At 36.5% G+C, this 144,179-nt stretch overlaps 3 protein-coding genes and 1 pseudogene across 3 annotated transcripts; 2 read left to right on the top strand and 2 right to left on the bottom strand.

Annotated features, from left to right (window-relative positions):
- Window positions 1-39,284: 39,284 nt before the first annotated feature.
- LOC129871875 (ATP synthase subunit 9, mitochondrial-like) lies at window positions 39,285-47,194 on the top strand (annotated as a pseudogene).
- Window positions 47,195-49,372: 2,178 nt separating this feature from the next.
- Window positions 49,373-54,890, top strand: LOC129871859 (uncharacterized). Its single transcript, XM_055946756.1, has 13 exons — window positions 49,373-49,480; window positions 50,830-50,943; window positions 51,175-51,615; window positions 51,700-51,880; window positions 52,000-52,109; window positions 52,243-52,353; window positions 52,487-52,597; window positions 52,870-52,971; window positions 53,064-53,277; window positions 54,009-54,067; window positions 54,336-54,410; window positions 54,495-54,583; window positions 54,662-54,890. The coding sequence occupies exons 1-13, from the start codon at window positions 49,373-49,375 to the stop codon at window positions 54,888-54,890; spliced, it is 1,944 nt and encodes a 647-aa protein (XP_055802731.1).
- A 1,263-nt stretch (window positions 54,891-56,153) lies between these two features.
- Window positions 56,154-56,787, bottom strand: LOC129871843 (uncharacterized). The gene is made up of 2 exons (XM_055946755.1): window positions 56,767-56,787; window positions 56,154-56,594 (listed from the first exon to the last, which is right to left on the bottom strand). Exons 1-2 carry the CDS (start codon window positions 56,785-56,787, stop codon window positions 56,154-56,156), a joined length of 462 nt encoding a protein of 153 aa, XP_055802730.1.
- Window positions 56,788-60,951: 4,164 nt separating this feature from the next.
- Window positions 60,952-106,525, bottom strand: LOC129880579 (NADH-cytochrome b5 reductase-like protein). Its single transcript, XM_055954669.1, has 13 exons — window positions 106,260-106,525; window positions 103,984-104,026; window positions 103,330-103,405; window positions 89,253-89,312; window positions 89,061-89,111; window positions 72,264-72,318; window positions 72,078-72,148; window positions 71,921-71,972; window positions 66,071-66,148; window positions 65,387-65,476; window positions 65,189-65,302; window positions 61,465-61,533; window positions 60,952-61,372 (listed from the first exon to the last, which is right to left on the bottom strand). Exons 1-13 carry the CDS (start codon window positions 106,425-106,427, stop codon window positions 61,316-61,318), a joined length of 984 nt encoding a protein of 327 aa, XP_055810644.1. The 5' UTR covers window positions 106,428-106,525; the 3' UTR covers window positions 60,952-61,315.
- Window positions 106,526-144,179: the final 37,654 nt, after the last annotated feature.

Here is a 144,179-nt window from a genome sequence, read left to right as displayed (position 1 = left end):
ACAAACCCAATTTTTTGGGTTTTGTGCTTCTCAATTTGTTTTCGACTCAATTATTTCATTTTGCGGTTTTTCCTATCCTATAAATATTCCATAAATATTTTTTAACATATGTTTTGACCTAGGAAGAGCTAGGAGCCGCTGTGGAGGCTGGAGAATTTTGGTTTCATCTTTTCTTCTCCTTTATTAATATTTTTTGCACATTTTCTTTGATTGATTTGTTGTAAATGCTCCATGTCTATGGTGGAGTTAAACTTCTCATTGTAGGAATATGGTAATTAATTAAATGATTGTTTAGTAAATCTTGATTTGACTTAAATAGTTATCATAATAGTTGTTCTCATATTCTTATGCTTACTATTTTTATGCTTGGCCGCCATTAAAATAAATATATTGTCTTCTTTTGAACTCAAGAGAGAAATAGAGGGATAAAATGTAGAATAAAAGGAGCATGATCCTTCATTGTCAAAAACTTAGATTGATTTGAATCTAGCATAGAGATATACCTAGAACCCAGCTTGGTTCGAATACAGGATAAAATCTTAATGCTCAATAATTGATTAAATCTATCCCTGCTCAACTATGTAGCTAGGTTTTCAATTGTGGAAGATAGTTAGAGGTTGAGAGATCATGACCATACATCCTCATTCAAGCTACAAGTGTCAACACTAGGTGAACACAAATTGACCTTACTAGAAGAGTAAATCCGGTCATTTATAGGATCAACTATTGTTTGCTCACTCACAACAAGGATATTATCATCACATAACAAGGCTCTATGATGAACATCACAAGGTAAAGACTAACTATGCTCACATATAGACAAGCTATCATTTAAACTCAATTGGATACTAGTCACACAATGTTGTTCCAAGTTCATGGAAGTGTAAGAGTTAGTATTGTTAACTTTTATCTTCTAGGAAGAAGTGTCTTCACCTCGGTTATCAACATTGGAGCACATTTTCTCCTTTTGGAAGCTTTCAAGGACTTCATGATTTGTCACATTTTGAGGTTCTTCACAAGTCTTGCTTCCAAGGACACCTACGAAATCATTAAAAAAATTATAGAAAGAAAAGTTACATGAGTTAGGATAAGGTTGTGATAACCCTCTCACATCACTCCATACAACCTCTCATTTTTCCACTCTAGAGTTGTCACTTTTCACACCCTTACTCCTTTCAATCTTTTGTCTCTCAATTTTATAAGAGTTAGGATAAGTTCCAAGGATTACTTGTGAAGGGTTAAAAGATCCCTTCAAGTCTAGCTTCCACTTTATTGCACAAGGAGTGGATGTTTGACTTCCATGCGCAACTCATTTGGTTTATCTTCATAAGAAGTAGCTTGATTTCTTTCCAAAAGATTAGGCTCAACTTCATGATGGGTAGCTTGTCTCTCTTATACCATAGACTTTACATTTTCAAACATCCTCAAGCAATCATCAAATATTTCCTCAATGTGGTAAAGGATTTTCTTAACTCTACTACTTCATGGCTTAGTATTCCTTCCAATCTACCTCCAACCTTATCACCATATGGAGAACAAGAAACATTGGAACTAGGATAAGAAGAATAAGTTATCATATTCAGAGAAGTAGGGAATATACCCCTTCTATGGTCCATACAACGACTTTGAAATGGTCCCGCCCATACATTTATGCCTTCTTTCTTAGGATAGAGAGTAGCATAAGAGGAGATTCCCTGTTCTTTCTTTATTCTTCAAAGACGAAGACCCATCATAAGAGAGCTCGGAACAAGGCTTTTTCCCTTATTTCATGATCAATTTAAGTGGTTCAAAGGTAATTCTCTTCCATTTACTTTTCCTAACTTTAATTCCGTATTTTATTTCCATGTTTGACCTTAAGATTCCTAAAATTCTAGTTTTCAAAGAATGGTATTTGGACTATTGGAGGACCGAGTTGAATCCCATTTCCACCCAATATTTGGACATGTGATCCTTACCTTAAAGAGAATATTATAATATTGTAGTTTTGTTTCGTAATTCTATAATATCGATTCGAGGTCCAATTTTTAACCCATTTTTTACATGAATTTTGTATTGTAATATGGGTATCGTTAGATTTATTTTGTCTTACGCATTCCATTCTTGATAGCTTGGCAGTAATCCGAGGCTCTCTACAAAGGAAAAGCACCCGAGTAAAGATTTGAGTGCGGTTTTGGCCTTGAGGTAGGTTATGATTTCCCTTTATTAGACCTGGCTTAGTTTGATCATCTATATATTTTAGTAGTTTTATTGCTAGGTTGGGTTTTAGGACTAGATGATAGGTATCTTGATCCTTAGCGAGATTCTTTGGCCTCTTCGGGTTATATTTAGCTTAGCATTTTATCGTTGAACCTTAGTTTAGGTTGATTTTTGGATTGGTTGTTGTGTAGATCCTTAGACCATCCTTAGGTGGTGTGAAACTTAGCTTGTGTATGTTTTGTTTGCTCAGTTGAGTTGTGTGTCACTTTTATGCTATAATTTAAGTTTACTTCTCTATTCTGATTGAACTGTTGGGCCTAAGGCCGTGAGTTTTGACTTGTGGAGTTCCAAGTTAGTAACTTTGAGCTATGATGGGTGTGTTACCCGGTATTTGCAAGAGTTGGATATTTTGAGACATTCATTGGATTGTATTGGTGCATAAGCATGTTCATGGCATATTTGCATCTAATTTCTGAAAGTAAAGGGAATTTTGAGCTATTTTGGTATATACACACTTTTCTATGGATTTGAGCTCCATTTTTTTGATTATTTTACCAATGGAAACTTAGTTTTGGAGAAAATGCACCATCCTTTTTTCTTGATAATGATATGTTAATAAGCTCCGATAGCCCATAAACTAAATTTTGGGTTTTATTTTTTTGATAAGCTAAGCCGGGGTTCTGCAGTTATCTCGAGGGTCTACGGGATAGATCGTAAGAAAACTCCAGAACTTTTAACATTCATTCTGCATTAGCCACATATGCATTGCACTTATGTTTGTGTGATTTATGGATGAGCTGTTATTGAGATGGTAGTTTGTGTTCTTGTTCATGTCTATTGTTAGTTCGTACTGCCTTTAGCTTTTATTAGACTCTATTATCTCTTTCTTGCTGCTAATTTATATATATGATTTTTTTGAGCTCGATCGACCTATGATGCCTACTGAGTACCCCATATTTTGGTACTCATACTATATTTGTGCATCTTTTTTGATGTAACCCCAGTACGAGCCACCCTCCCTGAGCATTGGATCTTCCTTATCTGTCACCGACTTTGATCATGAGCTCATGGCATTCAAAGACTTGCTGCTTTCCCTCTTTTGTACTAACTCATGTTTTGGAATTTTCTTAGTCAGTTCTCTTGTATATATAGTCCTACTGTACTTATTAGCTATTGTATAGGTTACACTAGGTCCGGGGATTTGGTCTTGTGTTAGTTTGTCTTCCTGGTCACTTTAGGGCCTCTTTTGTATATTTTTTATAGAACTACAGATGTATGATATGGACCATTTATTATATATTATTCCTTGCATCCCTTATTATTATCATTATACTTAAATTATTGTCTTCCACAAATTTGCGTCCTTAGGTTAGGCTTGCATACTTGTGGATTATAGTAGGCGCCATCATGGCCCAATGTTTGGTCATGACAGAGTAGTATCAGAGCTTAGATTCACCGGTCTCACCAGTACAGGAGCAAGTGCCTAGTAGAGTCTCATAGATCGGTACAATGACGTCTGTATCCCATCTTCAAGAGGCTATAGGGAATTTTAAGGAATATTTCGCTTGCTTGTTTGTTATTGTGCGTCCTTGGCTGTAGCAACTTCTGAGTTTTATTTGTTTCACTCTTTCTCAGATGGCTAGGATAAGATCATCTCCGGGTGTGCAAGAGCCTCCTACTCCAACAAATAGAGCCCCGGCTAGGGGTTGAGGCCGAGGTGGACCTAAAGGTTGAGGTAGGGTATGAGCAACAGCACCAGCTCAAGATCAAGAGGGGAATCCATCCCTAAAGCCCGACATAGAGGTTGAGCATGTTCAGCATCAGTCGGATGGCATGGGGCTAGGCCATCCTCCACCTAGATTTATTGCCACACTAGTTATGGAGGACACCCTAGCTAACATATTTAGCTTCATGGAGGGTATGGACCAGGCAGGAGCTATGTCCAACACTTTAGCAGGTCCCTATCGGCATGAAGGGACTTAGACTGCAGCCTACGCAGGGGCACCGCAGGTTCAGATATTAAGGGCGCAGCCAGCTACTACGGCTCCTCAGTTAGTAGTTCAACTGATTCCCACTTTTACTCCACCCATGGCACCTAGGCCAGTCATGTCGTTTGAGGAGCAGAAAATTCTTAGGGCGGTTTATCAGGTTAGGCTCTCCTAGGTTCTCCAACACACTAAACGAGGATGCCCACGAGTTTCTGGTCAGTTGTCAGGAGCGGTTGCATAACCTTGGGGTAGTGGATTATCATCGGGAGGATTACACTGCTCACCAGTTAGACGGGTCAGCGAAGTAGCGGGGGAGGTCATATTTTTAGTGCAGGCTAACCGGGTTACCTCTGATGACTTGCGCTTAATTCTTCGAGGCTTTCTTGGAGAAGTATATACCTCGCTGCCTTAGGGAGCAATTGTGGGATGAGTTTACAGGTTTGACTCAAAGGTCATTGTTAGTTATAGAGTATGAGACCTGATTTCATGAGTTGTCTAGACATGTGTCTATGCTTATATCGAGAGAGCATGAGAGACTGCATAGGTTTGTTAGAGGGATCTCATACCCTCTATATTTGGCTACAAAGAAGATGGTGGCATCGGGCCAGTCCTTTATGCAAATAGTCGATCATTCACCACCATTGAGAGGATCCATCAAGAGGCCAATGGGGGAAGCAAAAAGAGGCCCTACTATAAGGGTGGTTTCAGCGGGCCTCAGTCCCTTTGTAGGGGGTTTTCGAACAGAGGTTACCCATCGTAGGTTTAGCCTACTAGGACGGTTAAGGAGGCCCTTCAACTTATAAATGGTGGCACTATTGTAGGTGCTGGTGGTTGTACGTTTCCCGTGTCGGTTCACACTCCTCAGGGTGCACACTTAGGGTATTCAGGTCATGGTGTCTAGTCAAGTTCAGTTGAGTCATCTCAGTAGGTTAGTTCTAGTAGAGGTTATTATGAGTTTAGAGAGTTTAACCATTTTTCCAGAGAGTGCCGTAGGGGTTGACCTTTCAGATAGAATGGCCAACAGGGTCATCAGGGTCAAAAGTTTCAAACCCCCAAGGCTTTGGTTTAGTCTACCAGAGGTGGAGCTCAAGGCGGCAGGGGTGGTCCTCAGGATGCTCGAGGTGGTCCCCAGTCAGGCAGGTCGAGTGGCCAAAGTGGACATCACATGTATGATTTTTAGGGGAGTCAATAGGTGGAGACTTTGAATGCTGTTATCACAGGTACGATCTCCGTCTCACATCAAACGGCATATGCTTTATTTGATTCGAGGTCTACCTACTCATATGTGTCTGCCTATTATTCTATGCATCTGGATGTGTTGTGTAAGCCCTTGTCTATGATGATTGTGTAGCTACCCCTGTAGGTGATTCTTTAGTATTGAATCGAGTGTATCAATCCTGTGTGGTGTCTATTTTGGGCTATGATACAAGAGAAGACTTGATTATACTGGATATGGTGGACTTTTACTTAATTCTATGCATGGATTGGTTATCTCCTCATCAAGCTATTTTGGATTGCTTTGCCAAGACAATCACTTTATGTATGCCCGGCATTCCTTCGATTATATGGATGGGTAAAATTAGCCATATGCCAGGGGTGTGATCTGTTATTAGAGGGCGCAACAGTTGGTAGGGAAAGGGTGTCTTACTTACCTTGCTTATGTTTGTGATACTAGTGCCAATACTCCTTCACTTGATTCTGTTCCAGTGGTTAGAAAGTACACTGATGTGTTTCCTACAGATCTACCTGATCTATCTCCCGATCGTGATATAGGTTGAGAGGGGTACGCAACCAATTTCTATTCCACCCTATCGGATGGCTCCAACTAAGTTGAGGGAGATTAAGGAGCAGCACCAGGACCTTTTGAGTAAGGGGTTCATTAGGCCTAGTGTGTCTCCCTAGGTACTCTAGTCTTGTTCGTGAAGAAGAAGGATGGTACCATGCGTATGTGCATTGACTACAGAGAGATAGATAAGGTAACCATCAAGAATAAGTATCATATGTCGCGGATTGATGACTTATTTGACCAACTTTAGGTTGCAGCAGTGTTCTCTAATATAGACTTGAGATCGGGCTACCTCCAATTGAGGATTAGGGCGACGGACAATTCCTAAGACTTCCTTTAAGACTCGATATGGCCATTATGAGTTCTTAGCCATGTCTTTTGGTTGACCAATGCCCCAAAAACATTTATAGAGTTGATGAACCGTGTGTTCAGGCCCTATTTAGATTCTTTCTTGATTGTGTTCATCGACGATATTCTAGTCTACTCCAAAAGTAGGGAGCAGCATGAGTAGTATCTAAGGGATGTACTTCAGACCTTGCGGGACCAGCAGTTGTATGCCAAATTAACTAAGTGTGAATTTTGGCTTGACTCTAACATTCTTGGGGCACGTTGTGTCCAAAGATGAGATTATGGTCCGGCAAAGATCACCGCAATTCGTGATTGGGCTAGGCCTATTTCTGCCACAGAGGTTCACAGTTTCATCATCTTGATAGGATACTATAGGCGGTTTGTGGAGGGGTTTTATTCGATAGTTGTACCTTTAACTAGATTGACTCAGAAGAATGTTCCCTTCTAGTGGTCTGACGAGTTTGAGGTGAGCTTTTTAAGGCTCAAGGCCTTGTTGACTTCAGCACCGATTCTAACTCTTTAAGTTGAGGGTCATGGGTTTACAGTCTATTGTGATGCTTCCGGTGTTGGATTGGGATATGTTTTGATGCAGCAGGTTAGGGTTATTGCTTATGCTTCTAGAAAGCTAAATCTTCACAAGAAAAAATACCCTACTTATGACTTAGAGTTGGCGGTAGCAGTCATCGCATTGAAGATTTAGCGGCACTGGGTATATGGAGTTTACTGTAAGGTATTTACTGACCATTGTAGTTTTTAGTATATATTCAGCCAGAGAGACCTTAATCTGAGGCAGCGCAAGTGGTTGGAGTTGCTGAAAGACTATTGCATTTCGATTCATTATCACACGAGCAAGGCTATTGTTATAGTAGATGCCTTGAGCCAGAAGGCAGTAAGTATAGGGAGTTTGGATTTATTAGCTACAGAGGAGGTACCTATGTATTCAGACATCCAGTCTTCAGCCAACCGGTTAGTCAGTCTTAATATTTCAAATCCAGGCAGGGTACTTACTTGTGTGGAGGCTAGATCTCCTTTGATAGAGTAGATTCAGGCATAATAGTTTTGTTACACCGCACACTCTCGATCTCGGAATGTATTCTTTAGTTCTGTAGACATTATCATATGAGCTGGATAAGCTACGACACTATCAAATGACTCTAAGGAAGGGAGAATGTGATATCCCATAGTAGGAAAGGTTGGAAAAAGAGTCATAAGAATCCAAAAGGAATTGGAGGCCAAGTAATAAGTCGTAGGACTCGATGTACCTACGTAAGCTACTAACTTAGAAGTATTACATACTTGAGCTACTTGAGAACATACCAATATTACGTAGCATGGAATACATAGGCTCTTAAAATAAGTCGAGATTACAAACCCACGAGGAAGGGGAAAAAAAGACACGTGGCAGCCCCTCCTTCAATGCATGGATACAGTGGACCAATAGGGGATGGACACGTGTCCCCCTTAGGGTATGACACGTTTCATCTCTTGGGACCACATATATGTAGGTATATTATGACTTTAACTTCAGCTTATATCCAAAATCATCAGCAACAAAGTGAAGAGCAAACCCTAGTTTAAGAGAGAAAAAAGGGTGGCCAAAGGGAGAAAATAAGTTAAGTCCCGATTTTTCTCCGTAAATTAATTATATAGAGAATACCACGATGATATGGAGGTATTATAAGTATAAAATCATGGCTTGGTGCAGCCAAAAGGACAGCAAGCAGTCCACGCAGTTTCAACGATTAAAGAAGTTCTGAGGTGCAATTTTGGCGGGTTTTGGCCAATTTTGGGAAAGGTAAGGTATTCCCTTCTAATTTGAAGTTTATGGGGTTGTTGTGTAGTGTATTATATACCTTGTATACTGCTTGAAGTATAAAGAAAGTCGTGGGAATGCTCGACGATAGAAACAATCAAAATTGAAGTCGTCGTAGTTAAATTGTAGTGGAAATGAGGCGTTGGGTGTGTGGAGGCTGCTGCTGGTTGTGTGGTGTGTCTTGTAGGGCCTAAATGTATCCTAAAAGAGGTGGGGGATCTTCTACTTTTAGACACACAACCCCCCTGCTTTGTATAGTTAAAGGTTTCATAAAATAGAAACTAGAAACCCTATTTTGGATATCGTAATTTCAAGTGAGTCGTTCAGAGGTTGTAATGTATAATGTTTCCATGTTTTATATATATATATATTAGCTTCTTTTTATGTTTTTGGTTGGCTTTAGGTATTAGGTATTTTATTGGGAATTTGGATAGGGCACATTATAGGGGAGGTGCTGTCCAATTTTCGTTAACGCCTTAACTAGTTAAAGAACTAGTCAAGAATGCGAGCGAAGAAATGGGTTTTATGAATACTCGTAAGTAATGTAAGATGCTGAAAGATCTAAGGATGTTGATACTCGTATTGATTTTATGTTACCTAGGTTCACGGAATGACGAGAGGTGACTTAGTTGCATATAGTTTCTCACTACTCTATTCGTGCATACTGTAACACTTCTTTCATGTTACCTAGGTTCACGGAATCACGAGTGAGGTATGATATATATTATATGTTATGACAATAAGATTATTCATCGAGTTCCGGGCCGTCTATAATATGATAGTATATGTGGCAAAATAACGAAAGAACACTGAGTCCCTCCATAGAGGGCCGGGTATGATATATATATTATGATGGTATGCTATAGACGTACACTACTCCATTCACCGAGTCCCTTACTAAATGGCCAGATACTTTATGTAAGCATGCATACGAAAATAGAGTGATACGTTTGTGACCCCGAGCCCCATAACAAACCGGATATAATACGATGACATACACGATAAGATTGAACCGTATATAATGATATGATGCCGTATACGATGATACGATAAAGTAAAATACATGATGATATGATGACATGTGAATATGATGAAATGATTATGACACCAAGTTCGCTAGAGGGCCGGGCACAGTATATGATGATGTATATAATTACGTGTCCTAAGGTATAGGTACAGTAATTTGTTAATTCTTATACTTGTCCCCTACATCCCTATTGCAATTATGGTCTCAATTATGTGTTGTTATGCTTTATATACTCAGTACATATATCGTACTGACCCCCCATTCTTCAGGGGGCTGCATTTCATGCCCGCAGGTACAAATGTTCATATTGGGGATCCACCAGCTTAGGGTTTCTACTCAGCGATGTTGGGAGCGCTCCACTGTTCCGTAGCCTAACTTTTAATACTGGTTATATAATATGTATATATTTATATATTCAGGGGTACGATGGGGTCCTATCCCGCCATATGTTGCTGTTACTATTCCTAGAGGTTTGTAGATATATGGATGTGGGTTGTTTATGAGTTTGTTTCGACTGTGCCTATATAACATGTTGTAAATATTTTTAATGTTATGGCAGACTCATCGGCTCGCGTGCCCTTTCATGATATGATACAAATGAAAGAGGCTATATGTACATAAACAAGTTTTAGACTATTGAGGTTTTTGTGTATAGTATCATATCACATATGGTTCAACTTAAGTGTAGCTGATAGATACGCATAAGGGGGTCCAGGTTGGACCCTAGTCGCGGCCTATGGGGTTGGTTCATGACAGAAGTGGTATCAGAGCAGTTTGTCCTTGGAATGTCTACAGACCGTGTCTATTAGAGTCTTGTTTATTAATGTGTTGTGCACCATATCTATAGACAGGAGGCTACAGGACATTTAGGATGTTAGTTTCTTTCAAATCTAAGATCGTGCGATAGAGCCGAGTCATAGGGAATGAAATTCCTCATACTAACCTATGCTTTCTGCGGAAGGGAAATATCAATAGAAGAAAGTAACTGACGATATTGGAAGTTACAAAGCACGCAGGTAAGAAAAGGCACGAAATACATATGTCAGGTAAGGTGTTGAATTATGATTGACGTATAAAATTGAAAAGTGAAAGGAAAGGTAAACAGGAAAGTGCAATAGGTGCAGTTCGGGTGGACATACGAGGTAAGTCCATTTTTATATTATTATTAATATTGGGCACCCTATGTGGCTGCGATATGAGATAATATGACTACATATATGTGTGCCCTGTGAGGCACTGTGGATATTTTCTGCATGCAGGTATTGAGATAGTAAGAAATATAGAGGAAATTCTACCCAAATTTTCTTATAAATAAGAAGAGAATGAGATACAGGGTTGTAGTATGTCTTTAAAGGTTGTGCTCACAACAATGATGAGATTTGACTAAACAAGTATGGATGACCTCGAGAAATGAGTTAATTGTTAAATTTATGGTAATAGAAACTAGGAGGTCGATACTGGTATAGTAGAACGAAGTTGGAAAAGACCTATAAGCCAAAGAAAATGACTTAGAGAAGACTGATAGATCTGGATAAAACAATATAGTAAGGCATCTCCTGAATTGATACATAGGGATAAACTATGACGAGTTATAGTAGAAAGAAGTAATAGTATGATTACGACAAGAGTGCAAGGGAAAAAGAATTATGATGGAAGTGAAGTGTTAATAAGACAGCTTGTGAAACTTTAAGGATAAGACTAACTAAGAAGGGTAAGTAGCCCATAGTAAGAATCGTGAAGAAGGTCAAGCAGTGTTATACTATGGGACTGAATTTGAACAGGGTACCAGGTGAATATAACTAAAAACCGTTATGAGAATAAGTAAAGCTTAGTAAGGAAATAACTAAAAGGTATGACGTGGTCCACGTGAATGGAATGTAAAGATAGGTGTGAAACGGAAAAGCAAGCAATGAAACAAATAAGGAAGATTTATCAAGTTCTATAAGGAAAGTTTCGAATAAAGGTTATGTGACGACGAAAAGGATAGCTAGTGCAAGGAAATAAAGAGTAATATGGAATTCCTTGCGCACAACCAAAAAAGAGTATGAGCTGGAGGAAGAATAAAGAAGTTCTAATAGAGGCACTTAAGATAGATGTGATTAATTAAGTATAAGTATTGAACAAAAAAGGAAATAGACAGTTACGAACTGAAGGTATAGTATGATGAAAAGGTGATAAGACAAGGCCACTACTACAATAAAGTTGATATGGTTTTAAGCAGGGTTAGAAGTGAGCCTTAATCACATGACAAAGATGAAAGATCAGGAGGCATAAAGAAGTATTGTGTATACGTGACTCCACCTTGATGATTAGTGAGATCCTGTAAGGAGAGGGAATGTTGATTTGCAGAATAACTGCTGCATTACGAGGTTATTAGAAGAATAAGTAGTATCCACTAGAATAAGGTTAGTATAGTGACGAAGCTTGAAACATGAATCATTAAAGTATAACTACTCCCGAGTGAATAATTTGAACCAATTATAAGCACGAGCTAATTACTGATTGGGATGAATAGAATGTGTCTTGAATGCACTACTACATTACGGATATTACTTGAGTATCAACTATTAGATGAGATTTTATACGATATGTTTCAAATACTAAAGCACCCTATGGTTGTGCTAGGGTTTCCTATAAGGGCAACCTAACGTTTGGATGATTTAACAGAAGAGGTAGACATGGGGCATCATGTTAAATATGTTGGAATAGAATCATTTACGTGTGAATAGCTGAAACTAAACAGAGGATGACACGGGTACATCCAAAAGGGGGGAAGTGGATAAAAGAATTACAAGCGTAAGAGAAAATCAACAAACGCTATTGTATGTAAATGGGAACGCTTAAACTTCAAACGAGACCCCATAAGGGATGGATGTGATCATACCCGCACTAATGCACTGGATTCCGTCAAAACTCCGAAGTTAAGCGTGCTTGGCTGAGAGTAGCACTGGGATGGGTGACCCTCTTCGAAGTGAAAAAGGGAACGAAACAAGTATGATAAAAAGAGATTGTAAGTTCATGTTAGTACAATGACACATATAGAACAGAGTAAGCCAAGAGCAGAAAAGATTATGACTAAATTGGAACGCACCTCGAGCAAATAGCACAAGAATAATTGTGCAGCCTACAAGCATTGGCATACTAAGAGTAAGATTAAGTGATTACTCGATAAAAAGAAATCAGTAATAGCAATGTGATTACCATATTTAGAATCTATTAAAGAAAAGTGTAAGATGGTTCGAGGTAGAACTATGAAGATATAATTGGTATTAAGGAAAAACGCCATAGTGGAGCCCTGACCTCAACTAAAGGAGGTAAGCCACTAGTATAGCGACGCTAAGGCATTTTCTAAATTACTCTAAGTACCTACACACGGTTGTGTAAGAATTACAATATAATATATGGTAATAAAACTGGAAAGAAGATCTGAGTAAAAGTGCAGGATAACATACCTAAAGTGTTACAAGTTGGATTAAGAGGGGTTGTATAATAGCTTAAACGAAATGGAGCATCAGAGGCTTGATATCCTATTATGGGGGATGGGAATCCCGACTCAGAAATGGAATGCAATTAATGTAGGTTATAGTGCAGGCTGACCTCGTACTCTATGGAAGTATAAGTTCATATGGGTTATGGTAGATAAGCTGATAGAATCAACCCATTTTCTTCCAAGTTAGGAAGATATATTCAGCTAAGGGTTATGCGAGATGACATAGCAAGGAAACAATAAGATTTCACAGGGTTCCCACATCTGTTATCTCAGACAGGGAAGTTAAATCTACAGCTAATTGCTGGAGATCATTCTGGTAGGGATTGGGAACATAGGTGAATCTTAGTATGATATTTCACCCTTCGATTGATGGATAGGCCTAGAGGGGATCCAGTAAAATTATTGAGGAAGTAAAGTTTATTCAGGGACAAGCTATCTATTAGCAGCCTAGAGTCGGCAAGAAGGGGATACATTAGTCCTTCTCAAGTCATTCGTAGAATAGATAAAGCTGCCTATGAGTTGGACCTACCGTCCAATTTGAAACAATACATTTAGTTTTCACAGATCAATGCTCCGCAAATATATAAGCGACCCTTCCAGAATATTCTTCGTGGGTGAAGTCCACATGAAAGGAAAGTTACCCTACGAGGGTTAACCTATTGACATCTTAGATCGGCACATTAAAAGGTTGTGAACTAAGGACGTAGCTTCTGTCGAGGTATTGTGGAGGAATAAGAATCGTGAAGAAATGACCTGGGAAGCTGAAGAGGACATGAAATACAGGTATTCGTACCTATTCCTGATGTCTACAAGTAACTCCCACTCCTAGAACTCGTATATTAATTACTTGGATGAAAATGTATATTATCGCAATAGAAAGAAATCTCCCTACAATTTGTATAAAGTCTTAAGGGAAGTTTAATTCAACATTCGGGGATGAATGTTCTAAAGGGGGGAAAGATGTTACACCCCACACTCTCGAGCTCGGAATATCTTCTTAAGTTCCTTAGACATTATCATGTGAGCCGAATAAGCTATGATACTATCAAACGATTCTAAGGAAGGAAGAATGTGATATCCCATAGTAGGGAAGGTTGGAAATAGAGTCATAAGAATCCGGAAGGAATTGGAGGCCAAGTAATGAGTTGTAGGACTCGATATACCTACGTAAGCTAATAACTTAGAAGTCTTACATACTTGAGCTACTTGAGGACATACCAAGCTTACATATCATGGATTACATAGGCGCTTAAAATAAGATGAGATTACGAACCCACGAGGAAGGAAAAAAAAGACATGTGGCAGCTCCTCCTTCAATGCATGGATACAGTGACCCAATAGGGGCTGGACACGTGTACCCCTTAGGGGATGACACGTGTCACCTCTTGGGAACACATATATTTAGGTATATTATGACTTTAACTTCAGCTTATATGCAAAATCAGTAGCAACAAAGTGAAGAACAAACCCTAGTTTAAATGAGAAAAAGAGGGCGGCCAAAGGGAGAAAATAAGGTAAGTCCCGATTTTGCTCTATAAATTTATTATCTAGCATATAATATGATGATATGGAGGTATTAGAAGTATAAAACCATGGCTTGGTGAAGCCAAAATGGACAGAAAGCAATCCACACAGTTTTAGCGCGACTAAAGAAGTTCTGAGGCGCAATTTTGGCAGGTTTTGGCCAATTTTGGGAAAGGTAAGGTCTTTCCTTATACTTTGAAGTTTATGGGGTTGTTATGTAATGTATTATATACCTTTATTACTTATGGAAGTATAAATAAAGTCGTGTGGATGCTGACAATAGAAACAATCAAAATTGAAGTCATCGTAGTTAAATTATAGTCGAAATAAGGCGTTGTTTGTGTGGAGGCTGCTGATGGTTGTGTGGTGTGTGTTTCAGGGCCTAAATATTTCTTAAAAAAGGTGGGGGAGATGCTGGTTATATCCACCCGACCCCCCCCCCTTCTTTGTACGGTTAAAGGTTTCGCAAAATAGAAACTAGAAACCCTATTTTGGATATCATAATTTCAAGCGAGTCGTTCGGAGGTTGTAATGTATAATGTTGCCATGGTTTATATATATATGAGCTTCTGGTTATGTTTTTGGTTGGCTTTAGGTATAGGGACATGATTGGAAATTCTGATAGGGCACATTATAAGGGAGGTGTTGTCCGATTTCCGTTAACGTCTTAACTAGTTAAAGAACTAGTCAGAAAGGCGAGTGAGGAAATGGGTTTTATGAATACTCATAAGTAATTTAAGACTCTGAAATATCTAAGTATGTGATACTCGTATTGATTTCATGTTACCTAGGTTCACAAAACAACGAGGCGATTGGGATAAAGAATAACCCGTAAGAGTTATGTAGAGCTACTCTTCTTTTTTTTTGGCATGTCTTAGATATAGGTTATGAATGGTTTGTATATGAAAGGAGGAGATAATTCCACTCATGAAACTCCAAATGTAATTCATAAAATGTTTTCACTTTGTGATGTTAAGACACATGTAATAGTTGAGTTATTTACTTTCCAGATTGCTAGATCATGAATAGTAGTATATGTTAAGTCTGTCTGTTCTTCCTTTTGAAATGTCTTAAGTATAAATGTAATGGCATATGATATGAGGTGGAGGTAGTTCTAGTTATAAGATCCAGGTATAACTTATGACTTCTATTCATTACTTGATATTAGAATGCTTAAGTAGTTAAACTACTACCCTCGAGTCTCCTATCTGATGAATGATAATTGAATGTATCAGCTCTTATTCCTAAGGTATCTACGACGATAAACATCTCTATCTCCATAAACCTTTTAACCTTGTCTCGATACACGTCTACAATTCCTGAAACTCCAGCTAATATGACCTCAAACGGTGTTTAGAAGGTATTTAAGATGACTATTACTCTGGTCTTCATGTGATGGTTCACTTGACTGTTTCATTGAGTCTTAGAGGGTGACTTAGTGCATATAGTTTCTCACAACTCTACTCGTGCATGCTGTAACCCTACTTTCTTCACATCTCACGATGGGTCGAATATTATATCGGGTGCAACTTTACTACTTCTTTCATCGCGTCCTGGGTTGGATGTGAACAGTTCCACGCATGAAGAGATGATTCTGTACGTGAGGTGTGATATATGTTATATGTTATGACGATACGATTATTTATCGAGTCCCAAGCCGGCTATAATATGATAGTATATGTGGTGAAATAAGGAAGGAACAGCGAGTCCCTCCCTAGAAGGCCAGGTATGGTATGTATATTATAATGGTAGGCTATAGACGTACACTAATCTATTCACCGAGTCCCTAACTAAAGGGACAGCTACTTTATGTAAGCATGCATCTGAAAATAGAGTGATACATTTGTGACCCTAAGCCCCATAACAAATCGGATGTAATACAGTGACATACACAATAAGATTATATCGTATACGATGATATGATGTCGTATACGATGATATGATGAAGTAAAATATATGATGATATGATGACATGTGAATATGATGAAATAATTATGACACTGAGTTCGCTAGAGGGCCGGGCACAGTATATGATAATGTATATAATTATGTGTCCTAAGGTACAGCTACAGTAATTTGTTAATTGTTATACTTGTCCCCTGCATCCCTATTGTAGTTATGGTCTCAATTATGTGTTGTTATGCTTTATATACTCAGTACATATATCGTACTGACCCCCCATTCTTTGGGGGATTGCGTTTTATGCCCGCAGGTACAGATGTTCATATTGGGGATCCACCAGCTTAGGGTTTCTACTCTGCGATATTAGGAGCGCTCCACTGTTCTGGAGTCTAACTTTTGATACTGGTCATGTAATATGTATATATTTTTATATTCAGGGGTACGGCGGGGGCCCTATCCCGCCATATGTTGCTGTTACTATTCTTAGAGGTCTGTTAGCATATGGATGTGGGTTGTTTATGAGTTTGTTTCGACTGTGCCTATATGGCATGTAATAAATGTTTTTAATGTTATGGCAGCCTTGTCGGCTCGCGTTCCTTTTCATGATATGATACGAATGAAAAATACTACATGTACATAAATAAGTTTTAGACTATTGAGGTCTTTTGTATAGTATCATATCACATACAGTTCTACTTAAATGTAGTTGGTAGATACGCATAAGGGGGTCCAAATCGGATCCCAATCTTGGTCATGAAAAGTTTGATGATTCGCAATTGAGGGTGATTCAAGATAAGGTCCTTAGCGGCGAGGCTAGGAAGGCATTCTTAGATCCAAAGAGTGTTTTAAGGATTGAGGGTCGTACATATGTTTCTAGAGTTGGAGACTTAGTTTGGCTGATTCTGGAGGAGTCCCATTATTCTAGATGTTCTATTCATCCTGGTGTAGTGACGATGTATCATGATTTGAGGGAGCACTACTTGTGGTATGGGTTGAAAAGAGATATTTCAGCTTTTGTGCCTAGTGCTTGAACTGTCAACAAGTGAAGTTCGAGCATCAAAGGCTAGGTGGTTTGACTCAATAACTACCTATTCCATAGTGGAAGTGGGAGAGGATAGCTATGGACATTATGTTTGGCTTGCCACGTACTTTTCGAGGGTTTGATTCTATTTGGGTAATCGTGGATTGATTGACCAAGTCTGATCACTTTCTGCCAGTTCATATCTCCTATAGTTCAGATAGGTTAACTTAGAACTACATTTGGTAGGTTGTCTGTTTGCATGGTGTGCCGGTGTCTATTATCTCAAATTGTGGTACTCAACTCACTTCACACTTCTGGATGTCTATTTAGAGAGAGTTGGGCACTAGGGTTGAGCTTAGCACAAACTTCCCCCTCAGACAGATGGTCAGTCCGAGAGGACCATTCAAGTCTTAGAGGACATGCTTTGGGTCTGTTTATTGATTTTTGAGGGCAGTGGGATCATGTAATGACCCTCAAGGTCATTTTCCTCCTATTTGTGTCTTTTCAGTGTATAGAACTTTCATGTAGTAACCCTAAGTCATTTATGACTTATTAGTACTGACAGTTCTATCATTTGGTCGTTAATTTGGGTTTTATGCTTGATTCCCTATTTTGGAGCTCTTGGAGTTTGAATGGTTGACTTCGATCAAAACTCTAAGAAGATAACTTCTAAATGGAATTCTGATGGTTTCATCAGCTCTGAAATGGTCATTTTAGGCTAGTAGCAGGCTTGGCCTGACTCTCGAGCCCTTTGGTAGGAGTTTGAACCATTAGGCGTTTTAGACTTCAAGTTTTAGCCTAAGGTTGACTTTAGTCAACATGCTTGGTAAATGGACTTGGATTAAAATTTCGTCAGCATGGTGTCACGACCCAACCTCGTAGGCCATGACTAGTGCCCGAACTGGACACTCTGTACACACCTGTTATCTATAATCAATCCACAACTAAACATGTATGGAACTTATACGAACGTAACGTTGTCTCGAAACTATCACACACACACACACATATATATATATATATATATATATATCCACCTGTCTCCTGAGGAGTAACAACCATCAAAAGATAACATAGTACATAAGCCAACAGGGCTGTCATAATGTATGGGAATGTCCCAACTATATATACGCAAGCTGACAAGGTTTCCACTACATAGAATATCCCAAAATATGTATATACGCAAGCCAACAAGGCTGCCACTATCTAAAAGAATATCCCAAAATATAGGTCATATAGACACAACTGAACATATATACACACAACCCACACATATGTCTATAGACCTCTAAGAGTATCAACAGTATCATATGACGGGATAAGGTCCCACCGTACCCTTGTATAAACATATATACATCAAACAGGATCTATACCAAAAGTCTAGGCTCAGGGACAATGGAGCATCCAAGACAGCTAAATAGAAGTCCTAAGCTGGCGGATCACCAAAGTGAGTATCTACACCTGTGAGCATGAAACACAGCCCCCCAAAAAAGGGAGAGGGGTCAGTACTAGATATGTACTGAGTATATAAAGTATGAAATACAATAAGAAAGATCATAACTGAAGTATAGATTCCAGGAGACAAGTATGATAATCAAGAACTCACTGTACCTGTGCCTTACGAAACAAATCATGCATATCATTATCATATACCGTACCTAGCCCATTATAGGACTTGGTGCCATAGTCGTATAAAAATATTGTCATATACATATACCGCATCCATCCCTCTAGTAAGGGACTTGGTGAATAAAGTCGCGTGCACGTATACCATACCCAGCCCATCATAGGACTCAATAAATGATGTAGTAAAACTGTGCATGATAACATACCCGGCATGGGACTCAGTGAATAATACAATAACAGTATGCAAGAGTGGAATATCATGAGCAACCATATACAATTTGATTATCATCTAAGATTCAATAGAATAATTAAAATAAACCATCATTTGAAAATCAAGACCGTAGTCATCTCAAGTACCCTTCGAATATCATTATGAATTATACCAAAATATGATGGCTGGAATTCGACACATGTATTAAGATATAATAATATAAGATCTGGGAATCAAGAACATTAGCCATCCTATTGTCTCTAAGAATAGGAGCTTCTTTGGAATTTATACATTCGTTGTCCGTTTGTTTCATATGGATCATGCCAAAAGAAAGAATGATAGCTTTACATACCTTGAACTCTATCTAAATGTTCAATGTCTACTTCTCGAGCTCATGGGTCTAAAATTAAGATAACATAGGCCACAGTTAGATAGCCACATAACTTACTAACTAATCTAAGTACGAATGAAACTTAACAAAATTCGAGCAGCATTTCCCCAGCAAACTTAATAATCCTCGAAATTTCAATTTAGCCAAACACCAATTAAAATATCAACAACAACAATACCAACAATTTCATATCAAACTAGAATTAAATCCATCCTTAAGTTGCTTCCAAAACAGCCCAATATACATTCGGATGTCAATGCTTGTATACACTTCTTTATTTCCGTATATCCATAGTATATCAACAACAACAACTATAGCCAATCCCCTGATATTCCAGCCCACAAAATAGTTCATAACAACCACGAAACAATCCCCAAAATAAATTGCAAAACATCTAAAAATATCATACCAAACAGCTCTAAAATATCATCACAAAACAGGCACGAAAATCATGTAAAACAACCCCAAATATTGTCACAAAACAGTCCGATATACGCTTTGTATACAATATCTTCATACACTTTATTCTTCCAAATTCAAAAACAACAAATCATCAACAATATCATAAACAATATCAATAATTATTATACATCATAACTCAGCTAATTCCATTCATTTAATCCACCTAAAACAGCTTCTTAATCCATAAATCTCAATAAAACAACAAATGAGTTTATAACGCTATTTTCTCCATTCTAATCCGTTAAAACTCTAAATAAACTTGTTAACAATGAAAAAGAGACTTTAATATTACCTTAAGTATGAAGCAATCATATTAACCCTCTCTTTCTTAGTTGATTCTTAGCTCAAATTGAAGGCAACGTGACGTACAATACTTTTCTCTTTTATGAACGTCGGGATTCGGGCCTCAGATTTTGGTCAAAATTGGTGTTTCTCTCTAAGATTCTCCTCTCTCTCTATGGAAATTCCTTGATGTTTTGTTATGAAAAATGAAGGAGAAAGCTGAAAAATTTTCTTAAATAGCATGTGTATTTGGCCTGACCCGACTTGGTGAAAAGCTATTTCAATTATCTACAACTTTCATTTTGAGAGTTTTCCCAAATTCGCAAATATTGAAGGGGTTATGGCGTCCTGAAGTCAGATCACCCGAAAACATAACTTAAAAATATAATTTATGGATGGCTTCCACTTTGATTACAAACAAGTTGTGCCTTTTTAAAATTTGAAATTAAAAATCCTTGAGTTTATGTCCATTAGCTCACGAATAGTCCAATGTGCAAAAATATGGAATATAACATTTTTCCCCTTTAGAACATTCGTCCTCAAAAGTTAAACTAGCCTCATAAAGTTTTATAAGGAATTCAAGAGAAAATCTTTTATTGCTATAACATATAGTTTCATCTATCAATCAATATAATCAATTTAGAAGTTTAGATTACCTGTAGGCATAGAGAACAATTGAGGATAGTTATTTTTCATCTCTTCTTCGGCTTCCCAGGTCATCTCTTCTCTATTTTTGTTTTGCCAAAATACTTTGACGAAAGCCACGTCCTTAGTACGTAACCTTCTAACTTGGCGATCAAGTATAGCTATAGGGTTTCCTTATAAGACAGCTCCTCCATGACCTGGACATCATCTACAAGGAATACTTTAGAAGGATCACCAATACATTTGTGAAGCATCAACAAGTGAAAGACTGGGTGCACTACTTTCAAATCAGAAGGTAGGTCCAACTCATAGGTTACCTTGCCCACCCTACGAACAATCTGATAAGGCCCAATGTACATCAGGATAAGTTTCCCTTTCTTACCGAATCTCACTACACCCTTCATTGGTGACACCTTCAAGAACATCCAATCCCCAACTTCAAACTCTAAGTGTTAACGTCGATTATCTATATATGACTTTTGTCGACTCTGAGCTGCTAATAACCTTTCCCGAATAAGCTTTACCTTATCAACAGCTTGCTAAATCATATCGGGGTCGATTAACTTAGCCTCACCAACATCAAACCAGCTAATAGGTGACCTTCACTTTCTACCATACAAAGCCTCATATGGTGCCATTTGGATGCTAGAATGATAGCTATTATTATAGGCAAACTCAATAAGTGGAAAATGATCATCCCAACTATCCCTGAAGTCAATAACACAGTCCCGCAATATATCTCCTAGCATTTGAATAGTACGCTCAGCTTGTCCGTCAGTCTGAGGGTGAAATGTTGTGCCAACAATCACCTGTGTCCCCAATCCTTCCTGGAATGATCTCCAAAAATTAGCTGTAAACTGAGCTCCTCTATCCAATATAATAGATATGGGGACCCTTTGAAGTCTTACTATCTCCTTGATATAACTTTGCATTGTCCTCGGCTAAATAAGTAGTCCTGACTGGAAGAAATTAGGCTAATTTTGTCAGTCTATCTATAATAACCCATATAGAATCATACTTTCATGGAGTGTGAGGTAGGCCTGTAATAAAATCCATATTAATTTCTTCCCATATCCAAGTTGGGATCTCCATCTCCTGTAATAATCCACTAGGCTTCTGGTGCTCAATATTAACTTGTTGGCAATTCAAGCACTAGGCTATGAACTCTTCTATGTCCTTCTTCATGCCATCCCACCAATATAAACATCTGAGGTCATGTTACATCTTTGTTGACCCTAGATGAATAGAATAACGGGCATAGTGTGCTTCCCCCATAACTTATTATCGTAGCCCTGCAATCTCGCGTACTCATAATATGCCCCTATACCTCAGCAATCCATCAGGTGTGATCTCAAATGGGGTCTTTTCCTTTTGAAGGGCTACATCCCTATACTGTGCCATAATAGGGTCCTCGTATTGGCATTGCTTTACTTCTCCCATTATAGAAGATTCAGCAACTTCTCGAACAGAAACTCCACCATCATCGAAATCAGCCAAACAGACTCCAAGGTTAGCTAATTAGCAAATCTCACAGACTATATCCTTCCGTTTTGGTGGTACATGCATAAATTTAAGACTGAATGCATCTTCTACAATATTTTCTTTCCCTAGGTGGTATAGAATATCAACATCATAATCTTTCAGCAACTCTAGCCACCTTCTCTTCTACAAATTCAGCTCCTTCTGCTTAAAGATGTATTGGAGACTTTTGTGATCCATGTAGATATCAACATGTACACCATATAGATAATACCTTCATATTTTCAAAGCATGAATTACTATTGCTAACTCCAAGTCATGAGTTGGATAATTTCTTTCGTGCTCTCTGAGCTACCAGGAGGCATAGGATATGACTCTACCATGTTGCATCAATACACAACCCAGACCAATACTAGAAGCATCACAATAAATGACATAGCCATTTGGTCCTTTAGGAAGAGTTAGAATTGGGGTCGTAGTCAACTTCTTTTTTATCAGCTGAAAGCTTCGTTCACAAGCATCGGTCCACTGGAACTTAGCTTTCTTCTGAGTTAGCCTTGTTAAAGGTACTGAAATCGAACCAAACTTCTCTATTAATCTCTTGTAATATTCTGCTATCCCAGAAAACTACGTACCTCAATAGGTGTCGTAGGTCTAGGCCAAGTCTTTATGGCCTCAATTTTCTGTGTATCTACTTGAATACCATCAGCTCCAATAATATGCCCCAAGAATGATATTGAAGTCAACCAGTATTCACATTTAGAGAACTTACCATATAACTTCTGGTGTTGGAGCACCACAAGCACGAACAGGTCTAGGAATGGCTTGAACACTCAGTTTATTAGATCCATAAAAAATATTAGAGCATTGATCATCCCAAACGACATCACCCTAAGCTCATAATGTCCGTATTGGGTCATAAACGCAAACTTTGAAATATCTACTTCCCTTACCCATACCTGATGGTAGCCTAACTGCAGGTCTATCTTCGAGAAACACTTAGCACCCTGCAATTGGTCAAATAAATCATCAATCCTGGTAAGGGGTATCTATTCTTTATTGTCACCTTATTTATATCCCTATAATTAATATAAATTCGCAGCAACCCATCTTTCTTTCTCATGAACAATATCGGTACAGCCCAAGGTGATGCGTTAGGCCTAATGAAGCCCTTTTCTAACAAGTCTCTCAGCTGCTCATTTAATTCCTTCAATTCTGCAAGTGCCATTCTATAAAGAGGGATAGATATGGGCTGAGTATCTGCAATACATCTATAGTGAACTCTATCTCCCGCTCAGGAAGAAGACCTAGAAGTTCATCTGGGAATACATCTAGAAATTCATTAGCTATTGGAACTAACTGAAGAGTCAGTACTTCTATTTTCAAGTCATGTACACGAATTAGATGATAAATATAACCCTTTCTAACTATCTTCCTTGCCTTGAGGTATGAAATAAACTTACCCCTCAGTAATTCTGTATTGCCCATCCATTTTATGATTGGCTCTCCTGAGAAATAAAACCAAACTAATTTTTCTATACAATCAACATTAGCATAAGAAGAAGCTAACCAATTCATGCCTATATTAACATCAAACTCTGTCATATCTAACTCTATCAAATCTTCCTTGGTGTGATGACTATATATAATCACTAAACAATCTCTATATACTTGCTTGGGTATAACAGAATCTCTTACTAATGTAGCTACCTCAAATGGTTCTATCAATTTAGGTTTTATTCTGATTTTATTAGCAACAGAGGGAGATATATATGATAAGGTGGAGCCTGGATCTATCAATGCATATATGTCCTGACAGAAAATAAATAATATACCTATAACCACCTTTGGTGACGCCTTCTGGTCCTGTCTACTAGCCAAGGCATACATGCAGTTCAAATGACTGCTAGAACTAGAAGCTCCACTATGGCCTACTGGTGTCTGAATACCCTGCCCCATAGGGTACATAGCCACAGAAGAAGATGAACCAACAACTGACCTAGTAGGCTGAGATGCACCACCTGGACTCTTTCTAAATAGACACTCCCTCATACTATGGCCTTGATAGCCGCAAGTAAAGCAAGCACCTATAGAAAAATGGCATTTCCCAAAATGAGGCCGACCACAATGAGAACACCGAGGCAAAGGTGGCCTCAATTAGGATGAACCCCTATTCATCTGTGAACCTAAAACCCTGGAGCTCTGACCGGCTCCTGAATACCCTGTGTCATTGAATCTCTTACCTGTGAATTGTGGGGGTGCACTCTGGGCTGGCTGAGAAGGATATCTACTATACTACTCAGGCTTCCTGCCTCGAAACTCACCCAAATAACCAGCCGATCTAGCTCTCTTATGTTGGCTTCTGCCATGATCTCTATCGGGCTGACGCCCTCTGTGCCGATCCTCTACCCCTGTGCATATACCTGTACCTAAGCAATATCCATACCTGGCTGAGAAGCCATTGCCATACAGTTGTCAATCAAATAATGATCCATCCCCATCACATAATGATGCACTTTATCAGCCATATCAGCTATAATAGTGGGCGCATGCCTCACCAATGAATCAAACTCAAGGCTATAATCTAGAACATTGCTTCCATTCTGCCTCAAATATAAGAATATATCAACTCTATCTTGTCTCATCTCTAGAGGTAGAAAGTGGCCAAGGAAGGCCTCCATATATTCATCCCATACAGCTGGAGGAGCACCCTCGCCCCTAAACAACTCCTAGGATTCATACCAATGAACGGCTATGTCACACAGCCGATATGAAGCCAACTCAAAAGACTCAGTCTCAGAATCCCTAATTATACTCAATGTACACTTCACCTGTAGGATAAACTCCAATAGGTTATTCGCAGGCCCCGACCCATAAAACTATGGGGGGTTGCCAGTCAAAAAGTCATGAACCCTTAAACTATCATGTCCATCTGCATAATCTACTCATAGCGCATGCCTGTGAGCCTTCCCTGCCATAATCTGGTCAGTAACTGAACTGTGTCTCTCATGTCCCTATCCTCCGCCCCTGGCTGGGGAGATAGAGGCTCAGGTACTGGGGCCTTACGAGTTGGCGGTGGAGCCAGCCCCTGATCCACAACTGCTACTGCTCTAAGCTCCTCTGGAGGTGGTGGTATAGCAGAGCTCGCTAACTAAAGTATAATCTCGTGCATGGACTGGGCAAGGGCCCTAGTAACTCTTTGAGTCTAACTAGTCTCTCCTACTACTAATTTTCCCTTCTGGGCAGTTGTCGCTTTCTTTGGAGGCATAGTTGTAAACATAACAATCTGTTGGCATGGGGGATTATCCTGATAATATAGCTCTATCGCACGATCTATAATAAAAAAGAAATATAACATCCTAAATGTCCTGTAGCTTCGTATTTATAAATATGGTGCACAACACACCGATAAACAAGACTCTAATAGATATGGTCTGTAGACACTCCAAGGATGAACTTCTTTGATACCACTTTTATCACAGCCCAATCCCGTAGGCCATTACTAGTGTCTGAAATAGACACTCGTGTACATATCTATTATCTATAATCAATCCGCAACTAAACATGATATGGAACTTATACGGATGGAACATTATCTCAAAACTGTCACATATATATATCAAGCTATGTGTCCCTTGAGGAGTCACAACCATCAAAAGATAACATAGTATGTAAGTCAATAAGGTTGTCATAATGTGTGGGAATGCCCCAACTATACATAGGCAAGATGACAAGACTGCCACTTCATAAAACATCCCAAAATATATATATACGCAAGCCGACAAGGCTGCCACTATCTATAAGAATATCCCAAAATATAGGTCATATAGACACAACTGAACACATATACACACAACCCACATTTATGTCTATAAACCTCTAAGAGTATCAACAGTATCATATGATGGGACATGAACCCACCGTACCCCTAGATAAATAAATATATACATCAAAAAGGATCTGTACCAAAAGTCTAGGCTCTGGGACAATGAAGCATCCAAGACAGCTGAATAGAAGTCCTAAGATGGCGGATCACCAAAGCGAGTATTTGCACCTGTACGCATAAAATGCAGCCCCCCAAAGAAGGAGGGTCAGTACGAGATATGTACTGAGTATATAAAGCATGAAATACAATAAAAAAGATCATAATTGAAGTAGAGAGTCCAGCAGACAAGTATGATAATCAAGAACTCACTGTACCTGTGTCTTACGAAACAAATTATGCATATCATTATCATATACCATACTGGGCCCATTATGGGACTCGGTGCCTAAACAGTTCTTAACAACCACAAAACAGTCCCTAAAATATCATCACAAAATATCCACAAATATCATACCAAACATCTCCAAAATATCATCACAAAACAGCCATGAAAATTATGTAAAACAGCCCCAAATATTACCACAAAATAATCCGGTATACGCTTTGTATACAATATCTTCATATACTTTATTCTTCCAAATTCAAGAACAATGACTCATCAACAATATCAAAAACAATATCAACAATTATTATATATCATAACTCAGCTAATTCCATCTATTTAATCCACCTAAAATAGCCCTTTAATTCATAAATCTCAACAAAACAACAAACGAGTTTATAACGCTATTTTCACTGTTCTAATCCATTAAAACTCTAAATAAACTTGTTAAAAATGAAAAAGGGACTTTAATATTACCTTATGTATGTAGAAACCACATTAACACTCTCCTTCTTGACTGATTTTTAGTTCAAATTAAAAGCAATGCGATGTACAACACTTTTCTCTTCATAGACATTGGGATTCGGGGCTTAGATTTTAGTCAAAATTGGTGTTTCTCTCTAAGATTCTACTCTATCTCTCTATCTGGAAATTTTTGGATGTTTTGTTCTAAAAATGAAGGAGAAAGCTGAAAACCTTCCTTAAATGGTGTGGGTATTGGGCCTGACCCGACTTGGAATCGGGTTGGGCCGAATCCACTATTTAGCTCAACCTTTATTCCTTAAAATGTCCATATCTCTTTATACCAAAATCACATTCAAACCCACGACCTATGGTTAGAAAGCTATTTCAATTATCTATAACTTTGATTCTGAGAGATTTCCCAAATTCCCAAATGCTGAAGGGGTTATGGCCTTTCGAAGTTAGATCACCCAAAAACGTAACTTAAAAATATATTTTTTTGGATGGATTCCACTTTGATTACAAACAAGTCGTGCCATTTTAAAATCCGAAATTAAAAATCCTTGAATTTATATCCATTAGCTCACAAATAGTCCAATGTGCAAAAATACGGAATATAACACATGGTTAGCTCCCAAATGTTGAGTTTGGTCTAGAACGACCATTCATATGGTTCTCGAGGCTTTTAATCTCATTTCGAGCCTCCTTGTAGTAATTAAAAAATATTGTGCACGGGTGTAGGACCCACTTTTTGTCTAGACAACCTCGGATGAGAATTTTGATTGCACCATTGAATCCAAAATATTGAATTAGATGGGTAACATAGTTTATTTGCACGCACGAGATTCCAAACGAATCCCGAGCACACTATCGAAGAAATTGGACTTTGCCAAAAAGTGGTGTTGCAGTAGTGCTGGTGCAACTCGTTTTTGGTCCTTTTTTCCAACTTCAATACCCCATAACTTGAGTTCTAAGGCTCCATTTTGGATGATTTGAATCCCAATGTGTTTGGGAAATTCGTGGATACACATTGTAGTATTAGAGACTACTGGGTACTCTCTGTTTGAGGTGATTTTATGACTTTATCTGCTGTCTAGGGCCATTTTTCAAATGGAATTGTGGTGAATTTTGGGAAATTGTTTGTTGATTATTTAAGGTCTATTTTGAGTGATTCAAAGCTCTAAATTGTGTGGGTTTTTCATGGGAATGTAATGGTCTAATTGAAAAGTGTTTGGGAACCTTCGTTTGAGGTAAAATTCATAAAATAGTTATTGCCCTAGGTTAGTTTAGAGCTTTAATGGTTATTTAATTTGTTGGGCTAATTTGTTTCGTTTTGAGCATCAATTTGTACCCCATTTTAGGATACAAACTCAATAATGCATTTAGAACCTTTTTACAGAGTCAATTCTAGAAGTCCCATCATGGATTTCATAATCCCATTTTGACCGAACTTTGGGTCCATCTCTGAAAATGTGATTTGGGTGTCAAAACATGTGTATTGATGAGCTGATCAATATTTCGACCAATGGGCACCCTTTTGAGAAAAAGGAAAGTCAACTGGCACCTTAGCGTAGAGGCAATTAGAGTTGTTTTTGGAGCAAAAAGTTATCAAAAAGTGGACTTAGAGCGCTCGCGTTCAGCTTCGAGGTAGGCTACGGTCTACCTTCTTTCGATTGAGATTTATGAGGTATTGTATAGTATAAATTACTTGTGGTTTGGATTGTATGTGATGGATTAGGCTCAATTTCTAGTTTCTTAGTTCTTTATCTCGGTGTGAGCCTTAGGCTAGGTTGCCTTTATGAGACTTTTAGTCTTATTGGTAAGATTATTTATTATGCCTTAGTTTGACCTTGATTAGCCTATTCTAGGTGGCTTGTTCGATGTTTATGGTGGTTGGCAGATTTGTGCCTTAGAATTGAGTTTTGGGTTGATCCTTAGTTGATGTAGCCATTATTGACAAGAATTTCTGAGACTTAGTGTTCTTCACCAATGTAGCACCTACTTTGGAGACTTGGTGTAGTTGTTTTCACCCAGTTAGGCTAGTGAATTACTGTTGGGCCCATTTTTGGATTTAGAGTTAGAATCCTCTATGCTTTCTTTCACTGTTTGGTGGGACTAGCTGTGTTTGTATTCTTGGATTTGTATTCCCAGATGGATCTTGATGTATTGATTGACTAGTTGAGAACTTGCTTTCTCATATCCTCCTCCTTGTTACCCAGTTGGGGTTGAGTTCCCTTCTAGGCCTTGTGGTTGAATTAGAGAAGTAGATTTGAGCTTTAGGCCATGGCTAGAGATCAGTTGCATTTGTTTGCCTTATTTTTATGCTCTAGAGGGTAAGGTAATTGTAGTGTCATTATTGTATGTGATTTTGTGTGTTTTTTGTGTGCTGGTGATGGCATACATTGCATTGGATACTTCTCATAGATATAGTCGACCCCACTACATGCATTAGTTCTTGGCATTTATTTCAGAAAGTTGGGTTGTAACCCAAACTATTTTATACAAATTTTTTGAATGGGGGCTATACTACCTTTACTATTATTATTTATAGTGGGCTAAAGGCATCGATAATGCGCTCATTTTATGATATTGGTTTGAGGCATCGATGATGCACTCATTTTATGATATTGATTCGGTCAGAAAGAGTTCCCGACCCTTTTTATATTGATTTGACTATTTATCTCTGATTACCATGATAGAGCAGATTTTTGATGATCGAATATAAAGATTAATACATATCTATATTGATATAAGACCTGGATCGGGACCGGGCAGGTAATAGGGGCATTTTCGAGCCTCCCATGGCGATTCTAGAGAGGCGCATGGGTCCTACTTCCTAGCCGAAACTAGAATTAGGTGTATATATCTTGGTATAAGGCCCTTGGCATTGATGGTACTACTAATTTTATTGCATGACTCTCATTCATATATGCATTGCCTATCACCAGCATATTTGTTTGTACCTGTCGGTAGTATGGGATGACATTCGAGTTTACCTATTTTTGAGTGAACCTCCTAGGAACAGAGGGGCTCCAGAGGTATTGCCTGACTACTTGAGAACTTGTGGCAGTATAAAGGGTGGTCTCTTATTTGAAGGTAGTTACTTCCCTTGTTCTTATTTATCTAACCATTTGTGCAGGGATTTAGTTGATGCGGTCATTTGGTCATTTATGTGATATCTGAGTTTATTTCTGTTATTAGGTAGTCATTTAGTCATTCTCCTTCATAGTTATTGTCATTTTTAGGTTCTGGGCAGGTGCTACCAAGTACGTTCTTGGTTTCCTTGCTTGTTTCCTATCTTTTTCCTTCCTTATATCAGATGTTCTTAATCCAGGATTCTGTTTTATTCTTGTTTGTTACTTGTGATATATACTCCTTGCTTATATGTTCTTTATACTTGCTTTACCTTTAGAGCTTAGTCGACTGATGCCTGCTAAGTGCCACTTGTTGGTATTTGTACTACACTTCTGCACCCTGCAGATCATAGTACGGGTTTTCTTTGCTGATTTTGGATATCGTGTAGAGCATCTCTTGGACTTTGGAGACTTGGGTGTGCTCTTGGTGTTCGAAGTTGCCTATATCACTCTATTTCAGCTTGGACTAGTCTTTATTTTGCACTCAGAGACAGTTATGCTAATATTGTGCTTATAAAAGCCTTGTATTCCTTTACTTTAGTTTAGAAGCTTGACTACTGTCATGACCCAATCCTAGGGCCTAGATGTGACATGGCAAATGAGGAATCTGAAAGTACCTCAAACAAGACTCTTAGCATTCTTTTAGTCTTTCATAGGTAATGACAATAAATAAATAAGGAAAAATCATAACTGTAAATCTTCAACTTACATATGTCCAATAATACATCTAGCTTTTAGATTTAACGAGGCTAAAACAAGTCTCTAACTCACCCTCAATCATAATAGAAAGAAATGTTGTAGTAAGTGTGTAAAGATCTCAACATATCATAAGCTAGAAAGATAAAAGAGTATTATTCCCGGAACATAGGAAGTCGCCAAAAGTAGTCTTCAAATGAAATCTCAACTAGCCACGTAGAGGAGAACGAGGAGGAGCACTGGTCCCTACATGGTGATATCATGTAGTCAAAAGAGTATGTGTTAGTACTTTGAATGTACTAAGTATATAAGCATGCATGAACATTGAAGAAACATTAAAATATTTATGTAATATGAAACATAATGCAATGCATGCATAATCAATCATATAGATATCCTTTAAAACATTCATTTTGTGGGAAAATGACCATAACCGATATTTAAGACCATGCGAGCTATTACATGGAATCCAACATAACCCCTTACGTTGGCCAGGGAAAATACCTGCCGGTAGAACTCCGTCAACTTCATTCATTTCTTTAACTTTAACTTTAAGGGCTTTCATGTATCCATTAGCTCAAGCCTACAAGGGCTCCTATATTGGCACATAGTTAATGAGACAAATGGTTGCAATTAGGATTCCCTTACCGAATCTCACCTCAAAGACCCATTCGATGCTAAGTCAATCGCACGGAATAGTTTAATACTTCAAAATAGTCATAGCATATAGCTTGAGAATTCAAAATATCATATTTAGTAGAATAGTTCATTAAAACCTTTGGTAATTCAAAGATGCAAGAATTGTCCTTATTTCATAAAGAATCCATCATTCTTTCATTTCATAAGACTACTTTTTGATCATAGATATTGCTTTCATAAACATTCATTTGGAGTCAAAGTTTTCAAGTCAAACTTTATTGAAAATATAGTAAAACTAGGTGGGTTCAAATCACTTCAACTTGCAAACATGTATGTAAATGAATATGCATAAATACTTTGTAATTCATTAATTAAAAATCATGATTTAAACAACCCACCATGAGTTTCAAGAACCTTTAAACAGATAAATAGAGAAATTGGTTGCAAACCATCAATTCATACGTATGAAATCATGTTATATCAAAATAGACCAATAATCATTAGTTTAACCATGATTCATGCTATTAAGTAAAAATAAGAATTACCCATAAGAAAATATTACTTGAAATCAAGAGATTTAATTGAAAGAGTTTTGAACTACATGGGTGGAAGATCCCATGGATAAACACCCATATAACTTAGAGTAAATCTTAAAGAAAATAAAAATAATTTATCATATACTCAAACTACTTTAGGCATGAGAGTGGAAGGAATACTCTCATTAAAGCCTTACATACCTAGAATCTGAGCGTTACTTAGAATCGAAGGACTTAATGAACACTCTTGAATCCTAGCCTTTTCTCCTTGTTGGAGCATTTTGTGTACTATCTGGAGTATATGAATCACCGAAATAGTATTTCTACACTACTAAGAACTAAAACTATATTTTAAAAATGAGCAAAAAAGTGTATAGAGATAAGAGTTGCTTGAGAAAGGTTGATGAATAAAATAATAAAATAAGGTGGGTATTTATAGGTATGAAGGAGGAACTAACAATAATTGAAATAATTATAAAGAAAAATCTAAAAATTTAATGAAAGATTATGATGTCATTGTTGATGTCAAATGGAGGACTATTGATGTCATGGGTGATGTCAAATGGATCTAGATCTTTCCATGGTTGGTGAGATGAACCTTCTTTTAACAGAATACCCTTTTGCGGAGCTGAGTTTGACAAAGATAACTTCCTCATTGGGATTTAGTGTCTTCATATAAATTGTTTCTCTAGAAGTCTACTTTCATTTCATTCAAGAATCAACCAATTTAGACCATCTTACATAGAGATATGATTTTTCTTCTACAAATACTCTATTTCATCACAACACCATATCTTGCAACAATTAATTCATTTGACCTACTTAACCTCTGAAACTTAAAATATGGTCTCACAAAAGTTGTAGGTAATAATATTGGGGTTATTTAAAAATTTGAATCACCTAATTTGGACTATCCTATTAAAAGTTATTCCTAAAATACAGAAGCAATATTATTTTCATCGAGAATTGAAATATCATATACAATATTTTTTAGGGGGTGTTACATTATCTCCCCCTTGGAAACATTCGTCCTCGAATGAGGAAAGACTTAGCTTGAGTAGAGTACATTGTAAACCAAGAACCCATCATTAATACAATAGTGCAATTTTAAACATCATTCAAAACATATTTCATAATTTTGCAAGCATATGAAAGGAAAGTTGAAATGCAAGGATTTCAAGTAATTGAGCAAGGACAACTTAATACCTTAGGTTTGGGTAGAGGGAAAAAGATGAGGGTATCTCTTAACCATATCCGCTTCCGCTTCACATGTAGCACTTTCGACTTGTTGATTCCTTCAAGGATTTTAACAAATGCAACTTCTTTGTTCCTCAATCTCTTAACTTGCCGGTCCAAAATTTCAACCAGGACTTCTTCATAGGTCATGTTTTATTCAACATTCACTACTCCCAAAGGAACAATGGAACTAGTATCTCTCACACATTTTCTCAACATAGACACATGGAACATCGGGTGAACCTGGCCAATTCCAATGGCTATTCCAACTCATACGCAACCTTGCCAACACGCCTCACGATTCTATAAGGCCCTACATACCTAGGGCTCAATTTCCCTTTCTTACCAAACCGAACCACACCCTTCATGGGTGAAACTTTCAGATACACCCAATCATCCACATTAAAATCAAAATCCTTTCTTCTAATGTCGGAATAGGACTATTGACGACTTTGAACTGTCTTCAACCTTTCTATAATGATCTTCACCTTCTCTAAAGCATCAAGTACCAAATAGGAGCCCAACAAGGTCATATCACCTACTTCGAACCAACCAACTGGGAATCTACATCGTCTCCCATAGAAAGACTTCAACTTCAAAAAAAGTGAAAACATCTCATGGTCAAACATCCATAAAAATTTAAGAATCCCTATAAGTTTTAAGTACAAAGACAAAATAAAAAATTAAAAAGGAAATGAAGTTTCGCGAATAATGATGAAGGTTCGCGGATTATTTCAAAAAAAATTATATAATAATCTAACTTTGCAGCTACATGATAAAATATTATTTGCTATAAAATTTCCTTCGAAATTAAGGCAACTAACAATATTACTTTCATGTAAATTAAATCATCATTCATTTCATTAAAGTACGAAGATATAAGTTTGATATGTTATTTACTTTAACCTCAAATACTTTGTGGAGTAAAAAAAATACCAAGCAACATCATTTTGGTGGAGACCCGTTATTTTTTTAGAGGCCGGTTTTACAGTTGAAATTATCATTCAATGGTAAAAATTATATTATACTAAAATACCACATATAATTATATATATTTTTGACTATTATGTAATTATATATATTTTTGACTATTATATAATTAATATATGACATTTAGAAAAATTGAAAGACAATTAAAAATTTTGATTAACATGCCTACAATTTTATATTCAAGTGCTTAAAACTTCTTAATTTTATGCTTAGTAATCATAATCATAGGATTTTCTTAGTTATATGTTATTTTAATCTGATGATTAAATTTTCTTATATCTTTATTGTTCGAACAAAAGGATAATATGGATAGGAGGAGAGTATTTATGATTTTGAATAATTTAAAAAATTAATTAATTAAATAATGCTAAAAAATTATTATTATCAAATTTAGATAATAAACTAAGCTTATTTATTGATTTATTTACATAAATATTCTACGATAATATTAAGGTGCTAAATGTTAATATTCTCTCAAATAAACTTTACAATATTATCTTATAATAAGTTAAATTTTGAAATTGTCAATAAATCAATATTTACGATTATATTTATCAACTAACCCCGCAACGCGGGGGTACGTATACTAGTCATGTTAAAAGAGATGATAAGGACAATTCTCACTAATTCATGAATTCTTTATGAATCAAGCTAGTTAATGAGTTATTCTTATGATTTTACTGTGATGATGATAGATGAGTTACTCCTATGTTACCTTTATAAAGATGAATTGATTTTATTGTTATATTTCCTAATGATGTTAATGACTATGTTTTCATGAAAGTTCCATTGGGATAATCACTTAGCACTGAGAGGAATTTAAGGTGGGATTCGATTCGGTATCCCTTGCATCTACCCAAGGAAATCCTAGTATGAACATTTAGTCCCTAACTATGTTGCTCGCGTAGGTTTAAATATGTCAATATGGAGAACCTAGTGGATCCACATTTAGTCCAATTAAAGAAAGTACCATGAAGGAATATACCCTGGCAACATAGCCTCCCACTTCTTTATGTGGGGATCATCAAATTTCATGTAATAGTTCACATGATCTTAAGTGTCGGTTAAGGTCCTATTCCACACCAGTTAAAGAAAAGTTATGAAGTTCTCATGATGATGATGTTTTGATGCATTGACCAATGATTATGATGTTTTAATGTTTGCATGATTTTACTTATGTTTGAAATATTGATCTTGCATCCCATGATTCATATTGATTATGTCCTATATTAATTGTTCATTCATACTTCTCACATACTTAGTGCATTCCATGTACTAACATATACTATTGTATATATTGTATCATAATGTAGGGACGGAGGGTCATCGCGCACCTCTTATTCGTGAGTAGAGTTGTTCCTAGACTAGCACTTATGGTGAGTCCTCATGCTTCGAGTACAAGACATTTTATTTTAATTTGTGTCATTTCACTATTTCATTGTCTTATGTTATCATGGGTGAGCTAGGAGCTTGTCTTATTCCCCCATCTCATTCCAAATTTTGAGACTATGCATCCGTGTATATACTTTAGCTTATTTGCTTATTTACCTTATGTATGCTCATGAATGATATGCTAGAAAGATTGGCTGGGGTCCTACGAAATTCTAATCATCATGTCGCACCTAAGACCTAGCTTGGGTCGTGACACAAGCTAGCATGAATAGAGTATGAAAAAAGACTATCAATCCAACATGAATGCACTGATACATCAAAAATATATAAAATATAGAATATTCAATCCCAAGCTAAAACATTACTTTAAAACTTATTTCATGAACATGCATGCATATGAAAATATGAGAATGACTGAAATACATCAATTCGAAGGAGTGAATCATGAATGAACTTAATAACTCAACTTGGAACGAAAGGAAAGAGATGAGGATATTGTGACACCATATCAACCTCGGCCTCTCATGTACACCTTAAATTTCTTGGTTCTTCCATAACACCTACCTTTTTATTCCTCAACCTTCAAACTTGCTTATCTAGAATCTTAACTGAAACCTTCTCATAGGATAAACTCTCCTTCACACCAACGCTATTAAAAGGCATAATGGAGCTAGGATTATCCACTCACTTCTTCAACAATAAAACATTAAACATTTGATACACCGATGCCAACTCCGAAAGTAATTCTAACTCATATGACATCTTTCCAATTCTCCTTACAATCTGATATAGGCCTATATATCTGGGACTAAGCTTTTCCTTCTTTCCAAAACACATCACACCCTTTATGGATGAGATTTTCAAGTAAACCCAACCATTAACCTCGAATTCAACTTTCATTCTCCTCACATCATCGGCTTTGAGTAGTCTTTAATCTTTCTCTTAATGAGTATGTAAGACCTTGAATATTGAAAAGTCAAAAAATGGAGTTTTAAAGGAAATCACTAAAAATGTTGTAGCTTTTGACCTTCACGGGCCATAGAAGTCACTGTGGCCCATGGAAAGGGGTCGTGGAAGCTACCTAAGAAAAGGGTCTTGAGAGGGAAGGTCTACGAGTAGGAGCATAGACTGTTAAAAGGTCTATGGGCTGTGGAAGGATTTCATGTATTGAGCCAAGGAAAAGTTGAGTTGGGCTAGGGTTCCACGGAAGGGTATACGGCCCGTACAAGGTTACACAGACCGTATAACCCAATAATAGAACCTTACCCCCCAGTTTTGGTTTGAGAGGTTGGTATGAGGAAGCCTTACGGCTCATGGAAGGTTTGACGGGTCATGAAGGGGTTCGTGTAAAGAGAGCTTTGAAGACCAAGGACATGATCCACTTCATGGAAGGGTCTACGACCCGTGATCCCCTTCATGGAAGGGTCTACAACCTGTGATCCCCTATACAAGCCATAGAGCCAACCGTAGAAATCGACCATTCAAAAAATTTAGAACTTTCCAAATCACGAACCACTTCACGGACTGTAGAGGGTTACATGTTCCATGAAGAGCTTCCGTCAAGGGACCCATTCAGTTATTTTTAAAGGGGTGTTTTGATCTTTTTCCATTAATTTAATATTGTATTTGGACAATTTTTGGGGATAAATCCTAGTCTATTAACTACTCCAAACCCTCATAAATCCCTCATTCACTCTCATTCTCCATAAACAAAATCATCACTCTAGAATTCTTCTCTCAAGTCCATCTTCTTCCTCAAAGCAAGGGTTCCAAGGATTTCCAAATACAAGTCTCCTAATTCAAAGAGAATTTAGGGATGTAATTGATCAAGGTATTTGGTAATTCATCCATGTATCCTTTCCATCCATGGAGTCCAAAGATTTCTCTTCAAATTTCCTTCTTATGAATTTCTCTTAAATTCTAGTTTTGATCAAATTGCATTGGGTCAATTCAACTATGATTCTATTGAACTTCAGTGATCAATTCATGCATGATTTCAATTCAATTATATAGTTTCAATATGTTTTACAAGGACTCATGCATAATGTCATGATTTCCAACTATGAACTATGAATTTATGATCAAGGGTTTAAGAATGTTATATGAATGACTCATGAATAGTATTCAAGTATTTATGAATGATTTATGAAAGTAATGAATGATGTTTTCAATTATGCTTCAAGTAAGTACCTATGGTTGTGAAAAGACTTGTCATACACTCATGATAAAGGTGAATGGTGTACTCACCTACTCATGAATTCATAAAGATGAAAGGTTTTTTCACACTTGTATGAATCACTATGTTAATGAGCTACTCTTATGATGGTTTTATGATGCGGATTGGTACATATTATTGCCTTTACCTAATGTTATTAATGACTATGATTTTATGAATTCTGTTGGGATAGTGACTAAGAACTGAGAGTACTTTGAGGTGGAGTTCAGTTTGAAAGCTCAAGAAGAGACCCAAGGGAATTCTAGTAGTAACCTCTAGTCCAAAACTACGTGCTCCTGTAGGTTCACCTTAATTTTCCTAGCTAATGAATCCACAAATAGCTCAAGTTTATGATGTTCTCACGGAGTCTACCTTGGAAAGTAGCCTCTCTTTTTTGGTGTGGGAATAATATTGAATTTCATGTTATAGCTCACATGGTCTTAGATGTCGGTTAAACGTTCTATCCCACAAATAAATGATATTTTATTATGAGATCTTACTATGTTTTAAAGTGATGCATTAACCATGTTTTACGACTTATGATTTTGCTCTCATGATCTTACTGGGTTATGGTCTTGCATCTCATGTCATATGATCATGATTATCTCATGTTTATGCCATGCATACTTAGTGCATTCCATATATTAACACATACTTTTTTCCTAAATTATATCATAATATACGATCTAATGATCATCACTCACCTCCCGCTTGTGAATAGAGTTTGAGTTCTATTTCTATTGTTAGTGAGTCATCATATTTTGAGGACGTGACATTATGCTTTCTCTATATTTCCAATGACTTTACTTCTTATGTTGGTTAGCTAGGAGCTTTTTCTATACCCCGACTAGACTAGTAGAGGCATGTTAGATGTTAATGGAGTCTATGTTTTCATTTTCATTGGAGTTTGAGGTTGATTTCTCTTTTATCAAGATATACATGTTGAGACTTTTATTCCACATTGATGATGTCTTGTATTATGTTATTAATTACTTTATGTATGATCATGTACTAACAAGCTTGGTTGGAGTCCTTCGGGATTCTAATCATCGCACCTAGGGCCTAGTTTGGGCCGTGACAAGCTTTGTATCAAAGCATAAGGTTTTATGGTTTTCTAGGGAGTCTAACATACAGCATCAAGTAGATTTTTGTTCATGGATATGAAACACACCACATATACGAATAGGAGGCTATGAGGCATTTAGAAAACTTTACTTATTTCATCATTCTTATTTCGTGCGATAGATTTGAACTCTAAGGCTTTTCCCTCTAACGCTTTCTCTTTGCGATTACAGGATCATGCCACCACCAAGAGTTCCCTCAAATTAAGAAGGAGCAACAAGCTCCAAATGGCCCTTTGGGAGCAAGTTTCTCATGCAGAGTTTTGGGCCGTGTTTTAAGTACTTTCCCAAGCCATAGTTTCTTAAGCTAATAGGGAAGTTGTATCTCTTGTGAACCCAAATATCGGTACGGTGGCTAGATGAGTTAGTGACTTCACCCGCATGAACCCTTTAAGTATCATGGTTCTAAGGTGGATAAGGATCCACAAAAGTTCATTGTGGGTATTGGTAAGATTGTGGACATAATGGGCATAGGTCCAGTAGAGAAGGCTTATTTGGCGGCGTATCAACTTAAGAAAGTTTCACATGTTAGGTTTGATCAATGGAGAAGTGACAGGGCTATAGGTATGGGTCTCGTTGATTAGAAAGAGTTCAAGAGTGCTTTCCTTAACCGTTTCTTTCCATTAGAGTTGAGGGAGGTCAAAGTGAAAGAATTCATCAATTTGAGGCAAGGAAATATGAGTGTAAGAGAATAAGCTTTGAAATTCACTAAGTTTTCAAAATATGATCTATTCATGGTTGCCGATCCAAGAGCTCATATGAATAAGTTTATTTAAGGTGTGTCGGACTTGGTGGTCAAGGAATGTAGAACAGTCATGCAAATCAAAGAGATGGACATCTCTAGGCTCATGACACATGCCGAATAAATTGAGGAGGAGAAGTTGAAAGAGAGGTATTGAAGGGAGTCCACGAGGGCTCGAACCAATGGTGGTGACTTTTCACACTCTAGGTTCGAAAATAGTGGTCATCCTCAATTTTTCAAAAGGTACTCCAGTTAAAATTCTTCAAACACACCGGATTCAAAGTTTAACTAGGATAAGGTGTGTAACCCTAAGGTTCAAGAAGGAGCTCCGAGTGGCCAAGCCATTCCCCTTGCAAGAAGTGTGGAAGGAACCATAGAGGAGAATGCTTGGCAGGATCGGGTGCATGTTATAGGTGTGGTAAGTTGGGTCACCATGCGAAGGATTTTAGAGGTGGTTCTCAACCCCAGGCTTAAACTCATGCTATAGGTCGTTCGATTCAGTAGGGTGCTACTACAGGTTCTAGTGGAGGCCAGCGTTAATCAATTTTATGCTCTTTAGACTAGGAAGGAGTTGGAAGAGTCTCCCAATGTTGTTATCGGTATGTTTAAAGTCTTTGAATTTGATATTTATACATTGTTATATCCATGTGATACTCTATCATTTGTTACTCCTTATCTTGCGATGAAATTTTTTGTTAGTCCCAAGATCTTGGTAGAGCCATTTTCGGTCTATACTCCTGTTGGTGATTTAGTTTTGGCCAAAAGAGTCTATAGAAATTGTCTGTCTTAGTTTTTCAGAAAATCACCCTAGTTGATCTTATAGAGCTTGATATTTTCGGTCTATACTCCTGTTGGTGATTCAGTTTTGGCCAAAAGAGTCTATAGAAATTGTCAGTCTTAGTTTTCAGAAAATCACCCTAGTTGATCTTGTAGAGCTTGATATGATCGATTTTGATGTTATCCTTGGTATGGATTGGCTTCACGCATGTTACGCTTCTATGTATTGTAGAACCCATGTGGTTAAGTTTCTGTTTTTGAATGAGCCATTCCCAAAATAGAAAGGTAGTAATTTCATGTTTAAAGGTCGATTCATCTCGTGCCTTAAATCTCGGATAATAATTTCCAAACATTGCATTTATCATCTAGTGCGGGTTATAGATACAAATTTTGAAGTTCTTACTCTTAAATCAATTTTGGTTGTTAATAAGTTTCTAGAAGTATTTCCCGATGATCTCCCAAGTATCCCTTCCGAAATGGAGGTAGACTTCGGTATTGATCTTCTCCTCGATACCCAACTATCGGGAGGGACTCCAGGCAAATCCTCAGGAAAGACAATACGAAACTCATTTACTACAAGGAACTATCATCTCTAACTCAAATAATATGGTAGATACACCCCCTTAGAAACTAACTTTCTAGCCTTAAGGTATGAAATGAATTGACCATTAGGCAAAGATCGACTACCCTTCCACTATATAAGTGGCTCATTTGGAAACAAGAACTTAACAATTTGGGTTCAAAAATAAACTGAGGCATAAAAAGAATAAAGTTTGTCCATGACAAGAATGACATCAAAGTAACCCATGTCTAACTCCACAAAGTCAGAAGAAGTGTCTTTATGGTAGATGGAGACTATGAAATCCTGATAGACTCTCTTAGCTATAATAGACTCACCGACAGCAGTAGAAATACTGAATGGTCCTAAGTCATTAAGGAAGAATTCCAAACTTAACGGCTACATAAGGAGTCACAAAAGACAAGGACGTACCCAGATCAAGTAACACATAAACTTTATGAGAAAAGAATCGAAGCATACCAGCAACAACATCAAGTGAGTTCTCATGGTCATGTCGACTGGCCATATCATACAGACGGTTTGAACCTTTTTCTGCCCCCGAATTAGCACCTCTTTGATCTTTCACAATATTTTTTGATCTTTTATGTTGTATTTTTTTTGTACAAAGTCTAAGTCCAAGTCATCCATCATGGAAACATGAAAACCTTAGACTTTTTCTTTTCTTGGTTTTTTTACTGTGATTTTTTTGACGAGTTCGGTCAGGAAGTACAAAAGAGAGATGTTTTCGATTAGTCAAACGCAGATATCGCCCCCCATACTCCCATGATCCACTTATCAAGGAATAGAAAGGAAGGACCTGGGGCCAGAGCAAGTTGGGTTAGGGAATTGAATCGTAAGAGTGGTGGGGGTGACACAGGATGTGCTTGTACAGTTCATTGAACAATATGAAAAAGTACTTTCTTGGACATGATTTTTAAATTGAAAACAAATAACAAAAGAATCCCAAAGAAACGAAAATGAACAAAATAAAATAAAACATACAATCGGAACGAATATGGTTGAAAAAACAATATTAAGATTTATCAACTGACAATAAGAGTGGGAGCAAGAAATTAGAAAAATTGAGAGTGATTGAGATACATATGAGATCTTTTGGGGAAGAAAGTGGAGAAAGATTTGAGGAATTCTCTTCCTTTTTTTGAAAATATTGGAAGATATGTATTCTCAATCCTATAAAATGTGGTTACATAGTTGTATTCATTATCAGCTATTTAAAATATATCTCTATATTTGCTCTTAAATATGATAATTACCATAACAAATAAATAAATAAAATTTAATTTTATACAAATAATCATAATATGTTAGGACTTGTAATTAAACTGTTATTTTATTAATTAAATAGAGTATATAAATTTATGACTTATAATATGGAATCTTAAATACATATGTAGTGCGATTTTTCACATAAAAATGAATGTTTCAATAATTGATGCTAACATTATTATACAATACTTTTGAACTAAATTATTTTATTACAATACTTTATTTATGTGAAAGTTTTGATGGGGATGACTAATATATAGGTCAAAGTGCTATAATAATAAGAAAATAATATGGGCAATCAAGTTTTTTCAATATGAACTGATCTAAAATATATAAGCGAAAATGATAAGAATATGATATTTAAGACCATAATTAATAATATATGCATATTTCTTTTTATTTACAAAACTAGGTTTTAATTACAAACCTAAAAATAATAAAAAAAAGGGCAGTCCGGTGCACTAAGGCTCCCGCTATGCGCAGGGTCCGGAGAAGGGCCTGACCACTAAGGTCTAACAAAAAAATAAATTTTGAGATTTATTTATATAATTTATTTGTCTGCATTTTTTTCCTTTTTATATTTGGTTTTATGTGTTGATTTTATGGTATTGATAATTATTGCATTAGTTTTTGGCTTCCCAACCACAATTATAGTTTGATATGTGACTTCTTTTAAAATATGTTGAGTTTTTCTCTCTTGATTTTGTATTCAATCAGATCAGACTATTAATGTAGCCGTCAATCAACTCTTTTACATTGCTTCTATCTAGGTAAAACAAATTCTCTCTTCCACTATCATCAATTTTTCGTATCTCACCTTCTCTAATGCATATCTTCTCTATCCATAATAATAAGTAAAAAAAGTTTCTCTCTCTTATTACTCTCTCATCTCTTCCATTGTTAGTATCTAGATAAACTTCCGTTCTTGATAATATATTTGATTCTTTTTCAGTCTCGCTTTTTTAAAAAAAAAATCGCCTCTAATTGAAGAACAAAAATTGTTTTACTTGTTGCTTTTTTACTATGAAAAATTATGGACTTTATTCCTACAAAGAGCCTCAGGTCAAGGCTGTCGAAGAGCAATATTAACAGTCGTATGTTCTAAATTAAGTTTTGAGTTGAATGCATTCACTCTATTCCCCATTAATAAATATGAAAGAGCAATTCATGCCACTAATAGTGAAATCCCTTTCTCTGTTACAACTAATTCGCCAAAAAAAAGGTAAGGAAAAAGATATTAGTGCAAAATTTTCTCATTATTACCGCCAAATCGATAAAAAAAAAAAGAAGGTAAAGAAAAAAAAGTTACAATTGTTAATTGAAAGAAGATCCGCATGCTAGAGAATATGATTTGTGTCATATGATTCATAAATTATCGGGATGATTTTTAAACACAAATATTTTAGTGTATACACTTTGGTCCGATTTGGAACCATTGTTGATGTTATGTTATTTTAAATAGTGATATGTATTAATAAATATACTTTGGTGGCTGATCTGGTACAATAATTGATGGTTTGTTGGTTTTTAACTGTGACATATTTTAGTGCATATAGTTTGATGGACGATGTAGTTAAATTATTGGTGATCTGTTGATTTAAAACTACGATATGTTCTAGTGTATATATTTTGATGGATGATGTGGCTATTTTTTTGGTGATATGCTGGCTTAGAACTATAAAAGAAATTGATTTTTAATTAGTGGTAAGGTTGATTTTAGTTATATGCTCCAACCCTACAATACATAACACCATAATTTAATCAAGTATATACTAACTTTTTATTATCATCAAGTTAATTTAAATGGTATACAATGTGGTGTAGTCTTGGTGTCAAGTTCAAATTAATTAATAACTGTAACAATTAAAAATAATAGGTGGATTTGTTGGTTTAAAAATAATAGTGATACGCATTAAGGAATATACTTTAGAGGCTGATCTAGTACAATAATCGGTGATCTGTTAATTTTTAACTCTGATATATTTTAGTGTATATATTTGATGGATGATGTAGTTAATTTATTGATGATTTGTTGATTTAAATATGTTATAGTGTATATAATTTGATGTATGCTATGACTAATTTTTTTGGTGATATGTTGGTTTAGAACTATAAAAGATATTTATTTATAATTGATGGTAAAATTGAATTTTAGTTAAATGCTTCAACCCTACAATGGGTAACACCATAATCTAATCAAGTATGTACCAACTTTTTAGTTTCATCAAGTTAATTTACATGATGTACAATGTGGTTTAATCGTGCTGTCAAAGTTCAAATTAATCTAATTCAATTTTACCATAATGAATGAATTACACCAAATTATAACCAAATAAATTTTAAAAATTAATTCATATTTGATGATAAAGTTAATTTTTGATTATATGTTCCAACCTACAATTGTGTGAAAAAATGATTTTTTTTTAAAATGAAGAGAGAAATAAAAGAGATTGAAGAAAATTTTTGAAAAATAAAATGGGGTAAAAATGATTTTTTTTAAAAAATAAGAAGAAAGAAGAAAGAGACGAGTGAAGAGAGAGAGAGAGAGATTTCAGGAAAAAGATGGGTGGAGAGGGAAAAAAGAGAATTTATTTATTCAATTTAGTTAAATTGGTAAAGTAATTGATGGAGAAAATTGTAAAAAAAATATTGATGGGAGATATTTTCGAAAGAAGATTAGAAAGAGGAGAAAGATCAAAAAGAATAATATTGAGAGTATATATTTTAGGAAGAAGATTAAAACAGATAAATTTTCTAAGGACAAAAATGTGTTTTTTTTAATTCCATTACAATATTTTGGCATTTTTTTATTTTTTTTATTTTGTTCTTTTTGTAAAGATTCTATTGTTATTTTGGAGAAAAGTCATACTACTGTCATATTTGAGTAATTTGGGTGCTTAAATTATATAGTTAGGATTTTTGCCTGTAATTAATTATATTAGGTTTGTACCATGAGCCTTAAATTATCTAATTATTAAAAGGGAAAAGAATACGTATACTCCAAAAAGAGAAACTACTTACAAGCAGCTACCTCATTTACTGCTTGATATCATCGGAATATATATATACACTCTGATGGTATAAAAGAGAAGTAGAAAACAATTTTCAGTTACTCTTTGATACCATTAGAATATATATATATATATAACATGCAGTGTTTTAATAAAAAGGCTACTCAATTATTGCTTGATACCATCAGAGTATATAGATACTCTGATGGTATAAAAGATGAAGAAATAATAATTCGGTGAATAGAACAAACAGGCAGGTGGGTAAATAGTTCGGACCGTGGTCCAACTCGGACAAATAATTTGAATTGAATCTAATTTGAGTAAATACTTTGCCTAATAGGCTTAATTTGTATAGTTTTCCCTTATTAAAATAAAAACCTTGCTATTTACCCCAAAATTTAAGAAGTGCCAAAAAAATTGAATTGGAGTTTGCCCAAAGCCTGGCGAACCCCTTAAATTTTATTTTATTTTAAAAGTGAAATAAGAAACGAAGGAAAGTAACGTGAACAAATTGAATTTGCAATTCGTCCAACATGGAGTGAAAAAACTTTTTTTGATGTGTTTTTTTAGGGATATACCCTTTTTAGTGCAATGGGCTAAAACTTACGCCCTTTAGGTGCCAAACTCGCACCAGTAGTTCCCTCATTTGTAATATTGGTGCATTTTTTATCCTCCCTTAAGTTTTCACTTATAGCGGATAGAATGTTTAGTCGCCTTCCTCCATGTTCAGAAACAATAAATCCATGCTAGATAGTGAAAAGAAGATTTCTCCTCATCTTGTTCAATCCAGACATTATTGCAGTTGAATCAAAATTTTCATTTATTTTTTGAACTATATCAATTTAATGAAAACAAATGATAGAGTTCGAAGCCAAAAAGGCTACTTTTTTCTACAAAAATGCATAAATGGTCACTCATCTTTTAAAATAATCAAAACAGAGAAATCAATGACACTGTATCGATTTTGGAAAAAATTTTAACGGCATTAATTTTATTTAAAACATCACTGTAAATGCAGCAATTTTACAAAAAACAAAAAATCAAATATCGCTGCAATTGCAGCAATTTTTCAAAAAAAAAACTCAAAATATAAATCATTGCAAGTACAGCAATTTTTGACAATTTTTTTTAAATACACATGAACACTGCGTAAGAAAACTGTGTGCTCCCTAGAGTTCAAGGTATTGCGCCATTTTGTGGAGTGAGTCTTATGGAGTTGAATTTTCCAAGACTCAGATCTATTCCAAACCCTGAGACACCTAAAGCTTGATCAATTTCAAATCTTGAGACACCTAAAGCTTAATAGAATAAAATTAACCCATATCTGGTAATACTTGTAGAGATTCACCCATATCTGGTAATACTTGTAGATAGGGGTGTACATAGACCGGGTTGGTTCGGATTTTTTACAAACCAAACCAAATCATTTTTGTCAGGTTATTAAATCTATAAACCAAACCAAACCAATAAAAGTCGGATTTTTCGATATCAATTTTTCTCGGGTTTTTTTGAGTTTTTTTGGGTTTCTTGGGTTTTTCATAGTATCTAATAAAAAGCAGAGAGAAGTGCTTCTTAAAAAGATTTCTAGTACAAAATATCAACATATAAGATGGAGGCAGAACACTATTTGAAGTTTTAACTTTATAATATAACTTTATAAGATGGGCTTTTTTTGTATATTATTTAGATGGACTTCTCAAGTCCAAATCTAAATGTAAGAAAGAAAACAAAAATTATGAAAAATTTTAAAAAAATATTTAAGTTTGTTCATTCTGTCTTTTTGTATGAATTTTAATTAGAAGGTGCAAAATGAATCGACGCAGGTGCTGCTACAATTGCTTCAGCGGGAGCTGCTGCCGGTATTGGAAATGTTTTCAGTTCCTTAATTCTATTGCGAGAAATCATTCATTGGCAAAACAATTATTTGGTAATGCTATTTTGGGATTTGCTTGAACCGAAGCTATTGCCTTGTTTTCCTCTTCCACATATTATGGGTAACGTAGGAGACATCTCTATTTTTCCCCCAGGGAATCTTTAGAATTCCCACTGCTTAACTTTCAATTCGCCTCTGACCATCAAATGAAATGTGAATAACCCGTCCTCCTCTCTTTGAAAGAAGGGGCGCTCGCGGCTCGCTTCGCTCTTCAAGCTCCGTCCCCTTCGATTCGGGCCCTTTCCCGCTTTCCTTTGTGAGGGAGGTTTGTTTCTGGTCATTGAATAAATGAAACTTTGACGAATAACCCGCCAACACCTGGTCGACCTCTCCTTCATTAATGAAAGCTCACATCTCCATAATCGAAAATGGTAATAGTTAGGATTCATTAAAAAAATCGAGAACCCACCCCAGCGGGATACATATTGCCCAAATGGAACCTAAAAGATGGGATGGGTGATCCATAAGATCATTTGGCGAGGTTCAGCCGGATCATTCTGGAAATAAAAACTGATTTTGTTGAGGAACGAAGTAGCTCGTCGCTTACCCGCATTTCTCTTGGTATACCCACCTGTGTGCCTCCTAATTCCATAAAGTCTCCGTGCTTCTCACCACTCCTCGAGGCCAAGGACGGGGTCGAACCGTCATTCCAGGATCACCGCTCCGTGGGGTGGGGTTCAATGCCTAACAAAAAGGGCCTCTTCAAGACAACAAAACAAAAGGACAGCCCGCCCACCGTAATCAAGTAAGAGTTTAAATATTCACTAAGCTTCCTACCAACCCCACAGCATAGGTAATGTCAGGTCTAGTGATAGTAAGATATCTAAGTTTTCCCACAAGCCTCTGATGCCTGCATCATCCAAGGGTTCTTTTCTCTTTTCTTCAAGCTTATGATTTTCTTCTATTGGGCTACTCTGTTTTATGTAATTACATATTGCAAAGATTCTACTTTTGCTTGCATTGCATTATTTGGTCTACGTACTGGAACTGATAACATTCGAGATTATGCGGGATTATACACAAAAGATCCTTTTTTTGGCTCTCTCTTTAGCCCTATGTCTCTTATCCCTAGGAGGTCTTCCTCCACTAGCAGGTTTTTTCGGAAAACTCTATTTATTCTGGTGTGGATGGCAGAAAGCATAGATTCGCATCGCCTACTTGCTGAAAGCAAAAATGGAATGGCCGATCATGAATTCTATGACCTTTGACACATAGATCACCTAGTGCCAAGCTTAGGAGAATTCTTCTTTCAAGTCAAGTGACTCCTACCCTCTCTGGCTCACTGACTAGCTAGCTTGCCTAAATCCCTGATTTGATGGAAACATTTTTTATGCTAGCTTTTAATAAATATTTTTATGTATAACCTAATTTAAAAGTAGTATATCTATAATCGCGTCGGTTTGGGTTCGATTTGACTTTTTTTAGTTAAAACCAAACCAACCCTATAATGGTCGGGTTTTTTTTCTAAACAGCAAACCAAGTCAAACCAAACCACTAGTCGGGTTTTTTTCCGATTTGGTTCGATTTGTCGGTTTGGTGCGATTTATCGGTTTGTCCTATACAACACTACTTGTAGAGATTCTTATTGTAAGTTTTTTTTTCCTTTTTATAAAGCTTAAATTTTTAGAAACTTCTAAAACCTTTTATTGATTTCTGTTACGTAGGTGAATAGATCAAATTTATTTTTCATCTCTCTTGAAGTCTCAAACCAACTCAGATGATAAGTTAGTTTCCTTATTTTGTGCAAACTGTTAGTGATAGTTGAATCTCTATTAAAAAGGACCCAATAATTTATGAGAAAATTGCCCATTTACACATGGTATATTACCATATTTATTAATACTCCCTAATAGTTGAAAGAATATCAAAAATTCTTATTTTCTTAACCCTATCACTATTCTAATACATCACTTTTACCGTATATCAGTTTTCCTAAATTCTCGCCTATTCTTCAGCCTCATCGCCGGCAGTTTCTTTTTTTCAATTTCAGTCCATCTATTACTCAATTTTAAGTTTCTAAGTAAGGTATATTCAAGTTTTTCCTTTAGTGGTATCTCACTTCTTTCTCACCTCATTCGATTTCCTCTGTTTTCTTCTCTAATTTGTTTTCCTCATATTCTTCACTGATACACATGGAATTCGCTCCATCTTTTAGTGTTGGTCTCACCTAGTTGAATAAAAATCAAGAAATTTTTGTTTCACCGAACGAGGTTAGATTCAAACATCGTAACGATCCATCAGTGATGAATAAGCTACGTGAGAAATCGAAGTCAAAATTCCAAGTTCAACATTCACCCAAAGAAGCCGACAAAAAGATTGAAGGGGTTTCAACACACCCTAATCTACCAAAGGTATGAGTTCATATAAGTTTTTTTTGTTTTTAATGTTTTTTTTTATAAATATTTACTACTTCTGATACATATAATTTTATGTATCAGATTCGTATGTATCAATATTTAATGATTCTGATACAGTTTTTGTATCAAATGCTCATGTATCAAAATTTACTGTTTCTGATACATCTCATTTATGTATCAGATTCTCATGTAGCAAGCTTACATGAGAATCTGATACATCCTATTCATATTATTTTTTAAAAAATGTCATTTTTCTGAAGATTTACTGATTTCTGATACATAGAATCTGATACATCATGTTTATATTATTTTAAAAAAATATATCATTTTTCTGAAGATTTACTGATTCTTGATACATAGAATCTGATACATCCTGTTTATATTATTTTTTTTAAAATGTCATTTTTCTGAAGATTTACTGATTCCTGATACATATAGTTTATGTATCAGATTATTATATATTAAACTTTAATATTCCTGATACATCATGTTTTTGTTTTGAATTCTCATATATCAAGCTTTAATTCTCCTGATACATCTTGTTTATGTATCAGATTCTCATATATCAAGATATAATGCTTCAGATACTTCCCATTTATGTATTAAGATTAAGTTATATTTAATCAATTTTCATGTCAATGCAGGGAATGAAGTACGTTATCAAGAAGATCCCCTCACACTCCCTGAGATTCGGCACTTCATAAACGACTAATTTTATTGATGATTTCAAATTATCAATAGGGGATGAAGCTATATAATTATTTCGACAAACCATATTTGGTCACTATCTAGATATGCCACAGTGCAATTTTCAAGGGCAAATCATCAAATGTCTCTTACTCCTTGAGGTAGAGCAAAAAAATAAAGAGGAATTGCACATTCGTCACACACAAGGTAATATACTCACATTCACAATCAAGAAATTTTCTATTATTACTGGTTTGCAATGTACCAGTAATATCAATAATTTTTGGTATCCAAATGCACCAACAAGTAGATTGTTGTCTAAATATTTCCCTGGTGCAAAAAATGGGGTAAATAAAGGATGTTTCGTTCAGCATTTTTTGGTTGGAGGATGGAAAACAAATGAAGACGTTATTCAGATGGCCATTCTCTACTTCATCCACACTTTTATTTTTTCTCAACTAGGTGATTCACCTATTTCTGTTGATGATTTTAAGATGGTAGAGGATGGTAGGTATGCGCAATACCCATGGGGGAAAATAGCATATTCCAAATTGATAAAAGGAATTAGGCAGGAGTTTTCAAATGTCAAACAAATGTATCATTTGGGCGGCATGTTATACGCTCTGAATGCATGGATATATGAATGTGCATTCCAGGTGCCTTCTGAGATTGCTATTAGAGTGGGCCATCGAATTTCCAGAATTCTTAATTGGCGTGTTGTTGTTGTCAAGCCAAAATTTGAGACCTTCATGTCTACTATCTTTAGTGAGGTATATTTCATGAAATCATTTTCATAATTATAGCAAATAAACATACCATCTCCTGCTTATTAAATGTACATTCATGTATGCATTGACTCATTATACATAATATTTAAGTATAGAATTCTTAATTGGCATGTACATTCATGTATGCACTGACTCATTCAGATTTTAGTCTTGCTTTTGATACAATAGAATTTGTTCTGATACATATGATTTCTCTCATGAATTTTTTTGCAGTATCAATGCTCCAATATTATGCAATCTCAAGATGAAATTGAATCACTTGTCATTCCTGAAAGTGAACATCATTATGAAGCTGATACATCAACTGCCAAGGTTAAATTCACAGAACCTCAAGAAGTTCCCAGATTTGAGGACTTCTCAACAAAACCACCCGCAGAATTATTAAAAAGATCCAGTCATGTTGCTGATATATCTTCTCCACCTCCTCCCAAAAGAATGAAGACTACCCCTGGTAAAAAACCCATTCAAGTAGAAAAAACTAAAATGGATAAGGATGTCATACCACCAAATTCATCAGAAAAGAGTGTTTCTACTTCTATGGAACCTGTGGCAAAGTCAGGGGTATGCGGTGAATCTTCCGGTCATTCGAATCAAATTATTCATGTGGAATTTAAAGCATTAAAGAAGTCTATAAAAAATTCTCTAAAGAAATACGTAAGTTATTACTATAAGAACTAAGACACACAATATACTTTTAATAAGTTGATACATTATGTTTTTTCATATTATTGTATTAAGGTTGACCGGAAGTTCAAGCGATTAGAGAAAAAAATTGATTCAAATCACACTGATATTTTGAAAGCCATGAACAACATAGTGCACCACATGACTGGCACATCATTTCCAGCAAATAAATCTGATATCCCTCCAGCAAATTTCCAATATCATGTCCAGAAAGATATTAAGGTAGATACATCACGTAATTATTGATATTTATATTTTAATATAGTTTTAAACTACTGGATATAATTCATTTTCATCTATCAGATATTCAATTGTCAGTGTATTTATCATTCTCATAATTATTATATTTACAAGAAGCAGAACCATCCAACATGATACAAGAGGTGGATGATGTATCTGGGCATAACAGTGTATCAGATGCTGTAGAATATATTCAACAGCCTATTTCAACTGATACATTAAAGGTAATGCGTCAGAACCAAACATATTACCAAGCGGATGCTTCATAGCTATTGTACCTGCTAAACATGTGATGCTATATAGATCTTGATATGTTTCATGTTCATATATCATAAGTAAATGTCATTATATTTACAGGAAGCAGAACCATCAAACAGTATACAACAGGTAGATGTTGTATCTGGGCATAACACTGTATCAGATGCTGCAGAATATATTCAACAACATGTTTCAACTGATACATTAAAGGTAATGTATCAGAACCAAATATATTACCAAGCTGATGCTTCATAGCTATTGTACCTGCTAAACCTGTGATGCTATGTAGATCTTGATATGTTTCATGTTCATATATCATAAGTAAATGTCATTATATTTACAGAAAGCAGAACCATCCAACATGATACAACAGGTGGATGATGTATTAGAACACAATATTGTATCAGAAGTTGCAGAATCTTTTCAACAGCATGCTTCAACTGATACATTGATGGTAATGTATTAGAACCAAAGTTATTAAAGATAATGTATCATTTTGGTAGTTATTTTCTTAAATAATTGTTATTATTACATTTGTAGGAACCATAACCATCATTTATTCCACACCAATCAGAGGATGTATCAGCACAATAGATGAAACCAACTAGAGCAGATCATTTTCAAGTGATTGTTTATTCTGATACATTAAAGGTAATGTATCAGATCAATTATTGTGATACATTAAATATTAATAATTTTAGTACTGATGTTATACATTAAATTTAGAATAATGTCATGAAAAATGTGATAGAGGTTGTTGATAAGACTGATCAATATGAAGAGCATGTTCAACAGACTGATAAAGAAAAAATCAAACCAACTGCATCGGTACTATGAATCAATTATTTCTGATTCATTAAATTTAATAAATAAATTTTATTATACTAAAGTCATTATATTTTTTAATTCTTCAAAATTAGGAATCAAATACTTCAGCTCCGATTTCACCTAAAACTATGGAAGTGATAGATGCTCTAATATACGGACTTCCATTACCTGCAAAGCCATTGACTATTGTTAGTCATGAACAGGTAGTTCTGGATGAATGTCTTCTACGTGATATCCAGCTACCTACCACTCTTCCATCAAAACCTGACGTATTACCAGATGATGCAAAGACACCTCTTCTAAGAAGTAGGCTGCCTTCTAAGATATTACAATCGCCGTATCTAATAAAATTTGGATCGAGCAAAAAGGATAAGGAAAAAGTGACATTTTTTAGCCATCAAACACACCCTTTTGAAGGTTTTGACATATGTTATAATCCCCCATCCGAGCTTATCTGGGAATACACCCAATGGATTGATAAAGGTCTATTAAAATCGCATGCAAACAAGTAAGTATGACATTTATAACTTATATCAACACAAGTTGTTTATTATATATGTTCTGTCATTTTAATATAAGTTTCCATTCAGAAAACCAAAGGAGGAACATTACAGATCAAAGTTCTCTTCATTCGGGTTCGAAAAAATAGACTTTATAGTGGCATTTCCTCAAGATAAGAATTGGTTCTACCTTATGTCACAGCCGAACAGATGTTAGAATGATGAGATAATCATTTCTTGATATAACATATGTTACATTTCAGACACAAGGTCTGATACATAAATACTATGTATCAGATACATCCAGTACAGAAGTTTGTAATATATTACATGTCAGACTCAAGGTCTGATACATAAATAATACATAAATAATATGTATCAGATACATCCAGTACAGAAGTTTCTAATCTGTTACATGTCAGACTCAAGGTCTGATACATAAATACTATGTATCAAATATATCCAGTACAGAAGTTTCTAATATGTTTAATAACGGTGTATCATTTTGTATAACTAATAATTTCTTAAAATGTGCAGCATATCGATGTAATATTATACTATCTTCGGAAGAAATCGAAGATGTAGTTGGGCAATCAGTATCAATACACAACAACAAACTATATTTTTAAAATTTTTATCGAATCTGCACACGCACGATACTATCACATTCCATCTGACATTTCTATCCAAGATGATATGGCACGGGCCTCTATTATAGCTCATCACGAGAGATTTATGAAGAACATAATAAGAGGTTTTTCAATTCCCGCCGATTTACCCTGGCATTTGGTATATGAGGTATACATACCGATAAACTGCGATAGAGATTTTCATTGGGTTCTTGCGGTTGTTGTGCTGAAACAGAGGTTGATACGCGTGTATGATTCATCAACGGGAAGAAGAACTAGCAACCCTTCACCAGAGATTCAAAAGATAGAAGTAATGCTACCTACATACCTCCAGGATAGTGGGTTTTTTTAGAAAAATAAACGTATTGATTGATCATTGCTTGATTCATACAAGGCCAAATCACCCGGAAACATGCTTGAATCACATCATCCTTTTGCAGTTGAATACGTTGAAGGCATTGCGCAACAAGAAAGCGATAGCTTGTGAGTATTAACAAGTATTCATATTTAAATCATTAATAGGTCAAAAAAAATTAAAGTTGTGTATTCATTTCTATACAGGGATTGTGGTATTTTCCTGGCTAGTTTTTTCGAATATCTTAGTGATGGAAGTTCTACTCCAACTACTAGACTACAAGCCGAATTCTTCCGTGAAAGATATGGCGCACTACTGTGGAAGTATGGTTGTTGGAAGTCCAAGGATGGTTATGTTAGAGAAAACGACGATCAAAAAAAACCTAAGAGAGATTTCATCTCTCCTAGTCAAGGAGAACCGATGGACGTCGAGTAGTTTTTTTTTAATTTTGTAGTAGTAGAATGTACAATTTTGTTTTTGCACCAATAGTAAATATATTCTTTCTCTATTCATCAACTTAACAGACTTTTAAGCTTTTCTCATATGCATGTATCAGATACTGATGTATCAAAATAGAATGCTTATAAGACATATTATTTATTTATCAGAGTTTCATTTATCAATCTTCAATGCTTATGATACATTTTGATTATGTATCAGATTCTAATGTTTCAAAATTTAATGAATCTGATACATATAAATTTATGTATTAGAATCTCACGTACCATGATTTACAGCTCCTGATACATCTACTATATGTATCAGATTATAATATTTAAAGATTTAATCATTCTGATACATATACATTTATGTATCAAAAACTCATGTATCAACCTTTACAGCTCCTGATACATCTACTTTATGTATCAGATTCTAATGTTTCAAGATTTAACTATTCTGATATATCTACATTTATATATCAGAATCTCATGTATCAACATTTACATCTCTTGAAAACATATACTTTATGTATCAGATTATAATATTTCAAAAGTTTCTGATACATAAATGTATATGTATCAGAATTTCATGTACCATGATTTATAGCTCCTGATACATATACTATATATATATATATATATATCAGTTTATACTGTTTCAAGATTTAATGATTCTGATACATATATATTTATGTATCAGAAACTCATCCATCAGCCTTTACAGCTCCTGATACATCTACTATATGTATAAGATGGTAATGTTACAAGATATAATGATTCTGATACTTATACATTTATGTATCAGAAACTCATATATCAACCTTTACAGCTCCTGATACATCTACTTTATGTATTAGATTCAGATGTTTCAAGATTTAATGAGTTTGATACATCTACATTATGTATCAAAAATCCAAGTATCAATCTTTACAGCTCCTGATACATACACAAACTATATCAACAGAACATGTTATGTATCAACCACAATTCAATTGAAAAATAATACAACCACCTTCAAAGTATCAACCCTTAATACTTCGAATGGTTATGTATCCGCTATTCTCACGTATCAGTTTTGAAATTACTATATCAATACCAAGTAACTTACTGTGAAAATAATTATCAACCATCCATGTATCTATTATTGATATTCAATTAATATTCTGGTTAATTGATATATGTATCAAATACAACCCTACACTGAAAAAAAATATGTAGATGTAAGTACAAATAGAATATATCCTGGGATAACAAAACATCATTTCTCTTTGGGCATGAAATTACAAGTCTTTCTGTTGTGGCCTTCATGGCCACAACGTCTACAAGAATTTGTGCTCGTTCTTATCTTATCACTAGAGTACTTTTTTCTTTCTTTCTTTGGTCTTCCTAGAATCCTTTTGTATCTTGGTGGCAAGACAATCTCTTCCAAAAAATAATTCAGAACAGACCAATCTTTCTTATCTGGCATTAGAATCATTGGCAATTCATATGTATTTGTCAACGCCTCTGGCTTGTAGTAATCAGAACAGTATGGGTGCATGTTTGTAATGTTCTTGCTCTTCAACACTGCAATTGTGTGTGGACATGGTAGCTCATCTAGTTGAAACCTGCCACAATGGCATGTTTTTCTTTCAAGACACACAATGTATCTTACACCTGACTCATAAACAGAATAAAGATATTCTGATGAAGTAACAACCTGCAGTAAATAATTATCATAGATATGTATCAGAACTGATGTATCAAATACAAAACTGATGTATCAGTAAATAATGATCACAGAAAATTCAGAACTGATGTATCATATAGCTATTTATCAAGCAAATATATATCAAGTAGATATCTACTTTAAAAAAATAACTGGTGTGTACCTTTATTCTCGAATACTTCATTGTGTTTGATACTAGGATATCTTCGAATTTTCTACCCAAAGTATGTTTTGTATAAGCTGTTATTTCCCTATTTTTGCAGTTCCAAGCACCAAATAACATTCTCGTTTGCTCCAAAAAATCAATTATAGGCAACTATCGTGCTTCAACAAGACATCCATTGATACATTCTGCGATGTTAGAAGTCATCATTCTTCCCCTGTTGACAGTTGCATAAACTCTTGACCACTTTTCGTAACCTGCATTTTTCAAATATTGTGTCACTCGGTGATCAATTTTTTCAACTTTTGCCATTAATATTTCAAATTCATCTTTTCGGTATGCCTTTGTCATCGAGTAGAAAAGGTCACTTAGTACAGCTTTGCTCCTCTTGTAGTTAGTACACATATTTTTCCATATATGTCATATGCATGCAAAGTGAGGGACATTGGGAAATACCATGTTTACACTCTTGATTATGCTTTCGTTCCTATCTGATACAACACACATATTGTCCTTCTCACCAAATGCATTTTTGAAATTCTGAAAAAACCATGTTCATGATGAATCATTTTCTGTATCTACAACACCATACGCCAATGGTAATATGCAATCTAAAAAAATATTAATAGTGATAACATATTTATTAGAATTTATCAGAATCACAGCAAATGTGTCAAATTAGATGATAAAATAGTATTCAATATATAACAGTAACAAAAAGTAATAACTGCCCCATCAAGTGTGCTAGCTAATATAAATGTACCTTTATAAGGTCCATCAAGATGAGCACCGTCAACAACAACTACAGGTCGACAAAACTGAAACCCCCTCATCAATGGCCTTAACGCTATGAATAGATACATGAACTCATCAGTTGGTGACTTGTGCATACTTATGTATGAATTTGGATATACGATTTTTAGCATATGTATGTATACAAGCAGCTGTCTATATCCATCAGCAGGTTTCCCCCTTAACATCTCCAAAGCATGTTCTTTTGCACGCCATGCTTGTTGATAGGTAATATCAATTTCATACGCTGCTTTAATATCCTCTTGTATATCATTGGGGGTATGAATTCTTTTATGATTAACCAATTTAGGTGTCGTGAATGCACTTTAAAAAGCCTTTGTAGCATGGACTTTGTTGAAAATTCTATCTCTTAATGAACATGAATGTTCACTATTGAAATATCTCACTTTGAATATATCTGATTTTTTTCAACAAGATGCTTTCATTATCCAACAACAGTCATCAGAATAGCATATTAACACATAACTGCATAATTTTGAAAAAAAAAGTTAACATGTATCAGATATACTTACTATGTATCAGTATGTATCGCGAATATAAACAATAAAATTAACTTTACAAAATCAACAGTACATCTGGGAAAAGTACTTAATTGAATTATATACATAATGTTATGATGTATCATGACAGGTAAAATTAAAAAATATTAATATGTATCCGATACACAGAGATTCTTATGTATCTGATACATTCCTACAACAGTTTTTTTAAATGTTGCACTTGATACATAATACTTAATATGTATCAGTATGTATCGTGAATATAAAATACAAAATTAACTTTAGAAATTCAATAGTACATCTGGAAAAAGTATTGAACTGAGTTATATACATAATGTTATTATGTATCATGACAGGTAAAATTAAAAAATATTAACATGTATCTGATATATTCCTACAACTATTTTTTTAAGCCTTTATTTAACTGTTGTACTTGATACATAATACTTAGTATGTATCAGTATGTATCATGAATATAAACCAGTAAAATTAACTCTACAAATTCAACAGTGTATCTGAAAAAGGTATTGAATTTAGTTGTATACACAATGTTATAATGTATCATGACATGTAAAATAAAATAAAAATATTACCCTGTACCAGATACACAGCGATTCTTATGTATCTGATACATTCTGAAAGCAAGTTTTTGAATTGTTTTACTTGATACATAATACTTTGTATGTATTAGTATGTATCATGAATATTAAACAACGAAAATTATCTCTACAAAATCAGATTTTCAAACTCAGCATATGCACATACCTTTTACTGTCAGATCTTTTAACTTTGAAATTGAATTCATTATCAATTTTATATTTGGCCATTAAATCAATTAGTAATGCTTTGTCCTTATACAATTAATTCTCCTTCACTTCCACACCATTTGTATCAGTTATGTAGTTCGTCACATCAAATTTCGGTATATAACAAGCTGCAACATTACCAGATTCCACTAAACCAAAAATTTGTGACTCATTCGTGTTTGGTTCGGCACAAACAATTGCTCTAGATGTAGCGTCGAATGTTTATAACTCACGTATCTTTCTATCAGATGTTGTTATGCATAGGGGATACTTTACGAATCCCGACTCATTCTTTTTTAACTCTATGTAAAGATTAACACACATATCATTACGAATCATCATTGGCGACGCGTTTCCTTGAACTATGTATCAGATTTTAATATTTTTTAATGATTCATCTATGGTAAATTCAGTAGCTATTGCTGCTTTTAGAGACGAGTACGATACATTGTCGTCCACTATTATTCCATCACTTTTGTATAGTTCATAACTCACCTCGGATTGTCAAACTCCAGAATGTCTCAGTAGTATCGCGATATTCATCTTGATTCGATTGATGGAACTCAAAATTTGAATTGAATTTTTTGTTAGAACTTATGCTCTGTTTTTTAATTTTCCTTCAAATTCAGAACCGTTTCTTTTTTTAAAGAAATATTTGCCTTAATTAGCACTTTAATTGATTAAAACAATCAATCATAGCTTGAATTACGTTATTATTCATAAATCACCCAACAACATTAATTGTTTTACACCTAAAATCTGATGTATCAGCATAGTACGTAATGTATCAGAAATTTGAAAAAAAAGGAAAATCGAATAATTTAAGAAAAATGAGGGATGCATTGTGATTGGGTATTTTCACTATGAGATTTATGTAAACTTTACGTAATTTATTGCTTTTTGATGGGCTTCAATGTCATCATGCACTCAGAAAATACAAACTCTGTCTTAGTGTTGTACGAATAAAGCCTTTTCATCGTCCTTAGCTTCAAGTTTAATCTCTTAGCCTCTTATTTCATACTGAAGCTTTAATAGTGCAACAAACAAATTTCAGTTTAGTGGATAATGATATATTCTCTATTTGAGAGTTTTGTTTTAAAAAAAATTGTCAAAATCGCTGCACTGGCAGCAATTTATATTTTGAAATTTTTTCTTTTGAAAAATCACTGCAGTTGCAGCAATATTTTAAAAAAACAGATTATTTTTTTTGTATAATCGCTGCATTTGAGCAATGTTTTCAAAAAAAAATTGCCGCAGTTAAATTTTTTTATGAAATTGTTACAGTATCAGCAATTTATCCGTTTTGGTTATTTTAAAAGATGAATATCCCTTTATACATTTTATAGAAAAAAATAGCCCTTTTGGCTTCAGACTCACAAATGACATTGCAAGAAAAGAAAATTTTGTATTGCTTCATGCGAAGTCTTACACGATAAACCTCTCGATGTCAAACAAAAAAAAAGTTTAAAGGCAAACCAAAAGTGCACTAATAGTAAAAACATGAAGGACCATTAATGCTCCATATAAAAGAATGACTTTCAGTCTTAACTCAAAGATACTCCTCATTATGGGTGGAACCTGCACAACACACTGGAGTCAAACTCTATGTTGCTTGGACTCTTCAAAAATGTCAATGAATGCGTGTCGGATTCTCCAAAAGTAGTGTATTTTTGGAGAATCCGACACGGGTGCGGTATCGAAAGTGAAGAGTCCGTGCAACTTAGGTCGCACTACAAGTTTTTTTATCAACCACCAAGGAATGTAGTGGATATAGCTAAAGCTGATAAAATAGGATCACCAAGATTCAACTCTTTTGTTCAGTCATGTTCCTACTATTTCTACTTTTGCAACTGCTCCCGCTACTCTACTTCCATTATGTAACACCACGAGTGGGATTAACTCCCACCTCTGTAATAGTTAGGTTGCTTAAGATGAAGTGTCTTAATGACCGGGAAAAAAACAGTTTGTGAGAATTAGAGAAAACATCAATCTGGTACTTTAAGTCCACTCATTTGTTCCTTTCAGCAACTTTTCCAACCCAAAAAAACAGAGAATGGAAGAGCATAATATGATCATACAGTATCAATAAGAGGTTTTGTTGGAACATAAAACAGTACTATATTGCTTTCTGTCCACATGTGCAATATAAAAGAACAGTAAAATGAAATATAAGAGAAAATTACCTCCGCAATTTCAGTTACTCCTAGTTCAGCAAGTGTGGACAGCTATCAAGATTTTCATTTTACCCCTAGAATGAGTATTTTCTAGATGTTCCAAAAAATTTCTCACTCCACACAATCTATACAAGGACATACGGAAAACTACATGAATACTCATCCAAACCCTTGCTTTATGTTGTAGTATTGTGGTTCTTCAAAACAAGCCTTTTATTCAAATGAAAGGTAAGGGAGCACAGAGTTAACAAACTCATTAAAATTTGTAAACCATGTTCTCTGTAAAGCCCACATCCTTGAGTAGTCCAGTTAGCTGTGACAAAGCAAACATAAATATCACTAGAGGGAACCACAGAATACTAACAACCAGGAAATTAATTTTTTTCGTTCTATGGAATAAAGTACCTCGCCTTGCTCACGAGGATTTGGCTTTTCGCCAGATAAATGTTTTATCATTCCAGGAGGGCCACATACCTGGGAGACCAACAGAAAGTTCCAATGATTCCCATAATAAATCTTGAGTCATTCCAAAACAAATTCAGAAAATCAGTATTCTTCTTACACTGCATCAATCTTGTAGTGTACCACAATATCGTTTTCCCTAACCCAGATACTCAACACCACCAACTTTACAATAGCAGTGCCCCCCCCCTCCCCCCCCCCCCCCTCAATTATCATGAATAGAAAAATACTACAATACTAAACCAACTACCAGCTACAGTTCTTCAACTTACCACATATACTGGAGTACCTTCAGTGTTGTATGTAATCTGCTATAACAATCAGGCCACCAAGTTAGTTTTGAATATCTTACAGTTTAGTTCAACCTTTATTTCTTCTTTGCATCAGCACCCTGTTTTAGTAGTTAGATAGTTAGATATTATTAATGTCACTGTGTTAATTGCACGAGTCCTTTCCATAGAATTCTATGTTCTATATAAGCTGTAATTAGTGTCACTGGGAGTACGACAAAATGAATAAAATGTCTATATTTTCTTTTCGTTCTTTTTCGCCAAATCCTGTCTTAGTCTTCTCCATCTCTTCTGTATTAGCTCTGTTGAGTTACAATCATGGCAAATGGTATTAGTCAATGCACCTCGGCATTCACTCCGTGTCATGTACAATGAAGCTTCTGCTTTTAATTCTCTTCCTCTATTTCACCTTCGTTGCTAGGCTTGGGCAACGAGTCAAGACGACTTGGGGTTTGGCTCAGCTCAGTTTCCGTCAAAATTTGACTCGACTTGGATCGGTTTGGTCAAAGCTCGCTTCGATCAAGCTTAGGCTTGACTCAACTCGGTTGGCTTGCTCTAGTCATGTAATGATTATTTTAAAATAAAGTATCATCCATTAAAGCTTAAATAAATTAGCAATATGTCAATTTAATAATTATTAGTTAATTAAATAAATTTATAATTTTGTACTTCTTTATTTCATTCGATGAAATTAAGTTTATTATGCATATCGTTATTTAAGACCACTGTGGTGCAGAGTGTAAAAAAATAGGAATTAAAATTAATGACATCTAATATCATACATTTTTTTCTGAATTTTTTGTTGCTTTTTTTTTGCCTTAAAGTTCTATACTATGTTCAATTTTAAGTAAACCTTATTTGAATTTAAGTTCTAAGTGAAAGTAATAATGTACATAATTTAATGACACCTACCAATTTAAACTAGTAATGTTATATTTCTTTTAATCAACAAATTTATTATGAATTTAATTACTTCTAACAGCATAGCACTACACAAAACTACACATTAGAGTTGACAGGGGGTCGAGCATATCTATACTTTAACTAAGCTCAGTTGAGCTCGGCTCAACTCGGTGTTCTAAGAAGCTAGGTTGGGCTTGGCTCAGGTTCATGTACAGGCCTATTTTCTGCTATGCCCATTTTCTCACAGGTTTTAGCTGAATCATTAGCTCAAGACATATTTTTCAAGTCGACAACTTTTCTAAATCGCCTTTCTTCCCCACCCATTACCTCTGGTACAACTCTAAGCTCACATTAGCAATAAATATGCTTTACGTCTAATGTTTCTCATGAGATTGTTGGTGCTTGATTTTCCTCTAAAAGACATCAAGACCTTAGAATGTTTAAAGGAGCATGAAACTACACTTTCAATGTCCACACAATAACATACCCAGTGAAATCCCACCAAGTGGAGTCTAGGAAGGATAGAGTGTACGCAACCTTACTACTACCTTGTAGAGGTAGAGAGACTGTTTTTGTAAGACCCTTGGCTCAAGTGCATAAAACCCAAGTGAAAGACGCTTTCAAGGAACATTATTTACAATGAGACAGAGACTTAAGAGAATAAAGATGTACAAAGGAGTAAAGTGCACGGCCAAAGGAGACAAGGGTGATCAAATGAAATCCCACCAAGTGGAGTCTAGGAAGGGTAGAGTGTACGCAACCTTACCACTACCTCGTTGAGGTAAAGAGGCTGTTTTTGTAAGACCCTTGGCTCAAGTGCATAAAACCCAAGTGAAAGACGCTTTCAAAGAATATTATTTACAATGAGACAGAGACTTAAGAGAATAAAGATGTACAAAGGAGTAAAGTGCACGGCCAAAGGAGACAAGGGTGATCAAACAAGAGCCTTGGCTGATCACACCATCTTCTTGAATTTCATCTAGTGGGTCTAGTTTTAGCTTTGAGGCATATGCGTAGAACCAAATATAACCCTTGGCATAAATAATCTCCTCAAGGAAGATCTTATAGTTCATTAGTCTGTGGAAGATATTGTTGATGAAAACCTTTAGTGAATTATGAGAAAATTCTTTATATTTTCTATTGAACCTCTCTTGAATTATTCAAATAATTCATATATGAGTTCGTCATTTTTTCTCCCTTAGGGTGATTCTTGTATTCAATTGTTGTTTCATAGGTCTAACGTATGATACACTTGTGCTTGACTAGGAGCGATAGCATTAGGAATGAGAATATCCGTCACTGGCCAACACTCCGCTCCATACAACAAAACCGATCTAACCACCACTCTATAGAATTTACTTTTTATGCTTTGGTGGTACTCTCTTGTGTGACAAGACTCAGATGCAAGGCTCCATTTCATCCATGTCGCACCAATATGATGTGTGACATCATTGTCGATCTCCTCATTTCCTTGGATCAAGGAGTGCAGGCCCTGGTAAAGTTGCTGCCATGTGACCAGGAGGTCACGGGTTCAAGCCTTGGAAACAGCCTCTGGCAGAAATGCAAGGCAAGGCTGCGTACAATAGACCCTTGTGGTCAGGCCCTTCCCCGGACCCCGCGCATAGCGGGAGCTTTAGTACACCGGGCTGCCCTTTTTTAAGGAGTGCAGATACTAAAATCTTTCTCTTAGCGACAACTTGTGTATCAAGTATCACTTCCACGCCTACCTCATGCGTCACACCACTGAATTTACACTCCAAATACTCTATCTTGATCCTACTCAACCGAAACCCTTTAGACTCCAGAGTCTATCTCCACAACTCATACATGATCTTCATCAACAAAATCGACCCAAAAGATAATGAGCCAGAAAACTATTTATAGTAAGGGCCACATTGGGGTCTACAGAATTGCCCAAAGTGCCCCCAAATCTAAAACTAGACACTAAATAGTATTCAAGAAGATTATGCGATAAGTCTACACTCTTGAATGGTCGCCCTTTTCTCCTTTGGCAGCCCACTTGGCTCCTTTGTGCATATTTATTCTCTTAAGTCTTGGTCTACTCATTGTAAATATCCATTTAAGTATGTTAATTATTTTTGAAAGCTTCGTTCAATGCTCCTTTAACGCACTCCAAGTTCTTGATCATCCATGTTGCACGGACTCTTCAAAAATGTCGACCGGGGCGTGTCGGATACTCCAAAAGTAGTGCATTTTGGAGAATCCGACACGGGTGCGGCAAGAATTTTGGAGAGTCCAAGCAACATAGTTGATGATTAGAAGAAAGCTTCCAAGTCCATAATAGCCACTTTGGGTGCAATCAATTGTGTTTTCAATGTTGGAAAAAAAAAACTCAATCAGTATGTAGTCCTTGACCAGATAGCAAAAAGCAAACGTATATGAAAATGGCATACAAGCAATTGAACAGCTTGGCCTTAGAGGCACTGACAATTTAACCTCTTTCAGAAACTTACAAGAATAAGTGTATCATCACCAGGCAGAGGTAATCCTTTCACGATCATGTCCTTTGACACGTAACCTATGCCACCTCTCCAATCATTGGTTGGATTATCTACAGTGTAAAATACCTGGATATTCCATAGAGCACATGTTGGTTTAATCAGGAAAGAGAGGGCAGAAGAACAATATTTTGTCTTAAACTCTGCAACTACCTTGAGATTCGGATGGGTGGCCACAAGTACATCAAGTTTCTTCTTTAGCAGTATGTCATCAGGTGACAAATTAGCATAAACCAATGAGACCTGAAAGGAAAAAAAGGCCCATGAGTATTTGTTTACATGCTATAAAAGGAAAACTATATAAGACACATCAGGGGCAAATACTGCCAGCAAAGTACATCTTGCCTACTTGGTGTCAAATTCGGTCAGTTAAGTTAGATTTGGTCAGTTCAGTTGGCTTTGAATTAATCGAGTTCAATTTAATAAGGTCACCCAATAGATGAGGTAAATAGATTACTGAACCGATATAGTGTTGATTATTTTTTCAGGTTGGGCCTCTTTGGACATATTTGATTGCTTCATATTACAAACTTTACTTGCCTAAAAGTTGTAGAAATTAATTATCCCACCTTCTCCAATTAATTACAATATTTAAATGGTAGATCTAATATTGGATAATTATTTAGAAAATATAAACAAGATTGTTTTTGTAAAGCTAATGTTCTTCTCGACTTAGAACCCGAAAAATCAAAATCTTGAAAGTGAAAAACCCAACAGTAGAAACTGAAAGACTTTCAATCCGGTTGATTCACTTGGTGAGTTCCAAAGTGATACATAACCCTACCATACTGACTTGTGGATGACACAGCACAAAAATTTATAGGATCAAATCAATACCTGAGTATTATCATCAGGGTTCTTAAGAATGGCCTCTATCACCTGGAGCATTGGAGTGATGCCACTGCCCCCCGCAATCTGGCATTGGAAGAATTGAGTTTGAATTCTATTATATTTAAGACCAGATACACATGAATGGCATGCACAGCACAATTCAGCCCTAATCATTATCTGATAGAAATATCTACTGAGAATTGTAAGTAAACTGCACTAGGTAGCCAGAACCTGATAAAGCTAAATAACCCCTGCATATTTCAATCAAAAGAACCTTAATGCTCATATTCACAACACAAGCTTTATCTAGCAGAGATCCTAGAGGTCTAGTTATTGTCAAGTCGTCAAACATGATGATTTACAGGTAAAGTTGAGTTCTGTTATCTACAAGCAGCTTATAACTAGACTTAGTGCCTGTTTGACTTAACTTATTTTAAGTAGCTTATAAATAAGTTGGGGTAGACTAACTTAGCTATTTTCAGCTTATAAGTTGATTTAGATAAGTTAAGCCAAACAAACCCAATTATTTTTGGGGGCTTATTTTAAGCACAAAATGGCTTTAAGTTAGCCAGTCAAACGCTCAAAAAAGTTAAAAACAACTTATGAGCAACTTATAAGCCAATCCAAACGGGCTCTTAGCAAATACTTCTTTAGAATAGGTTCTTACAGGCATCCCCGTAGTCGAAAAAATAAAAGGTTATATCAGCAGGAATTGTTCTTTCTCATCAACAGCTCAATTTGTTAATAAGGTATAGCGATGCCAAAATTAGTCCATAAAAACATGATCTACCCAACCCGCGCAACTTTGGGCGGATTAAAGACCCGCTAATTTATTAGCTTAGCCAATTGTGACCCACTCAATTCAGCTCATCCGAAAATTGGGTAGCTATGTAGCCTAAATCAACCAATGAGGAATGTCTGTCAACATTTTAAAAAACTTTTCCTTTGTTTCATATGTTATATAAAGACATAATAAAGGGGAAAAAAGTATATTAGGTCATATAAGCAAATAGTAAAAAAACAAAGAAAGAAATTAAAATTTGGTGAGTTCGGCGCATTGGATGACGACCCATTGTTCAGCCCATTTCAACCCAAGCAACCTTAGTGTGGGTTAATGACCAACCCATTTATTAACTTAGACCATTTGACCCTGCCAAATTTAGCCCAACACACCCATTTGACACCCCTAATAAGGTAACATCACCCGTTAACAACTACGAGCAGAATAACTTGGGGTACATGTAGTGTAGTTGCATCAAGCACATAAATCAAACTACCATCTAACCATTATAAAAGCTTCTGTTTTTTTTCTAAATTTTTTTTGGGTTTTATACATTGAGAAGGAAGTTTTTTTTATAACTCAGGAATTGTTGCAACTCCATTGATGAAACTTTAAAATTCTCTCCGGAAGAATCGCCATTTTCCAAAGGCTTTTTCCCATTCTTCCAGGTATCTTTAATCTTCTTCTTCTCCTTTTTCCGGCGAAGTCTCTCCAGCAAAAGTTTTCTTCTTCTTCTTTATTTTTTTTCAGCGAGGTTTTTCTCCGGCGAAAGTCTACTTCTTCTTTATCTTTTTCCGGCGAAGTTCTTTTTCTCCAGCAAAAGTATTCTTCTTCTTCTTTATTTTTGCTGGAGAGGTTTTTCCCGGGGAAGTCTACTTCTTCTCTATTTTTTTCCGGCAAAGTTTTTCGTCGTTTTCTCCTTTTCTCGGCAAAATAGACCTGCCCAGATCAGTCAAGATCTGAACTAGATCTACCAATTTCTGGCGGTTTTTAGCAGATTCCGACATCGTCCAGACAGTTCTGTCAACGGTCGGAATTTTCAGGTCAAAATCAAAGTCGTCCACTGCTGACGCTGTCTTCTTTCCGACACAGTCTGCAGCTCAAGGTTCTGTTGTTCCTCAACTAATCTCTTGTGTACCAGTTCATCTTCTATTTTTTTTACTTCTTGACCTGCAGCCTTGAGTTATCGATTTTCTTTCCCCTTTCTTCACCTATTGTTAGTGGTCTTGATTTCCTGCATTTGCTTATTAGTTAGTGTTTTATTGTTATGTTTACTTTTAGCTCGTTGCTGCATTTTCTCGATTTATTTGGTCTCAATTCATCACTTTGTAGCTCATATCTTATTTAGTGGCTTTGGGGACTGATGGTGGACTAGTGCCATGTCCTCGATTGGGGTCGGAGGCGAAAGGGAATAGCGGTAAAAGGCGGATGGGTTTTCTTAAGTTGAGAATAGGATCGTGAAACATAGGATCTCTTACATAGAGCTAGTGAAGAGCCTTAAGATGAGAAAAATTAATATAGTCTGTGTTTAGGAGACCAAATTGGTAGGTATCAAAGCCCAAGATGTAGACGGGTTTAAATTGTGGTACTCAGGAGGCTCTAGGGATAGGAATGGAGTAGGTATTTTAGTCGATGAGGATCTTAGGGAGCGCGTGGTGGAGGTTAAGAGGATCAGTGATAGGTTGGTGACTTTTAAACTAGTTATCGGTAAGCTTATTGTGAACATTGTTAGTCAAAAAGCTCTATTGGGAGGATTTGGATGAGGTAGTGAGAGGTATACCGGGCACCGAAAAAAATTTCATAGGTGGAGATTTCAATGGGAATATCGATACAACTTCTAATGGTTTTGACAATGTTCATGAAGGCTTTGGTTTTGGGGAGAGGAACGGTGGTGGGGCGTCACTCTTGGACTTTGCTAAAGCTTTTAAGTTGGTAATTGCTAACTCTTTTTTTATGAAGAGAGACAATCACTTGGTTACCTTTCGTTGCTAGGACTCAGATTGATTACTTACTCCTTCGAAAGGGAGATAGTGGCCTTTGTAAGGATTGCAAGGTTATCCCAAGTGAAAATATTACCACTCAGCATAGGCTTTTGGTGGACTTGGAGATAAAGAGGGGTAGAAAGAAGAAGATCCTTTATGATCGACCGAGGATTAGACGGGGGGGCCTGACTCCTGCTCTTTCCCGGGAGATGGGGGGAGAAGTTGCATGGTTTAGGGGCTTGGAGTAGTAGCGGGGATGTGAATACCATGTAGGACATGATGACTCTTGGTTGCATTAGAAAAGTTGCAACCGAGGTTCTATGGGTTTCGAGAGGAATCTTTGATAGTCGTCAAGGAGAATGGTGGTGGAATGGAGAAGTTCAAGGCAGAGTGAAAGCTAAGAAGGTTGTCTATACGAAATGGTTGGAGTGTGTGGATGTGGATGAGGATGAGAAGGGGAGACTTAAGGTTATCAATAAGACGGTGAAGATGGAAGCGAAGTCAGCGGTCACGAGTGCTAAGACGGCAGCATTTGAAAGCTTATATGTCAAGCTAGGAGATAAAGGTGGGGATAAGCGATTGTATAGGCTCGCGAAAGAGAGAGAGAGAAAAACTTGCAACTTGGATCAAGTGATGTGCATCAAGGATGAGGAAGGTGAGGTGTTAATGGACGAGACCTCTATTAAGCAAAGGTGGCAAGCTTACTTGCACTAACTCTTAAATGAAAAAGGGGACAGAGATATTGTTCCTGGTAATTTGGTGCTCTCTCATAGTCTTCGAGATTTTGGATACTGCAGGTGCTTTGGGGTTGAAGAGATTAGACATGCTATTAGTAGGATGTGCAAGAGGAGAGCGACTGATCCTGATGAAATTTCGATGGATTTTTAGAAGAGCATTGACGAGGAAGGTAAGAAATGGTTGAGTACGCTGTTTAATGTTATTTTAAAGACAACTAAGATGCCAAACGAATGGAGGTGGAGTACAATGGTTCCATTGTACAAGAACAAGGGTGATATCCAAAACTGTAATAATTATAGGGGTATCAAATTATTGAGCCACACTATGAAGCTCTGGGAGAGAGTGGTGGAGGTGAGGGCGAGAAGAGGAGTGTTCATATCAAAGAACCAGTTCGGATTCATGCTGGGGCAGTCGACTACTAAAGCTATCCAACTGATACGGAGACTAGTGGAGAAATATAGGAAAACTAAGAGGAATTTTCATATGGTGTTCATTGATCTTGAAAAGGCCTATGACAGTTTCGAGCGATGTCCTTTAGAGGTGCCTAGAGGCCAAACGGGTCCCGATGGTGTTTATTAGGGCGATTAAGGACATGTAGGATGGAGCCAAGACTCGGATTAGAACGGTGGAAGGAGACTCAGAGTATTTTCCTGTTGAGATGGGACCTCATCAAGGATCTGTGTTGAGCCCATTTCTTTTCGCATTAGTGATGGATAAGCTGACACGGTCTATTCAGGAGGAGGCTCCATGGTGTATGCTCTTTGCGACTAACATAGTAATGATTGATGTGACTTGGGACACAATAAATGATAGATTGGAGGTTTGGAGACAAACTCTGGAGTCCAAAGGGTTAAAATTGAGCAGGACCAAAACAGAATACTTGGAGTGCCAATTCAGTGTTGTGATGGATGAAGAAGGAAGGAAGTAAGGCTTGCCACTTATCCTATTCTCAAGAGGAAAATCTTTAAATATCTTGGGTTGTCATCCAAAGTAGTGGGGACATTGATGATGATGTCACGCATCGTATTGGGGCGACATGGATGAAATGGAGGTTTGCCTCTAGAGTGATGTGTGATAAGAAAGTACCACCTAACCTTAAAGGTAAGTTCGACAAAATGGTGGTTAGACCGTTGCTATTATCTGGGGGGGGGGGGGGGTAGAGTGCTGGCCAGTCAAAAACTCACATGTTCAGAAGATACGTGTTGAGGAGATGAGGATGTTGAGATGGATGTGTGGCCATACTAGAAATGACAAGATTAGAAATGAGGTTATTCAGGAAAAGGTGGGAGTGGCCTCTGTGGCAAACAAGATGAGAGAAGCAAGATTGAGATGATTTGGGCACGTGCAAAGGAGGTGTGTCGATGCCCCAGTAAGGAGGTGTGAGAGGTTGAATGTAGGGGTTACGCGGAGGGGTAGGGATAGACCTAAAAAGTATTGGGGGAGGTAATTAGACAGGATATGGCGCTGCTTCATATCACCGAGAATATGACCTTAGATAAACAGGTGTGGAGGTCAGGTATTAGGGCAGAAGGCTAGTAGGGTTAGTAAGGTTTAAGGTTGGTCATAGGACTAGTAGTGCCTTTATAGTTGTGTTGTTGTTGTTGTTGATGATGGTCGATTACCACATTATTTTGCTACTATTATTGTTTGTGCAGTGTAGAATTTATTTTGCGCTTTGTTTTAGCCGTTATACTATATTTATCGTTTTCCTCTCGCTTGGGGCTGATACATTTGAGCCGAGGGTCTTTCGGAAACAGTCTCTCTACCTCCATGAGATAGTGGTAAGGTCTGCGAACACTTTACCCTCCCCAGACCCCACTAGTGGAATTTCACTGGATATGTTATTGTTGTTGGGTTTCATACTCACAGTTATGTTTTTTCTGTTTGTATGGAAGATTAATTCCTCTTCTTCACAAGTTTCACATCTCTTGTAATCAGCATGAGTTCTATGTTTTGATGACATCATTGTTTAATGAATTTGACCTAAATGATGCAATTTATTCAAAGCTGGACAGAATATGAACATGAAAACAACATGCCTTCAACTGATTTCAACTTTTAGTAAGTACAGTATTTTCTTTGCTGTTTTGCCTTTGTTAACAAGCATAATAAAGGGGAGGGGACAGCAGAAATGAGTGTTATTCAATTGAAAGCACTAAATCTGCCGAGTACACTGCTAGCACAAAATTCATCCCAGCAAAGTAAGTAATATCTACAAAACTTCCTAATCTTACAATCAGATAGAAAAAGAAAATAACTACCTAATTTGACCATGAATTTAGAGTTTCAACCTGATCATATTGTACTCTTTTTAAATAGCAGTGTCACAGAGAACACTTAGATGCAAGCTCTTACCATGCCTATATGTTTCTTCATGTTTGGACTGTAACGCAATTTCTCAATGGGCCTGCACAAATTGAACGCCATTGTTGACTTGTAAACTAAACAAGAACAATAAAACAACCAAAAGACAAAAGATCTCTGCTGGAATGTACTAAATTGTATAACAGACCCTTTCACTTCAAGTACATCGCCCGGTTTCAGTCTTGCAAAATGCTGGCTCATTTTCCCTTCTGGATAAACCTACAATATTTACATCGTTTCCAAAAACATTGTAAAAGAAAAGCAAGCTAATGAGCATGTTCTGCCATCTCGATCAACAGTGAGGTAACATAATGTAGGAAAACTAAAAGCATACCTTAATTAACAAATCAAAGTATCCCTTGGCTTCTGGATCAGATATAGGAGTATAACTGAAAACAGGAACATACTTCAGGAGATTTCGTACTGTTCAATTTAGAGCATCTTGTAATATTCCAAAAATATAAAGGGGCATTTTGGACAAAATAAAAGAAAGCAAGTAAACAAAAAATATAGAGAGAGAAGTGATGCAATTGGGCTAAGAAGGCCCCGTGTAAAGCAAAGGAAAAGATTAGTATTGTCAAAGGCGCGCTGAAGGCCTGAAGTGAGGCTCAAAACGTGTTGAGCTCTTCACCTCGCTTAATGTGTGCTTCAGTGTCGTCATCAAGGCTATAAGGCATATTTTTCCTTGCCAATAAGAGTCGTTTGAAGAGGCAACACTAAACAATTAATATTAAACTTTATCATAATTTCTTTTTCACTTTCTTTGTTCACATATGTCATTCACGCTTATAATTATTAGTCTTGGACTAAACATATATTTTATATTTTTCTCCCTTTGGGCCTTTTTTATTAAAGTCCATGTTTTATTTGCACTTAAAGCTCCAACGGTCCTTAGAGCTTTTTTGCGTTTTTTGCTTTTGATAACGCTAGGAAAAATGGAGCACGGGAAAAAAATAAGCTTCTTCAGAAGGAAGCGCTCCTTACGTGAGAAACAACAAGAGAGAAATAAAGAAGAGAGGAAGAAAGAACTTTGGCTATAGGTTTGGAGGAGATTTAACATGGTATTGATCTATAGCACACTCTGAAAATGCATAAGGTCTAGGATTTGACCTTGTTGACCAAGGGTTGTTTTTTTACTTTGATCAATACTTAAGAGGTAAATCCTATAAGAGTAATTGACTTTGTTATTGAATGGTTTGTAAAGATTGGAAGCATTTGACAGAGTTTGGAACCAGTAGAGAAGTTGAACATTTAGCTTAGACACGAGGCAAGTGGAGATCTTAACCCCTCGATTGCTTGTATTCTTAAAAGCATGATTTCTAATGTACCATAACTGTTTTAGAAATGTGTTTTGACTGTCGGGTATAGGGGGAACGAGCATGTGCTTGGTGGTAATTGTTTTTGAGAAATATGCCTGTGTTTTCAGACAGATTTTATCAAATTAACTTTGTACTATTATTGATAGCATGATTATGATACTATATTTATGATGATGCATGATAATAAATGTTTTAATACACTAAGCATGAGAATGTAATTGTCCTTCATGATGTACGCAATGATGAAGACAATAGTCTATGGGTGAGTCTCAATCTAATGTAAGATAGCACAAGACGTTGGGCTCGAATGCTAGCGCATTATAGCTTTATCGTGCCACTTATTGAGGGTAAGACACCATGTTCGAGTTCCAACACACTAAGGCTCATCATGCCACATATTGAGGATAAGACGTTGGTTTGAGTCATGAGGGGAGGGGGTGCACCATGATAATATGACGTCAGCTTTGAATCCTGCCGCACAATTAAGTAGAGACATTGGGCCAATGTTGTTGAAAGTGCTAAAGCGCTCTCTTTAAGCGAGAAGCGAAGCGACACGTTTTTGCTTTAATGCCTTGGAGCGAGGCGATAGTGAAGAAGCATGCACTTCTGTCCCAAAAGTGAGAAGTGTGCTCTTTATAAAGCCAGAAAAAGCGCTAACTAGGCTGTAAAATACTTGCATAAGTTTTTCCAAATATTTTCCCTCCTTTGTCGACTGCTGCTGGACTCTGCTGCAACTGCTGCTAAAGGTTAGTCTTCTTCTTCTCTTCTCTTCTCTTCTTCTCTTTTTGTTTCTCTATTGCGTATGTTTCTCTTCTTCTCTTTTTGGTAACTAGGGTTTTTTTCAATTTTCTGTTTGTAATGCTACTTAAGTAAGCATTATCTGTTCTTTTTTCTTCTGATTTGAGGTTCTCAGTTACTGTGTATGCTCTGTTTGTAATGCTATTGCCTATGCTCTGTTTTTTTCTTTTTTTTTGTTTTGCTACTCTGTTTTGTCTCTATTTTTTTCCTTTGTTTTTTTGTTGAACTGTGACTGAGTTACTGTTCTGTTTTTGCTTTCAATAAGTTGTATTTTCTTATTCAATGGCACAAAAAAAGGATCCAGCTTGGGCGTATGGAACTCCAAATGGGTAGTAACACAAAAGTCAAATGTGTTTTGTGATATGACATGCAATGGTGGAATATTTCGTCACAAAAAGCATCTTATTAGTGGTTATAAAGATGTAAAAGTATTTCCAAAGGTCCTGAATAGTGTGAAAGAAGAAATCAAAGAGTATTTTACGAAAAAAAAATTAGTAAGCATCCTTGGTTAATCTTGATGATAAAATGGATGATGATGAAGTTGAAGTGAATATGCCAATGGAGCCTCTCTCAAAATCTCAAAAGAAGCCTTCAACTAGTGGAAGTGAGTCATCCACCACTGGCAATGTCAAGGGTCCTCTCAATCTCTATTTCTCGCAAAAACCAAATGAAAAAAGAAAAGATGGACCTATTGATTTAGAGGCTTCTAGGAAGATTTTAAGGGATCGTGTTGTATCCGCTTTTGCTAGGTGAATGTATGATGCAGGGATTCCTTTCAATTGTGTTAATTACACCGAGCGTTTTGATGAATGCATTGAGGTAGTAGGCCAATATGGCCCTGGAATGAAGCCCCCCACCTATCATGAGGTAAGTGTTCCTTGTCTAAACAGGGAGGTGGAAAAGACAAACAAAATTATCGAAGATCATAAGGTTCAATGGAAAATGTATGACTATTCCATTATGATGGATAAATGGACGGCAAAAAATGGGAAAATGGTCATTAATGTTTTGGTGAATTCTCCAAAAGGGAGTGTGTTCCTTGAATCTTATGTTGCTGGTGACTCTTCTATTGATTCTAATAAAATGTTTAACTTGTTTGAGAAGACTATCTTGAAAGTAGGAAAAAATGGTACAAGTTGTGATTGATAATGCAAATGAGAACAAAAAAGCGGGTGAAATGTTGATGGGAGTGTACCCACATATTTTCTAGACTACTTGTGCTGCTCACTATATCAAGTTGATGTTTGGTGACATCTTCAAAGAAGTCCTGTATTCTACAAGTGAACTTGATATTTAATTTTCTGTTTTATACTTCATGTCCTCGGCAACTCCATATCACCGAGGACATAACTTTAGATAGAAAGGAGTGGAGGTCACGGACTAGGGTAGAAGGTTAGTAGAAGTAGAAGGCTAGTAAGGGTAGAATGATGTCTTGTCTAGGCGTGCCTTTGTAGTTGTGTTGTTATTGCCTTTGGATTATCACAGTATTGTGCAATTGTTATTGTTCTTGTCTTGTAAAATTTGCATCACTTTTCATTTTTGTCATTATGATATATATATATATATATATATATTGTTTTTTCTCTTATGTCATTATATTGGTTTTTCTCTCTTATTTGGGGCCGATACTTTTGAGCCGAGAATCTTCCAAAAATAGCCTCTCTATCTCCATGAGATAGTGGTAAGGTTTACGTACATTCTACCCTCCCCAGACCCCACTTGTGGGATTTCACTGGGTATGTTGTTGTTGTTGTATGTTAGTTTTCTTTACTTATTAACTATTAATTTTTGAAGAGTTTTTGGTAAGGCTGTTAAAATACATTCTTATATCAATCAAAGGGCACTGTTGTTGAATATGATGAGGAGATATACAAAGCAAAAAAATTTGGAAAAACCCGCCAAGACAAGATTTGCAACAGCTTTTTGACTTTGTATAGTTTTTATAAGCAAAAGAAAAATTTGAGAACCTTGTTTATGTCAACTGAATGGAGTGAGAGTGTCTATGGAAAGGAAACACTTGGGAAAGAAGTTACGAGACACATCATTGGTCCCTAATTTTGAAATGACATTGTTCAAGCACTTAGAGTTGGTGGTCCTTTAGTTATGTACTTCGTATGGTGGATGGGGAGAAAAAACCACCAATGGGCTACATTTATGAAGGCCATGGATAGGGCCAAAGAAAGTATTGAAAAAGCATTCAATTATGATGACAGGAAATATGGGAGTGTTTTTTAAACCATTCATACAAGATGGACGGATTAACTTCATCAACATTTGCATGCAGCGGGACATATTTTGAATCCAGTTCTCTTTTATAAAAATAATGACATGAAGACGTTAACCGAGGAAGTGTGAGAGGGATATCATAAATTTGTTGAGAGGATGATCCACATAAAAATTTGCAAGAAAAAATAGGGGAGGCGCTTGGTTTGTACATGAAAGTTGATGGGCTACTTGGCATTGAATCAGCCATTAGAGCCAGAACGAAATTGTCACCAGGTGAGCATTTCAACTTTTAATTGTGTTTAAAACTTTAAGTTATTAACTTCTAAAATAATTCTTCTACAGTTGAATGGTAGATTCAATATGGTTATAATGTCCCAAACTTGCAACAGTTTGCTATTAGAGTGCAAAGTTGAACTTGTAGCTCATCCGGTTGCGAGAGAAATTGCAGCGTGTATGAACATGTGAGAAACTATATTACATTATTACTAAATTAAATGGTATCTTAAATGTCCTAAGTCCTCCTATTAATTACTTTCTACGACTTCTGTGCAGATTCATACTAAAAAGAGAAATAGGCTTGAGTTAAAACGCCTCAATGATCTAGTGTTCATCAAATATAATAGAACATTGGTGTGTCATTACAATGCTAGCAATACCATTGATCCAATTATGTTGTATAGTATTGATGATGCAAATGAATGGTTAACTGGAGCACTCCAAAATCATGAAGATGAAGAAGTATACGAAGGAAAAGGTCTCACTTATGGTGATGTTGCTATGGCAAGTGGTGTTGAAGAGAATATTTATGGTTTTAGGGGGAGTACTTTAAGAGGCAAGAAAAAAGTAGCTACAGGTTCAAGTTCAAGTTCAAGTAGAATCCTTGTTGATGAGCCCTCTGATAATGAAGAAGATGAGGACCAAGTAGAACCCTTGTTGATGGCACTTCAAGAGTTTGAGGATCTTGTTGGAGCATAGGATTTTGCTCCCTTTGTGATTTGGTTATGCATTTGCTTTATATGTTATGACTTATGAGGATTATTGACTGTCTATTTACTTTTTAATCTAAAATTTGAAAATTTTACTTAATATGTTACCTCTATTGAGTTCTTGATTGTTTATCTATGCATATTTATATATTTTTTTTGAAATTGGTACATTTTTGTATTCCTCAGCATTAAGGGCTATGTTGGCCACCTCCAAAAACTGTTCCAAGAAAGGAAAAAAACTGGAAAAAATACTTACGAAGAGCCTATGAAGTCCACTAATTGGAACTCCTCTTCTATATCATGTTCTTCACACCAAAGCCTAGAGTAGTAATTACTCTCCATTTGATCTTCTGTAGTGTACACTCCTTTCCTTCAAAAATTCTCTGATTCCTTTCTTTCCATATAATCCACCAGATACATGTTGGAACGGTTCTCCACCATCTTTTCTGACTCTTGCTGCCTCCCCTTTTGATACAGCAGCTTAGGAGGTCAGAAGTGTGTTTAGGCATATTCCAATGCTCATTGGTTATGCTTGTAAACAGAGCCCACATCTGAGCAGTTACTTACAATGCATGAATAGATGTTTGTTAGTCTCCAGAGCCTCTTTACAGAGGAGGCATCTGGATGCTATGTTGATGCCCCTCTTCTGCATTGCCTCATGGGTCAGACAACTTTTCCTAGCAACCAACCAAGTGAAGCACTTCACCTTGGTAGGAGCCACACTCCTCCATATTGTGTTCCAAGGTCCAGTGGATCTTCCAGCACTTCTTCTGAGCCCCCAATTGTATAGTCCGTTCACAGAATATACCCCATCTTTGTGATGTACCCTGCTTATCTGTCTGGCTCTAGAGTAGTACCAGGGAATCCACCAATCAAGCTCAAGAGCTCTACCACTTCATCAATTTGCCAGTCATTATACAGCCTTCTAAATACTAGATTCCAACCTTGTGGTGACCACATCTCCTCTATCCTGCTATCAGTATTTGTGCATATTGAGAAAAGACTAGGGAACAGGTCCCTTAGAATCCCATTTCCACACCAATCATCTGACCAAAACTTTGTTTTATCCCCTCTGCCTTCCATCTGTGAGTTGTACTGGAGACTCACCCAAAAGTTTCTGATGGTCCTCCACACCCCAACCCCATAAGTTTCAGTGACTTCACTAGTGCACCAGAAATCATGTTGCCTAAATATGTGATGTATTATCTCTTTCCATAAAGCCTGCTCCTCCTGATTGTATCTCCACAACCACTTTGAAAGAAGGCTCTTGTTATGAACCTTTAAATTTTCCTCACTCCCAATCCCCCATTTCTCCTGCTTTGTTGTACTATAGGCCATTTAACCAGATTGAATCCTTTTTCTATCTTGTTCCTTAGCCATAGGAAATTTCTTGTAAGTGCATCCAAAACCTTCACTGCCCTACTAGGGATAGGAAAGAGGGACATCACATAAGTGGGTAAAGAATCCAGAACTGAGTAGGTACTGGGATTTCCATATAGCCAGTTTCTTCTCTATTTTCTCAATAATGCCATCCCAAATTTTTTCGGCTTTGTGCTTGGAGCCCAAAGGCATGCCAAGGTAAACAGTTGGGAGCTTCTCTACCTTGCATTGCAAAATACTTGCAAGAGCCTCAATCTGTTGCACCTCCTTAATTGGAAAATACTACTCTTTCTCCAATTTACTTTGAGTCCTGAGCATGCCTGAAAAACCACCAAGATCGCTCTTAAATAGCAAACTTGTTCCTGCTCAGCTTCACAGAAAACCACTGTGTCATCTCATCTGCATACAATATATGTGTCAATTCCATTGTATCATTTACCCTGTTCTTTATGGAAAAACCCCTTACCCAATTATTCTGAGAAGCAACTCTCATCAACCTGTCCAGACCTTCCATGGCTAAGATAAAGAGAAAAGGGACTAGTGGGTCCCTTTGTCTAAGGCCTCTTTCTGCTGGAAAAAAACCAACTGGTTCTCCATTTACCAAAATGGAGAACCTAGTGGTTTTAATGCAGAAATTTATGAGGCTGAGCCATCTCCACCCAAACCCCATCTGCCTTAGGATGTTGATTAGAAACTTCCAGTTCAAATGATCATATGCCTTCTCAATATCTAGCTTGCACATCTTCGCTTCATGCTTCTCGCTTCTGTGAAGCGAGCCTTCGTTACTTTTTTCTGCCTCTCGCTTCCCAAAGCACGGCATTGGACTCTAAGTCCCCATGCACCATGATGATATGATTATAATGTGAGAGACCTAGCACTTTGAAATGGTAAGACGGTTCAAGTCCCAACGTGTTGCTTGTAAGGCATTGAGGTTATGAGTATGCATTAGTATATTATTGAGATTGGGCAATGCAGGTGCATTTGTATATATGTATATGATAGGTATGATATGGAGCATGTACATGAATTCAGATTTCAGGGTATGTGGCATGTACATGCACTTGCACTTCATTACACTCATTGTTTTATAAAAAGATGTGTCCCCGGTTCTTAGAGTTGGGTTGTTAATGCTTGCTTGATTAGTTATGATATGGGAAATGTGCATAAATTCATATTTCATGGTGTGCAACATTTACAAGCACTTACACTTCATTGCACTCACTATTTTACAAGGAAATGTCCTCGTCTGTAAGGGCCAAGTAAAAAATACTTGTTTGATCCTTGTGGCTTGCCAGTTGCTGCTCTATGTTTTCCTACAACTAATACCACTACAGATTCTTTCTTTAGAAAGGTAGTATGATATGACTGCTCCTTTATGGACTTACTTCAGAAGAAAATATAGACAAGCATGTGGAGATAATCTTAGTTTCTTGGTTTCAAATAGGATAAAATATATAACCAGCAGTTATCTATATTTGTTGCTATCGGCAAGCTGTTACACCACCAGCCCCTCTTCGTCTTACTGAAGATTGGAAACTCGCCCTATCTCCTGCCAAGATTCTTGCACATCGATGGGTCAAAGAAGTTGGTGCTTCTTCTTTGGAACTGCTAGTTCAATGATTCACCGTTCCCTTGAAGAAGCAAGTTGGGAGAACTATGATCTCATTGCAGATCAGTTTCCTTCTTTTCGTCTTGAGGACAAGGCGACTTTTCAGGGGGGATGCACTGATATGACTGCTCCTTTACAGACATACTTTGGAAGAAATCTAGACAAGAATGTGGAGATAAGGTATCTTAGTTTCTTCATTTCAAATAGGATAAAATATATAAGCAGCAGTTATCTACAATAGCAACTGCTTATCTATGTGTTAGGAGTTATCTTTATGTTTTAGTTTAAATATATGTATCTAGAAGAATTCTAACAGCAAGGAGGATTGTCATTATCTTTGTATCTGGAAATTTGTCTACTCCATACGGACATAGTTATTGGTTAATGCAGTGTTTAAGATCCTTGCACTTTATTTAACCAGTACAGTTTCATTCTTATCTCTTCTTCATCATAGTTTCTATCATAATAGTTGTATTAACATGACACTAACAAAGCACTAAAAAGAAATATATTAGTTGCTCAAAGAACAAAGACAGTAATGTATCCTTTCTCAGTTCCTGTAGGGCATCCAAGAAATCTATCATGCATTCAGTGTCATCTAAAAGTTTTTCTTCACACCAAAATGATAATGAACAAAAACAATTCATTTTGATCTTCTGTATGGAGCTTTGCTTGTCTTCAGAATACCTTTGAATTCTTTTTCCCTCCATGGTCCACCAGATACTCGACGGATGGTGTTCCACCACTTTGCTTGGCTTTTATTCATGTTTGGTCTAACAAACAATTTAAAAGCTAAACGGGTTTATTTGGCATAACCCATTACGAGAGGTAATTGCGCAATGCTTACAAAGGAACTGTGAGAAATAACTGGAAAAAATATTATTGAATTGTGTAAGAACAATATTACACAAAGACCCTATTTATAGACACTATAAAACAATCTTATCCCAAGTAGGATACTATAAACAATTCTTAATTCTATTTCTATTCTAAGTAGAATTGTGTACACCTATTCCTATTCTAACACTCCCCCTCAAGCTGGTACATACAAATTATATATACCTAGATTGTTACAAATATAATTAATATGATGACGGATGAGGGACTTGGTAAAGATATCTGCAAGTTGATCACTTGACTTCACAAACTTTGTAACAATATCTCCTGAGAGTATCTTTTCTCTAACAAAGTGACAATCAATCTCAATGTACTTAGTCCTCTCATGAAACACTGGATTTGATGCGATATGAAAGGCTGCTTAATTATCACACACAAGTTCCATATGACCGGTTTCTCCAAATTTTAGTTCTCTCAGCAACTGTTTGATCCAAACTAGCTCACAAGTTGCTACAGTCATTGCTTGATATTCTGGTTCTGCACCAGGTCGGGCAACCACACTCTGTTTCTTACTCTACCATGACACCAAATTACCTCCTACTAAAACACAATCTCTGGATGTAGAACGTCTATCAGAGAGTGATCCTGCCCAATCAACGTCAGTATATCCGGTGATATGCTCATGGTCATCATCCTCGAAGAGTAGTCCTTTACCGGGAGCTGACTTTATATATCGCAGAATACGAATAACCGCATTCCAATGACTATCACAAGGAGAAGTCATAAATTGACTTACAACACACAGGAAAAGAGACGTCAGGTCACGTCACTGTGAGATAATTCAACTTTCCAACCAGCCGTCTATACCTTTCAGGATTACTGAGTGGCTCCCCCCGTCCTGGAAGGAGTTTAACATTTGGATCCATCGGAGTGTCACTGGGTAGTGTCAATGGGTCTACATCCCGTCATTCCTATCTCCTCAAGAATGTCTAAGACATACATGCATTGAGAAATAACAATACCTGATCTAGACTGAGCAACTCAATACCTAGAAAATACTTCAATCTGCTGAGGTCTTTAGTCTGGAAATGCAGAAAGAGATGTTGCTTCAAATTAGTGATATCATCTTGATCATTGCCGGTGATAACGATATCATCAACATAAACAACTAAATATATACAGAGATTTGGTGCAGAATACTGATAAAAGACAGAGTAATCAGCTCCACTACGAGTCAAGCCAAACTGCTGAATTATTGTGCTAAACTTCCCAAACCAAGCTTAAGGAGACTGTTTCAGACCATAGAGTGACCTACGCAATCGACATACAAGGGTACTAGACTCCCCCTGAGTAACAAAACCAGGTGGTTGCTCCATATAGACTTCTTCCTCAAGATCACCATGAAAAAATACATTCTTAATGTCCAACTGATGAAGAGGCCAATGACGAACGGAAGCCATAGATAAAAAAGGACGGATAGATGTTATTTTAGCCGCGAGAGCGAAAGTGTCACTATAATCTAGCTTAAATATCCGAGTATACCCTTTGGCAACAAGGCAAGCCTTCAGTCGATCCACCTGACCGTCTGAGCCAATTTTGACTACATAAACCCAACGGCAACCAACAGTTGATTTACTTGTAGGAAGGGAAACAAGCTCCCAAGTACCACTCGTATGTAAAACAGACATCTCATCAATCATAGCATGTCTCTATCCGGAATGAGAAACTGCTTCACCTGTAGTCTTAGGAATGGAAATAGAGGGCAAAGATGATACAAAGGCATAATGTGGGAAGGATAGAAAATCATAACTCAAGAAACTATAATGTGGATTAGCATTTCGAGTGGATCGTATACCATTTTGAAGTGCAATCAATTGGCTAGGAGGAGGCAAGTCCACAATAGGAACAGGGTCCGGCACATTACATGAATCATCTGGGACTACAATTGGACGCAAACGATGATGATAAGTCAGGAGTGGTGGCACTACAACTAGAGATGCAGGAGAAACCGTAGATTTCTCAAAAGTCGGTATAGGGAAGACCTCAGATACATCAGGATGATCAGAAGATGTATAATAAGGCTGAGATTCAAAGAATGTGACATCGGCGGACATAAGGTATCGATGAAGTTCAGGTGAATAACAACGATGCCCTTTTTGAACTCGAGAGTAACCAAGAAAGACACATTTGAGGGCACGAGGGGCTAATTTATGAACAAAACATGTGCTCCCAAAGACACGGGGGATAGAGTAAAGACGTGACTAAGGAAACAGTATGGAATGTGGAACCTGATTTTGAATAAAGGATGAGTGCATTCTATTAATTAAGTAACATGACACAAGGAGTGCATCTCCCCAAAAACGCAACAGAACATGAGATTCAATGAGAAGAGTGCGAGCAGTCTCAATGAGATGTCTATTCTTCCTTTCTGCTACATCATTTTGTTGAAGGGTGTATGGACAAGATGTTTGGTGAATAATTCTATGGTGAGTCATAAACTCCTGAAATTGGGAGGATAAGTATTCTAAGGCATTATCACTACGAAAAGTACGAATAGAAACACCAAATTGACTTTGTATTTCAGCAAAGAAACTTTTGAATATAGAAAATAACTCAGAACGATCTTTCATTAAAGAAACCCAAGTGCATCTTGAATAATCATCAATGAAACTAACAAAATAACAAAATCCTAAAGGTGAACTAACTCTACTAGGACCCCAAATATCAGAATGAACTAATGAAAAAATAGACTCTGAATGACCCTCAATACTACGTGAAAATGTAGCATGAGTGTGTTTCCCAAGTTGACACGACTCACAGTCTAAACTAGACAAACTAGGCACCATCTTTTACAGCTTGGATAGACTCGGATGTCCCAAACGTTTGTGAATTAGGTCGGGAGGATCTGTAACGAAGCATGCTATGAAGGAATTTGAAGAGGTAAGATAGTAAAGGCCTTGTGATTCATGTCCTATGCCAATCGTCTGTTCCGTACTGCAGTCCTGCATAAGAAAAAAAGAATATGCCACAATGTAAGGAACACATTAAATGACTAACGGATGCCAGATTAAAAGGAGTCAGGGACATAAAGAACAGAGTCTAGAGTGACAGAAGATAAGGGTTTGGCATTTCCAACCCCTTTTGGTTTTGTTTGGATCCCATTAGCTAAAGTAATAGATGGAAGAAATTATGAATAAACAATATCAGACAAAAGTGATTTATTACCAGAGATATGATCAGAAGCGCTTGAGTCCATGACCCATGATCCAAGAGTACTAGATTGTAAAACAAGCAAAAGAATTACCTGCAATAGAAACATCAGATTGTGCAACCGAAGCTACTTGTGGTAACGTTTGCTTACTTGCTCGATACCGGAGGAACTCATCATATTTTGTATGAGCAATACGAGCATTATTGGATGATTGATTAGGCTGAGCCATAGATGCTCCTTGTGGAGATGTTTGCTTACTTGCACGACTTCGAAGGAACCCATTATATTCCTTTAGAGCAATAGGATCATAACTGGGTGGTGGACCATGCAAAATATAACATATGTCACGAGTGTGCCCAAGTTTATGACAATGACTACACTTAGATCGAGGTTTCCCAAAATGCCTCTTCCTCGCCGATTCTCCATAAATTGATATGTTCGTTTTTCAATGGTTTGAGATGCAAGAACAAAGGAGTCCATAGTGGGTGATAAGGCTACTTTGTGACTGGGAGGCGCGACAAGACGAAGTAGATGAGAGAATAATTCATCAATTGTAGGAACTACAGGACTAGCTAAAATCTGATCACGCACTGAATCATGGTCAGTAGGAAGTCCTGCAAGTGTAAGAACTAGAAACAAAGTTTGTTTGTGCTCTTGTTGTTATTCCACATTCGTAGTAACTGACATCAACGTTTCAAATTCCTCCATGATTGCTTGTACCTGTCCCAAGTAAGTAGACATATCGGATTCTTGTTTCTTTAAGTTGGTCATTCGAGATATCACATCATAGAATCAAGATATGTCATTAGTGTATAAAGCACAAGCCTTTTCCCAAACTGAATAGCATGTCTGGGATGGGCGAAACAAGGGCATTAACTTGGAGTCGATAGATCACCATAGGAGACTATATAATTGAGCATCAACCTTCACCCATTGTGCTTTGGCTTTTGCATCTTCCCAGTAACCTTCCCCTTTTCATCTACCACACAAGCATTATTTGTTAAGTGATCTTGAACACCTTGACCCTTGCACCACAATTCTACCAAAGTAGCCTAAGCAAATAGTTGGAACTTCTCATTAATGGTTCTGAAGTGATTATAGGGGTTGAACTTCCAATCCCCATATTTTTGGAACAAAAAACATCACCCAAAAGACGGTGTGAAATTTGTCTTGAAAACAACAAGAAACACTAGATTACGAGATTTGGTTGCCGGAAAATCTGGATCTCACCGAAAACATGCTGGAATTCGCAGGAACCCTAATTCCAGCGATCGAATCTGGTCAAAAACTGTATGGATCTGGTCGGAACGGTTGGATGACCACAACTAAAAAAATTGCTCAAAAAAAATCGATCGGAATCGCCAAGACACAAATCAGCCCCAACAGCCACCACAAATTGACGCATGGTGACTTGTTTCTACCCTTGAATCTTTTCACCAATGCTCTGATACCATGTGAGAAATGTAGGGAAAAAAATATTATTGAATTGTGTAAGAACAATATTACACAAAGACCCTATTTATAGACACTATAAAACAATCTTTTTCCAAGTAGGATACTATAAACTATTCTTATTTCTATTCCTATTCTAAGTAGGATTGTGTACACTTATTTCTATTCTAACAGGAACAATGGTTTATGCCTTCTCTACAAATAAATAACATCTTATACGTAATTGAATTCCTCTCCTTTGTAAATTTTCACGTTAAGCAAGCTTCTTTTGCCACTAACCATGTAAACATAACTTTTTACGGAGCTTTTGACATCAATATTAGCTTCCATGCCCAAACTAAGTTTTGTTGTTGCGGTAACTTTAGTGTCTTATAACATGATCTAAGAGTGAACTTACCATCTAAGGAAGGTTTCAATAGCACTTTGTCTTCATCATTTGATAAACCAGAAAAAGTTGCAAGTCAATCAAAAATTCAGTCATTCAAAATTCCCAATTATTTAAACTTCTTCTAAATTGTATATTCCATTAATTTTGCGCTCTGCTTGACGCCAAAGAATCCTCCTTTTGTTGTGCTAAAACAAATAGATAAGGAGATATTTGTTTGAGTGACCAAAATCATCAATCTAAATATCACCCCGAAAGGAGGATTTTCCTTCCATTGCCCACTTTGAAACCAAGATGTTCAGTATACCTTGACCATCTAGAGTTAATACTTATCCAAGTACCTACTCTCCATGTGGAGACATCACCACTTTTGTGGCCCAACGGTTGTCACACCCATATTTACATGGAATGACTTCTTTCCATAAAGACTATAGTTAATTGTTGTGCAGTCACTATGGAATTGTAGAATGAGATACTGGTTTGGGGCTTGAGGCGTGAACCTCTAAGTTTTATCAGTAATATCTGATCATCCTGCATTAAAAGAGATCTCAGGAATAACAATAAATCTTTTTCTCTATCGCTGCCATGAGATATCGACCAAGTCTGTTGAAGTTTTGGTATTACCATGAGATGATGATGATTTCCTTCTTTTCCGACCTGCTGCTGATGTTTCCCGACCTTTCCATAGTCACAGCCACATTCTAAACAGATCCATGGCATGAACTGTTTAGGGGAAGTAAATTCCAGTAACCCCAGGTCTCGTTTCTATTCATTCATACCAACAATTAGGTTCTATGACTTTTCCTTTTATCTCAAAAGATTTATGACCGGCAGAGAAAAGGGTGCTCCTATGCCCACCAGTTTTAAGATCGGTTGGCAGAGGTGATCCTAAGAAAACTGGTTAAAAGGGATTGAGGAAGAAAAGATGAGAAAAGGGGTCAGAAGCTCGATGGAAGGAAGCGTTACGAGAAGAGGAAACAATCAGAAGTGGACAGATAATTAGCCTTCATCAGAGGAGGGAAGATTGGTTGACATTACAGTGGACTAAACTTAGCAATTTCTATGGCGCTGATTTTCGACAACTATAAAAACTTGCCATTTCAAAAATAAAAAAGGTAGGAACAAAATGTGAAGTACAGCAAGTTTGACAACTTGTTTGGGGAAGAGGCTTTATAAATTTGATTAGTTACAGGTTTGGCCATCTGAATTGAAGTGATCTGAAAATGGCTTCCAATGAGAACAATCATGGATCCACAACAAAACCATCAGAGCCTTCACCATTGCGAAAGGCAAAACTTTTCCAGGTATTACAGAGAACCTCCTTGTAATGTGGTAATCCAGTTAGTGTAGAATGTGCTCGATTGGATATTAATTAGCTTTCATATCCTGTTTATAATAACAACTACACCTCAATGCCAAGTAAGTTGGGATCGGTTGTATGAATTTCAATGTCCATGTACTCCATTTAAGTCCGTTTCAGTCCAATTGTGAAGATTCATCATAAATTGACCAGTTTTACACTAGTGGTCAACCTAGTGCAAACTCCTTCCTTTATCCAGGCTTGGGACCATCAATGTTAGGAAACTCACACTGGCACAGTTTTTACACCTCCTGTTTACAGTGGCATCACTGTTATTACAGTTCTCTTTTCTGAATGATATGTATTGCTTCCCTTATTAGTTATCACGTATTGCTTCCCATATTTCATCTTTCAAACTGCTTTGAAATGTTTTAGTAGAGTCAGGGGTCTATTGGAAACAGATTTTCTATCTCCACGAGATAGGATAAGGTCTGCGTATACTCTACTCTCTCCATACCCCACCCATGGGATTATATAGGGTATGTTGTTGTTGCAGATTTGTCCATTTAGAAACAGAAAAAGAGTGCCAGTCAAAGGTAACTTAGATGGTAAAATATGTCGAGCTTTTACCCATTCAAGAGAAGAGATGAATGCTCTTGACACGGATTAAAATGGAAAGTAGGTACACAAAAGAGGGGATAATGGAGTAGGAGAAAAGCATATAGATGTTCCTTTTTGACTTTTAATTAACTTGAAAGTCATAATACACAAGGGTGGTGGCTTAGTAGTCAATAAAAAAGGAATTGACCGTGGAAGACCTAGATTTAAATCCCAGCAGATGGTAAAAAAGCTAGGTGGATTTTTCCCATTTGTCTAACCCTTGGTGGTAAAAGTCACCCAGTACTTCTATGGGTAGAAGGTAGCAGATAATCAGTGAAATAGTGTAGGTGCAGCCAAATTAGTCTGGACACTATTGCCACAGAAAGATTAAGTGGAAAGCATATTATCTGAACGGAGTTATGTGTACTCCCAATCAAAGATGTAACCTTTCCATTTTTTATTAGAGAAAAGATATAATTTTGGTAATTAAAGTTATTGTCCACATAAAAATGTAAGAAAGTAAAGATGGCTTTAAGTTCATACAGCTGAAAAGAAGCTAATTAGTATTCAAATGGATAAAATAGTACAATTGTGAGAAAGAAGAGAAAATGTTAGAAAAAACTGCTTGATTTTTCCCTCAAAAACTATTATGGTTTAAATAGTGGCATCCACATGTTCTTTTTTCCTGATAATTGGGTGTCACGGTCAGCTTGCGCGCTACACGACTAATTCCACGGGATACCTACCACCTCCCACCAGCAACAGGGACCAGGTAACTCTATTCCCCATTGCTAGAACAGATGGGGAGAAATCACCTAGCGTTTTGTCTCTGCAGGGATTTGAACCTAAAACCTCATTGTGCTCAACTCACTTCATTGACCACTAGGCCACACTATTGTGTGTTGACGTCCACGTGTTCTAATTACATCAATAATTACAGGAAGAGAACCAATCTAAATGATCCTAACAAGAACTAAACATGAAAAGGGAAAAGGCAAAGAAAGAGAAATTATAAAAGTGAAACTTACGGCCGAATGGCATATTTTGGTTTTCCTTCAGCATTTTCTCCCATTTGAGCCCTAAATGAAAAAGTGTATTAGTATAAAAGAATGCCAGAGGAATGATCAGAAACCATATTCTCATAATTCTTGTAACACAGCTTCCAAACTTTAAGTTACAAACATACGATGTAAATGAAATTTAAATGTAATGCAATTTACCTCGTAAGAATGCAAGATGCAATATCAAGACCTAACTTTGAAGAAGGATCAAACGAAAACCTAAAATATTGGAGGAAAGAAAGAATAGATCAATATTGTAACCAAACAACTCAACATTGACTGCTCTCTGTATACCCAAAATGATCTATTTAGTAACTAACACAACAAATGGAAACGAAAGCAAAATTACATAGAAATCCAATTATCTCCTCAGCAGCAGAAATAAGCAACGGAAACAAAAGCAGAGGTTTTATTAATCTAACCAAAGAGCTAGCATGGTCTAAATATTAATTATAGCAATCCCCCTCCCACAAATTCAAAGAAAGATTAGAAAGGAATATTAACGTTGACCAAATTACCCTTAAAAAGTTGGCTGACCTTAATACCCTTTCATCATATATACATTATTCATCAACATATGATGAATATTAATTGTCTCATAATGTTGCCAAGTATTTTTCACTAATATTAATTACAATAATAACTACTTAATGTTTTGTTTTCTTGCAAATGTTTAGTACGCTTTGAATTCCAATCTATACATTTAGTTGTTTGCTTAGGGATATTCAAATGGAATAATAACAGTTATATTGATAGACAAAAAGATCAAACCCACTAAACATGAAGCATCTCAAGATAGTAGTGAATGGAGACAACGGAGCTAAAAGCAGAGACTTAATTCTTGATATGTTTATAATCCTATATTTAGTGATGCCAAACTCCTGCTCTTTATCAATTTATCTCTATATTTCTTTTATGAGAGATGGACAAGTGGGACATGAGAGCAGTATAAGAGCCCTAGAACCCATCAAAACAAGGTGCTTCAGTGCTTACATGATAATATTTCAGTCACAAAATGATTCAAACAAAGATCAGATTGAAAGTCACACAGTTAAAGAATGAGAATTCATGTATATATATAGCAGAAGTTGTCAGAACCAACTCTATCACCAATGGGCTTAATTGGTCTACTAATATAATTTCCATTTCGGAAGATAAATCTGTGTTTTCATGAAATTGTTTGAATGAAGTTGGTCTATATTGATCAGATATCCATTGCAACTCCTCAAATACGCTCATATAGCAACGAACATAAGAGCATCACTGCGTTTGCTCTCACTCCCTCTGTTCATAGTTCAAAAGTTAGAGATGGAATTACAATAGACGGAAGATATGGTAATGCTGATGAATCTATAAGCCTTGTACCCATTGAAATTATTTCCATCAAGGTATTAGGATTAAAAGTTGTAGGAGAGGAAGTAGGACTTATCTAAGGTAATTTTTAATATGTGATAGATAAATTGAGTTGAGGAAGAAATTCATGTGTCGTCCAATGCGTATTTTAGATTTTATCATATTATGCTATTAGTATATCTTTTATGGATGTCAACAAGCTAGCTTAAAGGTCACCAAATATTTGTTTGTTTTGTTGCTTCTCTTTAAACTTTCTTGAAGTCACAACCTAATGCGTAAAGAGCTCATGTAAACTTTGTCTGATTAAATTGAACATTTATTTTACCTAATGCGTAAAGAGCTCATGTAAACTTTGTCTAATTAAATTGAACATTTATGTTATCTCCCTTTAAGAAAATACCTCCGACTCTCCGCAACATTTCACATAGTAAGTATTTTGTTAGTCGAAGGAAGAAAGAAGCATGAGCAAAAAGTATGGACATGTTATATGCCACTTTAATGACATAAACAATTATTGCAAAGAAGCTTAAAATATTGCTTCAAACTATCATAATTGTGGTGTTCCTCATGTTAAAGATTTTGTTCCATCTTTTTGTGTAGTCTTGTTACATTCAAGCTTGCCTTTTCAAGTTGTTTCGTCAAAAGAATCGTACGGTCATAGAGGATCAAAATACTAGTGTGAATAATGTAAATCCATATATCAGAATCTCAACAAGACATCCGAGAACTTCTTTTGAAAAGGGTTTACCTAGATAAGTTGAATAGGATGTTGAAAATTGCTAATAATAAATAGTTTAGTTGTAGGCGGAGTCTTTGTTTAAATTCAAATTCAGTTAGATAAGATTCATTGAGATATTTTAGGTTTTTGAATTCTAAAATATGGAGAATTTTTTGTTCTAAGTTGGCTATTTAAAGCCCTCTATGCTTGATAAAATTATAGAAAGATAATTTCAATCACTTCTAACGTTTTTGCTGCTCCAGCATCTTTAAAATACAACAGTGGTATCAAGAGTCTCATTAGTCTTACGGGATTAGGGATGGCAATGGGGCGGGGCCCCCTTCTGTGTTTTCTTGTCCTTCACTTTGTTAATTTTCATTTTAGTTTTAAATTTTTCTTAACTACACTACTTTTCTGTAATCATTTGAATTTCAATTAACTTCAATAAAATGTTGCTTTCATTTTTTTACTATATTTTGATACCAAAGTTGATGTTGTTAACAAAACTGACACTATGAATATGAACAATTACATTAATGTTCCGACAAACCCTCCCCGGATTTTAACCTTTTCATTGCTTCCAAATCATACAATGTGGTAATTCTTTGAACAGCCACAAAGCAATGGATTAAGGCATTAATCTAGAGAAACATAGATGTTGTTCCCATTGCAAATGAATGTCTTGACTCAAGATTGAAGGATAAAATCCCAGGCACATTTTCCGAAAACTCTTTCCTACTTCTAGGGATGCAATACACCTTTCCGACAAACCTTCACCAGATTTTAACCTTTTTTCATCATCACCCACTATGATTACTGAAACACCCTTTTGATCAGATCGTACAGAACAATATGGCAGAGAATAGAATTTATTTTGCAGTTGGTTCAAGTCATATGATATAACGAGATTGAGCACCATAACAGAAACCTGGTTTGAATGGGTGGAAAGAAGCCGGAATTTGATGGGCAGAACTACTTTTAACAAGAAAACCATGAATGGATAATCTTTGTTTTGCGAGAAGCTTCGAGGGACTCCAGAATGCATACAAGAAGGTGGAAGCTTAATGACAAGTTCACAGACTTTTTTAGCTCAAGAAAACAAAATAAGTTTGGGAGATTTTTTATTAGCATTGTAACCGTGCAAGGAGGGAACAGATCAGTCACTATTATCCCAAAACTCGCATTAAATAGGCGATGGGGGACATTGCATTAAAGATAGAAAACTTCATTAAAAATCAAAAGGAAGCACCTAGTACAAGTAGACCTAGATTGACAGATCCAATAATTCCTTATGCCAACTCAGTCAGAACCAGTAAATGGGAATCAAAGGTAGCATTCCAATCAGGAAGCAGTAATAACAGGGAAGTGGCAACCCCTGTGGTTGACACAGAGATACAGCAAGGTCTTCTGGGCAGGTGCTTGGTGGGAAGCTTTGTGCAGAGGAGAAGGAGACACCCACTCGAAGATGGGCCACTAGCTCATGCAAGAAGGCTTTTAGAATCAATATATATGAGATGGATGGAAGTTATTTCCTTTTCGAATTCCCCAACAGGAACATGGCAGAACTTGTCCTCCATGGAGACTGGACTTGGTAACACTTTTTATCCATCTTCAATGGTGGACACCAACAAGTGGGATGTTGCACTCGGCGCAAGAGCTCAACTTGGATAAGAGCTGTGGGTCTCCCTTTGCACCTCTGGACGGAAAATGCCTTCAAAGCCATTAGGGATCAATGTGGTGGATGGCTAGAAATGGAGGAGGAAACGTACCTAAAAAGTCACTTGAAATGGGCAAGGTTGAGGGTAAAATGTGACGAGGCGAACATCCCGAGAGAGGTCAAGGTATCAAAGAAAGGGCTCACCTTTTTTATTCCAACCTGGAAATAAAGTCAGACCTTGGTGATAACTGGAGAAAGGAAGAAGACCACGGGTAATGACCTTTGGATATTAGAAGATAACAGAGGAAAAAGCAGAGATCTAATCACTGGTATAGACAAGGACAGGCACATGGGCTCTGTATCTGACACAACAGCTGTCGTGGGCCCTTAACATGTGCACAACAACAACAACAACGACCCAGTGAAATCCCACAACATGGGGTTTGGGGAGGGTAAAGTGTACGCAGACCTGACTCCTACCAAGGTAGGACGGTTGTTTTAGAAAGACCCTCGGCTCAGTAAAATCAAAAATCAAAAAAAGAAGTCAGATAAGAATTAGAAGTTCAAAGCGATATAGAAAAGCAAGTAACGAAAGCCACCCAGATAAGATAGAGCAGTCAAAGTACAGAAAGTATTGAAAGTAATAAATAATAATAGACATCGTACCACAGGGAATTATAAATGATATTGGGCCAGTTTTAGGGAGAAGAAATTTTTAAAAGAAAAGGACTTTCAACTAAGGGAGGCCCAACTCCTTTTAATGATGCCTAAATTTTTATTAATGAAGCCCAACATCTGGAACCCCAACGGACAAAAGACACGGCACCAATAAATCTTGACCCTGTGGTGTTTGAACTCGAAGCAAATTTACCTGAGGGGGGAATTTTTTGACAGCATCGTTGGAGAGGCAAACACAGGAGAGCAGGAGACTCTTCTTGCAGAATTCACAAATCAGTCTGAGAAGGTGAAATTCGTTGATGCAATAAGAATTACAAATGATGAGAGACCAAATACTCCTACAAATGTCTCTTTATCAGGCATGCAAATTATGGATGGAGTGGAAGCAGAAACCTGGAATGTGGTGGAGGCAGAACCACTGGATTTCCAGAATGCAGAAGAGGAAAGGGATGGGGAGATGGATGTACCAATCTGGGTAACCAAAATTTAATCAAGATGAGCAAAGGAGTTTGGGGTGACTTTTAATGGATGCAAAAAGGAAGCGTTACCACTCTTCACGAAAATAGCCAGGAAGAGGCACATCGTAACCAAGGAACCAATAAAACAAGTGGGGAACATATCAAAAACAGGGGTATGCAGGAACTTACGGGGCTGGCCATTGATACAAAGTTTGAAAATAATGGTTCAAGAATCAAGGGAAAAGGAAAAGCTACAAATACATGATGAATGTGAAGATAATATCATGGAATGTGAGGGGATTAAATTGCAGAGATAAGAGGAGAACTATCAACAGTGTTTTTCAGGAATGGAAGGCAGATGTCATATGTTTGCAGAGGAAACAAAGTTAGAAGGTGAAAATGTGGGGAAGCAGGGGAGTTAAATATGCACAATTGGAGGTTAGTAGCACTAGAGGGGGGATACTAGTGCTTTGAGACAGTAAACATTGGGAGGGGAAAGTTGTGGAAACTGGTTCCTACACTCTTGACTTGTGGATTCAATTCAAGAAATTATGATTTTGAATGGCATATGATAGGGGTGTATGCACCTCCTTGCAATCTTGAAAGACAAGAAGTATGGTGGGAAATTGGAGCTGTTAGGAGTTTATTTACTGGACCCTGGATACTAGGGGGTGACTTTAATATTGTAAGATATGCTTCAGAGAAGAAGCACTGTTCAAGGAACTTCATTTATATGTCTGATTTTTCTTATATGAATGAGGATATGGAGTTGATTGACCCTCAACTAGAGGGAAGTAATTACACATGGATCAGGGGGAACAATGCAAAATATGGCTCAAGAATTGACAGAATAATGTATTCAACTGAATAGGGGGAAAAGCTCAACAATGTAAAGCAGGAATTGATGCCAAGAGTATGTTCAGATCACTCACCAATTGCACTCACAAGTGGCAATTGGATCTATACCAAATAATACTTCAAATTTGAAGGGTGGTGGTTGGAGACTGAAGGCTTTAATGAAAGAATCAAAGAGTGGTGGAGAACTTTTGTTTGAAGGAAGGCCAGACTATATCCTAGCTTCTAAGTTGAAAGCTTTGAAGACCAAACTAAAAGAGTGGAGCTCAAGCACTTACGGAAATCTGGAAAAGAAGAAAACAGAGTTGCTTAATAAAATTACTGAATATGACAATATTCAACAGGACAAACCTCTGTCTGATGATGAAGTAATTCAAAAGGCAAGTTTAACTAAGGAGTTTGAAGACTATGCTAAAAAGGAAGAGATAGCTTGGAGGCAAAGATCAAGGACATAGTGGATTAAGCAAGGGGACAGGAACACTAAATTCTTCCAGAGGATTGCAAATGTTCACAAGAAAGCCAATCACATTGATAAATTGGTGGTGGAAGGTAATGAACTAATAGAAGCAGCAAATATCAAGAAGGAGATGATTTTATTTTATAAGAAGATGTACGGTGAGACTGAAAATTGGAGACATGCTTACAACATGAACCTCTGCCCAGTGATCAACAGGGAGGGGCAACAAGATTTATAAAAGCCTTTTGAAGAAGATGAGGTCCTGAAAGGACTCAAGGCATGTGCTATAGACAAGGCACCAGGTCCGGATGGGTACACTATGGGCTTTTTTGTAAAGTGCTGGGAGATCACAAAGGGGGATGTGATGGCTACTATACAGAATTTCCATTCTCAGGAAATCTTTGAAAAGAGCCTCAATGCAACTTACATTGCACTCATCCCAAAGAAGAATGGAGCCAAAGAATTGAGAGATTTCAGACCAATCAGTCTGATTGGAAGTGTCTACAAGCTAATTTCCAAAATTCTTACAGAAAGGCTAAAGAAGGTGATGCCAACGCTGGTCGACACTCAACAAATGGCCTTTCTTAAAGGAAGACAGATTACTGATGATGTTTGCAAATGAACGTCTTGACTCAAGATTGAAGGATAAAATCCCGAGCATAATGTGTAAATTGGACATAGAGAAGGCATATGACCATGTTAACTGGGAGTATTTGCTTGGCATAGTATGGGTTTTGGGAGGAAGTGAATTAGATGGATGAGGTTTTGCATTAGCACTGCCAGGTTCTCAATACTGATAATGGCTCTCCAAAAGGTTTCTTTCTGGCAAGCAGAGGCCTGAGACAGGATGATCCACTCTCACCTTTCTTATTTTTGCTAATCATGGAAGGCCTGAACAATATGATTAAAATAGATCATAGGAATGATTGGATAAGGGATTTTAATGTGGTCACGGAGGTAAATACTAGATTGGAAATCACCCATCTGCAATATGCAGGTGACACTTTGATTTTTTGTGATGTAGAAGACAGCCAACTAAAATTTTTGAGGATAATCCCCTTACTTTTTGAGTCAGTATCAGGGTTGCACATTAATTGGAGAAAGATTCACATCTTTCCAATCAATGATGTGCCAGAATACAGCATCTGGTGGATATTTTTTGGTGGAGAAATAGGACAGTTACCATCAACATACTTGGGTATGCCTTTGGGTGACAAAAGCAAATCCAAAGAGATATGGAATGGTGTAGAGGAAAGATGTGAGAAAAGATTGTCTAGGTGGAAATTTTAATATTTATCAAGAGGTGGTAGATTAGTGTTGATTAACTCAGTTTTGGATGCATTACCAACTTACTTAATGTCAGTTTTTTACCTTCCTACAAAGGTGGAAGAAAGAATTGATGCCCTAAGAAGGAATTTTTTGTGGCATGGTGAGAAGGAATATAAGGGTTTCCACCTAGTCAAATGGAAGATACTACTACTTTCCAAGAAACAAGGAGGACTGGCCATCAAAAATCTTAGGAAGCAGAACAAAAGTCTTCTCATGAAGTGGTTGTGGAGATTTCCTTTAGAAGAGCAGTCTTTGAGGGGTAGGGTGATCTAGGCCAACTATGGGAAGGAAGGGCCCTGGAAGACTAAGGAAGTGACATCCACATATGGAACCAGTTTGTGGAGATCAATTAGAAGCTTATGGCATGGTTTCTATGCAAATACAGAATGTAATGTGAACAATGGGAGGAAGATCAGGTTTTGGGAAGATAATTGGTTAGGCAATGGAAGTCTCAAACTCTTATTCCCAGATATTCATTACCTGAACCAACAGCAAGAGTCTACTCTTTATGAAGTTTGGTCTGAACATGGATGGAACCTTACTTATAGAAGACTGATGCAAGATTAGGAGGTGGAGAGATTGGCTGAATTTTATGGAACACTTGATCAGTTCTTAGGCTTCAAGGAAGGAGAAGACGCTCTTAAACGGAAATGCCATAGCAAAGGACCATTCACTATTAGTTTTGCATATAGAGATATGAATCAGATGGGATCCCAAGTTAACTTTCTGCCTTGGAAGCTTATATGGAAGGTTAAAATACCATATAAAGTGGCAGTTTTTACTTGGTTAGTGGTGAGAGAGGTTGTACTCACAAGAGAATCTTATGAAGAGGGGAATACAGATGTGCCCAAGATGCTATTTTTGTGTGCAGGTTGTAGAGACAATTAACCATCTGTTCTTACATTGTAAAGTGGTTGGCCAGCTGTGGAATTTGTTTATTAGCTTCAGAGGTATAAGTTGGACTGTTCCCGAGAGAACAGGACAGGCTCTAGAGAGCTGGAAGATGGAGGGCAGTGGAAGCATAGACAAGAGTAGATGGAGAATTGTCCCAGCAGTTATTTGGTGAACCATATGGAAAGAAAGGAATTCTAGGAGTTTTGATAACAAGAGCAGCCCTCTGCACAAGATTAAAATGAACTGCATTGTCACGTTTTGCTATTGTGTAGTTCAGAGTATATAGATGACCCTGTGGCTCTTGAAGCCATTCTAGGGTCCTTATAGAGATGGAGGAGGATCTAGGGATAGTGTTTTTTCTCTTCTCTTCTTCTCTTTATCTTTTGTTTATGCCAGACACACAGGTGTGGAGGTAGAACACACAGTTCATCTAAAGAACCATTTTCAAACTATTTTTAACTAATACCAGTTTTAACCTATTTTTCAAACCATTTTTAACAAATATTAATTTTTAAGCCATTTTTCAAACATGCCCAGAAGTCATCTCCCTTTGAATACCCCATAAATTTTCATTAATGAAAACTATCAAATTTGGTCACTAAAATTGAAATTATACCTTCAACCTATGATTTATGGGATGTTGTGATGAAAGAAAAATCCTTACAACAATGTTTTGCAAATCCTATAATTATCCAGATTAAAGCACTTTTAGAAAAGCTTTCAAACAAGACAAGGTTATTGAGGATTTTTGTGTACAAAACCAAAAGAAAATAGAAGAAAGAGTCATGTTACGTAAAGTGTGCAAGTTCAAAAGCAGTCAAAAAGAATTCATCATTAACCGCCAAAGCAGAAATTGAAAAGAGACACGTTTTTTTCAAATTGCAACAATTAAAGCAAAGGAGAGTTGAAAATTGCTTTTGCTACTGTTGATTTACCAGAATATCAAGTAGTTTAGTTGGAGTCTTTTGTTTAATTTCAAATTAGTTAGATAAGATTAGTTGAGATATTTTAGGTTTTTGAATTTTAAAATACGCAGATTTTTTGCCCTCTATGCTTAACAAATTTATAGAGAGACAATTTCAACCGCTTATAATGTTTTTCCTGCGCCATCATCTTTTCAAAAACCAACATAGGACATATAGTTATCAATTTTTGAAACTTACATTTTTCTTTTATTTCTATATTTAAGCAACATACAATTTTAATAATGTTTATATGATTACTAATACTGCCTACACCCGTTGCCATAAATATACATCCACCCTGCTTACCATGCATTTCTATGAGTTAGGATCTAGTTTATAATTAACGTTAGCAACCAAAGCCAATCTAAAACATGATTTTATTGAGCTATATGTACCAGAACTTCAGAGGCAGAATTACCTTATCAATTCTATATGATTGAGGATATGGAGTTGATTGACCCTCAACTAGAGGGAAGTAATTACACATGGATCAGGGGGAACAATGCAAAATATGGCTCAAGAATTGACAGAATAATGTATTCAACTGAATAGGGGGAAAAGCTCAACAATGTAAAGCAGGAATTGATGCCAAGAGTATGTTCAGATCACTCACCAATTGCACTCACAAGTGGCAATTGGATCTATACCAAATAATACTTCAAATTTGAAGGGTGGTGGTTGGAGACTGAAGGCTTTAATGAAAGAATCAAAGAGTGGTGGAGAACTTTTGTTTGAAGGAAGGCCAGACTATATCCTAGCTTCTAAGTTGAAAGCTTTGAAGACCAAACTAAAAGAGTGGAGCTCAAGCACTTACGGAAATCTGGAAAAGAAGAAAACAGAGTTGCTTAATAAAATTACTGAATATGACAATATTCAACAGGACAAACCTCTGTCTGATGATGAAGTAATTCAAAAGGCAAGTTTAACTAAGGAGTTTGAAGACTATGCTAAAAAGGAAGAGATAGCTTGGAGGCAAAGATCAAGGACATAGTGGATTAAGCAAGGGGACAGGAACACTAAATTCTTCCAGAGGATTGCAAATGTTCACAAGAAAGCCAATCACATTGATAAATTGGTGGTGGAAGGTAATGAACTAATAGAAGCAGCAAATATCAAGAAGGAGATGATTTTATTTTATAAGAAGATGTACGGTGAGACTGAAAATTGGAGACATGCTTACAACATGAACCTCTGCCCAGTGATCAACAGGGAGGGGCAACAAGATTTATAAAAGCCTTTTGAAGAAGATGAGGTCCTGAAAGGACTCAAGGCATGTGCTATAGACAAGGCACCAGGTCCGGATGGGTACACTATGGGCTTTTTTGTAAAGTGCTGGGAGATCACAAAGGGGGATGTGATGGCTACTATACAGAATTTCCATTCTCAGGAAATCTTTGAAAAGAGCCTCAATGCAACTTACATTGCACTCATCCCAAAGAAGAATGGAGCCAAAGAATTGAGAGATTTCAGACCAATCAGTCTGATTGGAAGTGTCTACAAGCTAATTTCCAAAATTCTTACAGAAAGGCTAAAGAAGGTGATGCCAACGCTGGTCGACACTCAACAAATGGCCTTTCTTAAAGGAAGACAGATTACTGATGATGTTTGCAAATGAACGTCTTGACTCAAGATTGAAGGATAAAATCCCGAGCATAATGTGTAAATTGGACATAGAGAAGGCATATGACCATGTTAACTGGGAGTATTTGCTTGGCATAGTATGGGTTTTGGGAGGAAGTGAATTAGATGGATGAGGTTTTGCATTAGCACTGCCAGGTTCTCAATACTGATAATGGCTCTCCAAAAGGTTTCTTTCTGGCAAGCAGAGGCCTGAGACAGGATGATCCACTCTCACCTTTCTTATTTTTGCTAATCATGGAAGGCCTGAACAATATGATTAAAATAGATCATAGGAATGATTGGATAAGGGATTTTAATGTGGTCACGGAGGTAAATACTAGATTGGAAATCACCCATCTGCAATATGCAGGTGACACTTTGATTTTTTGTGATGTAGAAGACAGCCAACTAAAATTTTTGAGGATAATCCCCTTACTTTTTGAGTCAGTATCAGGGTTGCACATTAATTGGAGAAAGATTCACATCTTTCCAATCAATGATGTGCCAGAATACAGCATCTGGTGGATATTTTTTGGTGGAGAAATAGGACAGTTACCATCAACATACTTGGGTATGCCTTTGGGTGACAAAAGCAAATCCAAAGAGATATGGAATGGTGTAGAGGAAAGATGTGAGAAAAGATTGTCTAGGTGGAAATTTTAATATTTATCAAGAGGTGGTAGATTAGTGTTGATTAACTCAGTTTTGGATGCATTACCAACTTACTTAATGTCAGTTTTTTACCTTCCTACAAAGGTGGAAGAAAGAATTGATGCCCTAAGAAGGAATTTTTTGTGGCATGGTGAGAAGGAATATAAGGGTTTCCACCTAGTCAAATGGAAGATACTACTACTTTCCAAGAAACAAGGAGGACTGGCCATCAAAAATCTTAGGAAGCAGAACAAAAGTCTTCTCATGAAGTGGTTGTGGAGATTTCCTTTAGAAGAGCAGTCTTTGAGGGGTAGGGTGATCTAGGCCAACTATGGGAAGGAAGGGCCCTGGAAGACTAAGGAAGTGACATCCACATATGGAACCAGTTTGTGGAGATCAATTAGAAGCTTATGGCATGGTTTCTATGCAAATACAGAATGTAATGTGAACAATGGGAGGAAGATCAGGTTTTGGGAAGATAATTGGTTAGGCAATGGAAGTCTCAAACTCTTATTCCCAGATATTCATTACCTGAACCAACAGCAAGAGTCTACTCTTTATGAAGTTTGGTCTGAACATGGATGGAACCTTACTTATAGAAGACTGATGCAAGATTAGGAGGTGGAGAGATTGGCTGAATTTTATGGAACACTTGATCAGTTCTTAGGCTTCAAGGAAGGAGAAGACGCTCTTAAACGGAAATGCCATAGCAAAGGACCATTCACTATTAGTTTTGCATATAGAGATATGAATCAGATGGGATCCCAAGTTAACTTTCTGCCTTGGAAGCTTATATGGAAGGTTAAAATACCATATAAAGTGGCAGTTTTTACTTGGTTAGTGGTGAGAGAGGTTGTACTCACAAGAGAATCTTATGAAGAGGGGAATACAGATGTGCCCAAGATGCTATTTTTGTGTGCAGGTTGTAGAGACAATTAACCATCTGTTCTTACATTGTAAAGTGGTTGGCCAGCTGTGGAATTTGTTTATTAGCTTCAGAGGTATAAGTTGGACTGTTCCCGAGAGAACAGGACAGGCTCTAGAGAGCTGGAAGATGGAGGGCAGTGGAAGCATAGACAAGAGTAGATGGAGAATTGTCCCAGCAGTTATTTGGTGAACCATATGGAAAGAAAGGAATTCTAGGAGTTTTGATAACAAGAGCAGCCCTCTGCACAAGATTAAAATGAACTGCATTGTCACGTTTTGCTATTGTGTAGTTCAGAGTATATAGATGACCCTGTGGCTCTTGAAGCCATTCTAGGGTCCTTATAGAGATGGAGGAGGATCTAGGGATAGTGTTTTTTCTCTTCTCTTCTTCTCTTTATCTTTTGTTTATGCCAGACACACAGGTGTGGAGGTAGAACACACAGTTCATCTAAAGAACCATTTTCAAACTATTTTTAACTAATACCAGTTTTAACCTATTTTTCAAACCATTTTTAACAAATATTAATTTTTAAGCCATTTTTCAAACATGCCCAGAAGTCATCTCCCTTTGAATACCCCATAAATTTTCATTAATGAAAACTATCAAATTTGGTCACTAAAATTGAAATTATACCTTCAACCTATGATTTATGGGATGTTGTGATGAAAGAAAAATCCTTACAACAATGTTTTGCAAATCCTATAATTATCCAGATTAAAGCACTTTTAGAAAAGCTTTCAAACAAGACAAGGTTATTGAGGATTTTTGTGTACAAAACCAAAAGAAAATAGAAGAAAGAGTCATGTTACGTAAAGTGTGCAAGTTCAAAAGCAGTCAAAAAGAATTCATCATTAACCGCCAAAGCAGAAATTGAAAAGAGACACGTTTTTTTCAAATTGCAACAATTAAAGCAAAGGAGAGTTGAAAATTGCTTTTGCTACTGTTGATTTACCAGAATATCAAGTAGTTTAGTTGGAGTCTTTTGTTTAATTTCAAATTAGTTAGATAAGATTAGTTGAGATATTTTAGGTTTTTGAATTTTAAAATACGCAGATTTTTTGCCCTCTATGCTTAACAAATTTATAGAGAGACAATTTCAACCGCTTATAATGTTTTTCCTGCGCCATCATCTTTTCAAAAACCAACATAGGACATATAGTTATCAATTTTTGAAACTTACATTTTTCTTTTATTTCTATATTTAAGCAACATACAATTTTAATAATGTTTATATGATTACTAATACTGCCTACACCCGTTGCCATAAATATACATCCACCCTGCTTACCATGCATTTCTATGAGTTAGGATCTAGTTTATAATTAACGTTAGCAACCAAAGCCAATCTAAAACATGATTTTATTGAGCTATATGTACCAGAACTTCAGAGGCAGAATTACCTTATCAATTCTATTTCCAAAAGCAGAACTCCACACATTCAACCACCTTCGGTGGATACAAATGGGCTAGAAAGTTTTATTTTCTATGTAGTAATTGGTGTAAGACCACTGATCCAATAGTAACAGTGGTAGAATGAACTCAACTTGCCAACAGAATTTCCAAAGCAAACAGGCCAGGTTTAGTTCACAGAAAGGGTCATCATTGAATGAGCAATGTCACTATTAAAGCGTTAAAGCCATAATTGTAAAATAACAAAGAAAGAAAAAAATAACCTGAATAGATGACTATTGTGGCTAACTGGTACTCGATCTTGCAGCTTAAATTCAATCCATTTATCAGGATTTAGAGCTGAAAATGAAGGAGACAACAGTAAAATCAAGTTAGATCCTTGTTTCACTTTAACAACTGTCACAATGAAACAAGTCTTCCAATATGCTGATGTTACTGAAGCACTTAAACTGGACATCAAAAAGCATGAACTCAAAGAGAAGTCTAAAGGGAGAGGGTATATACACAGATTCATGAAATAAAAAAGCTCACATATATCAAATAAATTAGCTTATAAGCAGAAAAAACATGCAAATTCTTCAGACAAAAGTATATACAAGTTACCTAAACACATTCCTTTAACCTGTTACACCCAAAGAGTTCCTTATATCTTATCTCTGGTCCCCCTTCTTCCTTAACTAATTTCAAATGATAGGACTTATAATTCATTACATCTGAGTATATGAAAATGAAAGCCCACATTTTCAACTTCCCACTTTACTGCATCCACAGAGAACTTATATCACAGACCCTAAATTAAAATCAACACAGTTGGCTAAAACAGAAAGAGAGTTTTGATTGAGTTGGTGTTCCAACCAACTCTATGAATCTCTTGACTAAAGCATAAGCTTAAGAGAGGCATAAATAGAAAAACTAACCAAATTTTTTACCAGAATCTTCATTGATTTGCTCCAAGTACACCTGTATTTGGAAAACTTTCAGCTTTCTAATGAATAAAGTATACAGTAGAACAGCCAACCTTGGAGATGCCAAAATTTCTCAAATTGATCAATTAATGTAGGCACTCTGAAGTCACAGAAATAAAAATCATGAAGAGACATTATCCAGTATCTAATGAGCAATAACATGATGGTTCAACATCTACTCCCGAAAGGAAAATTAGAAACAAATAATCTAAGGCGTAAAACTAGGAGAATCTAATGATTTAACTTTCATTTCCAAACCACATAAGGCGAAAGGAAACACAAACAACGGAAAATGCTCTCAGTCACTAGTTTCGAGGCAACACACTAAAGTTGCTTTTGAATTAGTGGTCTGACTCTGGTAGTCCTTCCGATCATCGGAAATCACTTCTCTTTATCTCTTCCTTATGTTCAGATGGGTGGGGGTGGAGGTGGGGGTGGGGGGGAACTCTTTTTCATCTCAGGAGGCAAATCTTTCGAGTTAATAGACAAACAGTGAAGACAGTGACAGATGGTTCCTATGGTTCGAGCGAGGTAGCAGATTCACGAGAAGAATTAAAGTTGACGAGGAAAATATCAGATGGATATGCAAACAGATGCTTCAGGCTTCCCACCGTTCTGGGAATTTATTCAGGACATGGGGGAGGAAGATCCAAGCTTATTTGTATAGGGTGTACCAAAACTACAATGTATATGGCAGATACATTAGAGCAATCACCTGGGTCGAAGACAAAAAATCTACTAGTATTATTCCAGAAAACAATTATAACAGTGGCTGGGGACATGTTCCCTTGCAGTAATTTTTGTTGTGTTTGGATAGAAAGGAATAGAAGATGTTTGATGGGATTTCAACTCCTATAGTTGGACAAATCATGCTCCTGTAAATGATGTAGTTCCTTTTGTAAATTTCATTGGCTCTCTGAGCCCAGCTTAATAGCCCTTTTTGCTTTTGGTTAGCTCCCTACTCTTTAAGGCCTATTGTTGTTGGAGCTAACATATCTTTTGTAACTTAGCATCTTCTTGATGCCAGGGCAGCAATACAAAATCTTACTTCATTAAAAAGAAAGGAAAGACGAGCAAGAAGTTCCCACCAGCTCTATTGCACTGAGATATTATTTATTTCAGGGCACTCGGTACAGCAAATCAGTAATTAGTAAACACAACTGCGTCCCTAATTATAATAAGGACTTAATTGCAATTACATTATTTTAAAACAGAAATTCACCAGTGTAAGACCATTTTTTCCTCTATGATTCTTAGTTAAAAATGAAACAAGCTAAGGAAAGGTTATTGTGTTGTTCACAGCGGACAAATATTGATGTATGCTAAAGAAATGAAAGCAATATGTTGTCATTTGCCTATACTATAAATTATAGTACATACATATACATTTAACATTCTAAGCCATTAGCCTAGTAATTGTCAAATCCCGAAAAGGAGATCTCTTATTATATTATTCCTCTAGATTCAGGGTAACGACATCTCTGTGGCATGTGAGCAACTTCATATCACTTATTTTCTTTCGTTTGATCATGAATAGCAATTATATCAGGACGGAAGGATCTCAAAACAAAGGGAAGAGAAACAAGAATAGTAGTTTCCGATGTCCTTCTTGTTACCTTCCACATTCTAAACATAGCAAAACCTAAAAGATTCTTATCAGTACTGAGCAATGACAATTAGTTTTCCAATATAAATACTACATGTCATATATATATCCATATGAGACATCTTTCAACTTGGAAAAGTGAAGCTTATTTTCTTCTCAATGTACTTTATCAAATAATATTTTTTTATAACTAAGAAACTCCGAGGACCTGTTGGAGCACAGTTTGAAACTCGATTTATAATGAGTCCGTCCTTCTACCCTTCTCCACTTAAATACTAGCCTTTTGTTAGTTGCAGGGTTCAAACACGTGACGCACATCTAACCCGTACATTATACATAGTGATCTTACCCCTCACTAGGGCAATTATTGTGTTAGTAGTGACAGGAGAAGATAGTCCGCTAATCACATATATCAACAGAAGTATAAAATCATCATGAAGATAAAAGTCAGCTAAAATAGGACAAGATCTGACACAACAACTACCCTCAACCCATTTGGACATAATAAAATCGGGAGAAACCCACAACGAAACTGTCCTTAATCTCCCATATAAACAACAAATTTTAAAACACATTATGTGAAAGCAGAAAATAGAAATGAAAATATAGATGTGACGAATACCAAACTCGGAGAAGAATGGCAGTAATAATAGGAAACGCAACCAGCAACGGCTGCAATAGCTCCAAAGGGGAAGCGATGATCAGCAAAATTTGACTTGGAATCGCCTCGAAATGCTTCACGGAACGCAAAGGGTGCAGCCTTGGCTAGCTTCCTCAAGAACGCTGTCATTTTCACTCTCTCTACCCGTGGGAAAAAAGGTGTAGGATTTTATGAATTGTGAATCGACTGTTGAGCTCTTAATTTCTTATTTTGTTGAGTCCTTGATGCAGGGGACTATATTTTCGTCCCTGATATATTCGTGTAGATAAATTTAAGTGATAAAAAATATAATTATGCTTTGTAGTTAGAATTTTTCTAATTACGCAAGGTAGTTATAGTTTTAATTATTATGGGAATTCTAATTTATATATTTTGCGTGTGTCAATGTTTTATACAAAACAAAATTTAAATTTTTTTATCAAATTGCACAGTAATTTCGATTGGAAAATGATAAAAAATCACTGAAATTAAGGAATAGTATCTCGTTAGACTTTGACTTTCCTCATACAAACAACACGATTTTTTTTTAGATTTATGATATCGGCAACTAAAATTCAAAAATAAATCAATTAATTACTTCGTTAATTATACAAAAGGTACATAATACACTGAGTTCACCTTCTCCTTTTTGTGTTTTAACAATATGTATTAAAGATTTGGGCATAATTGTATATAATTTGATTTGTATTCACTTTGTCTTTTTCAATTTTCATAATGAATACATTGATAATTTGTATTCACTTCGTCTTCTTTAGTTTTCATAATGAGACCATTGATAATTATTCACTTCGTGTTTATCAGTTATCAATAATGAATTCATTGATTGTGAATCCATTTTATTTGAATAAATTGAGTAATCGAGACGTATAAATTATCAATTGATTTGTAGTTGGATTTTTATAAATTATTTTTGATCGATTAAATACATTGATACTTGAAGTTTTGGTGGAATATATGTTTTCAATTGTATTTGACTTGATCGAGTGATGAACTATAAGTATGGAGAAGTGATATATTTGTATATGTATCAATTGAAGACTGGATTTATTGTACTTGCAGATTTAGTATATAGCTTTTGAATCTAATTTCCAATTTGTATATATAATTACAAATTATAAATTGTTGGATTAATTTTTAGTTTTTTCTTCTTTTTTAATTATATACAGAAATGTCCGCCATAGTTATTTTGGTAATGCATTCAGAAAAATTGGATGATGCAAATTGTTATGTTGAGTACATTATCTAGGGGATTGTCTTTAGAGAAAATGCATCTTATATAGAATTGAATAATTTGATTGTATTATAGCTAGGTGTGGATGTGGCTACCAAGATACTAAAAATTAAATATAAGGTGGAAAAGAACAGTTCTCTAATGGTGATACACAATGACATGGATGTGAGAGTATATATAATGTTAAAAAAGCTACAATAAATTTAACAGGTATCCAATTAGTTAACTCTTTTGGATAGGTGTAATCAAAACAATGAACTTTGTAAAAGTTCAAATCAGAGGCCATATGGTAGCTTTGGATCACTTTGTATAAGTAGGATTGATGAGCTTAAACAACAACAACTGACAATTTCAGAGATCAACTCGATGCATTTGAATCAAAGAACTATAATGTGGTAATTCCAGATTCATGTGATAAGTGTGTGGAGGTGGACCAGGTATACAATAATAAAGTTACATTGAAGTCTGTGATGGAGAAGTATGCAATTATGCAACGTTTCCAATTTAGAATTCATAGGTTAAATTCAATCAGGTAATATCTTCTGTATAATTTTGTTCAATTCATTGCATATGTATTCATTTGTGATATGTATCTGTACCTTTTTTGTATTAATATTGTGTGATTTGTATAATTCTAACTCTTTTGTAAATGTTGATTAGTTGTAATGTATTTTTCGTATAATTATACATTTTTGTGTTTCTTCGATGACTATGATTGATTAATAAAGGCATCAAATATTAAAAAATCGAGAATGTTCAGAATTAAAGCATTCAACTCGGAATATATATGTTCTTTGAAGGATAAGGTATATTCACAGCTACAAGTAACTAGTAATTTGGTTGGTGGGATTGTTAAGCCTAAATTGGTAGATCATAAAAGGAAATACACACCTATCGCCATAAAAATGATATGAAGTCGGATCTCGGTGTTGATGTTACTTACATGTTGGTTTGGAAGGCTAAAGAAAATGCTTTACTTTCTTTGAGGGGGACGCCTGTAGGATCATACAATAAACTATCAGAGTATTTGTATATTCTGGATATTAAATACTCATAATCCCATATATTCAATTGTATTTGACTTGATCGAGTGATGAACTATAAGTATGGAGAAGTGATATATTTGTATATGTATTAATTGAAGACTGGATTTATTGTACTTGCAGATTTAGTATATAGCTTTTGAATCTAATTTTCAATTTGTATATATAATTACAAATTATAAATTGTTGGATTAATTTTTAGTTTTTTCTTCTTTTTTAATTATATACAGAAATATCCGCCATAGTTTTTTTGGTAATGCATTCAGAAAAATTGGATGATGCTAATTGTTATGTTGAGTACATTATCTAGGGAATTGTCTTTAGAGAAAATGCATCTTATATAGAATTGAATAATTTGATTGTATTATAGCTAGGTGTGGATGTGGCTACCAAGACACTAAAAATTAAATATAAGGTGGAAAAGAACAGTTCTCTAATGGTGATACACACTGACATGGGTGTGAGAGTATATATAATGTTAAAAAAGCTACAATAAATTTAACAAGTATCCAATTAGTTAACTCTTTTGGATAGGTGTAATCAAAACAATGAACTTTGTGAAAGTTCAAATCAGAGGCCATATGGTAGCTTTGGATCGCTTTGTATAACTAGTATTGATGAGCTAAAACAACAACAACTGACAAATTATGATTCACAATCAAAATATGAAACTAACGACACCAAAATTATAAAATTCGGATAAAAGGGTCAAAATGGCTCAAAATTTTGATTCCAAAAATGGGTTCTAAACCTAGAAATTTGTACATGAAAATGTTGCTCAATGCATTTGAAATCCATTGGTGAAAACCGTTTTAAAAAAAGAGTTCAAATCAGTTCATAATCAATATTTAGCCAAAAACTCAAAGTTCTTGAAAAACCCCAATTTCTTTTATTCAAAATCACCAAATTTCATGTTAAAATCCATAAATTGTCAATGGATAACGAAGGTTTTTGGTTCAAAACAACTTACCCAAAAATTTTATCTCAAACTTGAGATCTTCTCGAGCTCCCAAGGTCCAACAATGGTCAAAATGGATGTTATTCCGATTTTGAGAATTAATTACTGTTTCAGCTCACTAAACCTCCATGATCGTGGCCTAGACCTCGCAAACGCGAGGGTCAAACCACTTGACCCTTTGCAATTATGATCAAGGCTCCACGAACGTGGAGGTCTAGAATTTGATACCTTTGCAAATACGAAAAAGTCTTGAGACAGATGACAACAACAACATAATATTCTAAATCATTGAATGACCCCTCGAGATTCGTTCAGAATTCCATATACACAAACTATATAGGCCACCCTACTAAATTCAATGTTTGAAATTCAGTGGAACTATTAGAATTTGAATTCGAGGTCTCCGTAACTCGAAATTCAATAAGTTTCAACCAAACCAACTCTAAGCCTCAAGAAGACCAAAACGCCCTTGGGGCTTCCAAAAAATACATAAAAACTCTCTCTAGGCGTAAAATCATCTCTCAAATCTAATGGAGTCATCATAATCGAATTTTGAGCATCCAAATTCCAAATGTTGGCCAAAGTCAACTCTAAATCCAAAAAATCAATGATTTCCAACTTAGGATCTCAAATCCTTGATATAACTCTGAATCAGATTCCGTCAACTCTCTTAGACCATCTTCTATATTTTGGAGTTGATGAAATCAATAGAATTCCATTCTGAGACTTGAAACTCCGAATGACACCGAATACCACTATTTTACAACTTAGGCCTTCAAAATTCAAATCTTTCCAAAAACTTAATTTCTTATAGAATTTCACAAAACCAACTTTGAGTACTGATCAAACATGACTCGGGGCAACTATTGGAAGGAGTAAAATAGTTATTTGATAAAAATCACCAGAAATAGCCTTAGGGTCATTACAGTTGCTGAGGTATATCATTCACATAAACGATATTAAAAGAATTGTAGTCTGTGTGAATTTTGTATTTTGGGTATAAACATTCATTTAGGCCTTTCTTTTCATAAAATTCAGACATCGAAAGATACATGGGTATAAGTTGCGCATATTTCTTGATCTCATTAACTACAAATGAATCATGAATGACATCTCTAAGTAAATCATATATCATTATGCAACGGTCGTTAAAAGATACAACAATCAATACCAATTTAATCTTTCCTTCACATTAATCAAAATGAATATATTATCAACAATATACCGTGCACAACAACCTGCATTCTATATGCATTAATATACTCAAGAATTGTCTCCTCGAAACAGGCCTTAGATGAGAGTTCATTGATTTCATAATATGCTTCCCAAAAGTTGTGAATTAACGTGTTAAAATTGCAATCAACAATGCTGAAACTATATGTGGTGCTAGGAAAGTACTTTCCTTTTTTGCTCAGATAATACAATATCACATCTATGTATTGTAGGAATAAAGGTAAACAGAAAAAATGAAATAATATAGGAATATAATAGATGTATATTTAATAAAATTATGAGTAAAAATTATACCGAATCATCAAACAATTGTCCTTCATTAGCAAATTTGTAGGACCAATTTTTGTCGAAAATAGTAACAACACCAAAATTCATCAATATTGATAAGACAATCTTGTTCTTTTTGTATCGATCATCATTGATGTTCCTGTCATCCAATTAAAAGGTTATGCACAAATGACGTATACTACATAAAATTAAAAAATGATATACAATTATACATTATATAAACTTGAAAATGAATTTTTATTATTTATATTTTTTATACAATTGTACAATTACTTGCTTTGGTGTCTAGCAAGAAGACCTTTCCTTGATCATTTTCAGAAATATGCATATAAAGATGTATCCTGTGTTCCTGTAATAAAATTAAATGGATGTTTTTGATTAAATATTATAGTTAACTTTGAGACCTATGTGGATCAGATTTGTATAAATTTAGAAAATGTATAATGTTTAATTTATACTAGAATCAGATGCAAAGGCTATCATATATGGCAATGTATTTTATCGACTAGAACGCCTAATTCGAGAAATTGGTGATGGGCATCTGAGGTGTTCATTGACGTCTTACATGTTCTGATTAGATAAATCAGCACCATCAGTCGAATTTTGTTTATCCCTATTTTCTATGTGATCTGGTATATATTCATCGGGGAAAATAACATTCAGTATAAAATTAAAAGTATCAAATACCAAAAAGTTAATTACACTAAATACTAAAAAATAATGCATATATACCGCTGCACTTTCATTGACGTCTAAATGATCATCCATGAAATCTAGTTCTACTTGAAATTCACTAGGTAAATGTAACAACTTCTAAAAACATTGTATATGATGTTCCAATTCTCGTTGAAAATGATATTACTTCTGTATTTTGGGCATAACCTTTAATAGTTTGGTTCAAATTAGGTGATTTAAATTTCTGAATAACCCGAACATCATTACCTACAACTTTTGTGAGATCATATTTTAAGTTTTAGAGGTTAAGTAGGTCAAATAAATTAATTGTTGCAAGATATGGTGCTGTGATGAAATGGAGTATTTGTAGAAGAAAAATCATATTTCACTATATGATGCTCCAAACCAATTGATTCTTGAATGATATGAATGTAGACTGCTAAAGCAACAATTCATATGAAGACACCAAATCCTAATAAGAAAGTTATCTTTCTCAAACACAGCTCCGAAAAAGGGTATTCCGTTAAAAGAAGGTTCATCTCTCCAATAATGGAAAGATCTAGATCTATTTGACATCACTCATGACATCAATAGTCCTCCATTTGACATCACCCATAACATCACAATCTTCCATTAATTTTTCAGATTTTTTTATAATTATTTTAATTATTGTTAGATTTCTCCTTCACATCTATAAATATCCACCTTATTTCATTATTTTGTTCATCAAACTTTTTCAAGAAACTCTTATCTCTATACACTCCTTTACTCATTTTCAAAATATAGTTTTTATTCTTAGTAGTGTAGAAATACTATTTCGGTGATTCATATACTTTGGGTAGTACATAAAATGCTCTGGCCAGGAGAAAATGCTAGGATTCAAGAGTCCTTCGATTCTGAGTAACGCTTCGGATTTCAGGTATGTAAGGCTTCAATGAGAGTATTTCTTCCACTCTCATGCCTAAAGTATTTTGATTATATGACAAATTATTTTTATTTTTTCTTTAAGTTTTACTCTAAGTTATGTGTGTGTTTATCTATGGGTTTTTCCACCCATGTAGTCCAAAAATCTTTCAATTAAATCTCTTGATTTCAAATAAGATTTTCTTATGGGTAATTCTTATTTCTACTTAATATCATGAATCATAGTTAAACTAATGATTATTTATCTATTTTGATGCAAAATGAATTCATATGTGTGAATTAATGGTCTGGAAGTATTTTCTCTATTTAGCTCTTTAAAGGTTCTTGAAATTCATGATGGGTTGTTTAAAGTATGATTTTTAATTAATGAATTTCAAAGTATTTATGCATATTCATTTACATACATGTTTGCAAGTTGAAGTGATTTGAAACCACCTAGTTTTACTATGTTTTCAATAAAGTTTGACTTGAAAGCTTTGACTCCAAATGAATGTTTATGAAAGCAATATCTATGATCAAAAGGGAGTCTTATGAAATGAAAGAATGATGGATTCTTTATAAAATAAGGACAATTCTTGCATATTTGAATTATCAAAGGTCTTAATGAGCTATTCTTTTGAGATCTTTAGACACTTACTATGGTATTTCTTTATGATATGTTGAGATCTTTAGACACTTACTATGGTATTTCTTTTTATTATGATTGAGGGTGAGCTAGGGAGTATTATCCCCGTTAAATCTAAAAGTTAGAAGTATTGTTGGACATATGTAAGTTGAATATTTACTGTTATGATTTTTGCTTGTTTATTTATTGTCATTATCTATGAAAGACTAAAAGAATGCAAAGAGGCTTGTTTGAGGTATTTTCAAGTTTCTCATTCGCCATGTCATGTCTAGGCCCTAGGCTTGGATCGTGACATTAAATCTTGCCCACCATGCTTAAATTTGATGTAAAGATAAAATCTAAATAAAGATATAAATGAATGGGCAAATAATTTATATAACAATCTCAATACATATAAAAGAAATTTAAAAAATAAATTAACCTCTGAAGTTTTATCATTCGGTGATATCTCATTAGTGATATGAACCTTCAAATATTGACCATTATTCTTTGATATGAACACAAACTCTTAATAAATAACTTTGTAAACGGTTAATTTATATAATCACCTCCATACACAAAGGCATGTATAAAAGATAACGTGTAAGACACAATCAAAATTCTTAAATCTATACATATAGACACTTGAACATTGTACAAGTGTAATAACCCTCCAGGTCATTCATTTCATTGTTTAAAACATTTCTATAGCGACTTTAAGTAATTATTGACTTGTTGGCATTGACAGTTCGGTCGCTTGGTCATTCATTTGAGTTTTAGGTCTATTTCTCTATTTTGGAGCTTTTATAATTTGAAAATTGACTGCGGTCATAACTTCAGGAAAACTACCTCAGAATAGAATTCTAATGGTTCCATCAGCTCCAGAATTGCCAAATTAGGTTAGTAGAATGATCAACACGAGTATCAAGGCAATCAATATGAGTTTGGAGACATTTGACGCTTTTGTCTTTGAAACTTAGCCTATGGTGGACTTTGGTCAACAATCTTGAAAAATGCACTCAGATGAAAATTCTGACAATGCGGTTAGTTCTAGAATGTCAATTTGATCTAGAACAACCCTTCATTCACTTTTCAGGGCTTTCGATATAATCTTGAGGCCCGTTGTAGAATATGGCTCAAAATAACACTTGGGTGTGGAAGCTACTTTTTATTAAAATAACCTCGTATGGGAATTTCAAATGTGCCATTGAGTCCAAAACATCAAATTTGGTGGGGTAACATATCTCGTCTTCACACGGAGTTTTGAACGAATTTCGAACACTCCATCAGAGAATTTTACATGCTAAGTTCATTTTTGCACCAGCTGAGTCTGGTGTTATCGCTAAAGCAACTTCTGGTTGCTAAAGCGAGTGTCGCTAAAGTGTACAAGAGGTTGCGACCAAGACCTCTTGGGCGGGTGTCACTTAAGCGACAGACCTGTCGCTAAAGTGACCTGGTGTCGCTAAAGCGATGCTCGCCTCTTTAAGGTGGTCGCTTAAGCGACCATCGGCTGTTCGCTTTTACGATACCTAAGGATCATTTTAGTCCCAATTTCTCTCTCAATTTGGAGGTGATTTTAGTGATTCTAAGGGCTAGATTGCGTGATTTATCAGGGGGATTCCAGTGGTGTGGTCAGAACTAGGATTTAAATCTTTATTTGAGGTAAATTCCCTTTTTTTCCCAGCGAGTTTGTTGTTCTTGAGCTAAGTTGTCTTTTGTGTTGCATGTTTGGTTGTGGATGATTTTTTTATGTGAATTGTGTTCGTTTTTGGAACATAAGCTAATGGTAGTAATTAGAACCCATTTTTGGAGTCAATTCTGTGAGTTACAGAGTGGGTCCCACAATTCCCAATTTTTGATTGTGAAATTGGCCCGTCTCCGAATTCAATAATTTTAGTATTATAATGACATATTAATGTTGTGATTATATTATTGATAGTGTGGCAACATTCGAAGGCCGTTTGGAAGGTAAAAGCTCTGATTTCGTGAGTTGAAGCGCGCGTGGTCAGCCTACAGGTAGGCTATAGTTTTCCTCTCTTTAGACTGAGCATGTTTAGGCACTTGTATACTAAATTGTATAAACTTGGAGGGGTTTGGGTGTCAAGCATGCTAAATTACTAGAATTCATGTCCTAGGTTTTTTTTTTGTGTGGGAGGTTTCAGACTGATAAAGCTTCACTCCTGTTATTATTGATTATCCCTACCTTGTGGTGTGTGCTGTGCCTTTGGTTTATATATTTGGAAGCATGCTTGGCCTTAGTCTAGGTGTAATCTAGTGTTGCGTTATACTTATGTGATTTTGGTGCCGTTGGGCCTGGAAACTTCTCCGACATCATTTCAAAAAGCTTAGCTCCCTGTACACTGATATAGCGGACTTGAGTCTGATAGTCTGAGCTTTAGCTAGGAAGTTACACATCTTGGGAACCTTACCTCCATAATGCCTACTCTTTTGTCGGTTTTGTATCACTTGGTTCTTAGTTTTGGAAGTATTCTTGATGATTCTGGTTGGATGTGGTTCGGTTAGAGCGATTGATGGCACTCTATTTGGGAGTACTCCCCGTGACTCTCGGTTGGCCATTGATCCTAATTCTGTCCGACTCGTCTCTGTTCGTGGTTCAAGTCTCCAATTCATTCCATCAGGCGAGTTTCAAGCCCCTGCCTTGGTATTATAGCCTTGCTTCAAGTCCATATCTCCTTACTTAGCCGTGGTTTGAGCCCACCGCCTTTATGTAGCCTTGGTTGAAGTCTATCGCTCCTCACTTGCTTTAGTTTGAGCCCTTAGCTACTATTATCCGGTTCAAGTCCTTGGTCTCTTTTACACGTGGTTCAAATCCATGATTATCTATTACCCAGTTTAAGTCCGTGGTCTCTCTTACACGTGGTTCAAATCCACAATTATCTATGACACGGATCAAGTCCGTGGTCTCTCTTACATGTGGTTCAAATACATGATTATTTATTACCAGGGTTCAAGTACTTGGTCCCTTTTTGCACATGGTTCAAGTTCACAATTATCTATCACCTTGGCTCAAGTCTTTGGTTGATGTTATGACCCGATTTCTCAGGTCATGATGGAGCCTACTATGACCTTCTAGTAGGCAAGTCGACCCATATTCTAGAACTGCGAGTAATGTGATGTCAGTGTAGAAGACCAACAATTCAATCTAAAAACAGTTTGAAATAATAGGAACATAAATGAATAGGCAAAGGCAAAGCTAAATATATTCAAATAAAAAGATCCCTCCCAGAACCTGGAAGTCACATGTACAGAGCTACTACAAAAAGGGTACAAGTCCCAAAAGAGGACCACAGAAACAGGACTGTCTCAAAAAGCAAAAGTCAGGAAAAATATATGTACAGAGGGAAACAAGTAACTCCAGAATGCTATGTGCTCATCCTCACATCTGATTAAGACAACAGCTGGATCGAATCTACGTCGGTAGCTATTACTCAGACCTGCATGACAAAAACAGATGTAGAGTGTAGTATAAGTACCAAAACAACAAGTACCCAGTAGGCATCATAGGCCGATTGAGCAAGATAAGCAAAAGTAAACTGAAATATGAGAAAATAACCATAACCAAAGATAGGGCAAGAAGTAAATGTACGTATGTACATGCGCGTACTCAACACACAAAGAGAAAGAAAGTATCTAAATCCATCGGTCTCCCATAAACCCAATAGGTACGCTCGGCACAAGTCTAAGGACCCTCATAAGCCCGACAAAAGCAAAGATAGTTGAAGTAAAAATAGAGGATGTAATAAAGTTCCAACAATGCCACCAATTTCTCGGACTTGAACTGAACCATCCTGAAAGCCTAAAACCTTAACCCAAAGCTGAGAGTAGATAAAGACTCGAACCGATGATTCATCATAGGATCAGGAACCCAAACTGAGATTAGAAATCAACTACGAACTTGAACTGGGTGACAAATAATCGTGCACTTGAACCACGTGTAAGCTAGACTACGGACCATAACTAGGTAACAGTATCTAAGTAGTCGAACCAAAGTGAGTAAGGAGCGACAGACTTGAACTGAGGTTGTATAAAGACGGTGGGCTCGAATCACGAATAAGTGAAGAGCAATGGAGTTCAACCAATGTGATAATAAAGGTGGTGGGATCAAACCACGGCTAAATGAGGAGCGACAGACTTGAACTGAGGCTACAATAATAAGGTAGGGGCTTGAACTCCGTCCGATGGAGTGAAATGGTAACTTGAACCATGAATTAGGATCAGTGGCCAATCAAGCATAATGGAGAGTACCCCCAAACCGAGTACCATCAATGAACCATTCCAGCCTGAACCATATCCAACCCAAATCGTCGAAAAGATTTCCAGAATCAAGAACCAAGCGATACATGACCGATAGGTGAATAGGCATTATAGAGGTAAGGTCTAAAAGCTATGTTACTGCTAGCTAAAGTTCAGGCTATCAGACTCAAGTCTGCTATATCAATCTATAGGGAGCTACAATTCAATCTAAAAATAGTTTGAAATAATAGGAACATAAATGAATAGGCAGAAGCAAAGCTAAATATATTTAAATAAAAAGATCCCTCCCAGAACCTGGAAGTCAGATGTACAGAGCTACTACAAAAAAGGTACAAGTCCCAAAAGAGGACCATAGAAACAAGACTGTCTCAAAAAGCAAAAGACAGGAAAAATATATTTACAGAGGGAAACGAGTAACTCCAGAATGCTATGTGCTCATCCTCACATCTGATTAAGACAATAGCTGGATCGAATCTACGTCGGTAGCTATTACTCAGACCTGCATAACAAAAACAGATGTGGAGTATAGTATAAGTACCAAAATAACAAGTACCCAATAGACATCATAGGCCGATTGAGCAAGATAAGCAAAAGTAAACTGAAATGTGAGAAAATAACCATAACCAAAGATAGGGCAAGAAGTAAATGTATGTATGTACATGAGTGTACTCAACACACAAAGAGAAAGAAAGTATCTAAATCCATCGGTCTCCCATAAACCCAATAGGTACGCTCGGCACAAGTCTAAGAACCCTCATAAGCCCGACAAAAGCAAAGATAATTGAAGTAAAAATAGAGGATATAATAAAGTTCCAACAATGCCACCAATTTCTCGGACTTGAACTGAACCATCCTGAAAGCCTAAAACCTTAACCCAAAGCTGAGAGTAGATAAAGACTCGAACCGATGATTCATCATAGGATCAGGAACCCAAACTGAGATTAGAAATCAACTACGAACTTGAACTGGGTGACAAATAATCGTGCACTTGAACCACATGTAAGCTAGACTATGGACTATAACCAGGTAACAGTATCTAAGTAGTCGAACCAAAGTGAGTAAGGAGCGATAGACTTAAACTGAGGCTGTATAAAGACGGTGGGCTCGAATCACGAATAAGTGAAGAGCAATGGACTTCAATCAATGTGATAATAAAGGTGGTGGGATCAAACCACGGCTAAATGAGGAGCGACAGACTTGAACCGAGGCTATAATAATAAGGTAGGGGCTTGAACTCCGCCCGATGCAGTGAAATGGTAATTTGAACCATCAACATTGGCGAGTTGGTCCGAATTAGGATCAGTGGCCAATCAAGAATCATGGGGAGTACCCCCAAACCGAGTACCATCAATGAACCATTCCAGCCTGAACCATATCCAACCCAAATCGTCGAAAAGATTTCCAGAATCAAGAACCAAGAGATACATGACCGATAGGCGAATAGGCATTATAGAGGTAAGGTCTAAAAGCTATGTTACTGCTAGCTAAAGTTCAGGCTATCAAACTCAAGTTTGCTATATCAATCTATATGGAGCTATGCTATTCAAAACATCGTCGGAGAAGTTCTAAGGCCCAATGATATTAAAATCGCACAAGTCTAAGACAACACTAGTCTATGACTAGACTAAGGCCAAACATTCTTCCAAGTATATAACCAAAGGAAAAACACACGCACAAGGTATAGATGATCAATAATAACCGAAGACATGCTTTAATAGTCCGACAATAACCCAAAAATAACACCTAGGGCATAAAATCTAGGAATTTAGCATGCTCGACACCCAAACACCTCCAAACTCACACAATGTTGTATACAAACGCCTAAACATCCTTAGTCTAAAGATGAGAAAATCGTATCCTACTTATAGGCCAATTGCGCGCAATCCAACTCATGAAATCTGAGCTTTCCTTTTTCGAACGACCTCAGAATACTGACATGCTGTCAAAAATAGAATCAGAATGTCTTTACGGTTGTTTAGACACTAAATCACAATTTTTGGAGACAGACTAATTCGGGGTCCAAAACAGAAAATATCAGACCCATATCCAAAATTTTGGAATTGACTCTAAAAATTAATCCAAAATAGTACCCCAAGCTCATGAATCAAATTGAAACACTATCTGGAGTTGAAAAATAACCCGAATCGATCATGCAACCAAATTTCCATAATTCAAGCTAAAAGGAGCAAATATGACAACATCTATAAGGAGTAATTTATCAAAAACAAAGCTCCCACGACCCAAACCAAATATACTATGATGTTCCTTGTGGAAAAGACTCACAATTTAGCCTCAAGAATCACTAAAAATGGAGCTAAAATGGCCAAGATATAATCCTCCAAAAATTCATAAAATCCCAACTCGAAAAATGATAATGTTAAAAGCTAAGCTAGAAAATTTACCTCAACATAGTTCCTAAACAATATTCCGAGCTCACCAATGGATTTCCCATGCAATTTCCTTAAATTTAGACCTTTGGATCACCAAATTTGGTTGATAATTAAAGGAGAAATCAAAGTTTGAAAGTACTGAATATGACTGAGTTCGTCCTTGGTCTTTTATCAAACAACCAAAGTCTTGACTTCCGTGAACGCGGCCTAAGTTCCCCGTGAACGTGGAGGTCAGGAAGGTTGGCCTTCGTGAATACAGCTAGAGGCCCGCGAATGCGGAGGCAAAAGAGATAAACTTCCACAAACGTGGCCCAGGCCCCGTGAACGCGAAGGGAAATTTCTTGGACCTCCGAGAATGCGACTAAGGGACCACAATCATGGAGAACAACTTTGGTTGCACTAATTATCACCTGAAATGCTGATTTTCACCAAATTTAAATATTCTGACGGGTGCTCAAAATCCGTTCAAAATCCCGTGCATGCAAACGAGATATGCTACTCCACCAAATTCGATATTTTAGACTCAATAATGCAGTCAAAATTTCCATACGAGGTCATTAAGACTAAAAGTGGGTCCCACACTTAAGTGCCATTTTAAGCCAAATTACACAATGGACCTTGGGATTAGACCATAAGCCTAGAAAAGCAAATGAAGGATCATTCTAGACCAAAATCGACATTTCGGAGCTAAACAAATTGTCAAAATTTTCATCCGAGCATGATTTCCAAGAATGTTGATCAAAGTCAATCATAGACCAAATTTTAAAGACAAAGGTGTCAAATGGCTCCAAACTCATACCATTACCTCGATACTTATGCCGACCATGCTACTAGCCTAATTTGACCATTTCGGAGCTGATGGAAACATTAGAATTTCATTCTGAGGTAATTTTTATGAAGTTATGACTGAAGTCAACTTTTCAAGTTATAAAAACTCCAAAATAGGGAAATGGGCCTAAAACCCAAACGAACGACCAAGCGACCGAATAATCAGTGTTAGTAAGTCATAAATGACTTGGGGTCAGTACAAGAACGATATAAATGACAGAATGAATGCTTTAATTCAAAAATGACCTGGAGGGTCATTACAATATCCACTACTAAAAGAACTTTCATTCGTAAAAATAAGAGTTAAGAAGTACCCGAAGGCTCAAATAAGCCAGGAAAATGTGCCCGCATCTCATGCTTGGTCTCCCATGTAGCCTCCTTAACTAGATGATGCCTCAAATAGACCTTAACCACAGGAATGGCTCTGGATCGCAACTGCCTGACTTCTCTATCCAAAATAGCAACTTGCTCCTCAATATTGTTCAAACGATCACACAAGTCAACCGCTTCTTACTGAAGAACATAGGACTCATTTGGAATATTCCGATGCAACATCGAAACCTGAAAGACTGGATGAATAGTTGCAAAGGCTAGAGGTAAAGCTAGCTCTTATGCAACCTCTCCAACTATCTCCAATATATCAAAAGGGCCTATATACTTGGGGCGAAGCTTGCCCCTCCCCTCCTAAATCTCATCACACCCTTCATGGGTGATACACAAAGAAACACCCTATCATTGATGGTAAATCTTAACTGTTGCCGCCTACGATCTGCCTTGAATCACCCTCAAATAATCTAAGGCCTTCTATATCAAGTCTGTACCACACGACCTGGGCCTTGTAGACACAAACTAGCCAATCGAAGAGCGAAAAAATCTACCATATAAAGCCTCGAACAGGGCCATATAAATACTGAAATAGTAGTTGTTATTTTGTGCAAACTCTGCTAAGGGAAAAAACTGATCCCATTGTGTCACACCCTAACCTAAAGGGGCACAACTGATACCTAATGCCAAAATTTAGGCTAAAGCCAACCCTGCCGAACCACTTGCTACTAGCGCATGATAGCCAGACATAGTCAAGAAAACAAATAAGTATATGTCGGCTTAAAAATTAGTCCTGGGCGGACAAGGCCTATATCAAAAACTCTAGAAAGAAAACAACTACTTCCAATAATTCATATAAAGACGTAAGTAGGTAGCACATAAGTCCTGATTGGGCCGTCGAGGCCACCATGATATCTATAAAAACATAAATGCTATGTGGGACACCAAGGCCACTATGATCTCTATATAATAAGTGAAAAAATATATACACAATGTAAACTAGTCCATTAAGTTGCTAGCTTCTACCAACATAACAACAAGGCCCAATTGGCTAAAAAGATGCAACTAATAAACATAAAAGCCCAAAATGGCCACCATTGCAGCCACCCAGTTGACTAGTCTGCAAGCCTTTATGAATACAATACTTTATAGGACAAGGCCCCAACCTACCCAAAAACTATAAATAGCAAAAAGGTAAATCTTTAAGGCTATAGCGACCCCTGAAAGGAAAGAAGCCTACCAACCCGCTGAAGCTCGGCTGTGCTACTTTGCTGGTCTTTCTGATCATCACTCAAAGCATGCAATCATGAATGCAGTGCCCCCAGGCAAGGGGCACCAGTACTGAATAATGTACCGAGCATCTAAGGAAAATAGAAAGCTGAAACTGAAGTATAAGTATTGAACAAAAAAGGTAAGGGTGAAACATAATTATAATGCCTTATCTCGCTATAATAAGACATTATAACACATAACAAGTAATAACCTGACCCAGACCCTATAAGTCTTGGGCTGATAAGGCCCATGTCAACAACTCTAGAAAGAAAATAACTAATCCCAATAATTCATATAAAGACGTAAGTAGGTAGCACATGAGTCCTGATTGGGCCGTCGAGGCCACCATGATATCTAAAAAACATAAATGCTATGTGGGACACCAAGGCCACCATGATCTCTATATAATAAGTAAAAACATGTATACACAATGTAAACTAGGCCATTAAGTTTCTAACTTCTACCAACACAACAACAAGGCCCAATTGGCTAAGAAGGTGCAACTAATAAACATAAAAGCCCAAAATGGCCACCGTTGCAGCTATACAACCTAGCTGACTAGTCTGCAAGCCTTTATGAATACAATGCTTTGTGGGACAGGGCCCCAACCTACCCAAAAACTATAAATAGCAAAAAGGTAAATCTCTAAGGCTTTGGCGACCCCTGAAAGGAAAGAAGCCTACCAACCTGCTGAAGCTCGGTTGTGCTATTCTACTGGTCTTTCTGATCATCACTCAAAGCCTGTAGTCATGAATGCAGTGCCCCCAGGCAAGGGGCATCAGTACTGAATAATGTACCGAGCATCTAAGAAAAATAGAAAGCTGAAACTAAAGTATAAGTACTGAATGAAAAAGGTAAGGGTGAAATATAATTACAATGCCTTATCTTGTTATAATAAGACATTATAACACATAAAAGGTAATAACCTGACTCGGACCCATAAGCCCAGTAGGTACAAATAACATACAATCACTATAAGTCCTAACGAGCGTAAATAATCTCTAAATACCCATATTAGCCCCCTTACCTAGATTCTAATAATAATCTAATTTGAACTGTTTAAATGTACATGTGCCATGAATTAATGCAACTCTGAAGATTCGTGGTAGAATACATATATGCTCCCTCATAGGTACAACCTGCCCATCATGTAGGTACAGTCTACCCAGCCCATAGGCTCGGTCTACCTGACCCGTAAACTCAGTCTACTCAGCCCATAGGATTGGTATAACAATCAATCTGTATGCTCAATAATCTTGTAGTATCAGTGTCTACTAAGGCTAAAATAAGCTCATAGGCGGCAACTAGATGATATAAAATAGCAATAATAACAAGTAATCATAATTGATCAAAACGCTATTATAACATGATCTTGTAGGCCACTAGGCAAGGAGTAGAGTATCAATGATAGACATTATATTATATGGTGGTAGCTAACTCAATAGGACAAGGCTACATGTCAAATAATGACAAAATACTAGCCATGACAATCTTAGGCCATTAGGAACATGCTAGAAGAGAAATAAAAGCCTTAACATACCTATAAACCAAATCCCAAAAGGTGCCTCCATGAAGCTTGGCCAACCCAAGTAAAGCAACAACGCGAAAATTAACAGGGCTATAAGAATAAACTCTAAGTAATCAATAAGGCGCTAATGCCACATTCGTGATCAACTATGTCCAAACCATAAAATGAGTCCAATAGAAACAATAATAAGAAGCTAAATCCATTGAAGACATTCCAATAATATCTCGAAGGAGCAACAAGCTTTAGAGGTAACATAACTAGGCATTCTTCACGTCGTTCAATCCAACAACCATTTAATGCAACTCTAATAAGAATCAAACCAACCTCCCTTTCCCTACAGAATCTTAGTACAATTAATAAACAATAATAATAGCCAAACTAACTAAGAAAAGGGGGTTTTCCACATCCACAACATCAAATACACCATCACGCAACTTGAAAATTTATAAAAACGATACTACGACATGTAATTACGAAGAAGGGTTGTAAGATGACAATTACCAAACCAAAATGTTGGAAATATGAAGATTGAAAATCTTTATCCTTACACCAATAACAAATGGAGCTTAAATCAACAAGAAAACTATACCACAATGATGAGCTCGCAACATAGAGCAACTTATGTTAAACTTCCCAGTTGAAATGATCAACACCCATGGAGTCTTTAGTGCCTTGATTTTTGATTTTATGGTGTATTTAGATTAGTTTTAGAGAAAAACAAATAAATTAGATGGATATATATATAAATCAAAACCAAGTTAGAGCTTGGGGATCCATTTGCGGTGTCTGCTTGCGCAGTCTCACAAAAACGTGAGTATCTCTCAATTTTGCAGTTTTATTAACAAATTGTTTAGTTCATTGGAAACTAGAATCGTAGGCGTTTGATTTGATAGGTCATGGGCATTCTAAATCATCATATATTAGGAGAAGAAAAGTGCTGAGATATTTGACCCAAAATTTCCGAGTATTCCTTAACGACATTTACAACACATTTTTCAGACTTTTATTTCACAACTTCCTTGATTTGCACACTTAACATACGATTTTTTTGCAATTAAAATAACTCATAAAATATCCTTCATAATATGTTAAGTAGTCTTAGTCTTATTCCAAGAGTACAAATTATTTCCAACTCTCAAACATGTGAGGTGTTACATTCTTCCCCCGAGGGATATTCATGTTCAAATGTTGATAATACTTGCGTTATCGTAGAAAATAATAAAAGAACTCATATAATACCTAAGTAACATACCTCATATACTCAAAGGTGGGTCTATTCAGATGAAGGAATGAACAAGTGGAAATATTTGAACTTCATGTCTTCCTTAGCTTCCCACGTCAACTCTTCAACATTATGGCTCCAACATAATTCATTCACATAAGCTATATTCTTATTTTGTAATATTCTTATAGCGATATACTCTGGAAACAGAGACTTCTTCATAAGATAACTCCTTTGAAATCTGAAAATCTTTTGTTGGCCTTATACGTGTTGGATCTCTAATATACTTTTATAGCATAGAGAAATGAATAACAAGGTGTATTGCTTCTAACTCTGGAGGAAACCTTAAATCATAGGCAACTCACCCTATATGTTGCAAGATGCGATAAGGCCCAATGTACCTAGGGATTAACTTTCTTTTTTTGCTAAATATAACGCCCTTTATAGGCCAAATTTATGAAAAGACCCAATCATCAACATCAAACTCCAAGTCTTGCTGCCTAACATCCACATATGATTTTTCATGGCTCTGAGCTGTCAAAAACTACTCTCTAATTAACTTAACTTGTTTCGTGGCCTTCTGTACTAAGTCTGGTCAAAAAGAGCTTGATTCTACAACCTCGAACCAACCGAGAGGGGATCTATATTATTTTCCTTATAAAGCCTCATATGGCACTATACTGATGTTGGAATGATAGTTATTATTATAAGAATGCTCGATAAGTGGCAAGTAATCATCCTAATTTCCTTTGAAATATAACACCCATGCCCACAACATATCCTGGAGCGTCTGGATTATACATTTCACTTGGCTGTCAGTCTGAGGATTAAATGTTGTGCTAAGATTTACCTTCATCGCCAGACCCTTCTAGAAACATTTCGAAAAGTGTGCTATAAATTGTGCTCCTTTATATAAAATAATCGATATAGGGACACCATGCAATATAACAATCTCTCTAACATATAGCTCTGCATAATCTTGTGCTGAAAATGTGGTCCTAACTAGTAAAAAAATAGGCTTATTTTATCAAGTTGTCGACATTCACCCAAATATAATCAAACTTTGATTGCGAACGTGTTAAACCTATAACAAATTCCATATTTATTGCCTACCACTTCTACAATAGAATGGGTATCTCCAGATTTATCCCACTGGGATTCTGGTACTCGACCGTCACGTGCTGACAATTAGGACATTGTGCTATAAACTCAGTAATAGTTTTCTTCATCCCAGGCCACTAGTATATCTTTTTAATATTGTGATACATCTTTGTAGAGCCTGGATGAATGGAATATCAAGATTAGTATGCTTTTTTTATAATCAGGTGTCGAAGACCTACAACATCTGGAACACACAACTGATATCCATATCTAAGGATTGAATCTTATGCTATATTGAAGGCTAAAGTCTCATATTGCTGAGCCTTGCCCTTGAGTCGCTTGAAGCTAGGATCCTTATTTTGTTGTGCCTTTACCTCAGCATCTAGAGACGGTATGGCTGAGTCCCGAATTTTAACTCCATCATTATAAATGAACAACCTAACCCTCAAGTTAGCTAGTTGATAAATCTCTTAGGATATCTCCCACTTCTCCACTCTTAAATACGATAAGATGCCCATCGATTTACGATATAAGGCATCAGCTACTACGTTTGCGTTCCGTGTATGTAATGAGATTTCCATGTCATAATCTTTCAGCAATACGAGCCATTGCTATTGTCGTATATTCAATTCCTTTTGTATGAATATATATATTGGAGACTTTTATGATATGTGTAAACATCAACATGCACGCCATGTAAGTTATGCGTCCATATCTTCAAGGCATAAATAACTATAGCCAATGCTAAATAGTGGGTCAGGTGGATTTTCTCATGCTGATTTAGCTGTGTAAAAGCATAAGCAATTACCTTATCATGTATCATCAGAAAATAACCCAACCTGATGCCTGAAGCATCACAATATACCGCATAGACCTCTGGACCCTCTAGTAAGGTCAAAATTGGGGTTGAAGTCAATCTTTCTTTCAGCTCTTGAAGGTTCTGTACACATGTTACGGTCCCCTAAAACTTAGCTTCCATCCGAGTTAGTTAGTCTAAGGTGCTGAAAGCAAAGAGAATTCCCTCTATGAACCTCCTATAATAGCCTTGTAAACCCAAAAAGCTATGAATTTTTATTAGGGTCATGTGTCTAGGCCAAGTCTTCGTGGCCTCAATATTTTGCATGACAACTTGTATACTAGTATATAATATGATATGGCCTAAGAAGGCTACACAATACAATAAAACTCACACTTTGAGAGCTTAACATATAATTTCTGACCTTAAATTACCTTAAGCACTACTTAAAGATGTCCTCTATGCTTCGACTCTAATCGTGAATATATGAGAATATCATCAATAAAAACAATCACAAACAAGTTATGAATGGACTAAATATATTATTCATTAGGTCCACAATTACTGTTAGGGCATTTGTCAATTCAAAAGACATCACAAAAAACTAAAAATGACCATATCTTGTGCTGAAGGCTGTCTTTGGAACATGACTCTCCCGAAACTGCTGATGGTATCATGAACATAAATCAATCTTTGAGAAACATCGAGCACCTTGTAGCTGGTCAAATAAGTCATTAATCCTTAGCAACAAGGATTTTTTTTTTATAGTCACCTTATTCAACTGTCGGTAGTCTATACACATGCGCAATGACCCATCTTTCTTGCGCACAAACAATATTGGTGCACCCCACTACGATGCACTTGGTTTGATCAAGCCCTTGTCTATCAAGTCCTTTAGTTTCTCTTTTAATTCTGCTGGGGTCATTCTATACAGAAGAATTGATATCAATTGGACATCTGTTAATGTATCAATTACAAAATTAATGTCTCATTTTGGGGGAATACCAGGTAACTCATTTGGAAAGATATTTGGAAATTCATTAAATTCTAGATTAACTAAAGTGTTGGTAGGTCAACATCAATATCTTGAACTCGGGTGGTATGGTAAATGCAACCTTTGGTGATCATTTTCTTTGCTTGATGATAGGAAATAAACCTGCCTTTTGGCATTGCCACATTACACTCCCAGTCATAAGAATAACATGCTGTGGAGTCCTGAAAACATCTCTCGAGATATGATCTACCACAAGTATCACAATGTGGCATAAATAATCTAGAATTCTCTGGTTGACGATATTGTTGCAAGCCCAAAGTCTGTGAATTCTCCCTAGGTCTAATTGTCCTCGACGATCATATCTACTACTTTAGGATTGCTGTGGTGCATACCTAGGTTCCCTACTAGAATACCTATATTTAGGACCTCCATGAAAATCTTTCCAAATATCAGTAGGTCTAATCTCCTCTGCTGCCCCCTCTCAGTTCGCTCTACTTTAAGTTGCCGATATCTGAAGTCCTCTAGATTTTGAGCGACCGCCTGTATATGGATTGTATGAATATCCTTATTCAGTACTACTATTATACAAACCTGAACATACTCTAGATCCTTCCTTCCTATAAATCTTCATATTCTAGCATCCATCATATTTACAATTATTGCTATATACTTGGCCAGGGAATCAACCCGAAGCTTGTAGTCCCTTACACTCATACTACCTCAGAAAGGTTTAAGAACTGATCAACTCGGACATATCGAATATCTCTTGGCAGATATTGATCTAAAAAGGCCTCAGTGAAGCGATCCAAAGTGGTTGGGGTATATTAGCCCCTATGGACCTCTCCCAATCCCCGTACCATAGAACTACTAGGACTCTAAGATTAAATATTTCTAACTCAAAAAACTCTATAGCTGAAGCGTACATGACCGTAAAAATCCTATGCAGTTGGGCTATAAAGTGCTGAGGGTCCTCTTTATAGTATGTACCTGCATATAGGGGAGGACTTAATGCAAGACACTCTTGCACCCTTCAAAAGGTCCTACTATATCTGTTTCCATTGCCTGACACTACATGGTTGTTAACTGAGTGAATGTATAAACTGTAATACTAAATTCCTAATATGTAGAAATAGAAAGAGCTGGAAGTTAATCTAGAGGTTCTGTAGGTGCCAAATGTAAAAATGATACTAGGGTGAGGGGTAAAGATGTCTCCTCTACTTCCTTAGGTAGAACTTCCCCGATAAGTGGTACTCTACTTGTACCATTACCTATGGGCGTGTATGAATTTTGGACAACTATTATCTAATGTGTCACGCATTTCTTTTTTAGTACCAGGTCAATAACAATCGAAGGTCGAAGAACTCAATCCTTAAGACTCAACTCTATAACACAATTTGAGTAGAAAATGGGCAATATTTTTGAATAATTTCAGTAGCTTCTTGCTTATACAATGTGGTGCACATCATATTTATAAGCAAGACTCTACCAGACATGGCTTGTAGACTTCCTAGGATATGACATTGCTCTGACACCAAGTTTGTCACGCCCCAAACTCAAGGGGCGCAACTGGCACCTAACGCCAAAACTTAGACCAAAGCCAACCTTGCTAAACCACTTGTTACTGACCCCCAAAATCCATAACACAAGCCCGCAATATGTCCTCAAGAACCTAAATAGTGCGCTCTGACTGGCTATCAATTTGTAGGTGAAACGCTGTGCTAAGGTTGTTACACCCTACACTATTGAACCTTGAAACGTATCTCTAATCTTATTGAAAGTAGACATGAGACCCCTACTATCCACACACATTAAACAACTCGAAGGAAAGAAGAATGTGATACCCCGTGAGAGGGATGGTTGGAAATAGAATTGTAGGAATCCGGAATGAGTTGGAGGCCAAGAAATGAGTCGTAGGACTCGAATTACCTACGTAAGCTACTAGCTTAGAAGTATTACATACCTAAGCTAATTGAGGACATACCAAGCTTACGTAGCATGGATTAGATGGGTTCTTAAAATAAGACGAGATTACGAACCCACGAAGAAGAGGAGAAGATGACATGTGGCAGCCTAGGAAGGCGACACGTGGCAGTACCTCAAGCAAGCAGGTGACCCACCTTCTTGGGGTCAAGTAGGTGACCCACCTACTTGGGGGTAGGCCCCACCAAGGACACGTGGTAGCCCCTAACTAGTTGTATGGTTACGTTGGCCTAATAAGGTGTGGACACGTGTCCCCCTATGGGGATGACACGTGTCACCTCCCAAAACAGCATATAAAGGTATGTTAATGACTCTTAAGTCATTCATTTTCAGCAAAAAGGAAACCAAAGAGATGAGAGAACAAACGTGAAGCAAGAAAAGGATTAGCTACGACTTTGGCCAAATTTAAGGCGAGTTCTTCAATTTTCCTCTGTGAATTAATTATCTACAATGTTTTTCAACCATGTGGGGGTGTATACATGTGTCTTAGGATGCTTACGAAACCATGGTTGCAGTTTACACTTGGAAAGAAATAAGAGAAAGTTGAAGGAGAAAATGTTAAGAACTAATTAACAAATCCGTTTTTGGAAGGGACTGCTGTTAGTAATATTGGTATAACTTCTTGTGTTCAGATTCATTTCGAATGATTTAATATGTTTTGAAAAGGTATTTCATAGTCTATAACTTTCATTTAGACTTTCAAATCCACTTTTTCTTTTAGCTTCTCGAAAGAGGGTGATGAAGTGTAGAGGAGGTACTGCACAGATTTTGGGTTTGGAAATCTTACACGGATTGCTGGTTGTGTTTTGGGCATATATTTTTGTATAAAATTGATGTAAGGGTGATTCTAAATTGTATGCGAACCTAAGACACATGTATATAACTTTCATGAAGGACATAAATCCCGTTTCCCTCCATTACCCCTTCGAAACGAAGCAACAAGGTAAAACAGTAAGCTGTCCAGAATTCACATTTTGATAGTTTTGAGTGAGTTGTTGCTACAGGAGTGTAATGTATTGCTGCAGGGCCTAAATGCATTCTAAAAAGGATGTGGATTCTGCTGGTTGAATCCACATGACCCCTCGTTGCGTATAATGAAAGGCGTTTCAAAATAAAGGCTAGACGCCCTATTATGATATCGTATTTTTGAATAAGTCGTTTGGAGTTTATGTTGTATATTGTTGGTGTGGATTACTTAAACATATGCTGCAGGTTGTTGTTGTTGGTTGGATGTAGGTCTTAGGGACCTAATTGGAAATTTGGATAGGGAACATTATAGAGGAGGTGCTGCCCAATTTTCGTTAATGCCTTAACAAACTAAAGAACTAGTCGAGGAAATGACTAAGGAAATAGATTCCATTAATACTAAGGTATAACCTAAGATGCTGGAAAGCTAAGAGTAGTTGATATTCATATTACTTTCATGTTGAATAGGTTCAAAGGACGGCGAGGCAAACATGATAAGGAATAATTCAGATAAGGTATGTGAAGCTTCTCTTGGTATGTTTTTGGTATAGGTATGTAAAGCCTATCTTTTCTCTTTTGGCATGTCTTAGATGTAAGCAGGATATGATATGAGCTTTGGGGGTAATTCCATTCCCAGGTTCTAAATATGACTTTAGGTCATATCTTGCTCAGACCAATAAATAGAGCTGAGGTTATAGTTAAAGCCGCTAATAGAAAACCGAAATAACTAGTTATAGTAAGCATGAAAGGTCACTCACTTTTGAATGTTAAACTTTAAAGTAGTAAGCTACTATCTTCGAGTCTTCTATATGACTGTATAATAATTGATTCGACTAAACTCTTATTTGTAAAAAAAGAAAGGCTCTGAGATAATCAATGCTCGGATTGCTATAAGATATTTCACATTGGCATACATCTAAGATTTCTAAAAACTCCTTTTTACATAGTCCTTAGTGACAGTTAGGGAGTATACGTCAGATACCTTCTGCCCTGATCTCCAGGTGATGGTTCACTTGATGACTTCATTGAGTCTCAGATAATAATTTAAACTGTGTTTTATTTCTCACTACTCTACTCGTGTATACTGTAACACTTCTTTCACCGAGTCCCGGGCCGGGTCCGTTATCGTGCATAACTCATTGCATTATCCACCGAGCCCTTCACTAGAGGGTCGGGTACGTATGTATATATATATGATGATGATGTGTTATAATAAGGTGACGATGGCACGGGGCCTGATACTAATACTACAGATATGATTCACCGGATCCCTGAAAGGGTCGGCTATATTGTATAATTTGAGCATGCATGCTTTTATGACTCACAGAGGACAAGTACAGGTTTCCAATTTTGATAGTTTATCCCTTGTTTCTCTACTTCATATAAGCTTCCAGTTGTATTATGTTATGTTCTACATACTCAGTACATATGTCGTACTGACCCCCTTTCTTCGGGGGGCTGCGTTCATGCCCACAGGTACAGGAATAGGTTTTGGGAGTCCGTCAGCTTAGGATTCCATGCAGCTCAGCTGGACGAGGCTCCATTGTATCAAAGCCTAGATTTGGCACTAGCCACTGATGTATATCATTATTTTATTTATTTAGGGATACGGCGGGGGCCCTGTCCCGCCATATGTTGTTATTATTATTTTAGAGGTCTGCAGACATGTATATGTAGGTTGTGTATGTCAGTTTGATTCAGCTGGGTCTACCTGATATATAATATATGTGATTATGTTATGGTAGCCTTGTCGGCTTGCATGCCCTATCATGTTGTGACACAAATGAAAAAGGCTATAGGTTTATGAAAATATTATCGCCCAGTGAGGCTCTGTTGCATGATATTATCTTATTTATGATTCAATGTGACCACAACTAATAGATATGTATACGAGGGGTCCAGGTCGGACCCTAGTCGCGGCCTACGAGGTTGGGTCATGACAAAGGTTAACACGGGTACCCAACTTCTCTTCAAAAGTCCTCCATATGCTAGATGTGAACTATGGGCCCCAATTTGAGATAATAGAAACTGTCACACCATGAAGGTGAACCACCTCCCGAATGTATATATGGGCAAACCTCTCAGCATTGTAGGAAGTATGAATGGAAAGAAAGTATGCTAACTTGGTCAATCGATCCACGATGAACCAAATACTATCAAGACTATGGGAAGTGCGAGGCAACCCCACATTAAAATCCATGGTGATCCGTTCCACTTCTACTTTGGAATAAGTAATTTCTGAAGATCACCACCAGGCCTCAAGTGCTTGGCCTTAACCTGCTCACAACTCAAACAATGTGACATATAATCTATGATATCTCTCCTCATTCCACTCCACTAGTAATGCTACCTTAAGTCATGATACATCTTAAGGTGCCCGGATAAATACAGTATCAAGAATAATAAGCCTCACTAAGGATCAACTGAATCAAACCCCCAACTCTCAAAACACAGAGACGACCACCAAAACTTAATATCCCATCTGAATCTAAAGTATTTGGGCCGACGTCATATCCCAAAACCCAATCTTAAAGTGCAACTAAATCCTCATCCTCAAACTGATGGCTGTGAATCCAATCCAATAGAGATGATTGAGCTCCCATATAAGCTAGCATATACTAGGAATCAGAGATGTCAAGTCAAATTATTTGGTTAGCTAAGGACTGGATATGCAAAGCTAATGGTCTCTCCATAGTAGAATAGAAGGTTAGACTACCTATACTCTCCACATTACAACTCAAGGAGTCTGCGACTATATTCTCCTATCTCGGATGGTAGAAAATAGAGAGGCCGTAGTCCTTTAGTAGCTCAACCCAACAACACTGCCTTGAATTAAGATCCATTTGTCTCATAATATACTGAAGGCTCCTATAATCAGTGTAAATCTTGCATCGAACTCTATACAGGTAGTCCCTCTAAATCTTAAGCAGAAAAACTATCGCCACCAACTCTAAGTCATGAGTAGGGTAGTTGCACTCATGCATCTTAACCTACCTCAATGCATAAGTAATAACTCAACCCTGCTACATCAATACACAACTTAAACCAACTCCAGATGTGTCACAATAAATGGTGATCCCTCGCCCTCAACTGGAAGATTCAGTATAGAAGCGGTGGTAAGAAACTCCTTGAGTCTCAGAAAGTTCCTTTCACACTCCTCCGACCATACAAACAAAACATCTTAGTGATTCGATAGAGTCAGAGGTGCCGCTATAATAGATAACCCCTCAATAAAATGCCTATAGTATCTTGCCAATCCAATGAGGCTACAAATCTCAGTCACAAATATTGGCCTGGCCCAATCACGAATAGCCTCAATCTTCGCCGAATCTACCATAATGCCATCCTTGGACTCAAGCCTAAACTCATATTTTGAGAAATTGGCATAAAGTCTTTGATCTTTGAAAGTCTGAAGCACTACTCTCAAATGCTGCTCATGCTCATCTAGGCTCAACAAGTATACCAGAATGTCGTCGATGAATACTATGACAAATGAGGCCAAGTACGACCTAAACATCCTAGTTATCAAATCCATGAATGTAGCAGGGGCATTAGTCAACCCCAAAAACATTACTAAGAACTCATAGTGGCCATAACGATTCCTAAATGTAGTTTTAGGGACGTCCGCTGCCCTAATCCTCAATTGGTGGTAGCCGAATCTCAAATCAATCTTAGAAAATACCACGACACCCTAAAGCTGGTCAAATAGATCATTAATCCTAGGCATTGGGCAATAGTTCTTTACCATCACCTTGTTCAACTATATGTAATCGATACACATCCGTATAAAAAGTACCATCCTTCTTCGTAATGAATAGGAATGGGGCACCCCAAGGCGATACACTAAGCCGAATGAATCCCTTATCCAAGATATCCTGAAGTTGAACACTAAGCTCCTTTAAATCTGCGGGAGCCATATGGTATGGTGGGATGAAAATATGATAATTACCTAATTCTACATCAATGGCGAAGTCAATATTGTTATCATGAGGAAGGACAAGTAGATCGGCAAGAAACACACCTGCAAACTCTTAGACACATGGTGAGGGCATAACCATTCCATGCCCAAAATCATATCAAAATCTACCATATCAAGCAAAATGAGATCAACCCTAGTGTCTCATCCCTGAATAGTCACCACACAGGATCTAAAGACCCAATCCACTACTAAAGAATCACTTACCGGGATCAAAATATATAATGGCTCAACTAAGGGCTCTAGACTAATACTTAGTCGAAGGGCATAATGTATAGATATATAAGAATAAGTGGAGCCTGAATCAAATAAAGCGGATGCAGGCTATTGACATAATAAATCCATACCTATGATTAAATTGTCTGAGGAGTCTTTGCTCTAGTTGGGGCTGCATAAAAGTGGGCTTGGGTTCCTCTACCCTACGCATCAACCCTATCTCCCGCCCTTTCTTCATAGAGACCTCTTCGTGCATCCTGATGACTACCCCTATGGTCTTGGCTTTAGCCTCCGCCTCTAACTGGAGGTGTTAATGCTGGCGCAGGTCTAGCTTCCTGTACAACTGGTAAGGCTGGCCTAGGATAAGGGCCCTCATAGGACCAATAATCTAGCTTCCCACACTCATAGCACCCCTGTGACTGTTAGCTCCCAATTGGAGGTCGTCCACCTCAGTCAAAAGAATCCATCTATGGACCACCTCGATCTTGACTCTGATCGACACTAAAGCCACCATGACAATGCTGGTCACCCTCTGAAGTATAAAAGGAGGCCTGGAAGGGGCAGTTGGACTGGACCTGCTGAAATCTCTTGCGAGATCTTTCGTAGGCCTCCATAGGTCTAAAGCAGCGCCCATCCTAGCTATCCTCTTGTCTATCTCTCTTGCCGCTACCTGTTTGGGCATCGTGACAAAGCTGCTAAAGTATGTGGGCATAGTCTACCACATCTAGAAATGAGTGGCCCATTGAGACTAAATACTGAGTCTCAATTTCTATCTGGAGCCTCAATCCTTTGACGAGGCACTAAACTCTCTCCTACTAAGTAGGTAAGATCACAATGGCATACTAAAAGAGCTCATAGAATTGGTCCTCATACTCTAATATAGTCATGGAGCCCTATTCCAATTGTGAAATTGATCTCGGAGCTGATCTCTGATGTTACTAAGAATAAACCGAGCAAAGAAGGCCTCCAAAAACTTAGCCTATGACATCAGTGTGGACCCAGATGGTCTAGTCTCCAAATACTAATGCCACCACTGCCAGACGGGATTGTCTAGCTGATAAGCAGTGAAGTCGGCTTCTCTCGACTTCACTAGACCCAAAATCTGCAGTCGCTCTCAGCAAGTAAGTAGAAACTCATGGGCATCCTCACTCACAACCCTAGAAAACCCCGGTGATGATAGTCTAAGGAATACTGCGAGCATCTTCTGCTCTTAAATCGATATGACACCCTCCAAATCACTAGAGGCCGAGCGACTGGTGATGGTGGATGCTGAATAATTGGTGCCTCTAGCATAGGCTGGTCCTGCGGCACTGTAGCAATAGAAGTTGGGGCCTGCTGCATACTCCCAATAGTAGCTAAAATTTAAGCGAGCACCGCTTGTAAATTCGGAGCAGCGAGAGGCTCAAGTGGTAGGTGGGCTTATCCTGGTCTCATAGACTCTTGATGTACTATAGAAACTAGTGGCTCCACCTCTGGCTCAAAAACTTCTCTCTGTCTTGGGCTGGTGTTGCAGACCTGGCATGACCACGAGTCGACCTCTAGCTCTATCATACATGCGAGCGATCTTATAAATTAGTGGAACAAGTGAGATTTCCAGAAATCGATAATATATACTACACGAAAGCAATACAAAAGAGATACATTCCTAAAAACATCCTGTAGCCTTCTGAAGATTAGTCACGGATGTCTCCACAAGACTCAACTAGACGTTAGCTCTGTAAACGTAAGATCGGTGAATCTGGTGCTCTAATACCAGCTTGTCACAATCTAATTTCTTAGGTTATGATAGAGACTATTATGACCCACCAGTAGGTAAGTCGACCCATATCCCGAAACTGTGAGTAATAGGATGTCAGATTAGAAGAACAACAATTTAATCTAAAAATAGTAATAAAATAATTGGAATATAAATAAACGGGCGAAAGCAAAGCTAAATACATACAAATAAAAAGATCTCTCCTAGAACCTGGAAATCACATGTACAGAGTAATACGAAAAGTGTACAAGTTCCAAAAGTGTACTATAGAAACATGGCAATCTTAAAAAGCAAAAATAGGCAAAATATATGTATAAAGAGATCCCAAAAGTGGACTATAGAAATAGGGCTATCTGAAAAATTAAAAGACAGGCAAAATATATGTATAGAACGCTATGTGCTCACCCTCACCTCTGATCAAGACAGGAGTTGGCTTGAATCAACACCGGTATCTAGTACTCATACTTGCATCACAAAAACAGATGCACAGTATAGAATGAGTACAAAAAATATAAGGACCTAGTAGGCATCATAGGATGATTGAGCAAGATAAGCAAAAGTAAACTAATATGCGAGAAAATAGCCACAACCAAAGACAGATCAAGAAGTAAATGTAGGTATGTACACGAGCCTACTCAATATATTAAAAGAAAGAAACTAGCTAAATCCACTGAGCTCCCACCAATAATGCTATCAATTTCTCGGACTTGAATCGAACCATCATGAAAGTCTAAAACCTTAACCCAAAGATAAGAGTAGATAAGGAAACGAACCGATGATTCATCAGAGGATCAGGGACCCGAATCAAGTTTTAAAAGCAATCACAAACTTGTACCGGGTGAAAAATAATTGTGTATTTGAACCACGTGTAAGCTAGACCACAAACTTGAACTGGGTAATAGTAGCTAAGGAGTCAAACCAAAGTGAGTAAAGAGCGTTGGACTTGAACTATGGTTGTATAAAGATAGTGGGCTCGAACCACGTCTAAGTGAAGAGTAACAAACTTAGACCAAGGCAATAATAAAGGCGGTGGAATCGAACCACAGCTAAATAAGGAGCGATAGACTTGAACCAAGGCTATAATAATAAGACAGGGGCTTGAACCCCGCTTGGTGGAGTAAAATGGGGACTTAAACCACGAACAGAGGTGAGTCTATCCGTATAAGGATTAGCGATCAGTCGAGCATCATGGAGAATACCCCCAAACCAAGCGCCATTAATGAATCACTCTAGCCTGAACCACATCCAACCCGAATCATCGAAAAGACTTATAGAAACAAGAACCAAGTGATACTGGATCTATAAGCAAATAGGAATTATAGAGGTAAGGTCCCAAAGTTGTGTTACTTCCTAGCTAAAGCTTAGACTATCAGACTTAACTCTACTATATTAGCCTACAAGGAGCTAAGTTGTTTGAAACGATGCCGGAGAAGTTCTAAGGCCAAATGCATCAAAATCGCACAAGTCTAAGGCAACACTAGTCTAAGCCTAGACTAAGGCCAAATATGCTTCCAAGTATATAACCAAAGGCATAGCAGACACCACAAAGTATGCATGATCAACAATAACCGGAGATATGTTTTAATAGTCTGACAATACCCCAAAAATAACACCTAAGGCATGAAATCCAGGAATTTAGCATGCTTGACACCTAAACCCCTCTAAACTCACACAATTCAGTATACAAATGCCTAAACATGCTCAGTCTAAAGAGGTAAACATCATAGCCTACCTATAGGCTGACTACACGCACTCTAACTCACGAAATCTGAGCTTTCCCTTTTTGAATGGCCTCGGAACACTACCATGCTATTAAAAAATAATATCACAATGTCGTTAAGGTCGTTTAGACACTAAATTTAAATTTTTTTGGAGATGGACCAATTTTGAGGTCTAAAATAGGAAATGTGGGGCTCGTGTCCAAAATTCCAAAATTGACCAAAACACTAGTCCAAAATAGCACCCCAATCTTAAAAATCAAATTGTAACACAGTCCGAAGTTGGAAAACAATACGAATCGATCATGCTACCAAATTCCCGCAATTCAAGCTAAAATGAGCAACTATGGTAGAATCTATAAGGAGTAATTTATTAAAAACAAAGTTCTCACAATCAAAACAAAGCATACTATGTTCTGTCTTGCGGAAAAGCTCACAATTTAGATACAATCCTCCAAAATTTCATAAAATTCCAACTCAGAAAATTATAATGGCAGCAGCTAAGCAAGTGAAATTTCCTCAAATATAGTTCCTAAACAAGTTTTCGGTCTCACCAATGGATTCTCCATGCAATTTCCTTGAATTTAGAGCTTTGGATCACCAAATTTGGTTGAGAATTGGAGGAGAAATCAAAATTTGAAAGTTGTGAATGTGGTTGAGTTCGTCCTTGGTATTTTATTAAAAGACCAAGGTTTTGACCATCGCTAACGCGACCTAAGTGGCTCGTGAACGTGGAGGTCTTAAAGGTTGGCCTTCGCAAATGCGACTAGAGGCCTGCGAATGTAGAGGCAAAAGAGACAAACCTCTGTGAACGCGACCCAGGCCCCACGAATGCGAAGGGAAATTTCTTGGAGCTCCACAAATGTGGCTTAGGGCATGTGATCATGGAGAAAAACTCTGTCTGCACCAAATATCAGCTGAAATGCTGATTTTCACTAGGTTTAAATATTCCAATGGGGTGCTCAAAATTCAGTCAAAATCCTGTACGTGCAAACGAGATATTCTATCCCACTAAATTCGACGTTCCAAACTCAATGGAATAGTCAAAACTTGCATACGAGATAGTTATTTCTTAAAGTGGGTCCCACACCAAAGTGCCATTTTAAGCCAAATTGCACAACTGACCTCAAAATCAGACTTGAATCCTTCAAAAACAAACAAAGGATTGTTCTAGGCCAAACTCGACATTTTGGAGCTAATCGCGTTGTCAAAATTTTCATTCGAGTGCATTTTCTAAAAAATATTGACCAAAGTCAACTATAGGCTAACTTTCAAAGGCAAAAACGCTAGGTTTTTAACTTTAGACTTGTGCATGAGCGCACCTATCGGGTTTATGAGAGCCTAACGAATTTTGTAGTTTCTTTCTCTTTGTGTGTTGAGTACGCTCTTGTGATTATTTTCTTGCATTTTAGTTTACTTTTGCTTATCTTGTTCAGTCGACCTATGATGCCTACTGAGTACCTATTATTTTGGTACTCATACTATACACTGTATCTATCTTCGTGATGTAGGTCTCAGTACTAGCTATCGACGTTGATTCAAGCCAACTGTTGTCTTGATTGGAGGGGAGGGTGAGCACATAACATTCTAGATTTACCCTTTTTCCTCTGTACATATATTTTGCCTGTCATTTGCATTTTGAGACAACCCTGTTTCTTTGGTCTATTTTTGGAACTCGTACTCTTTTTATAGTAGCTCTATACACATGGCTTCCATATTTTAGGAGGGATATTATATATATATATATATATAATATATATATATATAAGGGTAAGTTCCTATATTTCTTTATTGTTTATAGTTGTAGTGTTGGTTTTCTACTTTAACATCCCATTACTCACAGTTCTGGGATATGGATCGGCTTGCCTACTGATGGGTTGTAGTAGGTGTCATTATGACCTTAGAAATTGAGACATGACAAGGTGGTATCAGATCTCTAGGTTCACCAAACTCACTTGTACAGAGTTAACGTCTAGTAGAGTCCTGCAGATCGATGTAGAGATGTTTATGACTTATCTTCGGGAGGCTAAAGGATGTCTTTATGAATGTATCTCTTTTGTACCGCTGTCGTGCAGTGTGTGTCTTATCTATTTTTGGAAATCTCACTTGTTCCACTCTTTTACAGGATGGTTCGCACGCGTGCTAGGGGTAGGGTCAACCTCGAGGTCGTGCCAAGGTTATAGCTCCAGCTCGGGACAGGGAGCAGACTCTAGAGCCGGAGGTAGAGCCACCAGTAGCTCTAGTACATTATCAGTCAGTGGGGTCAGGACCAGCCCACCACCGCCTATGCCAGTTGCAGCTCCTGCAGTCGTGATCGGAGGCGAGGGTGAGAACATTGTGTCTTGGATTTACCCGTCTTCCTCTGTATATATATTTTCCCTCTCTTTTACTTTTTGAGACAGCTCTGTTTTCGTGGTCTACTTTTGAGACTTGTACTTTTTTACTAGTAGCTCTATACATGTGACTTCCAGGTTCTGGGACAGATCTTTTTTTTTATATATATCTAGTTGCTTCCACCTGTTCATATATGCTCCCATTATTTCTTTACAATGGTTAGAGTGAATTGTTGGTCTTTTGCCTTGACATCCCATTACTTACAGTTCCAGGATATGGGTCGATTTTCCTATTGGTGGTTCATAGTAGGTGTCATCATGACATGAGAAATCGGATCGTGACATTAAACATGACAATGATGGATTGATGATATTTGAGAAAAATAACTTGAAGTGCAAAAATGATTGAACGTCTCTTTAGGCAAATACATGTGTAAGTCATCAATTATATTAATATTTGTATAGCATTATGTATAACAACTTATAATTATATAGAAATATACATCTATAATAAAGTTAAATATAAGGATAAAAAACATACCTGATTATTGACACCATTGAACATCCCTTTTATGAAGTAGTCGAGGCGAGGGAAGTCCCTTCTGGTGGTTCAGTTCAAAATTCTAGGAATGTGCTGAGAAACCTTAACGACAATTTTGCAGTCAACCTCCGAATGACATTCATAAAACCAAACCTGCATAGCAATAGAGAATCCATAAATTCTATAGTACTTTTCTTCCGGTGTCATTTTTAATGGAGATTTTTCGTTAGCTCATCATAAGCTTTGTTACCTCATGGATAATCCATGTACATACCAGATTCTACCATATCAAAGTCTATTCTATCAATTGTTGTGCTGGATGGCTTTTCAGATAGACTGCATGTATGTATGAAATACAAAATTCCAAACTTCAAAGCATCATCGATATTGTCGCCCCATACCTTGTTAGTAAAACTTTGAATAACAACTTTCCATAAAAAACATTTGCCTCCAAAATACATATGGAGAATCTTGTTTGGTTCTTCATTGTTGAACTAAAATTGTGAAAGATCATCACTTCACTTTAGGCCAGAAACTACAGAGAACTCCCTACGGGTGAAACGTAGAGTGGTGCCATTTATGTATATTATAAAGGCATCAGTAGAACTACCCTCTACCTCTCGCCACATAAAACATCTAAACAATTGTTCTTGAACATGACAACGATGGATTGATGATATTTGAGAAAAATAACTTGAAGTGCAAAAACGATTGAATGCATCTTTATGCAAATACATGTGTAAGTCATCCATTATATCAATATTTTATAACATTGTATATGAGGGACATTGATTGGAGCTTGTTTAAGGATAAATTGTACTCCCTAATACATCATGTATAAAATGAATTATTCAAATGAAAATCCTAACACTGGCAAATATATACAAATATACATTCAGATTAGCTATATACAATTAGAAAATAAACCAATGTGGGTACATATTTAGATATAAAAACATATTTATTTTAGGAATTATATAATTATCGAGATTATAAAAACTTTTTATTTGGAAAAATCAAAAATTTCTTGAAGTTATTCAAACATAATCATCAGAAATTTCAAAATAATTATACAAATAATGTTATGCAATTTACCTCAATTCCTTGTCCATTTTGTTGTTCCATTGAATCAGATTGGACATATTTTTTTTCTGGATGATTTTCAGTTATTGCTCATAGATAGAATTTCTTTTACCTTTTGCTTATTTTTTGAAATCGAAACATCGTCTGCATTGTCTTCTTTCTGTTCGTCACTTTTTTTGTTCTTATTTGCAGAATTAGTAGCATGCATGAATTGTTGCATCTTCAATGGATCATTCCGGTGCTGTTCTCTTACATCTTGTTGATTAACACGAGATTTAGCAATAGATCCTGAAATTTCTTGAAAATATTGAGTTAGACCCAAAGAAAAGAATGAAGGATCATTCAATTTTTGTTGAATTATTTTTATACCTCTAGTGATTCTCTTAGAAAGTGTTTCTTCATCCATGGTTTGGTTGTATATAATGATAAAACTGAAAAAATCAAAGAAAATCATTGTCATATACAAAAACAAATCAAAAGAAGAAGAAAAGAATCACCAAAATAAAAAATAAAATCAAAAATTAAAAATGAAATGCAAAACCCTGAGAATCTGGAATCATGAATTGAGAGCGAAGGGACAAAATTTTCAAATTTTGGAATTTGTTTGTGTTGAGTGAATTAAGGAGAAAATAAGGTAAACAAGATTATGGAGAGGGAAAGTAAAAATTGTATAAGAGGTTAAAGAGAAACCCACTTCCTTATACAAAACTAAAATGTGGCCCACGTAATTAACGTGATAAGTTACTGGTGATTAGTAAATTAATTAAACTATAGCTATGTATACTTATTAACTAGTATATGCTTGCTTATCCATGTAATTTTCTCTTAATCTAATTCTCATAAGTTTGCCCTTTGACTTGCTATTTTGGATGATGACTTTAAATTTCAAATTCTTTAAAAAAAAATATTTTTAAAAAAGATGTAAAGCTTTATTAACAACTTTATATTTTGTAAAAAATAATTATCATTTTAAATTTTATAAAAAAAACTCATGTTCGGCGTGAAGAGAATTATTTATACCATGTGAAGGATTAATTAAAGAATAGTTAGTTACTGCTATTTTTGATTAGCGTATATTTATAAAATTGTGTGAATTTAAAAATTTGTAAACCAAATAAATTATGTACCATGTACGTGAGATTTAAAGGATAAGAAGTATTATTCTGATCGAGGCAGATAAATTATTAAGCAAGTAATAAATAATCTAATGATTAATTGAATATATTAAATATATAATGAAATAGAAGAACTTGAATTGACCTGATTCCAATGATATCAACGCTAGAGATATCCCCGGGCAAGTGTAGCTGAATGAATAAGTTAATTCAACAAGTAATGAAATTGCTAAAGACATTATAATATTCTGGTAATGTAGAGATGAATGATTTACAAGGTGATGATCATACAACTTTTAAAGGGTGTGGCTTCTTATGAGTTGATTGACCATAACTAATCTCTATAACTCATGATAAATAACATAATTAATGACATTTAAGAGCAAAGAGTAACATTTAGCTTCACTCTTGGGATAATTTCATAACGGCTATGTAACACCCCATTCAATCCTAGCCTAGATAAAGTTCAAAAACCAAGGGGAAATCTGAGAAAAACTAAGGAAGAAGTGAC

The sequence above is a fragment of the Solanum dulcamara genome, chromosome 2 (assembly GCF_947179165.1).
Source record: "Solanum dulcamara chromosome 2, daSolDulc1.2, whole genome shotgun sequence".
NCBI lineage: Eukaryota > Viridiplantae > Streptophyta > Magnoliopsida > Solanales > Solanaceae > Solanum > Solanum dulcamara.
Note: the sequence above shows the minus strand (reverse complement) of the source record. Positions and strands in the feature narration are given on the sequence as shown.

What these genes read in the sequence shown, in the direction of transcription:
- LOC129871859 (XM_055946756.1), top strand. Translation starts at nt 49,373, where the DNA reads ATGAATAAGCTACGTGAGAAATCGAAGTCAAAATTCCAAGTTCAACAT. An exon ending in CACACCCTAATCTACCAAAG is followed by an intron (nt 49,481 to 50,829) that starts GTATGAGTTCAT and finishes TGTGCATTCCAG; the next exon opens with GTGCCTTCTGAGATTGCTAT. An exon ending in AAATCAAACCAACTGCATCG is followed by an intron (nt 52,972 to 53,063) that starts GTACTATGAATC and finishes CTTCAAAATTAG; the next exon opens with GAATCAAATACTTCAGCTCC.
- LOC129871843 (XM_055946755.1), bottom strand. Translation starts at nt 56,787, where the DNA reads ATGAAGTATTCGAGAATAAAG. An exon ending in TGAAGTATTCGAGAATAAAG is followed by an intron (nt 56,595 to 56,766) that starts GTACACACCAGT and finishes TATTTACTGCAG; the next exon opens with GTTGTTACTTCATCAGAATA.
- LOC129880579 (XM_055954669.1), bottom strand. Translation starts at nt 106,427, where the DNA reads ATGACAGCGTTCTTGAGGAAGCTAGCCAAGGCTGCACCCTTTGCGTTC. An exon ending in AGATTCTGGTAAAAAATTTG is followed by an intron (nt 103,406 to 103,983) that starts GTTAGTTTTTCT and finishes CTTCATTTTCAG; the next exon opens with CTCTAAATCCTGATAAATGG. An exon ending in ACTTTGATTTGTTAATTAAG is followed by an intron (nt 72,149 to 72,263) that starts GTATGCTTTTAG and finishes TAAATATTGTAG; the next exon opens with GTTTATCCAGAAGGGAAAAT.